General features: G+C 33.7%; 1 protein-coding gene and 1 non-coding gene across 3 annotated transcripts; one reads left to right on the top strand and one right to left on the bottom strand.

Moving 5' to 3' along the window:
* Nucleotides 1-42807: 42807 nt before the first annotated feature.
* Nucleotides 42808-129405, bottom strand: TAB3 (TGF-beta activated kinase 1 (MAP3K7) binding protein 3). Of its 2 annotated transcripts, XM_051985051.1 has the most exons (9): nt 129191-129405; nt 108603-108688; nt 83206-83394; nt 79196-80654; nt 78182-78342; nt 65793-65886; nt 62171-62254; nt 52785-52886; nt 42808-47103 (listed from the first exon to the last, which is right to left on the bottom strand). In XM_051985051.1, the coding sequence occupies exons 3-9, from the start codon at nt 83305-83307 to the stop codon at nt 46955-46957; spliced, it is 2151 nt and encodes a 716-aa protein (XP_051841011.1). In that variant the 5' UTR covers nt 83308-83394; nt 108603-108688; nt 129191-129405; the 3' UTR covers nt 42808-46954. The 2 variants fall into 2 exon arrangements, with proteins under 2 accessions (XP_051841011.1, XP_051841010.1); XM_051985050.1 differs by lacking the exon at nt 108603-108688.
* On the top strand, nt 106679-106783 carry LOC127558451 (U6 spliceosomal RNA). The gene has a single exon (XR_007952840.1). It is a non-coding gene; the product is annotated as a U6 spliceosomal RNA (small nuclear RNA).
* Nucleotides 129406-144179: the final 14774 nt, after the last annotated feature.

Raw genomic sequence — 144179 nt, 5'->3', positions numbered from 1 at the left:
ATTTGCTTATGCTCACAAATCTTCAGTGTCCTAGTAGCAGAGTTGTGAGTCCAACTGCCTTTCCTTTGGAACCAGTCATGAAAACAATGAAATCCATTTCATCCTCCAAACTAAGTGTTGCAAAATTCTCCCTTCCATTCTTTATGCATTTGCTTTTCCAAAGCTGATGACCTATCTAGTCCTAGGAACTCTGGTATAAGCTATTACAAATGCTAAAGACACCTTGACCTTGATTTGGAAATTCTAAATGATTCCACAGTTGGGAATTGGGTCGTCTATGGTGTCTTTCTCCTTACTGTTTATGCTTTAAATCTTGGGAAAATAGGAATACTAGGAATGACTGACTATGGCCTTATCATTTAATGTGCCCTTAAACCATCACGGAAGCATTTCAATGTGCATCCCTTTACATAGTTAGGCTGTGATAAATGTCTCCAGATGCTTCATTTGAAAGAACATTTTAGTCAGTGTTCTGAAGAGAAGTAACAGTAACCAGCTTTACTCATTTGTCTGATCATTTCAGGCTCCAGATGGTCTCATCAATGCTTGATAAAATGGAAGTGTTACATCATACTAGAAGATTAAATAATATGTATCAACATATTACTTTTGGAACTTTTGGAAGCATTAGAAGTCTTATTCTCCAGAATTTCTTGCTCAACTCACATGAAATGGGACAAAGAAATCAAAATTGTTCTCTCTCATAACATAAGTAAGCAGTTACTCTTTTACAATGAACAATTTACAGAATTGCCCCCTCCCCTTTTTTTTTCCTATTAGTAGAAAAGTACTTTGAAATATCACTATCTAAATCGCAAAGAAAGAAGTCATTTCAGGGACAAAGTAGGGGGAAAATCTACCCTGCCTCTTTCTACCATTATTTATTAAATGTATAAATTTCTTCTAAAGCCCTAGAATATTAAAATGTAGTATGGAAATGCTCTTAAATTGCTCTTAAAGTTCCTATTTCAATGTGACATTTTATCCTATCGGAAAGGTGTTTGGTGATGATTTGGCATTTTACTCTAAGGCAACCTTAGATATTGGATCATATGAACATTCATGTCTCTTTAATAGAATTCATGACCCCCTTGTGCTGTGTTGTTAAATGTTTAACAATAAGTGAGGGTGGAGCATAAATAAATATAGGAAACAATTATTAAGTTTAATTTGCACCATTATGGACTTCTGGCCAAGATGGCGGAGAGGAAATACACTTCTGTGTAACCTCCGTGTTTTTCTCTCACTATTCATTTCATTTCATGCCTCTGAATTAATGCTCGACTGAAAAAAAACCATACAATTACTTACCAAGAGAAACCATCCTTGAGACTCGTCAAGAAAGGTCTGTTTTTGCGCGAGGGCGGGGACGGTATTTGGAAGCAGTCTGCGGGCAGCAGCTGCAACCAGAGCACAGATAGCAGCTCAGAACCGGGTAGAGCGGAGAGGGGGTGGGGCGCGATCGCAGCCGTCTCTGCGGGGAGAGCTTTGCTACAGGAGCAAGTCAGCAGCCCAGCAGAGAAGCTAAAAACACCGGGGGTGAAGAATACAACCCCAAACAGCTGGAGTCTCTCGGGACCTGGCCACCCCTCCCCCACAGTGTCTTAGCCCGCTCGGATCTCAGAGCGCTCGGATCTCAGCGCGCAGGCGCCATAGCACAGTAGGACCCGTGCCTCACGAATACCCTGCCCCTCCCCCAAAGAAAGCAGCCTCCATTCAAGGGGTTTTTTTTCCTTCTGTTTCTTTGATAGTTTGTCTTTGATAAATAGACAGAATGAGCAAGAAACTGAAAAAGAATTTAACCCTGGACAGCTTTTATACAGATAAAGAGCAGACTCCAAACCCTGAGGAGACTAAAAACAAACAGTCCCCAGGTGAATCCCCAAAGGAGGAGACCATATGTCCCTCAGCACAGATGAATCTCATGGAGGAAATTAAAAAGGCTCTCACAAGGGAGCTAGAAGAAAAATGGGAAAAGGAGAGGGAGGCTCTGCAAAAGGGGAAGGAGGCTTGGCAAAAGGAGAAGGAGGCTCTGCAAAAGGAGAGGGAGGCTTGGCAAAAGAGCCTGGAGAAGTCAGTTAAAGAGAGAGTGGATAAAGAAACCAAATCCTTGAAAAATAGGATTGGTGAACTGGAAAACAAAATTGGCGAAATGGAAAAAAATTCCACAGAACAAAAGAACTCAATTGGACAATTAGAAAAAGATCTTAAAAAAGTGAGTGAAGAAAATACCTCACTGAAAATCAGGGTCGAACAATTGGAATTGAATGACTCGAGGAGACAAGAAGAATCAGTCAAGCAAATCCAAAAAAATCAAACAATGGAAAAGGATGTGAAATACCTTCTGGGGAAGACAACAGACCTGGAAAACAGATCCAGGAGAGACAACCTGAGAATCATCGGACTTCCAGAAAAGTATGATGAAAAAAAGAGCCTGGACACTATCTTCCAGGAAATTATCAAAGAGAACTGCCCAGAAGTTATAGAAACAGAAGGTAAAATAGACATTGAAAGAATTCATTGATCCCCTACTGAAAGGGATCCTAAAATCAAAACACCAAGGAATATAGTGGCCAAATGCCAGAACCCTCAGGCAAAGGAAAAAATACTGCAAGCGGCTAGAAAAACCCAATTCAAGTATCAAGGAGCCACAATAAGGATCACCCAGGATCTGGCAGCATCCACATTAAAGGATCGAAGGGCCTGGAATATGATATTCCGAAAGGCTAAGGAACTTGGTATGCAACCAAAAATAACTTACCCAGCGAGATTGAGCATCTTTTTCCAGGGAAGAAGATGGACATTCAACGAAATAAGCGAATTTCATCTATTTCTGATGAAAAAGCCAGAACTTAACAAAAAATTTGATCTACAAGCACAGAACTCAAGAGAAATCTAAAAAGGTAAAGATTAATCTTGGGAACTATATTTCGGCTGTAAAGATGTATAAAGAATACATGTATACCTTGTTCTAGAAACTAGATGTGGAAAGGACATTGTACTAGAAAAAAGGGAAAGTGGGGGTACTACATTTCATGAAGAGGCAAAGAAAACCTAGTATATCTGAGAAAAAGAATGGAGAGGGATGAAAATAGTGAGTATTTTACTGCTTTCAGAATTGGCATTAAGAGAAGAATTTTAGACATATTCAATCTATGGTGAAACTTCTCCCACCTCATTGAAAAGTGAGAAGGGAAAAGTGAAAAAGGAAGGAATAAGCTAAGTGGAAGGGAATACGGTAACTGGGAGGGAAAGGGGCAAGTTGGGGGGGGAACTCTAAGGAGGGGGAAGGGATACTGGAAAAGGGAGGGCTGTGAGAAGCAAGGGGAGCTCACAAGCTTAATACTGGGAAGGGGGGTAAGGGAGTAAGAAGGGAGAAAAGCATAAACCGGGGTTAACAAGATGGCAAGTAATACAGAATTGGTCATTTTAACCATAAATGTGAACGGGGTAAACTCCTCTATAAAGAGGAAGCTGTTAGCAGAATGGATTAAAAGCCAGAATCCTACAATATGTTGTATACAGGTAACACACCTGAAGCGGGGTGATACATGCAGGTTAAAGGTAAAAGGTTGGAGCAAAACCTACTATGCTTCAGGTGAAGCCAAAAAAGCAGGGGTAGCCATCCTGATCTCAGATCAAGCTAAAGCAAAAATTGATCTAATCAAAAGAGATAAGGAAGGGCACTATATCTTGCTAAAGGGTAGAATGAATAATGAAGAAGTATCTATATTAAATATATATGCACCAAGTAGTGTAGCATCTAAATTCTTAAAAGAGAAATTAAGAGAGCTGCAAGAAGAAATAGACAGTAAAACTATAATAGTGGGAGATCTCAACCTTGCACTCTCAGAATTAGATAAATCAAACCACAAAATAAATAAGAAAGAAGTCAAAGAGATAAATAGAATACTAGAAAAATTAGATATGATAGATCTCTGGAGAAAATGTAATGGGGACAGAAAGGAGTACACCTTCTTTTCAGCAGTTCATGGAACTTATACAAAAATTGATCATATATTAGGACATAAAAACCTCAAACTCAAATGCAGTAAGGCAGAAATAGTGAATGCATCCTTTTCAGACCATGATGCATTGAAAATTACATTCAATAAAAAGCCACAGGAAAGTAGACCAAAAAATAATTGGAAACTAAATAATCTCATACTAAAGAATGATTGGGTGAAACAGCAAATTATAGACATAATTAATAACTTCATCCAAGAAAATGATAATAATGAGACATCATACCAAAATGTATGGGATGCAGCCAAAGCGGTAATAAGGGGAAATCTCATATCTCTAGAGGCCTATTTGTATAAAATAGAGAAAGAGAAGGTCAATGAATTGGGCTTGCAACTAAAAATGCTAGAAAAGGAACAAATTAAAAACCCCCAATCAAACACTAAACTTGAAATTCAAAAAATAAAAGGAGAGATCAATAAAATTGAAAGTTAAAAAACTATTGAATTGATTAATAAAACTAAGAGTTGGTTCTATGAAAAAACCAACAAAATAGACAAACCCTTAGTAAATCTGATTTAAAAAAGGAAAGAGGAAAATCAAATTGTTAGTCTTAAAAATGAAAAGGGAGAACTCACCACTAACGAAGAGGAAATTAGAGCAATAATTAGGAGTTACTTTGCCCAACTTTACGCCAATAAATTCGACAACTTAAATGAAATAGAAGAATACCTCCAAAAATATAGCTTGCCTAAACTAACAGAGGAAGAAGTAAATATCCTAAACACTCCTATCTCAGAAAAAGAAATAGAACAAACTATCAATCAACTCCCTAAGAAAAAAAACCCAGGACCAGATGGATTTACATCTGAATTCTATCAAACATTTAAAGATCAATTAACTCCAATGCTAAATAAACTATTTGAAGAAGTAGGGATTGAAGGAGTCCTACCAAACTCCTTTTATGACACAGATATGGTACCGATACCTAAACCAGGTAGGCTGAAAACAGAGAAAGAAAATTATAGACCAATCTCCCTAATGAATATTGATGCTAAAATCTTAAATAAAATATTAGCAAAAAGATTACAGAAAATCATCCCCAGGATAATACACTATGACCAAGTAGGATTTATACCAGGAATGCAGGGCTGGTTCAATATTAGGAAAACTATTAACATAATTGACTATATCAACAACCAACCAAACAAAAACCATATGATCATCTCAATAGATGCAGAAAAAGCATTTGATAAAATCCAACAGCCATTCCTAATAAAAACACTTGAGAGCATAGGAATAAAAGGACTTTTCCTTAAAATAGTTAGGAGCATATATTTTAAACCTTCAGTAAGCATCATATGCAATGGGGAAAAACTGGAACCTTTCCCGGTAAGATCTGGAGTGAAGCAAGGTTGCCCACTATCACCATTATTATTCAATATTGTATTAGAAACACTGGCCTCTGCAATAAGAGTCGAGAAAGAGATTAAAGGAATTAGAGTAGGCAATGAGGAAACCAAACTATCACTCTTTGCAGATGATATGATGGTATACCTAGAAAACCCCAGAGATTCTACTAAAAAGCTATTAGAAATAATTCATAATTTTAGCAAAGTAGCAGGATACAAAATAAATCCCCATAAATCCTCAGCATTCTTATACACCACCAACAAAATCCAAGAGCAAGAGATACAAAGAGAAATTCCATTCAAAATAACTGTTGATAGCATAAAATATTTGGGAATCTACCTACCAAAGGAAAGTCAGGAATTATATGAGCAAAATTACAAAAAAGTTTTCACACAAATAAAGTCAGACTTAAATAATTGGAAAAATATTAAGTGCTCTTGGATAGGCTGAGCAAATATAATAAAGATGACAATACTCCCTAAACTAATCTATTTATTTAGTGCTATACCAATCAGACTTCCAAGAAAATATTTTAATGATTTAGAAAAAATAACAACAAAATTCATATGGAACAATAAAAAGTCGAGAATCTCAAGGGAATTAATGAAAAAAAAATCAAATGAAGGTGGTCTAGCTGTACCTGATCTAAAATTATATTATAAAGCAGCAGTCACCAAAACCATCTGGTATTGGCTTAGAAATAGATTAGTTGATCAGTGGAAAAGGTTAGGTTCACAAGACAGAATAGTCAACTATAACAATCTAGTGTTTGACAAACCCAAAGATTCTAAATTTTGGGATAAGATTTCATTATTTGATAAAAACTGCTGGGATAACTGGAAATCAGTATGGCAGAAATTAGGCAAGGACCCACACTTAACACCACATACCAAGATAAGATCAAAATGGGTCCATGACCTAGGCATAAAGAACGAGATTATAAATAAATTAGAGGAACATAGGATAGTTTATCTCTCAGACTTGTGGAGGAGAAAGAAATTTGTGACCAAAGATGAACTAGAGACCATTACCAATCACAAAATAGAAAATTTTGATTATATCAAATTAAAAAGCCTTTGTACAAACAGAACGAATGCAAACAAGATTAGTAGGGAAGTAACAAACTGGGAAAACATCTTTACAATTAAAGGTTCTGATAAAGGCCTCATTTCCAAAATATATAGAGAACTGACTCAAATTTATAAAAAATCAAGCCATTCTCCAATTGATAAATGGTCAAAGGATATGAACAGACAATTTTCAGATGAAGAAATTGAAACTATTACCACTCACATGAAAGAGTGTTCCAAATCACTATTGATCAGAGAAATGCAAATTAAGACAACTCTGAGATATCACTACACACCTGTCAGATTGGCTAAGATGACAGGAAAAAATAATGATGAATGTTGGAGGGGATGCGGGAAAACGGGGTCACTGATGCATTGTTGGTGGAGTTGTGAACGAATCCAGCCATTCTGGAGAGCGATCTGGAATTATGCCCAAAAAGTTATCAAACTGTGCATACCCTTTGATCCAGCAGTGTTTCTATTGGGCTTATACCCCAAAGAGATACTAAAAAAGGGAAGGGGACCTGTATGTGCCAAAATGTTTGTAGCAGCCCTGTTTGTAGTGGCTAGAAACTGGAAAATGAATGGATGCCCATCAATTGGAGAATGGCTGGGTAAATTGTGGTATATGAATGTTATGGAATATTATTGCTCTGTAAGGAATGACCAGCAGGATGAATACAGAGAGGCTTGGAGAGACCTACATGGACTGATGCTAAGTGAGATGAGCAGAACCAGGAGATCATTATACACTTCGACAACGATATTGTATGAGGATGTATTCTGATGGAAGTGGATTTCTCTGACAAAGAGACTTAACTGAGTTTCATTGGAGAAATGATGGACAGAAACAGCTACACCCAAAGAAGGAATACTGGGAAATGAATGTGAACTATTTGCATTTTTGATTTTCTTCCCGAGTTATTTTTACCTTCTGAATCCAATTCTCCCTGTGCAACAAGAGAACTGTTCGGTTCTGCAAATATGTATTGTATCTAGGATATACTGCAACATATTTAACATATATAGGACTGCTTGCCATCCTGGGGGGGGGGGGAGGAGGGAGGGAGGGGAAAAAATGAAACATAAGTGATTGCAAGGGATAATGTCGTGTAAAAATTATCCTGGCATGGATTCTGTCAATACAAAGTTATTAATAAATAAAATAAAATTAAAAAAAATTTGCACCATTATGTGTTTTCTACAACACTTTTAAAAGTCTAGACAAAAAAAAAAAACTCAATATCAATTTGTAATTGTAATGAGGATTTTCAACGTGTAAATGCTTATACTAAAAACTTAATTGGCCCTCTGCAGCCCTGTAAGGTGATGCCATCATTTTCCTACTTATCTTCCATCTTGATACTCATTAGTCAAAAATGTTTATTGAGTATCCATATGATTCATGACTGTTCGAAAGGAAATTTGATTACTGTGACCCTTAGATAAGCTTTTCCCTTCTTATGGAACATTTTGGATTTTAAGGGTTGTCTGGGCAATAGATGCTATATTGAATCTGATTTCTTTGATATAAAAATACTTTGCAAAAAAATTAATAAATGTTAGCTATGTGAGCAAGCCATGAAGCTTCCAACTTTCAATTTCATCATATGCAAAATAAGTATTAAAAAAACCCGTATTACAGAGAAGTAATGATCTGAACCAGCTACACCCAGGGAAAGAACTCTGGGAGATGACTATGAACCACTACATAGAATTCCCAATCCCTGTATTTTTGTCCACCTGCATTTTTGATTTCCTTCACAGGCTAATTATACACTACTTCAAAATCTGACTCTTTTTATACATCAAATTAGCTGTTTGGACATGTACATATTGTATTTAACTTATACTTTAACATATTTAACATGTATTGGTCAACCTGCCATTTGGGGGAAGGGATGGGAGGAAAGGAGGGAAAAAGTTGGAACAAAAGATTTGCAACTGTCAATGCTGAAAAATTACCTATGCATATATCTTGTAAATAAAAAGCTATAATAAAAAACCCATATTATTTATCTTGCCATATTTTTATGAGGAATGAAAGCTATAAATTCTAAAAATGAGTAAAATATGTGTTTATTTCAATAACTATCTAAAATTTCAATAACTGCATTCCTAACACAAGGTACCAAATGACTATGTATATAAGCACTACCAAGAAAAGTATCTTTTCTAGATTTTTTCTTCCTTAAAAATAATAAAATTGTGAAATATAAATGTAGCTACCATAATGATCAGTATTGAAATAAGAAGTTTGGAGTTCCTTAAGATAGAGAGATCTTAGTTTTGGGTATAACATCTGAATGCTCTTTTGATGTGAAAAGTATTTGTGGAGGTAAAGGATGAATTTCAGAGGAAAAGGTACAAATTATCTGAGGAAAAGAAAGGAGTTCTTGATAATAGACTACGTAAGCTTTCTGAAGGGAAAAATGGTTTTATTTTTGTCTTTGTATCCCCAGTATCTAGCACACTGTAAGTACTTTAAAAAGGCTTGGTTTGGGTTTGGGTTTTTTTGTTGTTGTTGTTGAATGAATGAATAAATAGAAATGGCCATCAGTATTTCAAGGAATGAAAATAGTATTTATCAACTTCCAAATGAGTACCAGATACTAAATGCTTTGTAAATATGGTCTCATTTGATACAACCCCAAAGGGTAGATGTTATTATCCTCATTTTAAGTTGAGGAAACTGAAGCAGATAGAGATTATGACTTGCCCAGGATCATGTAGTTAGCAAATATAAATTCAGATCTATTCCTGACTCCAAGCCCAATCCTCTGTCACCTAGCTGTGTACTTCAAATAGTTTTTAATTTCATTAGTATGGAGGAATAGCTAGATGGTTAAGTGGATAGAGTACCAGGCCTGGAGTCAGGATGATATATTCCTGAATTCAAATCTGACCTCAGACACTTACTAGCTATGTAATCCTGGAAACCTAATTCTGTTTGCCTCAGTTTCCTTAGTTGTAAAATGTGCTGGAGAAGGAAATGACAAAATATTCCAGTACCTCTCACAAGAAAACTCCAAATGGGGTCATGAAGAGTTGGATACAACTAAAAATGACTAAGCAGCAAATAAATCATCTTTTCAACAACAAATAAATCCTTCATTCACCAATGCAAATTATGACCCTTCTACCCCAAAGCAGTTGCTTTTCTGAGTTTCTGTTACCAAAATCATTCAAAATCTCTTGACCAGCATTTTGGCAAAAAGCATCATGATACTGGACTTCCGAGGATGGACAGTCTCTCTTTCAGGGATACAGAAAGTCTCTCCAGCTGTGGAGAACACTATCCAGCTTGTGTTTCCCTAGCCTACCTGTAAAGAACCCAAAATCACCTCCTCAATGTGATGAAGACTTAAATAGTTAGCAGTAGCTAAGTACAAACTAAAAATACATCCAGGCTCTAAGTGACAGTCTTGAAAGGTCTAAAAATATAGATAAATGATACTTTGTGTTCATAACCTTAACCTCTCATTGTAAGTTTAATAATTTCAAAACTGTATTTAAAAAAACTTTGATAGCTTAATTTATCACATTCAGGTCTATTTCTAATCATCTAAGAGTACTTTGAAATTTTTGCTTATACAAAATTTTAAATCTATTTTCCAGGGATTTCAGGTAGTCTAATTTTACTTCTGTCGGGTGTTTGGTACTGCCAGACATGACCCAGTTTTGAAGTACTTTGAAGTCTATTGTTTGACAATGCCAGTATTGCTACAGAATTGCACCTGAGCTGTCTTTCAATTCTTTCCCTAACATCTCACAAAAATAAATAGCAAAAATACATGTTAATGAGAATTAGTGAAATGCACACGAATTGATAAAATGATGAATTTTGACTCTACTATATGCTTTAATACCATAGCCCTATTTACTAACCCACAAAGATAATATGATCATGCCTGTTTTGGAAAAAGAAAAAATCGAATTCAGATTTGATTGCTAAAAGAACAAAACAAAGGGACATTCTTGGTAAGAGTCTTAAATTACATATTTCACATGTGAAATAGATGGCTTTCATTAATATTTAGAGCACATTATGCTATGATATTTATATGATAATATATAACTCAAACATTTTGCATGTATTTCTTCTACTTCGATCACAAAGACATGATTTTATGTGTTTTTATAAGGCTACCTTTGGAGATATTTTACTCAAAAAAATAGTGTTTACTTCCATTTGATAGATATGACTTTTTAAGATGCTCTTTCACTCTATTTTATGACCTTTTATGCTTTTGATTTTTACATGCCTATAAAGCATAAAATTAGTCTGTTTCTATTTGTTGCTTTGCTAATTACAAAGTTTACTCCATGCTGAAACATTCTATCATTTAGGCTTTTACTATTTCTTGGTCTTAAACCTTTTATTTATGTTTTCTTTTTTTTTCCTCTGTGTTTACAAAAATCTCATCTCTAGAACACCTACCTGAGTCATCAAGCAGAAGAAGCACTTTTCAATGGACTTCTTGATTAAACTGTTTCTCCCATCATAGGATCCTTGAACTTTAAAAGGGCAAATCACACATAATTACATAATTGGTTAAATTATATTTGGCATAAACTTTTAAGATTCCATTGAATTCCTTTATTTGCTGTACAACAGGAAGAAAATGTCATTCAATAGTGTTAATATTTTTAGCATGAATCAACTGGTGACCTTCTCTGTCAAAAAAAAAAAGGAGGAGTAAGTTTTTATGTAGTTCAGACAAAACTTAAAAAAAAGAAATTGGTACTTTTAGGGATAGGGAGAAAGAGGGAGAAAAGGAGGAAAGGAGGAAGGGAGGAAGGGAGGAAGGGAGGAGGAAGGGAAAGAAAATAGAAGGGAAGAAAAGGAAAAAAAGATAAGAAGAGAAAGGAAAGAAAGGAAAAAGGGGAAAAAATACTCTACCATCACAACCATTACTCAATGAAGCAGCTCCTAGGGAGAAGGGGATCTATCAACTGCCAAAAAGTCAGCAATATAAAATTTCAAAGAGGTAGGTTTTCAAAGGCAATAGAGAGTATTCATTTCCTTGAGGGTAGGTGTCTATCTTCTGTGTAGCCTTTAAAGCTAATGAGTAAAAGGCCATAACATCTGGATTCAATTATTTCAATACCATATGTCTATAAATATCCTAGTAATGAATAAATGAATAAAGCATTTATAAAGCACTTACTTTGTACAAAATTCTGTGCTAAGCTCTAACAGATAAAAATAGAAAAATAAAAATAGAACCCTGCTTTCAAGGAACACACATTGTTGAGGAGACAACACATGTGGAAAGTTTTAGTTGCAAGTCAGATGATAAAGTTGCATAGTTCAGAGTATGTGACAGCAAAACAAATGGTAATACCCCTTCTTTCATGGCATTTTCACTAATAAAATAGTAATAATCTCCAATGTTGAAACATTTGACAAATACCATGGATTTTGACAAGAAGAACTTTCTTTTCTGGGTCTTTAGTAGCTGTAGCTGTAGCACCTGTAGAAGTTAATAAGCTACATCTTCCATAGGGATTGCTTCTAAAAATGATGGACTGCAATGGACTGCAAGCTTTGCTATTCCCAAGGTTCCATCAGGGCCTAAGGAGAAATGGTGATTAAGATAATATTGGTTTGACTTATCTGGCATGCTTCCTCCTGTCTCTCTCTCAAGATTTGCTGTTTCAGCTAAGTTGGCTTACCTGCCCTGTAAGTGGTAATTGGTAGGGAATGGCTGGCTCCTTCTTCAAAGAGCTTGCTCTCTGTTTAATGTGAGGGCTGAGGTAGAAGCAGGAATGGTAATCTGGAAAGTACCACCATGACCAGGGTTACTGTATTTATCAGTGTATTAGTGGCATTTGGTCAATCATTGCTGATAATAATGAAATGAATGATGATAAAAATGAAATAAGAAATAATTTCTCTCCATAATGATTTCTCCCTTGAGTAATTTACTATAAGGATTTTGGTAGAAGTAAGTCTGGTGATTCAGGAGACTCCACTATTTAAGGGTTCTTCAGATCAAGGTCCTTTGCTGAATCTATCAGTGTCTAAGAGAAGAATATGATAAAGATGGTGGCAGTGCTTTGACTTTTCTGGCACATGTTGCCTCCTGGTCTTTCCCTCAGGCTACCTTGGTACCTCAGCTAGACTAGCTTATCTCCAATCTGGACAATAGTTAGTTAGCCCTTGATAGGGATAGCTAATCCATTCTCCCTTGGAATGTTTTACTGGATGGTGGTTATAAGGATGGAATGGAAACAAGACTGGTAATCATAAGGAAATAATCTTTAATACTTTAAATATATTCTGAAAAAATTAATGCATATAGCAGGACAATTAGCCCTAATTTCTTTTGGAACTGTTCCCCAAGTCTGATTGGCAGCTGCTTAATCCCCTCCCCCCCAAAATTGTTAACATTGATATATCCTTGAAAACATGGAAATAAAGGGAGTTTCAAAACCCACCCATAGTAAGAAATAAATCTGAGTCAACAACAAAAAATTAGCTAGGGGCTATTTGAACCATGAGTGTTTCTGACATGAGTACTGTCAGAATTTCATATCCATAAAATGATAGATCTCAACCAGGTATGTGTAAGAGGATATTTGAGGCAGATAGGTGGTGCATGGATAGAGTAGTGATGAACTTTATCCCCCTTTAGTTTATAGATTTAGCTTCAAACACAGTACTGCATTAAAAAATTTCAGTATCAAAGTGAAAGAGGGAAGGGGTGGAATCAGATGGTGAGGAAGATGGTACTAAATGCTTCCAGTTTAAAAAAATAAGATAGTGATCTTCCATTGGTTTGAATATCCCTTCTATTTCCATAGAGATGAAGAATTTGGGCATTACAAAACAGAAGGAAATAATGCAAAACGGAAAATCTTGTGACATTTATTTTCATACTGAATGTTATTACTGAATATCTTCTTCGATGGAGTATGGTAGGGTATGAGGATAAATAATAAAATATAATGAGATTAGCATTTGGATCTTTTGTTTGTTTGTTTGGTTTGTTCTGTTTTAAATTTTCAAAAGTGAGGGGAAATTTGTAAACCTTTTCCCCCTTACATATATATTTATTTAGTGCTCTGCACCTGACAAGTCATAAATGAATGTAACTGCATTGACTAACTAGATTAAAATGGAGTGACTCCTGGTAAAATTTCTTGGAATTTAGAATATTTCAGACCTTGTAAGTTTGGCATTTTAAATAAATTTTTTATTGTGACTGTTTTCATGGAGCAATTGATTCATTTCTCTACCTTAAATCATTTCCTTTTCTTATATATTCCAAAGTGATCACAGACAAAATGTAGACAGGCTAGCAAATCAATTGGCATCTGAGGGCCTCTAACTCTTAGTTCTAGTCTTCAGATGTTCACTAGACTGTGATCTTAACTTCCCTGGAGCTCAGTTTCCTCATATGTAAAGTGAAGAATTGGACTCTATGACTTCTAAGATCCTTTCTAGTTATAAGTATATGATCCAATGAGATGAAGTATAACTATATTTATTTATAGCAGGGGTTGATGTTCATAAAGAACAAATTATATTGACAACCACCACATTCTCTTCAATCCATGAATAAAAAATACCATAATATGGGGTCACTTTGATTATTCCTAAATTACCCCATATCCACTTGAGATCACACTGACCTTATGTCAAGAGGTACAAGTAAAAAGATAAAAATCAAAACTCCTTAATATCTCAAATAGGTTTTAAGTAAAACTTTTCTCATTCCTTAGCAATTTTTTCTCCTCCCCATTCCCTTAATATCCTGCCACCTTCAACCTCCTCTAATTTATAATCATGGCTATTTCACCTAAGCTTTTCAACAAAGAACCAAGAGTTCATGAACATATCTTGAATCTATAGAAGCTTCCCTAAGGCGTTCTTATGTGGATTCTAAAGGAAATTTGGGGCAGGTAGATGGTGTATTGGGATAGAGTAGTGGGCCTGGAGTCAGGAAGACTCATCTTCATGGCTTCAAATGTGCCTCAAACACTAGTGATATGACTGTAGACAAGTCACAGTCAAGGAGGCAAGGCCTACATGCCTAGTTTCAGTAAACTGAACATGGCAAACAACTACAGTATCCTTGCCAAGAAAAGCCCCAAATGAATGGAGTAGTAAAGAGTTAAGCACACTGAAATGCAATAGCAAGAAGTTAATATACTCTGCCTTTCCTCTACCATAAAAATGAGGAATGGAGAACAAATCATTATGCTTTTCCAGTCAGGTGCTCAGTCAGGGATTTGGTGGCAACTACCAAATCTTCCTCAAAATTTCCTATATCCTGATCATAATCATATTTAAAGCTTATATTTAAAGTTGAAATTATCTTTCTGCTACAATGTTTTAAATAAGATTTGTAATAATCAGACCTAACTTAAAATTATATCATTTTCTGAATCTATTTTAGTTAAAAAGAATTCAGTAAGAAGAACTCACTTATTTGTCCTTTCATATCTATTTAGAAATTTATATTCTGTCCCTTTTGTTGGAATTATTATATTGAAAGTAATCTTGTATTTAAAATGAAAACAATAGCATGCAGTATAAATGAGAGGACATGATCATTTAATTATACAATTTTTAATTTTACCTTAATAAAAAAGTTTTTCATTTTCAAAACATATGCATAGATAATTTTCAACATTCACCCTTGCAAAACCTTGTGTTCCAAACTTTATTCCCTCCTCTACATATTTCTACAATTATCATGCTGCATAAGAAAAATCAGATAAAAAAGAAAAAAATGAGAAAGAAAACAAAATGCAAGCAAACAACAACAAAAAGAGTGAAAATACTATGTTGTGCTTCACACTCAGTCCCCACAGTACTCTCTCTGAGTAAAAATGTCTCTCTTCATCACAAGACCATTGAAATTGGCCTGAAGCATCTCATTGTTGAAAAGAGCCATGTCCATCAGAATTTATCATATAATCTTGCTGTTGCTATGATGTACCATATTTATTTAGGAAGCCACTCTAAAAATATATGTGGTAAATGTGTTTGTTTTAAGGATTTGAATAATTTGTTTAAAAAAAGAATAACAAAAGAAAGCTATGTGTTAACAAAAGAAGTGCTTTTAAAAAATAATTCAGATGTGTTGTTCTTCAGTCATGTCTACTCTTCATGACACTATTTGGGGTTTTCTTGGCAAAGATACTGGAATGATTTGCCATTTTCTCCTCCAGTTCATTTTACAAATGAAGAACTAAGGCAAACAGGGCTGAGTGACTTGCCCAGGGCTACACAGCTAGTAAGTATCTGAGGTCAAATTTGATCTCAGATAATCCTGACTCAAAGCTTGGCTTGTTCATAGAAACAGTACCTAAATTTTCAGAAGAAAAAAAATGTGAAATAAATAAATGTGTGTGAGAGAGAGACAGAGTCAGAAACAGAGAAATCGAAATAGAGAAAGAGACAGAAAGGGAGGGAGACAAACAGAGACAAAGACAGACAGAAACAGATTGGGGGAAGAGGAGAGGCAGAGACAGATTGGGGGGGGGGGGGCGGGGAGGAGAGACCAAGAGAGACACGCCGAGAGAGAGACAGACACAGAAGGAGGAAGGGAGGGAAGAGAGAGAGACAGAGAGAGATAGAGACAGAGAAACAAATATTAGTGCACCTGAAATCAATGTTGCATTGATTTAACTTGGAACTAGGCTGATCTAGGTCAGTGAATGATGCTTTCACTTGGATTGAAATTCTTGCCTGTAATAGGTATTTTAGAAGAAGCATAATTTGCTTAGTCAGCAACCACGTTTCTGACTATGGTCCAAATCAACATACCGGGCATGGAGTGACCACTCCCCATGAGGACTTCAAAATATGGATGTTACTGAAAGGCAGTCTGTTCCCGATGAATTGTGTTTAAACAAGCCAGTGCTTTCACTCCCCTGGAAGTGGTGCTGAAAGGCAACCCAAGTGCAAATCCATAATTGACTTAAACTAATATGTTAGCCCAACACATCGATTTCAGATGCTCTGCAATCTCATTATTGCGTAGGCAAGTTACCTCAGTGACTCTGATGAAAGCCCTAGGAGAAAGAGAAAGAGAGATACATCAATTTAACAAAGACTTGAAAGGGGCAGAGATGAAAACTCAACAGCTTCCCTGTGGGAAGAGCCAGGCTTTGCTGCTTGCAAAAAACAAAAACCTTTTCTTTAAAAAAAAAAAAAGACTATCTGAATGCATTTTCCCCTCATCTTTGATTTTGTACCCATGGAAGAAATTTTAATGAGTCAAGTAAAGATTTTTATTATTATTATTATTATTTGAAAGGGGGAAATAAAAACCGTTAAGGAGGGGGTCAGGAGAAGGTGTTTATTTATAGCTTGCTAATAATCTTGGGTTTTATCATCATTACTGTGTTGTTTAGCAGTAATGTTCTAGGATGTTTTTCTGTGAGTCTTAATGATCTTTTCAAGTGCAATTTCTTCTCTCATAAGTCTTGCAAACAGATTGCTTAAGGAATCTTAGGACCCAGGTCTAAATTCTTCAGTTCAGTATTCTGCATCTTTCTTCAATCAAATGACCTGTGTAAGTTTTCAGAGTGCAGAGTCATGCATTTAAATTAACTTGGCTTTTTCTAGAAGTCCTCTCTTTTGTTTGTGCCTTGTAAGAAATCTGTTATGACAAAGGTCTAAATGTAGTTCATCTCCCAGGGTCCTTTTATCTTGACGGAGCTTCTGCTCTCTCCAAGACCCATGTCAACCACTTTGGGAAATTCAGTTCCTGCCTTCAGGGAGTTTAAAATTTAGAGGGAAAATATCACATAAACACAAATAACTAAAAGATTGGACAGAATTGAATAAATGTATGAGGATATGCACCAAAAGCTTTGGTAGTTCCGAGGGGCTCATTTGCAACTGAGACAGAGCCAGAAAGATTTTGTGGAGGCTGTGGATTTGGGGCTGGATCAAAGAGCATCCACTTGCAAGTGAATTGGATTTAAGTGAGGTAGGGTGCAGTCATCAGCCTCACTCTCTCCTCCAGTTATTTGAGTCCAGTGACAAGATATGTCAGGATGAATGGAGATAACCCCAGATTCAGTGGAAGATTTTGACAGGAAGAGTAGGGTATAGGCTATACTCTCTCTCCACGCAACAAATGCATTGTCCCTTCTGATGTCTCCTGGTTTTCCTGGCTTTTTTTCGAAATTTATGCTACCTTTCCCTATTTCCCCCTAACTTCCTGGTCACTGACAAGTCATACTATCTATTAGTATAGCAATTGTACTCATCCTCCTCATCCTTCTCCTTCTGGAAAATAGGACTCCATCCTTGGCACATCCTTGTTGTATGTATGCTCAGATAAGGAAGCTTTCACATTATCTTAGCCATTTCCAAAACAACCCCATCCATATGTCCCATCTCCTTAGCCTGTCTAGTTGTATATTGTCTTTCTCCATTAGAATCCTTGAATGTAGGAACTGCCTTGTTTTCTTATATTTGTATCATTAGTATCTCATTACTATCCAGCTGTAGCCCTCTCCTCTTCTTTCCACTGTACTCTTCAGAGTACCCTGCTTCCATTGTTAATATCATTTGCCCTCATCCTACCCTCTTCCTTTCACATTCCTTCCATCTTTGCTGGTTAGTCAAATTTTCTCTAAAGACACCACATACCTTGGTACCCTCTTTAAGGCTGCCTGCTTCTTTTCTCAGACCCTTGACATCCAGGCTGATCAGGAAGAAATATGCTACACTCTTTGCACCCCAATATCAGTTTCAGGTACTCATTCTGAGACCATCATCCAGCAACCATCTCATCCCATCTATGTTCTAATTGTTTTCCATAGACCTCCAGGAAACACTCCTTTTCTCCTCTTAATTCTACCCAGTCATTCAATTTCAGTCCATCAATGACTTTAGTTCTTATGACCTTTATCTCTACAAAACATGATCTATGCATAAGGCAGTTAAATGATGCAATGGATAGTGTATTGGATCTGGAGTCAGAAAGACTCTTCATCTTTCTGAATTCAAATCTAATCTTAAATATTTACTAGTTGTGTTACCCGGGGCAAGGCACTCAGTTCCTCATCTATAAAATAAGTCTGTAAAGTAAATGACAAACCACTTTTGTTCTTTGCCAAGAAAACCGCAAATAGGGTCATGAAGAATCAAACATGACTGAACAACAAGCATAGCTGATCTATGTAAAAAATTGTTTTTCTGTTAAACTGCCTTAAACAGGTTCCAGTAAATTAGTTTAAAGTGATGGATTTCCTTTTGACTCTTTCTAAATCTACCTCTTCTCTAACTTTCTTGTTTATTTTGATTGTACCTAGGCTCAAAAACTCAATCATTTTTAAACTTTTCCCCTTTCCTTCATTTTGTATAAGGAAGAAGCTGTCAAGTTCTGCCTGATCTGTCTCCACAACATGTCTCTATGCCATTCTCTTACTCATAGTTAATGAAACTTTTGTTTCATTAATATAATTAAGGAAATTCTCTTACTCATGTTAATGAAATTATAGAAAGACTATACATTTTCTTTCCTAAATTATTATAATAGCATGAAAGTTCACCTCTCTGTTTCAATTTAAGCCTTCACAAAACTGGCAGAATTATCTAATGCCCAGCAAATATGGCTATATTTTTTATCTATTCAAAGACCTTCATTAATTTCATTGTCTACTATGGGAGTTAGCAAATTTTGTCTGCAAAGACCAGGTAGTAAATACTTAAGACTCTGTGGAGCAAGAGGCAAAATTAAAAGATACTATATAGGTATTTCTATAAGTAAGTATAAAGAAGAAGACAAAATTCCTTAAAATTTTTAATTGATGAAATTCAAACTATAATTATAATACAATCTGTACAATCTGGGACTACTAATATAGTTGAGGAGAGAATAAAAATATTTTCCTTTAATAATTCTTAGAAAATTAGTGGGAGAAAAGAAAATCAAAGAGAAAATTAAAAAAAAAAAAGTAGAGAAATTTTGTTACCATCACGTTACATTTAAGATAGTCTTTTACCTAACAAAAATTCTCAAGTTTATAGAGAGGCTTCTTTTCTATTCTTATATTTTGGAAAGCTTTTGTTCATGATTTTTAAATTCATAATAAAAAAAAAAGTAGTGCTTCTTTTTAAAGGAAAAAAACTAATTAGAAATCGTAAATCTGTACAATGAGCACAGCTAGGAGTCAAGTAAATTATGCTCCAATCTAGCCAAGGCTAGCAGGGGCTGTTGTTTTATCTGAGCTATGAAAATTTATTCAGTGCTTCCTAGAGACCAAAAGTTCAAAACTATTCTATATCTGCTTCTAAAATATGTGTGACCTTTTCCAATACAAAGGGCCCAGGAAGCCTACCTATTAAGAGGATCTATAAAATCTAGCAATTTAATAAGTAATCATAGTCTGACATTTTTAAAGAAAAGTCTGCCATTATATAAACATTGAAAATGAGCCAAGAAATTACAGTGTACAGCTAAGTATCATGGTACTGTTTAAATGGCATTACTCCTGAGAGCTTAGTTATTTGTACATTTTCCTTAGAAAAGTCCTCAAGCAGACTTGATCTGAGACTGTTCTAAAATAAAATCCCAAACCGATCAGGAAGCAAAGGTCATAGTTTCTATGGGTTGGACATTCAGTGGACTAAGGCCTATTTACTCCTTCCTTTTCTACCTTCATTCAATGAAGCTCCCAACCTGCCCCAGCCCAGCCCTTTCACAAAGCTGTTCTACCTCATTTCCAGATAGACAAGGCTCTCTCTTGCCCTCCCTCTACCCAGAGCAATGCTTGCTCATAGGAATGGAGAGAAAGAATGCCAGTGCCTCTTATATTCAAGGTAGCTCCCTTGCTGAGGTCTAAGGGAGAAGAGAAAGAAATGGAAATTGAAATCCTGTAAGTTAGACTAGGTGACTCTCAAATCCTTCCAACAAAGATTCTATTGTCTCAGCCACTACAATCACTAAATCTCCTTTCTGTTTGTTTGAGAAAAAAAAAAGGCATGCCATAGAGTGAGAAAGGATCATCTTATATGAAGTCAGAGGACTATAGTTAAAATAGCAGCTCTTCTAGTCATTACCTATGTAAATCTGGGCAAATCCCTTCCCTACTTAGGGGCTTAGTTTTCTCATCTGGGAAAAAAATTAACATTGGACCACAAAGGTAATATCAAACTATAAATCTATGATGTTGTAAATTTATTTTAATTTCTTCTTATGTTACTTTCACATCTTATATTCAAAGCTGATTCCAGGGGATATTTTCTGGCTGTTTGCCCTGGGAAGGAAGGTTATACCAAAATTGGTAGGTGTGATTGAATTCTCCATTATGATGGTTAAAAAAAAAGGGAAGCCATTTTTATTTTCCTTATGAAGTGAAAAGAAAGTCTACTCTAAGAGAAAGGCCCTACAAATTCTTTGAAGACTATATAGTTATAGAGCTTTTGAGAGCTGTTAGTGTCCAATCACATCTAACTCTTTATGACCTGATGAACTTGGTCCATGGAGTTTTCTTGTCAAAGAAACTGTTGTGGTTTGCCATTTCCTTCTCCAGTATATCCCTCTTTTACAGATGATGAACTGAAACAAGTAGGAATTAAGTGCTTTGTGTAATGTTACACAGCTAGCAAGAGTATGAGGCCAGATTTCTGCTCAAGTATTGCTGAATCCAGGCCCACTGCTCTATCTACTGTTACCAGCTGATTGCCCCATTTAATTTCTTTGAGAGCTATATACCCCTTAATCCCTATATTCCCTTTAATTTAGGAATTCAAATTAAACATGAAAGATAAAAGGCTGTAGGATACTTTCTTTTTTCCCTTACTTTCACTGTGCTTATAGTAGCATTGCCAAACTTATCAAAGAGATGAGAAGAAATTGCTTTAAATTGTACTTAGTCCTTTGCAAGGCTATCCAGCCTTATAAGAATACCTCTTAACTACAAGTTAACTCCCTCTGGGTGCCATAGTGGATAGTGCAAATGAGTCCAGGAAAGAAGGAAAGGACCATTTATTAAATGCCTACTATGTACCAGGCACTATGCTAAGCACTTTCTAAATAGTATTTCATTTGATTTTCACAACAGACCTGATATATAAGTTCCATTATTATCTTCATTGTACAGATGAGAAAACTGAGGCAAACAGAAGATCAGTGATTTCCCCCATGATTACAAAGCAATTTAAATGTCTGAGGATGGATATTATTTTCCTGACACCAGGTCTGGCAGGCTACCTACCACTTTACTTTGTCTGTCATAGGCCTGTCGTCCTATACATAGTGCCTCTGTCATTTACTAGTTTGAATCCACAGCAAGTCACTTTGCCCTTATGTTTCTTGGAAAACTCCCCCATGCCTTTATGCAGTTTTAGAAGGGTTATGATCTGTACTGGCGAAGTACTTCTTATTGATGAACGCATAGCTCTTTCTATTTGATCCATTAGGAAGATAGATATATAGCTGGAGGGACCTAAAATATCATCTATTCCAACTCCCTCATTTTACTGATGCAGAAATGGAGAACCAGGGAGATTGTGACATTCATACCAAAAGTTAAAAAGGCAGAAAGCAGGGGAAAATGAGAAATCAAATTCAGAAATCAAACTGGAATTCCATGTTTATCCCTTTTTCCATTATGCATTCCATTATGCAATGCTGCATCCCATTGCTAGGGTAGAAACCCTAGTGAGTTTAAATGTTTCAATTGCTAATGATGTTTTTTTGGGTTTGTTTTTTAACCTGTCACAGAAGTTTCCAATGCAGTGGCAGAAAGGAACCTTGAAAACAAAGCAAATTATTAAAGAGCAAATATAGGCAACTGGCACACTTTGTGGAAATGTTACTTTTTTCTTTATTTCAGAAATATCTAAATACAGTGTCTCAATAGACTGGAGAGACTGGTGATATGTTTAAATGAAAATAAAAACAACCTGGCTCTATTGATTTCCAGAAATTTGGAAGCATCAGAACTCATGAGGAGCTTAATAATTCAGTATCACACCTTGGCCAAAAATCCTTTCCCTTGAAAGACTCTCAGTACAGGTAGGTCAAATGCTAGGTTCTTGGGGGGAAAAGAAATCACTATGATTAAATTGCTAGAGTATGAGTTGTTACATCTAATAGGGGAAGATAACATATAAAAAGAAGTTTAAAGGTGAAGAGGGGTTGAAGAAAGGGAGAGTATCTAATACTGGGACATGATGATGTACTACAGTCAGATGGAAAATTATAGGGTGTCTGCTTTGGGCTCTCCTTAAAATAACAACAATGATGATGGTGACAGTGATGATAATGAAGAAAATCTATAGTGTTTATTAGGAGAGAGACATTATGTTGAATACTGAATTATCTCAATTGATCCTCACAACAACCCTAGGGAGAAGTATTTACTATTATCCCTCATTTTAGAAATGAGGAAACTGAAGCAAACAGCAGTGAAGTGATTTACCCAAGGTCATACAACTAGTATAAGTAGTAAATGGAAGTTTTGTAGCTATTTGCTCTTTATTCTCTAATCAGAAAGGTGAATCCTAAGGTCCAGGGAATACCAAGGAAATATGAGTTTCAGAGTTGATGTCATCTTGCAAAAAGAGAAGTTTCTGGAGACAAGTATGGGATCCAGGTGAGCGGTCAAGTGGGAAATTATGAGGTGTTTGTTGTAGGATACTTCTAGATGCTGAGGATCTGGAAAGACTAGTCAAAACTATACTTCTGACTCTCCTGACTTTATTGTTACTATTACGATTGACTTTACTATGCCACACCTGAGTCAATTCCATTTTTCAGTTCTTTTTAGTGGGTTGTTTTTCTCCTTTAAAATGTAAAGTTTTTGAGGACAGGGACAATCTTTTCCCCTGGTATTTATATTCTTGGCACTTAACATAGTGCTTGACACATAACAAATACACAAAAAAATTATTCATTTTCCTCATCATCATCATCAATACATTTTTTGTCAACTTATCACAGAAGTAGGCATTATCTTTGATTTCCAAGTGAAAAACAAAGGACATGCACTTAAAGGTGAATTACCAAGAATACGGAATTATACTGGATCTTCTCCTTTCCAGGATGATCAGTGTCCTTTCCACCCAAATGGTATCTTTTGCTTTACTTTGAATAGTTAAGTATTCAGATGACTAAAATGTATTCTTAATTAATTTGAATAAATACATTCAAATGTTAATATCATAAAATAATTATTCAATCTCAAAAAAGAATAAAGAAATATTTATTTTTAGTAATTCCTTTAGAATTTTGAGAAAACAATATTTAAAAAGTACAAGCCCAAGTTGAAATGGGGCATTCTATTATTTTGATCTCGCAGTTTCTCTATCTCAAGAGAGTGGCCAGGTCAAATGACCTGTCTGTAATCAAATAGCAAATACATGACAAAGGAAAGATTTGAATCCAGAACTTCTGAGTCTAAAGTCTTCTATCCACTGCTCCACCTAGCTGCCTCTAAAGACACCATATAATGAATGTATATGTATAACCTTTAGATTACTTGCTGTTTGGGGAAGTTGGGGGAGAGAAGAGAAGGAAGGAGAAAATTTTGTAATTAAAAATCTTACAAAAGTGGATGCTGAAAATAATTAGAAAATACATATACTATTAAGAAAAAAGGAAACATGTAAATATAGGTACAGAGTAAATAGAACATAATCTCAAAAAAGAAGGCATTAACAGGCCCCAGATAAGCCTTTGGTCAAAGGTTAACAGAAAGTAACAGAGTTTAGAATTTGTTTGCTATGACTTCTACCTCAAAGACCATTGTGCTTTCTATTGGATCACTATGTTTCTCTATGCCACATCTTTCTATATTCTGAATGTACTACTGAGCCAAGAAAATTGTAGGTGTCAGCTTCATAGTAATGTTTAATTAGTCACTTTAATAACCAAAGTTATATTACACTTAGGAAAAATTTGCTTTCCTTTATAGTTTTATAATATTTTAAAAATTGGGTTTTTTGTTGTTTTTGTTGTTGTTGTTGAGGCAAAAAAATGTTTTTGAACAAGTGAACAGAAATGGCCAATTTTAGTTTTCTAAAGAAGTGTGCTTCTCTTACTGGCTGTGTGACACTGGGCTTAAACCTCAATAACTTAATCTCAATTGTCCCCCAAAAAAATAAACTCTAAAAAAGAATAATAATTGGGCTTCACATTACATGGGGGTGTTTACACACACACACACACACACACACACACACACACACACACACACACACGCCACCACCACCACCATCACCACCACTACAAAACCCAAAACAACCATGATATGTTAGTGTAGTACAAGAATTTCTTAATTATATAGGAAACGGTAATTCCTGGATGCCAGGAAACCCTTCATTAGTCAGTAAATGTTCTGCTTAAGGTCTATCTGTTTTTGTTTTAGCATACTGTATGATAGTTGTTAGCCTGTCAGAAGTACTTCTTGCCATTTGTAGAGATCATAGAAAGACCTTTTCAGCAAATGTTCCTTAAATGCCAAATGCACAAATAAGAAAAGCTCCAGAAACTAATGCTTCAGTTTCCTCCTTTAAAATTCTTTCTTCCTTTATTGGAAAGTCTTAAGTCTTTAGTACCATAGGGCCAACAAAGCCATCTTATATCCTAATAATCTTTATCCACTATCTTCTCTATAGAAGACACTTAACAGCTTCCTGAATTAACAAATCTTAAAATCATACCCTGACAACATTTTGTTTAATAGGATAGAATAGCATAGTGGTAATAAGCCAGTTTTTTGACATAACAATACTGCTACACATTGGTATTCCTCTCAGAATATAAGTAATAATGAAGTAATATCATTATTTTACATTTTCCTAGAGAAAAGCCTCTAATTGGCTCCCTGTAATTGGGAGATCATAGATGGATAACACAGAGCTGGATTTAGAGTCAGGAAGACTTGCGTATAAATCCTACCTCATTTATAGGGTACAAAAAGTCACTTAACCTCTGTCAGCCTCAGTTTCCTCATCTAAAAAATGAAGGATTTGAACCTGCGGTCTCTCTCAGCCTAAATCTATAATCCTGTCACTCAACTTACTATTTTTCTTAAATGACATAGAGTTAACATTTTAGAAACTTGAGGAAGCCCATTTAGCCAATTATTAATTCTATTAATATAAAGGCGCATAAAGCCATACAAAGCTACCTCTTTACACTAGTACCAAGTATGCTATGGTATGGCTAACTACTCAAAATACAATATCTATATAAACCACTAGATGGAGCTCCAAGATTGAGTGTTTTCTGTCTCCTTACAACTCTATCCCACCTTAGTGAAAACCACCAGATGGTACTCTCAGCTTGCTTTACCACCTCAAGTAAATGGTGTTTGTGCTCTTGACATCCTAAGCCCAGAGCCAAAGATTCCTTAATTGTGTATAAATTCAAGCAGAAGCTCTTAATCCTCTAGTTCTTAATCTCCCCCCAAAAAAATTCCTTATTATTATTATTATTTAGTAATTTCAATCATATCCAACCAACTTACTGATTCATTTGGGGTTTTCTTGCCAAAGATACTGAAATGGTTTATTTCCTTCTCCAGCTCATTTTACAGATGAGGAAACTCAGGCAAGTAAGGTTAAGTAACTTGCCCAGAGTCACCCAGTTAGTAGTATCTGAGGCCAGATTTGAACTCAGGAAGATGAGACTTCCTGAGTCTAGCCTGGAGCTCTTTCCACTGAGTCACCTAGCTGCCCTTATGGCATGAATACACCCAATAATAATTTCTAACTTTATCTAGTGATTCTAGCATCCCAACACAATCTCAATCCCTTCTCCAAGTCAGTAAGGTCCTGAAAAGATGGCATATTTCATATTAACTTACAAGATTTATTACTCCAACATATTAAAATACAGCATGTTCCAAGGTTTTAGTAAAGTTTTAAGCGTAAAACTCCATTAAACAGCTTAAAGTTACATTAAGACCTTTAGGACCTTTATTGAAGTGAAATTTGAAAGAACAGGGTTAAAATCTACCACAACTTCAAAAAACTATAAATGCTAGTTATTTAAAGAATGAACTTTCCAATAATACCACCCAGTATTCTGTGCCCAAAGATCTTAGTAGGAAAGTTCTATAAGCACCCCTCCCTGCCAAGTCGTAAGAAAAGTTATGAAATCACCTCTCCCACCTTTGGTTCCCACTTTTAACCTAACAAATGAAAACTTCAAAACACACACGCGCACGCACACACACACACACACACACACACACACCTGGCAATCTGTCACTGGATCTCCACCGACTGTTGTTGGGAACACAACCAGCATCTCTCTCTGACTCCTGTTTTCCAATCCCAAATTTTACTGTCCATGTGATATTAGGCAAGTCATTTACTTCTCTGGGCCTTGGTTCTCTCATTTGTAAAAAAAAAAAAAAAAAAAAAAAAGGGGAGGGTGGATTAGATGATCTCTAAAGTCCTTGCCAGCTTACTTCTTTTGGTGGCCTTGGGAGGTGTTACAACTACCTGAAATACTAAACACAGAGCTGTGTACACTGTGCTCACTCAGCCTCTGGTGCAAGGGCTTACCAAGTCCTTTTCAGGTCTGCTCATCCACATTTGGTACCCAATTCTCGCCTTTGGCTCCAAGAAACATACACAGCAGCCACACCGTGATAAAACCTTTTTGGCAGGTCTAAACTTACAGGTCTCAAACTCATCAGTGTCCATCCCAAGCATGGGAAGATTTCCTGTAGTGGAATGGGTGTATAAGAATAATTTGTTCCAATAGCCAGGAAGGTGGCTGTGGAGGGCTTAAAATTTGATCAGATGTTGAAGATATCAAAGTCATCCATTGTATCTTAGACCATTGAAATCACTGGACTTCAAATGGGTGTGGAAGAGAGAGTGAAGCTGATGACTTTTTGCCTCACTTAAATCCAATTCACTCAGCAATAGAAGCATCACTTGGTGAAGTCATTGGACCTCTTCAAAAGGAAGGACAAACAACAACTCAATGCCTTTTTTCCTTGGCCTCTGCAATATTCTTCTTAAGGCAAAATTATTTTCTTCCTAATTACCCCACTCTCACAGAGCAACATAAAAATGATCTCAGGCAATTCTTTTCATGTTACATACCTAGAATCAATCTCAGCCTTGTATTTTTGGTTTTTCTTTGCTACTTTTTTGGGGGAAGGAGAGAAGAGAAGATGACGTTCTGATATATTTATTGGAAATTTGCAAAATCAAGAGTGAACATAAACCCAATGTAAATGTACACAACTCTCCTAAAAGATTCAGGAAACTTCAGGAAAATAAGGGTTGCATTTTTTTAAAAATAAATTGACTTTTTAAAATTAGGATTATACTTCATCTTTTTATTAATTCCTCTGTAGATCAGAACAATGCTATAGCTCACAGAAGTCAGTAGTTGAAGGTTAAATCAATGATCTGTTTGTTAAATACATTTATAATTCACTATGGAATATTTTAATGTCTAACAGAAATGGAAGAAAAAAAGATTTGCCATCTAAACTAAGCATTATGAGAGGCTACTAGAAAGAAATTAAGGTTTGTTTGTTTTTTGGTCTTTAAATGAATTCAAGGAACAGGTGATGGGCAATTTATGTTAAAAATCCATACTCAACCCACAATCCTGCTGTTGCCACTATTCTAGATTCCTTTGGCCCCAATATAGTTTTTTTTTCTCATGTGAACCCCACAGGAACCTGATCTTTCTGCCATTCAGATATTCAGAATCTGAATGTGTGGTAAAAACGCTGAGACCCAGAACACTGCCTGACCCTCTCTCATACATATATTTACTCTCAGCCTTCTCTCATTTCTAGGCAATCATACACTTCCTCCCTTTCCTATAAAAAGAATCACATGCCAGAATTCCAACCCCCAAACTCTTATGAAATTATTTCTTCACCACACAAGCTGCCAGAGCTCAGAACTCTCGTGTTGTTGTTTGGTCATTTTCCAGTCATATTTGACTCTTTGTGACCTTGTGGGGTTTTCTTGGCAGATACTAGAGTGGTTTACCATTTCCTTTTCTAGCTAATTTTATAGATATGGAAGTTGAGGGTTGCTCAGGATTAAATGACTTGCCTAGGGTCATAGAGTTAATTCGAAATTGAAGTCAGATTTTTAAATGTAAATTTTATTTTTAATTTATGGAATTAAAAAAAACATTTTCATACCATAATATAATTTTTAAAAAGTGTTTGCACATGAAACTGCAAATCTATTATGTACAAATTGTTATTTCTTTTAAATATGTAATTTTTTTCCTTCCCCTTTTAAAGTATGCTATGTTCTTCTACTTTGTTTATAATATCATTATTTATGTCTAGATCACAAACCCATTTTGACCTTATCTTGATATATGATGTTAAGTGTGAGTCAATGCCTAGTTTCTGCCATATTAGTTTCCAATTTTCCCAGCAATTTTTGTCAAATAGTGAGTTCTTATCCCCCAAAGGTTGGAGTCTTTAGGTTCATCAAACACTAAATTACTATAGTTATTTACTATTTAGTTCTGTGAACCTAACCTATTCCACTGATCAACTGCTCTATTTAAAATTAAATACTAAAATGTACTAAATGTTTTTGATGACCACTATTTTATAATAGAGTTTTAGATCTAGTACAGCTAGGCCACCTTCATTTGCTTTTTTTTTTTCATTAATTCCCTTGAACTTCTTGACCTTTTGTTCTTCCAGATGAATTTTGTTGTTATTTTTTCTATGTCAGTAAAACAATTTCTTAAGAGTCTGATTGGTATAGCACTAAATAAATAAATTAGTTTGGATAGTATTGTCATATTTATTACATATTCACTCAACCTATCCAAGAGCACGCGATATTTTTCCAATAGTTTAGATCTGACTTTATTTGTGTGGAAAGTGTTTTGTAATTTTGCTCATATAGTTCCTGACTTTCCCTTAGCAGGGGAAATCTCTTCCCAAATATTTTATACTATCAACAGTTATTCTAAATGGAATTTCTTTTTGTATCTCTTGCTGTTGAATTCTAATATATCTCACAAATATTTTGTCTTCCATTCATATTGCTGTTATATATCTCCTCTATAAATCACACTACACTTTGTCCCACTTTCTTAGTCTATTTGCATTCATGTTTCCTCTAGAGAACACATTCATTGATTCAGGCATCTTAGAAGGTAAATTTCATGTGTCCCAATGACAAAAACATATACCATAGTTGGCATGTAGGATTGTTATGTGGGTTGTGAAAGGCTGTGGGCCTTCATAGCCTTGGGTAGATAGCAAAACACCTCTCCCCATAAGTGACTGTCAAAACTAACACAAATGAGATGCTCTGGGTTCTCTATCCACCAAAACTTTAGGGGTCTCCCTCCAATTTATAATGTTTAAAACTTATGGTAACAATTAAGTATTTATACACATATGTTTGTGCATATGTAATGTTTATATTATACATATAAATATTAATGCTTTTATGTGGAAAATAGACTCAGTTTTCTGTACCTGCCTATCAGACAGATCCAGCGCTAATAAAAATAAAGTTCAGATAACTGTTCCATCAAAGTCTATCCATTTTTTAAAAATTGTTTAGATTGGGCATAATATTCTCAGGGCAAATCTTTAATAACATTTTCTAGAATCTGGGCATCTTCTTTTTTTTTTTAATAATGTAGTTACATTTTTTTTATGTGTATTCCTGATTCATCTGCCCTTTGTTGAATGTGACACACAAAGATGAACCTGTTCTTTGCAATGCAGTGACATATTTTCTATAACTCTTTTGCTTAAAAACATGAAGAGTCATACAGGTAGAAATGGAACGAAAGGGTATCCATGACTCAATGCCTCCTCTCACGATCTTTGACTTCCCCGTCTTTTCCCTCTTTGAATAAGGCAGCTTTCTTCTTCAGTGTTCTTCCCTATATTTCCTCGGGCTCTTTGAATACTGAGCTAAGTAATGATGCCTTGTTTATCAGTAAGAAATGGTGAACAAGGTCATCAAGAAAGGCTTAAAAAATGATTCCACTGTATATACTCAATAAGCAGATAGGACAAAATCACTGGCCTCTTCCATCATGTCATAGGATAAGAAATCAACTAGCTTTTTGACAGTTCATTAATAATCATTATAAAGGAATTATTGCTAATGATAAAATGAGTCATCTTTGATTTCCTCTCTTTTTATGGGGTTGTAATCCCTGTAAATACAATAAGAGTCCTGCTCATTTTGATGAAGTAGCTTTGGGTCTCCTAGAAAATAGTGTAAATCGGAAATATATGTAAATCAACTATCCTAGTAACACTGAGATATTTGTCCTCTGATCTAGATTTATGTCTATTAATTAATCATTCAGTTAACAAACATATATTAAGCATCCATGAAGATTCAGGCATGTTTCTAGGTGCTGAGAATATAAATATAAATGTGGGACCATCCTATCCCCTGAAGAATTTGAATTCATCTACTTATGCCTATTTAAATGAATATACTGAGCCCCCTATTTTCATTCTGAAATTCCATCACATGATACACACTATTTGGGACAGGGATCCAAATCTATAACTATCAGTGTGGGAAACACCAATGTAGAAACTCTCACCTGTAATGCAACAAACATTTTAGCAGGAAAAAGACATAATTTACTTTTAAAAGGAAAGCTGGATTGCTATCAGAAAACTATGTTAACAGCATTCTAACTTTCATTTCCCAAAGTAATAATCCTCCAAGTGTCTGATATAAAAAGTTAAATCCACCACTATTAGCCTGGCACCCCATTCTAGAGAAACAGAAAACACTGGATTAACAACTTGTCTATACAGTGCTGTGATCCAATGGAGTAATAGAATAAACTATTAAATTAGTAAAAAATTATTTTTTGAAAAATAGGTTCATTGTTAGCCATAATGTAAGTATATAAAGCCTGTAGAGCCTCTCACTACCTACTCTTCTTTCTTTAGCTACAATAGGCTTTCTAGTTGTTCCTAAATTATCCATGTGGGAGGTTAACACATATTTGAAATTCCCTCATCCATTTTCTGTAAGGACTTTGCTAGTTAGTCAGTAAGTAATAAGAAAACAAGAAAATAAGCAGCTGAGTCAGAAATGTAAATGAAGAATTAACTATTCTGAAATGGGGGAGTAGAGATGGGGAAGGGAGTGTCAGTGAAAAAATGTGGTGTTTGAAAATGATTACTAAATGTTTTGAAATTCTTAATAGAAATTCTAGGAAGCTAGAGAATTCTGCAGAATTTATAAACTTGTGAGAGAGGAAAGGATACATAAAGATCATCTGGATTCATTGGCTCTTACGATTACTAAACTTGACGTGTATGTGTGTGTGTACATATATACTCAATAGAATTGATTTCCTTTGTAATATTGTTTTACTGTACATTTGTTTAAATTTTCTTAAAATTTATTTATTTATTTAAAAGCCATATTTTGAGAAGAGTTCTATAGGCTTCCATAACACACACACAAATCAGGAAGCTCTGATCTAGTCCAAGCTCCCAATTTTGCAAAAAAAGAAATTGAGACCCAAAGATGTGAATCTCATTTAGTCTTCACTGTATATTTCAAAAAAGAAGAAGAAAAGAATCTTCAAATGAGTAATCCCATGGAAAAACAGTACCATGCTATTATTCTACAGGCCTTAGAATCTAATTCTCAGTCAGTATTATTTTAAACTTAGAATTTCAATTTGACTTAAAAAAACAGATTGTAAACAGGAATAGTCCTGTCTCCAGAGCTAGGTCCTTTAGAAGTCCTTGATTTTGGAGAGAAAATCAGCAAGGCATTTGTCATTTTCTGAATTCCAACATGTTTATGTCACCTAAGTATGTCAAAGACCTTCATACATCATTTGTAAAGATTTGTATCCAGAGCCTTTCTAAATGTGTTCCATGACCTCTCAATGTCCTTTCCAACACTTATGATCTTCAGAAAAGCCATTGTCTTTGCAATTGCTATCTAAAGGGGTACCAGATGATGATCTTTTATGTATCTAATATGTGAAAGAAAAGTATTTTGAAAACCTTAGACTGCTGTCATATTCTATTTGCGCAAAAATATTGGTTTTGTTGTCACTTTTCAGTCATGTCCAATTCTCTGGACCCCCTTTGGGATTTTCATTTTCAGATGAGGAAATTGAGGCAGAATCAAATAACTTGCCTAGAGTCACACAGTGTCAGGCTGGATTTGAACTCATGAATATGAATTTTTCTGGTCCCAAGCCTAATGCTCTACCTAGTACACCACTTAGCTGTCCTTACATGTTGATATATGTTTATAAATTACTTAAAATATGGTGAAAGGGAATCATTAAAAAGAGACAAAAATATGTCAATGTAGAGAGACTGATTGGCAAATAAGAGTCTGGGCCTTATAAGCAATGTTCCAGCCTGATGCAACTCTCATATGTTGACCTAAAGAGAAAACAGATGAGTTTGGGAAACATATCACAGACATAGTATTAAAGTATGCTTTAGTTGTAATGGATAATTTCAATTATATAGACATAGAGGAACTTGATGGAGCGTAAATATTATAGGTATATGTTTTGGTGTGTCTGTATGTGTGTGTGTTACTTATCCATATACATTCACATATACATACATATAAAGTTTCTCTCTCTCTTTGTTGCTATTTGTGTGGCTCTATTTTCTTCTTTTTTACCTTTCTCTCAGCAAAAAAAAAAAATAGAACATCAAAAAAATCCTTATTTTATTCTTCAAAGGTTAAAAGAGCTAATCAATTCAGAGATTTTCTATTCTGAATTGGATATTTACCAATAATGTGGCACTAGTATCTGGGGCAGAAATGATGAAAACTTTATAGGGAAGAGAATAGTACATCTTAGATTTTTTTGAGAATAAAGGAGAAAAAAACAGGAATTTCTAACAAAAAATCTCAAAGTTTCATGGGAAAGATAAGAGAGATTCCATGATGAATTTTTTTTCTTTTCATTATTTTTTAAACTATTTTTTCAATTATTAAGCATTTATTTTAATTTTTTCTCATCCCTCCTATTCACTGGGAAGGAAGGAAGGAAGAAAGGAAGGAAGGAAGGAAGGAAGGAAGGAAGGAAGGAAGGAAGGAAGGAAGGAAGGAAGGAAGGAAGGAAGGAAGGAAGGAAGGAAGGAAGAAGGAAGGAAGGAAGGAAGGAAGGAAGGAAGGAAGGAAGGAAGGAAGGAAGGAAGGAAGGAAGGAAGGAAGGAAGGAAAGGGAAGGGAAGGGAAGGGAAAGGAAGGGAAGAGAAGGGAGGGTGGGAGGGATGAAGGGAAGGTGGAAGGGATGAAGGGAAGGTGGGAGGCATGGAGGGAGAGAGGATGGGAGGGATGGAGGGAAAAAGGGTGGGAGAGAGGGATGGAAGAAAGGAGGGAAGAAGAGAAGGAGGGAGGAAAAGAGAAAAGAAGAGAAGGCGGGAGAAAAGGAAGGAAAAAGAGGAGGGAGGAAAGGAGGGAAGAAGAGAAGGAGGGAGGAAAAGAGGGAAGAAGGGAATGAAGGAAGAAGGGAAGGAGGGGAAACAAAAACAAAGAAAGCAGACATTTATTCAATATAAAATCCAGCAAATGTATTTTTAACAGGATACATTTAAATATATAAAAGGGACTGGGGATGGCTGGCCCATTGTTTCTCTCTTCATTTTTCTATCTTTTTACCCCAATATTCTCAGTTTGTTCATTCAGATAGAGATCATCTGTCATGGTCTCATAACAGGGAATTGTGGATGTAACTGTTAGCAACTGCTGCTCTGGTGTTGTGATACTGCCTCCACTTCTCTCTTTCTCAACTATCTTTTTCAACTATTCTCTTTTGAAAATTGATTTCTCCTCCCTGCCCCTCCCCCCACTGCCATAGCTCTTATTTATTCATTCATTTAGACAGAAGTGCTTCACTACACTATCTTGCTAACTTCAAAGTTATCTCTTTTTGGATACAAAATAGTATAGAAACCAGTAATACTTGGGTTCAAGTCACAATTCTAAATTAGTCAAAATCTCTTAGAATTCTAGGCAACTACAAGGTTATAAATGATAGACCTATCAAATTGCATTGATAGAAGGATTTTCTTCACCTCAGAGTCCTTAAAGTAATGAAATCACAGGTACAAGCCCTATTCCTATTTCCTTTTAATTTGTTGTCAATGTTCTCTCTTTATGCTTGCACTTTGAGTTTTATCTTTCTTAAAAAAAAATTAGATTATCTAACAGAATACCAGAATACACACACACACACACACACACACACACACACACACAGTTATAAACTCCTCCCTTAATCATAAATTTGATGGGTTTTTAACTCCTCCCTTTGTTCTTCTAATTTTTTATGTCATCCTTCATGTGTAAGTCAGATATTTGTTTTGAGATTTTCTTAATATATGGCACATTGGTCTATGTCTGGTTTCTGCCAAAATGCTTTTCAAATTTCCCAACAGACTTTGTCAAATAGTGAGTTCTTTGAGTTTATCAAACATTAAGCAACTGTGCTCATTTCCTTGCATACCTAATCTTAGTCTACTGAAATATTTCTATTTCTTAATAAGTACTTTTTACTTATTAACAAGCTCATAATCATCACTTGTTTTGATGATTACTGCTTTGTAATGTATTTTGAGATTGGATGCTTTAACTCTTTTTCAATGCCATCTAAAATAATTTTACTGACAACTTCTTTCAATTCATTTGTCCTGGGTCACTATTTCCATCATCTTGCTATTAACTTAATGGAGTTGCATAATCTTTGCTTTAATTTTATCTTTGTTAATGAAATATTCTTTTCATTTTTGATCTTAGAAACTTGGTTTACTTTTTTTAAAAAAAATCAAATTAACCAATAGAGTGCCTATTTTAATGTGTTCCCCCCAAAAAAAAGAAATTCTTCATTTTATATAGTTTAATATTGGTTTCTTTCTTTTTTACTTTCAATTTTATTAATCCCTCTAATTTTCAGAATTTTTATCTCGGGGCTTAATAAAGGATTTTTAAATTGTTCTTTTTCTAGTTTTTTTTTTTAATTGCATATCCAATTCTTCGATCTTTCTTCCTCCCTCTCTCTCTCTCACTCATTCACATAAGCTTTTAGAGAAAAATTCTTCATTAATTACAGTCTGGTTATGATCCACAAATTTTGTTGTTATCTTTAATGAAATTACTGGTTGTTTCTATGATTTTTTTTCTTTGATTCACTCATTCATTACAACCAGTTTTACCATAGCATAAAACTTCACTCCCCTTAGGGGCTCTGTGTGGCCCTTTTCCTTCTGTAGCTCGTAATCTCTACAGCTAAAGAGATTTCAAGGCCTAAAGCAGAGCACCCCTGATTGAGGCTAGAGCTAGAGTCTTTCCTGGGTCCAACTGCTAGCCTGCCAAGGAGTCAAATTTGCATAATGTAAATTTGTAGAAAGAACTATCTATATTTGTTAAAAATTAAATTTTTAATCTGTGCTTCCAAGACCCTTTATTGAATATAAATACTATTTCATTATGGTCTAAGAAAAGTACATTTAATATTTTTGCTTTTCTGCATTCATTGATGAGGTTAAGTCCCAATACATGATAAATTTTTTTGTAAAGATGCCATGTAAAACCAAGAAAATTGTATACTCCTTTCTGTTTCCATTCAATTTTCTCAAGAGGTTTATCAGATCAAACTTTTCTAGAATTCTATTCATCTCTTATCAATTTTTTAAATTTTATAGCTAAATGTGACTAATTCTGAAAGGGTATAGTGTGAGGTCCTTCATTAATATAATTGTATTGTCTTTTTCCTCTTGTAACTAATTTTTCCTTTAAGAATTTGGATTCTGTGACCAATAAAAGAACCTTAACACAATAATGCAAGAAATAATCCAAGAAAATTGTCCTGGAGTGATAGAACATGAGGGGAAAGTAGAAAGAGGGAAAAAAAAGTCCACCAACCACCACTTCACAGAGATCCTTTGTGGAAAACACATAGAAATATCACTGCCAAATTTCAAAACAAATTTCAAAGGGAAAATTTTTCATGAAATAAAAAATACAATTCAAATATGCTGGAGCTACAATTAGAATTGTATAGGACTTAGCAACAGCCACAATAAAAGAATCATATATACCAGCAATCAAAAGTACTAGATCTGCAGCCAAAAATATTACATACAGAAAAATTATCCATAAATATTGAATGAAAAAAAGGACATTCAATGAACTTGCAAATTTTCAGCACTTTCTTTCAACCAAACCTGAACATAATAGGAAATTTAACATGTAAGAACCAATATTCAAGATTTTGAAGGAACTTAATAATTAATGAGGATAACTTAATAATTTTGAGGAACTTAACGTGGACAATTTTTTTACGTGGAAATGTATACCATGTTTAAGACTGATATCAGTAATTGGGTAGCTCAAAAAATTGATTTATACAAATGAGGTGCAGAGAAAGAATAGACATAGAGGCATTAGAAGGGGGAGGAATATTCATAGTTCTAAAAACTTACATCAGAAGTGGGTTTAATGAGACAACACTACATATATGACATAAAGGATATAGCACTTCCAAAATCTAAAAAGAAATAAGGGGGGAAGGATGAGTGAAGGCAGAAGTGAAGAGTGAAGAAAGAAGGGATCCATAGGTGGAGAAGGTTGAGTAATAGCAGGGCAAGTTAAGGAGTAGAATTAAAGTAGAAGAGTTGGCAGAATAGGAAAGAAGATACACAGAAATACTACAAAGATTCGAAGTCAAATTCATTAGAAAAAAGAAAGTACAGCTAGTAATCAGTAAATTTAGACAAAGTCAAACTTAAAACATCCAGTCGAGAAATCTACATTATGTTAGTCATATTAATATTAGTATAGATGCATGCTTACATATGGGCAAATTCACGTAAATGTTTATGTAAATATGTATGCATATCACCTATATAAGTGTGTATATAGATATATGTATATGTGTGTGGGACTGTGGGTAGGTGTGAATAAATTTGTTTGTATGTGTGTGTATGTATGTATTTATCTGTTAATTATATCTGTGCTTAACTATAGCCTGCTTGAGGGAAGTGCGGAGATAAAAGGATGAAATATGAATAAAGAAAATAAAAAGTGCACTGCAGAAAACAAAAGAACAACTTATAAGGAAACAAAGATGGACACTCATGAATATAACTTATTCTATTATTATATATCCTTTCTTGAACTAGAAATTTAGATATATATATTTTGAATCTTCCCTGAAGTTCTGCTGGGCATGTGAAAATTGTCTGTTCTGTTTTGTTTTGTTTGCTTTTTAAATAAATTGGAAAAAAATAATTTGGATTCTGTCATTTGGTGGATGTTTAGTGACCTATTACTATTGGCATTATTTATCTGTGGTATCTTTTAGTAAAATATAAGTTCTCTGATTATCTCTTATTTGTGCTTTGTCTGAAATGATTACCATCTCCACATTTTTCACTATTTTTGCTTTGTCTGAAATCATGACTACCATCTCCATGTTTTTCACTTTAGCTGAAGCATAATAGATTCTGTTCCAACCCCTTTTCTTAACATTGTTTCTGTTTCTGTTTCTGTTTCAAATGGGTTTCTTATAGGCCATGTTGTTGGATTCTACTTTCTAATCTGGTCTCCATTCTATCCCCTAGTTTTATGAATAAGTTCATGCCACTTACATCCACGTAGGTCTATTAGGCATTTCCCTCCATCCTATTTTCTTTTGTTTATCCCTTTGTTCACCTTATATCCCCTCAAAAGTCAGTTATGTTTCTGATCACTGCCTCTTTTAATCTATCCTTTCCCTTATCACCCTCTCTCTCCCTTTCTCGTAGCTTCTCTTCCTATTCCCCTACTGCATAAGACAGATTTCTATACTCAACTGAATTCTTCCCTTTTTGAACCAGTTCAGATGAGAATATTCAAATGTTGCTGCCCTCCCACATACATACTTCCTCTCTACTGTAACAGCTCTTCCTTGTGCACCTGTTATGTGAGATAATTTTTCTCATTTTTCCTTTCCCTTTCCCCATCTTCAAATACATCATTCTTTTTCATCTATTTTGTTTTAGATGATTCCAATATAAATGACTCACAAGCGTACCCTCAATAGAGACTTCTACTTGCTCTAATAATGCTAAAAGTTTTAAGATTTATATATATAACATTTTCCATATAGGAATGCAAATAATTTAACTTTATGAAGTCCCTTGTAATTTCTCCTTCATATTTCCCTTATTTTTTGAGTCTTGTGTTTTTGAATGTCTTCAGTTCTGTTTTTTTCATTAGAAATGATTGAAGTCCACTATTTCATTAAATATTCAATTTCCCCCTGTAGAATTACTCAGCTTTTAGTTATTCTTGGTTGTAATTCTAGCTCCTTTGCTTTCCAAAATATACTCCAAGCTCTCCATGTCTTCATAATGATAGCTGCTAAATTTTGTGCAATCCTGATGGTTTCTTTCTAGCTGCTTGCAATCATTTCCTTGACCTGGGACCTCTGGAATTTGGCTGTAATTTACCTGGGAATTTTCATTTTGGGATCCTTTCAGAAAATGATGAATACATTCTTTAAATTTCAATTTTGATTGTAAGATTTCTGAGTAATTTTCCATTATCATTTCTTGAAATGTGAGTTTTTGCTGTTGTTAATGACTTTTAGGTAGCTCAAAAATGCTTAAATTATCCCTCTTTTGTTTTCCAAGGCAGTTGTTATGAGTTATTTCACACTTTCTTCTATTTTTCTTTTACTTCTTCTATTTTTCAATGTGGGCTTTGTTTTTTGATATTTAATGACGTTACTAGTTTTCACTTGACCAATCTCAATTTTAAGGACATTTTGTATCTTTTTTTTTAATTTAGCTAATTGTTTAAGAAGTTGTTTTCATCAACAAAATTTTGTACCTCTTTTACTATTTGAATAACTTTGCTTTATAAGGCGTTCTTGTCCTTAATGAAGGTTTGCTGCCTCTTTTATCATCTGGCCAATTTTGTTTTTAAAGCTGTTATTCTTCTTATTGATCTGTTTTTCTTTTCATTATTTTCTTACATTGCTCTCATTTTTTTCCTCAATTTTTCCTCTATCCATCTTGTTTACTTTTAAAGTCTCTACTTCTTCCAGGAATTCTTATGAGGCTTTTGTCCAATCTGCATTTTTCTTTGAAGCTTTGGTTCTAAATAGTTCTACAACATTCTCTATTTCTGAGTTTGTTTTGAGCTTCCTTGTTACCATATTAACTTTTTATAACCAGATTCTTTTTGTTATTCTTGTTTGATCATTCTTTTAATTTACTGATCTAGGACTTGATGTGAGCTGAGCTCTTCTGGGAGCGGGAGCCATCATTGTCCCAAGCTTCAGGCTTTCTCAGTCTGATGTTTTTAATAGCTAGTTCTGAGTCTGTAAGTTTTTGATGCTTTCAAGGTGTGATAGATCGGAGCCCTCCTCTCTTACAACTTCAAATATTAGTGCTTGTCTCTTCCTGAAACTGCAACCTGGAACTAAGGCCTCTTCTCTCTTTGCCCTACACTTGTGACCAGAATTCCTCCTTTGTGAGCACATGGATTCTTCACACTAGAACTGATATCCATGTAATGATAAACAGAAATGCCCAACAGCACCTGGCCCTGCACCTAGTACTATAGGAGTCTCCTTTGTTTTCTATGGCCAGCTGTCCAATTCTCTGGTGGATTATGAGATCTTCTGAAACAGCAGCTGCTGTTGTTGTTGTCACCTCTGAGACCACAGTTAATGTCATAACCAGTATTACAAATATCTACTTCAAACCCAAATTGTCTTGGACTAGAAAAAAATGCCTCATCACACATTGTTGCTATGTTGCTCCAGAATTTGATTTGATGAATCATTTTTAATTTGTTTGGAGGAAATTCTTGTGAAGTGTTTGAACTGCTCCCTCTATTCCACTATCTTGGTCATATAGTATCAAGTTCAATGATTCCTTTATTTCTTTGACCTCTGTTAAAGTCTGCAATTTCATCTTTTTATTGTTGTTCCAATATTTACTTCATGGAATCATCTGCTTGAATTAAAGTTTTCAAGGTATACACTATTCAGCTAAGGCTTACTATTTCTTTAAGTTATTCTTCCAATACTTTCTTTGAGAATGTCTCAATTCATTTCTCCTAAGTATAAATGTAATGCTGTTGACAATCCACTTTTTATCTTTGAGTCTATGTCTGTGGTTACAGGTAAGATCTGGGGGATTCTCTAGATCTACAATACTTTTTTATAATGGTTTATTCAACTTTCTAGCTTTAGTTCTCCTGAATTGAAGCTTTGTTCAAGGCCACTTTCTTTTCCCTGCAAAGTTTTAGGATGAAGTGGTAGCCCTGCTCAGTCTCAACCTGAGATTTTCAGTCCCTCAGCTAATATTCATCTTACAAGATTAAGTACCCTTACAATTTTTTATTAAAATTCTGGGCCTATTTAAGGCCTCTAAAGCATCTCAGTACCTCAAAGTCCCAGGGAGTCCCAGGCTATTGTGTTACCTGATCATCCCAGGGCTTTCTCATGGGAAAGCTTTCATCATGTTTTCCAACATAAGGTCTCACAGACTAAATTATTTTGGGTTATGCTGGATAGATGCCAGATTGGTTGTATTGGAGCTACCTTTGCCAGTAACCTCATTTTCTGATGTCTTCTGATTTTTCTGCAGTGGAAGTACTCACATAGTGCAATTTGTTGTTGGATTCCTTAATCATTATTTAGCCTAGTGAAATTTTTAGATTTTTGTTTTGTTGGAGTAGATATATTTAACTGAAATGCTTGCCTTCCCTTTTGTAGCCGTCTTGACTGGAAGGACTGTGTATGTGTACACTCTATATTAATTTTCATGGTATGATCAGAGTAACCTGCTAGTTTTTGCTTTCATCTTGAGTTGCCATTTCTATTTATTTTCATAGTAACTATATACACAAATAGACAAGATAGAAATAGGTAACACAATAATGTTTTAGACCTGGAGTCCTTTACAATCTGAGTTTAAATCCAGTCTCAAATATCTTTACACTCTGATGAAAAGGCATTTTTGGCATATTTGTTAAGATTTGAACTTTGAAAGTTCTGAGGTTGAATCCTGTGTCAAGGGATTAGTGAGTGATTCTGGGAAAGTCACTTAATCTTTCAGACAGTTTCCTCATCTGTAAAATGGACATAAATAGCCCAGTGTTGTAGTAAAGATCAAATAAAATATTTGTAAAAATACAATCTAAACCTTAAAGCACTATATAAATGCCTGTTATTAATATTAGAGAGAACAGAGCTCTAACTTGAATCCTAGGTTCATACCCAATTAAGAAATACATTAGCACCATCAACTAGTGTTTGTGTTAAATTCATCATTATACTTGTCCATTGTGCTCTTCAGGGATTTTTTTGGGGGGAGGAGGGGAGAAGAGAGGGGAATAAATAAATAAATAAATGTTTTTAATTCAAAATTAACTATTTCCACTATAAATTGACTGCATCCAAGTCATCTATTCTGTATATGCTTAGGCAATGGAAAATAACTTTCACTTAATGGAAAAACTCCCCCACTTTCCAAATTAAAACCCACACTGAAAGTCATAAAATTTACAAAGAGAAACCCTATTTGAATTTTCTACAGTATTCAATTAGTCTACAAATATACCGAGAATGTAATTCAAACAAAAGATATTATCATAGTTTTCTAATTCCCTCAAAATCTCAAAGGATGACTTGATCAATCATGAAAATAAAATCACGTGAATGTATGCTGAGATTACAAATAAATTACATGATTATACTGGTCATCTAAATATTTCAAGAATACAAAAAGAAGGATCTAAGAACCACTAGCAAAAAAACAACAAAAAACCTCTAGTTCTGAAAATAATACACTTTCCAATTAAAAAGCAATGAGGGTTAATAGGATTATTTTCTGAATAAAAAGGGGAAAGAACCTTCTACTGAGCCTTATTTGAATTTTATCCCTACATTCTCAATTATACCAAAGTTCAACATTTCAAATGAATATTATATTTACTCCAGAAGCAAGCCTAACAAAAGTAGACTAAGGACTGACCTGTAGATGGTGTATATGATTCCTTTGTTTTTCAAAATTAACTATAAATCCTTGGATCATCTCTTAAAACAAAAGCAGTAATCTTCACCTTTTTACATATTAAACAAAAACTGTTAAAGTGTAGAATAAAAAGCTTAACAGAAATAAAGACTATATCATGCTCTGATTCACATAAACTTTCTGTTGGCATGCAAGCTTATTTTTACACGCTTAGTACTTTTTAAAAAGCAATGAATTTTAAATATAGTGACAGTTGTATTGATCTTTTTTCTATTGCAATTAAGAGAAGTACAAGAGTATATTAATATATTGAAGTGCTTTTCAGAATAAAAATATGAATACAGAAACTAAAAATAATCTACACTTAGTCATATTCACTCCACACAGAAAGAGATAACAGAATGTAGTGTTTTCTTAGTTTATTAATTTATTTTGCAGGAATCTGCAGCTCTCCAAAATTGTACTGGTTGGAGGTACGATGCATGCATAGCCTTTTAATGCCTTTGTACAATTTCATCTCAAAATAATTTCATTCACAGCGTACACAGAAATCTAAAATAGACACCATATTTACAAGATTTATTAAGCTCTTATGCTCTTTTAATGAAAAAATTGTGATCAATCCTGTTACAATAGGGAAATGTGGATTAGGTACATTATTGATATCATCATAAATAAAAATTTAGAAATGCTCAGCTTTTAAAAAAACTTTTCATGGCTTTGAAAAATTAAAATTAACCAATGTCATAATCCTATTGACCTTTGAAGGCTCAAGTCATGCAAAGTATACGTGTATTAATATTTGAGGATGTAAATAATACTGAAAATGTACCTCTGGTGAATGTGGAAAATGTCATCAAAATTAAAAATAGGAAAATACTGTTTAATCTTTCCATAAGATACAGTAGTGATGCAACAGTCAGTGCCCAATTATTCCGGTTTTGCAAAGTACACTGTTTACTTCTAGTTTTCTGAAGATATACATTTACGTATGTGTATGTGTGCATGTGTGTGTGTGTGGATGTGTGACACACACGATCACTGTGGCATGAAGTCATTTCATCATTAACACTGGTAAAATTAAAATAATTGAACCTTTAACTAGGAAAAGACATTTTCACATTCCAGGGTATACCACTGACTTTTTTTTTTTAAGACCAATTTTTCTAAAATATTTAAACATAATTTTTACCTTTTTTTACTTTCCTTATTCATATTTATTCATTTCAAAAGGAATTTATAATTTGCTTTCAAAATCCTATATATAATTGTTGCCACAGAAAGACTGGATATGAGATCCAGATAACTGTGACATAAAGAAATAACAAAATTTACTGAGACACTGATTTATTTTTAATAATAATCAAAAAGTACTAAGATTGAGACCAGCTCTTTAAAAATATTACACTGCTCATCACACTTACCATTTTGTGGGAAAATACAAACATAATAGCACCACTCCTCTCCCTACCATCATTAATCTGCTGCTCTAAGACTACTGTTTTACAAATGCATTTTCTTCATCTTCCTTTACCAACCAGCCCCCACCCCCTTGCCCAGCCCTCTGACTCTTAGATCAGAGTTAACAATATCAATTCAGTGCATTTTAGGGTATTTGGAAGGACTTTTGTTCCTCTATTTTGAATTAAAATTTTAGAGAACTATTCCATAATTCAAGATAGTTAAATATAAATTTTTAAAAGCTTATCAGTTTAGTGAAATGTCATAAAGATTTATGTTCTGCTGTATATGTATCAACCTACTAGCATGTTAACAAAAATGCTGTTATTAGAATCCAATAGTACACTGTCTAACCAAAACAGCATCAGCACATTATCTCCCAGGCTGGACTGGAGTTAACGTAACTTTCAATTATATGCCATTGTTCATCTATGCCAATATTACTAAGATTCTAATTTTCAAAGGCGTCACCCACTTCTTAAATTTTTGTGACTTAATGCTTAAAATGGACACAGACACACATTCTTTACACACTAAACATTTAAGTAAATCTAGTCTATCAGTGGCAAAGTTTCACTTTTTTTTTAAATAACAATCTATACCAGAATATTTCTTGCAGTCAGAAAATTAGCATACACAAAATCTCCTTAAAATTAACCTCTATTTCTTTTATATCCATTCTAAATAACTATTCAGACATCTTTTTTTTTTTTTTCATTTCCCCTGGCAGGTGAAACCTATGATTGACTAGAAATATCATCAAGAAACCGTAACCATGCATCTATTGTATGGTAATGTATTTACTTTGATGCATTTCATGCAAAATTTTTTAAAAGCCAGTTTTATAGGGTCTTAATAAAATATCACAATATTTTCAAACATGCTACTTTCATTCTCAGCTGAATAACCAATAAAGGTCAATTTGGCTGCTCTCACTCTAGAATGCCAATATATAAATATTTGTGAGTTTTTAGCTGGAATAACACCAAGCAGTATTTTCCCCATAATTTTTTTTTTTTAAAGGATGACCAACAATACATGAGATGTGAAACCATAGGAAGACAAAGGCATTGGTGTACAGAAACAACAGCATTGATACATGACAGCTGAAAACACAAGATTAATAGATACCAGTGCTTACAGAATCCTTTGAAAAAGTGTTGTCAATAATTTGCTTTTACACTAATCTGCTTTCTTACCACTACCTTAACAGTTTTATCACAGCTGTGGTAGAGATGTTTTTAATCAGTGTGATTCCACAATTATATACTAAAATGCTTATTGTGTAAAAGGAACTGATATGTTATAGGTATTCTTCCATATATGAAAAAAATACCTTTGAGGTTGTGTTGAAATATGAAATCATTAGAATTTTAATGGACTTTGATTGGGTCATTGATAGAAAACTATTTAAGAGCTCTGATACCTTTGGTTTTATTGTATTTATTAGTGCAGCTTACTTAGAATCTGCTAGAGATCAATTTTCCCAATCAGAATATACAATTGATATCTCTTTAGTAATAGCAGATCTGCTAACTTTACTGCTGTCTTAACTCATCAATATGAGCAAAGATTACAGAATCCTATCCTGATGTAAAATACGAAAATGGCATCTGTGGGAGAGAAAATATTTCTTCTTTAAACTATACAAAGTGGAATAATAAAATCCTTTATACCTAATTTTCCACCAATGGTAATATCTTAGTCCATTCTATATTATCTTTACCTTACATTCATTTACCCACACTCCAAAGCTGGTGGTTTCATAAATTTGGGAGTGCTTTAATATAGCTATTTAGATTACATGAATAATTAATATTACCTCTGAAAAAGGATATCAACCCCATAGCTATACTAGTTTGAAAAGTTCTCTGAATTCATCATCCTACTAATAACATTTTCTGACCAACCCTTTGTCCCTTAATCTCCCCAAAATGCAAGGGATAACTTTATGAGATTAGCCAAATGCAATTTCCAACACGCTGGTTTGTTAACAGTGTGCAAATAAACCTTTATCGCTAACATTGATTATATTTCAGCTAAATCAGGATTGTGGCACAAAGTATTATCTGTGCTGTAAACATCATGAATTCTTCACAAAATTGGAAGCTGAGAAAAGGCCTAAGTAACAGGGTGCCAACACTTCTCATACATAACCACAGCTGAGCTCAAGTATTCCGAATGGAATCTGGAACTGGTCTGCATTTGGCATCCATTCACTGTACTATTAGCAAAGCACAGTCTGATGAGTGTCACATATAAAAGCAGACTTAATGGGGACTTGTTAGCTGTAAAAACACAACAGCCTAATAAAAGCATGCAGTAACTTTTTTTTTTATCCATTATGTGGCATAATTAGGTCTCTATTAGTTACCAGTGTTGATACAGCTTAATGAATGCTGTACAAGCAAAAGGGACTTTACCACCTCTGATTGTACCTTCAGTAAAATAAGGCTCATGCCTATGTCCTGACGTGTGTTTGTGCGTGTGTGAGCGCGTGTGTGTGTGTGTGTGTGTGTGTGTGTAGAGATTGAAATTACCCCTGAAGAAAGCAGCAATTACAAACACCCTCTAATTACTCTGCACATAAAATAATCTGGTTGCCTTTTTCTGACTTCTTTTTCAGCAGGATACAAAGTGGCAGAGCAGGGAAGCGTTCTTTTCCAGCACGCTGTGATCAGGTGAGTCTGCACTAGCATGTCACAGTTTGTCTGAATAACTGTAACAGTTTGCACTGTGACTCAAAGTTCTAAGTTTAAGAAATAAGGGCCACTGAGCAGTAAATATAGCCATTGGGATTAAACAGGAGTAGCTCTTGGCTTTCCTGTATACATTCTTTGAGGAGTGAATCCTTTCCTGGTTTCAAGTATCCCTTCAACTTAGCACACAATGTGGTTAAGAAAGAAAAACATCCCCCCTCATTTTTTTTTTCTTTAGTGTGGTAGACAAGTGGATACTATTTCAAATCTCCTTCCCCTTGGAAATTGGAAAGGAAAACACTGGTCAGATGGTTGGAAAGAGTCCCCAGGTTTTCTTTTCCTCTACTGGTGCTCAGAATTCCACTCTCAGCCTCAATAGCTTCTTCTTGATTCAAGTGTACCGGGGCATCTCACACTGCTCACAGCGATTTAATGCTGGGTGATTCAGAAAGGTGCAACTCTCACAATTCCACGGAGCCCCCTCGAAGTCTTCATCTTGTGGTTGGGTCCTTGGAGTCTGTTTGGAGCTGTTTGGATGCTCTAGGGAAGAAAAGGCAAAAGAATAGACCTTTTCCTCATTAGCAAACACTACTATGCTGGGAGAAATGCAACATGGAACCAGAGGCCAACTATGTAGTAGGGGTTCTGGGGGGGAAAGTAAGCTAAGAATTTGTATACATCTATTTTCACTTTTCTGGAACTACTTCCCCCACCCTATCTCACATTAGGAGATGGAAATAAATACCTAAAAAAAAAAAATATTGTTAGGTAAACAATTACATTTTGAGTTCTCCTAACATTAAATTTTGTCCATATTTTACTATCTTTGCTAATTTGATGGGCCTAATATGATACTTCAGATATCTCTGATAGTTGAGAATACTGATCAAAGTGGGAGAAATAATGAAATAAACATTCCACATTTTTAATTTTAAAAAAAAGAAATTTAATATCTACATTTTTTCCACATTTAATTTCCTCAACTTTGAACTCAAATAAAGCACAGAGTTGATTCCACATAAATAAGTATTTGATTCTTATGCTTACTGTATAGCTCCATGTATGTAAATTCTGCATGTGTCTAAATCCAAAGGCTTGCCTTCATGAAGACTACTAAATCTTTAAGCACAGGCAAGTTTTTCTAGAACCCTTGCAGAACCTAACACAATAACAGGTTCATAAAAGGATCATGACATTATGGATGGAGGAGACCTGCATAAGGATCAGAAGTGTAGGAACCTTGTTCTAGCTCTAAATTAATAGCATTAAGTCACATCTCCCCAAAGCTGTAGTTTCCTTAGCTATAAAATGAAGCTAATACTAATAAAATCATCTTTCTCACAAATTTCCTAAAATCAATTGAAAAAGGATCTTAGATCTAGGCTAGAAGGGAACTCAGAAACCACCAAGTCCAACTCCCCTCATTTTAGAGATATGGAAACCAATACTCAGGGAAGACAAGTGACTTGGCTGGAGAGCAAATAACTATCAGAGGTGGTATCCAAACTCAGGTGTCCTACCAGAACTATGTTCTAATTGTAGTGATCTATTTCATAACTGACACTCTTCTCACTGACTTTCACTAAAACATTATGATGAAAGCATGCTATAGATGGCACATAATTATTGTGCTCTCTAAGTCTCCATACCAATGATTTAGGATTACCACATCTCTATTTACAAGTTATGTTACAAGTTACTTGTACTATTACAAGAGAGAATAAAGCTAGAGGCCTACAAATATTAACCATTCCATAACTGGGGACAAGGTCAGGAAATGTCACTCTTTAAAGATAAAAGAATCTTTAAACAAATTATTGGCATATTTTGATATAAATATTCCAATATACATACATACAAATTCCTTCCACCATAGTACAATTCCTGAAAAGTAAAACAACTTTTATAAAAAGCAATTAGAACAGCTCATGTGTCCCTTTCCACTTTTGTCATTTATCTTTTTTTAGAAGATGACTGTAAAACAGATCAGTAATTTGATACCATGTTGTCTTCCTTTTCTTTGTAATAATCACCTGTCCTGTTTTCTGGTTCTCCTTTCTGAACCTCGTAACTCTTCATATAATTCCTCTCAAGTTTTCTCTGAATTCTTCCTATTTGTTGTTTCTCATGCTGCAATATTATCTGTTTACAATCTGTTAAATAATTTCCCAATTACTGGGGTTATTTCAGAATTTTGTCATAAAGAATGCTGTAATTAATATATTTTTTAAAAATATGGTTTCTTCTTTCAATCAAAAGAATATGAATGATATAGTATTGTTTCTGCCTTCATTCCCAAATTATTTTCCTAAATGGTTGGACTAGTTCCTAGCCTCATTAATAATAAATTAGTGTACCTGACTTTTCATAGTCCTTATAATATTGAATTTTTCCATCTTTTTAACTTATGTCAGTATAATAGGTATGAAGTGATACCTCAGACTTGTTGGAAACTGAATTTACAAAAATGAAACACAATGGGTAAGTCATCTGTAGGAACTTTGGCACTCTGGTTTTCACACAATAAAATTTAGGTGGCAGGAAGCAACTACAATATAATGTGACTTTCTTTGATTATCCTCCCCGCCCCTGATCATCCACAGGTAATTGCTAAACTGGAACCTACACAGCTAAGGATTAGACCCTGGATTGTCATGTCTAACTTAAGGTACAGACACTGGAAGATCTAATCTAATAATCAACTGAAATTGCAAAAGAAAATACCAAAATCATCATTCTGTATTCTATCCCTCCTGACATGGTACAGTCCTGAACTACTTCAATAACCACTTAGTCTCAATTTAATCCATCCACTCAGTTTCAAAGTGATTTTCCTTCAAGTCTGATCATCTCACTAGTCAATAAACTCTTGTAAGCTCCTTATTATCTCCAGAAATCAAATATAAAATCTTGTTTGTCCAAAGCCTTTTGCCCTCTGGCCTCCTATATTTCCAGTTTTCGTGTCTTACAGTCGCTTATGTTTGCTACAATTCAGTGACAGTGGCCTCTCTGATGCTCCTTAAACATAATTCTATCCAAATCCAAGCATTTTCATTGGCTATGCCCCATGCCTAGTGTTCTTCCCTGGCTTCTTTGAAGTCTAAAGTCCTATCTTCTAGAAGGATCCCTTCCCAATCAATCCTCCTTAATTTTAGGATCTTTTGTCTGAGATTATCCACAATTTATCTTATAGGTATTTTGTTCATACATAATCATTTGCATGTGATCTCCCCTTATAGACTCTGAGCTCCTTGTGAGAAGGACTGGGATTTTTGCCTTTGTATCATCAGATCTTTGCTAGTACTAGGCACATCATAGACAATTAATTTTAGTTAACTTGAGTCTCCCTCTTTAACTGTGAAATACAGCCAGCCACCTTAGCCTTCTCTCCTATCTTTGCATTGACTATGCATTGATTAACATTCTTCATGTCTGGAATATTTTCATCTTTATCTTCACCTTTCTTTCTTCAAGATGCAGTTCAAGTAGAATCTTTTCCATTTCCTTATCTCATATGCCTAAATGCTAAAATCCTTTCTCCCATGCTTCCATTAACATTACTTACATTTATTTGTATTTACTAAATATATACTGACATGCGGCCTTGGAATGTTGAAATAGAAGTTCCTTTAGAGTAATTATAATATCATTCTTTGTATAGTAATAACTTAATAAATGCTTGCTGATAAGATGAATTTTTAAAAAACATACAATTTTTGCATTAAGGGATGTTAAGAAGTAAAAAGTTAAAAAAATCTAGTTTCAAAAACTGGAACTATTCTCCAACTTTACTAAACCCATTTTTCTGGGCTCTACTGTCCTCTCTGAAACTATCTTTCTTCAGTCCCTAGGTATGGAAATGGAGGCAAGTTGTGAGGGTATTTCAAGAACATTCTTAGAATAGTGCTAAGAAGTAATCTGAGAAATTGGGTTTCTCCTCTCTTCCTCACTCCTCTTACTTGCTTCTTACTTCTACTTGTGTTGTATTAATTTTAATTAGTGCTTTACTTTTGACCCAAAGATTCCCTATAGTTCCATAGCGATCTCATTTTTTCCTTTTTCTTTTTTTTTTCCCTTCCACTTAGTTTACTTATTTTTAATACACATTGCTTTATGAATCATACTGGGAGAGAAAAATCAGAGCAAAAGGAAAAAACTATGGGAGAGAAAAAAAACATAAAAAAAGAAGTGACTATAGTATTGTGTTACTTTACATTCAATTTCCATAGTTCTTTATCTGAATGCAGATGGCATTTTCTGTCCAAAGTCCACTGGGATTTCTTTGGACCACTAAACCAGTGAGAAGAACCAAGTCTTTCATAGTTGATCATTGCACATTTTTGCTGTTATTATGTATGACATATTCCTGGTTCTGCTTGTTTTGCTCAGCATCAGTTTGTGTACATCTTTCCAGGCCTTTCTAAAAGCAGCTTATTCATAATTTTTTACAAGATGATAATATTCTATTATCTTCGTGTACCACAACTTATTCAGCCAGTCCCCAATTGATTGACATCTACTCATTTTCCAATTCTTTGCTACCACAAAAAGAGCTGCTACAAACATTTTTCCATATGTGGGTCCTTTTCCCTTCTTAATGATTTTCCTGTGATACAGACTCAATAGTGGCACTGCTGGGTCAGAGGGTATGCATGGTTTTATAGGTCTTTGGGCATAGTTCCAGATCATTCTTCAGAATGATTAGATCATTTCATAATATCACCAACAATATAACAGTATCCCAGTTTTTCCACATCCTCTCCAACATTTGTCATCATCTTTTCCTGTCATCTTAGCCAATCTGAGAGATGTGATTGTACCTCAGAGTTGTTTTAATTTGCATTTCTCTAATCAATAGTGATTTAAGAGTATTTTTTTCACATGACTATAGAGGGCTTTAATTTCTTCATCTGAAAATTGTTCATATCAATTAGGGAATGATATGTATTCTTATAAATTTGATACAGTTCTTTATATATTTTAGAAATAAGACTTATCAGAAACACTGGCTGTAACGATTTTTCCCCAGTTTTGTACTTTTGTACTTCTCCTTTAATCTTGTTATCCCATTTCTTTCTTAAACTTAAGGGGTGATTTGATTCCTTGGCTTCAATTTGTCTTATGCGAAATACACTGAGACTGCTAAAAGTTGAATTAAAAAATACTATACACCTCAAACTAAGAATTATAGGATGGCCCTGCAGTAGAAAGAGGTGAGGAGTGTGGTATGAGCATCTGATGTGATGGCACCTGAGTTGGCATTCAATTATCTTTTCAGTCATAATTATCTTTTCTTTAATCTTTCACTTACTCTCTTTTTTTGTCCTTGTAGAGTTATCTGCATTTGGGGAGCTTGTTTACTTTTATTATTGGGGTGGTGTGAGCAAAGAACTGACCCTAGGAAATCTCTAACTTACCCCAATCTTCCCAAGATACTTTTTTTCTCTTTCTTCAATTTGTTCTTGACTTTGCCTTTTGTAGTTTCTGCCTAGTCAATTGTGGAAAAGCCTATGGACATCTGATTCAAAAAAAATTCAGTCCTTTGTTATCCAATAGGATACACATATTTCATTTTTAATGATACTGTTTGTCATTTGCTGGGTGTAGGGCACTATGGCTTCCTTCCTGAGCTTTCCAAGTAGCCTGTCATCCTTTGGCTTCCTATGTTCTTAACTCTGAAATACTTTATCCATCAATTTTTTCAACCAAAGATTCCCATACTATCAAAACAAACAACAATGTATGTATCCACTTGCTTTAGAGAATTTGGATGAATTCCTTTCCCTAAAGTTTTTTTTTTTTCCCCCTCATCCTCTGCAACTAATTAGATGTAATTACTTTACAGTGGTCTTTTTGCTCATTCTCCACTGTAAGAAGAGATGACCAAATATATTATGGAATGATTTTTCTTACAGCCTTTTAAGTCTTTTACCTTGACACTGATACCTGGGGCAACCTTGAGAAACCAGGATAACTTTCTGTGGCATCAGAGAAGCACAATCAACAGAGCGTGAATGTTTCAACACAAAATAAAGCAAAAATAAAAAACATTCATATGTAATGGTATCTATTTAAAAGAAAACTACAGTGGTTCTACTTTCATAAAATTATAGGATTTCAAAGTAGATTAGGCTTTTAAATGACTAAATTGAAAAAGTTCACCTTGGGGATACAATTTTCATGAAATTTTATATTGTCATTATTTGTACAAAGATACTTACCATCAGCAGTAGTGACCTGGGAATCAAGGGGATCCAACTGTACTTTTGAGGTCACACTGATTCTTCTGGCTTTTCTCTCTGTTGTACAGGGATCTGAAATCTCTGCATAAAACAAATTAAAATCCCAGAACAGAACATTACCTAGAGGAATAAATTCTACATACAATAACTATGTAGTACTATTTTTATGTACACTGGTTCTACTTATCTAATAAATTAACAAGCATTGATTAAGTGCTTATTATGCACCAAGCACTGAGTTAAGTGTAAGGGATCCAAGACAAAGCAAAACTCCCTAACCTCAAGAAGATTATATTCTAAAGGGGGAAACAACACATACAGAAATAATACATATAGATGAGGAAGAAGATAGTCTTACAAAGAAAAGTAGTAGCAGTTCTGAGGACCAGAAAAGACCTTTTACAATGAAGAAAATTCAGACATGAGAGTCTTAAAGGAAACCAAGGATTGTCTAAGATAAATATTAGGAAAAAGAGCACTCCACAGATGTTGGACTATCAATAGTAAGGCAAAGACAGGAGATGGAGTGTCATATTGTGAAAACAGGCAAATATGATACTAAGATTAATCTACCTAAATTAATTTACTCATTTATTACATACTAATCAAACTACCAAAAAGTATTTTATACAGCTAGAAAAGAAAATATGGAAAAACAAAATGTGAAGAATATCAAGGGAATCAATATTTTTTAAAATATGAAGGAAGCACACTTAGCTGTAGCAGATTTCACACAAAGCTCCTACAAATCATCAAAATAATCTGACAGGGGCTAAAAAATAGAGTAGTGGATCAGTAGAATACATTAGGTACACAATACATAGTGAGTAGCTAAGTTGTTTCTTTTTTTTTTTTTTTAAATAACTTTTATTGATAGAACTCATGCCAGGGTAATTTTTTTTTACAACATTATCCCTTGCATTCACTTCTGTTCCGATTTTTCCTCGTCCTCCCTCCACCCCCTCCTCCAGATGGCAAGCAATCTTTTACATGTTGAATAGGTTACAGTATATCCTGGATACAATATACGTGTGCAGAACCGAACAGTTTTCTTGTTGCACAGGGAGAATTGAATTTAGGAGGTATAAATAGCCCGGGAAGAAAAACAAAAATGCAAGCAGTTTATATTCATCTCCCAGTGTTCTTTCTCTGGGTGTAACTGCTTCTGTCCATCTTTGATCAATTGAAACTGAATTGCAGCTAAGTTGTTTCAAGAAATAGAGTGGTAATCCTGAAGTCAGGAATACTCATCTTCCTAAATTCAAATCTATCTTCAGTCACTTCCTAAATACGCAACCATAATCAAATCAATTAACCCCATTTCTTCAGTTTCCTCATCTATAAAATGAGCTGGAGAAGGAAAGGACAAAGTACTATAGTACCTTTGCCAAGAAAACTCCAAATGGAGTCACAAAGAGTCAGAAATTATGGAAATGAACATCAACAACAATACATTAATAAACAACTATTAGAATCTGGTGTTGGACAAACCCAAAAGATCCAAGCTGGGAAAACTAGCAAGTAAATTGGCAGAAACTAGGTGTAGATTCACATCTCATACCATATACCAAAATACAGTACAAATAGATATATGTTTAGATATAAATGATGATGCCATATACAAATTAGGGTAATATGGAATGGTTTGCCTGTCAGATCTATGGAGAAGAGAATTTATGACTAGTCAAGAGACGATGAGTATTTGGGATGTAAAATGGATTGCTTTTAGGATCAAAAATTAACCCCTCCATTTGACTTTTACAGAACTTTGTAACATGGCCTCACTATGGCATAGTACAGTGTACTGGACTTGTAACAAGAAAGATCCAAGTTCACATTTGAGCCTCAGTTTTTTTTCATCTGTAGAGTGAAGATATAATTTAATGTTCCTTCAAATTTCCTCCCCAGGCTGACCTTTCTGCGATTCTTCATATGTAATACTCCATCTCTCAATCTATATCACTATCACTCCATGCATATAATATATCCCCACCTTACCATCTGTGGCACCTTCTAAAGTCTTTCCTGATCCCTTCAGCTTCTAGTATTCCCCTTCCCCATCTCAAAAATTGTGTTTTTTTGTGTAAGATATGTGTATCTTAATTTACACACACACACACACACACACACACACACACACACACACACACACACACACATATATAGGTTAATACATATAAGCATGAGGGAAAGAAGTGGCTTTTTGTTTTTGTAACCCCAGCACTTAATTGCAATGTCTAAAACATCTTAGGTATTTAATATTGATGAATTCAAGTTCTTGTACATTTCTTTTAGGTTGTATATGTTATTTTCACCAAATCTTTCAATGTACATATACATATTTCAATACATATATTAATAATATCTATATAATTAACAAACTTTTATTAAGTACTTCTTATGTGCAATATACTAAGTACTAGGAATATAGAAAAAGGAGCTAAAACAAAACAATCCCTATTTTCAAGAAACTCACAGTCTAACTGATTATATAATATGTCTAAAACAATCTTTATTAAAATCAGCTTTGGTTACAGAATGAGTAGTATGTGCTTATTGTTTTTTTCATTCACTATGTGTAAGTAGTCCTACATTCCATATAATTCTTTAGAACGGACTGTCAGTTGAACATCATCTTTTTAACTCCATGGTCATTTAGCAATAGTAACATTGGTGTTTAAAGGGAAAATGTCTAGGTTATAAACCTAAACTATATAAGGAGAAGGTACCTTCAGCAGAAATAAGAAAGTTTAATAGAGGGAAGGAGTTGGAAAGAAGAAAAATTGATGAGTTTGGATGTCTCAAGGTCATCTACTGTGAATTTTACAATATGAAAATTGGTGATATAAGGTTGGTGCTTAAGGAAAAGATCTGGATTAAATCTGAGTCACTATCATAGTAACAATAATTAAACACAAGAGAGGTAATGCCATCACCAAGGAAGAGAGTGCAGAGAAGAGATATGGATAAATAAGGCGAAAAGGGGGACTGACATTAGACTGGTAGAAAATAATCAGATAGTGTCACCAAATGTAACAGAGTTGAAAAACATCCTGTAAAGATGACAAAAAATTAGATGTGGCAACTGAGAACACTGTTAACTTTGAAAATAGCCATTTCTGTTGAATGATGAAGTTATAAGGTAAGAAATGTAGGAAATAAATGTAGATCACTTTTTACAGAAGACTGGCTGAAAAAAGGGGAGAGGGAGGGAGGAGGAGAAAGAGGAGGAAAAAGGAGGAGAGAGAGAGAAAACGAGAGAGAACTTAAAGGGGATAAGGGCCAATAAAGATTTTTTGTTTATTTTTAATGATGATGAGACTTGGGCATACATTAATTATACGTGGAAGACATTACTAGTAATAAAAGGAACCAGCGAGATGATTCATCCAACTTCTATTGGATATATGAACCTCCATAAAACATCTCTGATAAGGAATCCTTCAGCTACTGCTAAATTCTTGCAGTGACAAAGATCTTGACTGTAAACTCGCACTACCTGTTTCAATTGGTATTCAAAGGATGCCCCAACTCAGAGAACATACTCATGATTAATTTTTTTATAAGAATTTAAAGGACCATGTTTAAGAGTTAGGGCAAACGGCAGATTCCAAAGAATGATTGGCCTGATAAAATCATAAGCCTTAATTATACTGAATTATAACCACAATTATACTTAGTTTATTATATTCTTGTGCCATATATAGCACCACCAGAAAGGACAATGGCAATTGCTGCTTATCAAAGACCTAATAGGAATAAATCATTGTATTAGCAAAACAGTTTGGAGGAGGAATATGAGTGTACTTGTCTGTTGTCCTATGCCCTGAGTTTCCTAAACTGTTTCACTGAGAAATATAAGAATAAAAACAATAGTATTTCGATGTTTAAAGTTTTACAAAGCACCAAATGTTACCTCCTTTGATCTAGGTCAAAAGGTCTGGAACATGGCTTTATTTCTTCTTCTTTCTTTATCTGTCCCTCTACTCCATCTCATCCCATACTCCACCTAACTTCTCTTCCAACTACCCTGCTTTAAAGTATTCTCTTGAAGGCTATTCATGAATATTTCTTACCAAATCTAAGGATTTTCAGTCTTCATTTTACATTGGAGTCTCTGCAGTATGTTGCTAACAATAATCCTTTCTGCTTAAATTTTATTTCTCTTTATTCCAATGGATCCTTACTTTTTTCATTCTCTAAACCTTCCTTTTCTAGTACATTATCCCTCCAAAACATGGTCACTCCTTGGGACTGTTTGGGGACTCTTCTTGGTGCTTACTTTTCTCTCAACACTACCTCCTTTGAAAGGCCTATCAATTTAAGAATTACAGCAATTCTCAAGTGAAGAATTCCAAAGCCTCTAACCCACATCTGAACTTCAATCTTTTATTTTTAAATGCTTATAAATAATTTTACACAGAGATACGACTCTCTCCAAACTCTACATATCCAAACTTATCAAATCCTTCCCCATCAAAAAACTGTTCCTTCTCTACTTTCCCACTACTATAAGACACCATTATCACAGGTTCAAAGTTCAGAAACCTTAGAGCACTATTTGAATTTACAGCTTTTACTCCCTAAATATAATCTGTCATAAAGTCTTTATTCCTTGAATACATCTCTTGAATTCAATCCCTACCAAGTTCTGAATGATCTCTACACTGGATCTACTGAGAATGAATAAAAAAATCATTTACCAAGTGTTTATGTACTAGCCAAGTACTGTTTTGCATACCAGAGAGATACATACAAAAACAACAAGTCTCTCATAATACTATATTCTAATGGATGAGAGATGCCCAGAAGAGAATGACGACTTTGGAGGAACACATTGGTCCTAAGAATTGGTAAATTACACAGAGAATTAGGGCAATAAACCCCTTCCAATGGCAGCTCGTTTGATGGGAGGCTGAATGTAGAGAATTTGCTGTTAAAAATCCAGAACAGATGAAGAATTCTAATAACTGTTTAGGGTTAATTGTTCAAAGCTAAGACAAGAAGAACTTTGAAAACAAATTTGAATTTTAAAAAAAAGTTAACTCCTTATTTTCATTCTCAAATCTTTTACTGGAGTTCCTAACAAGTAACAAACCAAATGGTTTGAGTTTTGCCTTCGTTTCTTTTCTTAATACCCTTTATAAGGGTCAGAGGCGGTGGCATAGTGGATAGAGTGCTAGACCTAGAATCAGAAAGGCCTCAGTTTTAATCTGGCCTCAGCCACTAATTGTATGAATTTGAGTAACTTACCCTCTATTTGCCTCAGTTTCTTCAACTGTAAAACAGAGATGATAATAATAGCACCAATTTCCAGGGCTGTTATGAAACTCAAATGAGGTTATATTTATAAAGCACTTAGCACTTGTGTCTGGCACATTGTAGGTACTACATAAATGTTAGCTATAATTATAGCTATTAAGATCCTAATGGGTACTAAAATATCCAAATGAGGAAAAAAGGAATAAAAGAAGATTAAACAATATCCAAATTAGATAACCTCTAAATAATCAAGAGTTGACATTATGGAAAATAAATTTATATGCTGCAGCTATTCTTATTATATCATTGCCTCACTGCATACTTTTAAATAGGGCAATTCTTAACAGGTTTCCCAACAAAATACCGATAAACTCAAATTCACATGGCATTCTTTCTAGGTAAAACTTACTAGATTCTTAGGTAAATTCAAATATTAAATATCTTATAATATAAATGCTCCCTGAAATCAGGAGTCTATTTTAATTACAGATGAAGCATACAGTCCGTCCATGACAATGTTAACCAATATGTACATTTAAAAATAATATAACCAATTTTTAACCAAAATTGAATACTTTTTATTAGGAAGAGTTGTTTTAAGGTTTATGTCTTTCCTACTTAATCATTTTCTAAAATACTCCACTAAATGCTGAGGCTTTATTGTTATTTGGAGGCAGGTCTCCTTGGATGAGCAAAGATCTATGGCTTATGAATTCTGGCAAATCTCAACAAGTGAACCGACTAAGCACAGATCTGCTTTGGCTGTTATCCCAGTATTAGCTTAGGTTAAAAAAAAAAAAAAAAGCTTAGGTAAAAAAAAAAAATCAACAGAATGCTACCCATTAGTTACTCAATTGTGTTGACTACAGAAACTGAGGAAAACTGCCTACTGTATATTTCAATCAATACTGAAAATATTTGTAAAGCACTTATAAAATGCTTTATAAATCTTAGAGTCATATAAATCCTAGCTAGTATCATCATCATCAGTTACTATGTATTAGTGAAGAAAATACCCATAATAGATATCAATACCTCAAAGGATTCATTAAGTATTAAAATACCAATTCTATCATTACAAGTAATAATGGCTAATATACCTTGAATTGCTAAAAAGTGATAAACATTAATACTCCAAAGAATCTATGATTCCAACAATGTGCAATGTGGTATGCCTTCCAAAGATACTAACTCCAACTCAGTCTTTCCTAATCTCCTTCTGTGTCTCTTATCCATGTCTTCTAATAAACTGTCCATAGGGAGTTATTCTAACTTCCTGGGAACCTCCTTCAAGTTCTATTGATATTCTGTAGATTCCAAAATAGCATACAAGCCATCAATTATGGAAGCTCCCTTTGACTAGAGATTATTTCATTTTTTGTATTTGTATCCTCAGCAGAATGCCAAGTACATAATGGGCACTTAAAAATGCTTGTTCACGGAGTTCTCTCACTACATGATCATTTTTTCTTTCTTGATTGTACGTTTCTTCAATAGCACTCTTTATGTGGCTTCATTAAACAAAATGTATTGTTCATAATGTACTGTAGCTTATTCTTCTCCACTCTGTATTTTCCATTAAACATTTCCATGATGTTCAACTTCAATTTTTCAGATTATGGTATTCTCCAAATTCACAAACATTATATTCCAAATAATCTGCATACTAAATATTAAATTCAATATTGGTTTCAAGGGAAAGAAATTTAAATAGCATATGCAAGACATTTCCTGTAAGGTCTGGGCTAGCTCACTGGTGGGTCTCAGGACAGCCCATTTGGGCTTAGTGGGGGAATGAAGTGAAGAAGGCAGGAAAGCAGCCACTACGTGGCTGGTCAAAGATGGAGTTTGGACTCTGGAGCCTGAAGTCTTCTCTGTGGCTGAGACAGCTATGGCCCAAAGAGCCCTCTCTCTCTGGGACTCCCTTAAATACCCCAGCACGACTTCATTACAACACCACACTGGGAATGCACAGCTGTATAACATCACATCACCACATTAGCATAAGTATACACCAACTAAAATGACTACATCATTACATTACATCAAGTATGTGCTTAGAGAACCACCATCTCATACCTAGTAGGTACTTAACTCCAAGCACCCTGCTGTCTTAGATTCAAGTACACCCTTTCAGAGTTCTGGCCTGCTACAATTTCCAAGAATTATATTTATGTAAGGCAATAGCATTGACTGAGAATTTAATGGAGAAAAAAGTTAACAGTTGTATATAACTATTCAGTGTTAGCTGCTAACTTGACAATGGTTACTGACACAAATTATCCTAAACTTAGTTTCAAGTCAGAAATGAATCTTCATAAAAAATGTTTAAAGTCTCTTTAAACTTTCTATCCTACAAAAATAAAGATCACACAATCACAGACGTGAAAAGGAATCTAAGTAATCCTCCAATTCATTCTTTCGTCTGCTGATAAGATTACATATAAACCATGTCAAATAGAGAAAAAGTTTTTCTCTATAATGTCCTATAAAAGAAAATTTCCATTATATAACAAATAACATAAAAGTATGATTGCTTTTTGTACTGGTATCCATTATATTGAAATTATTGTCTTATTTGAAAAAAAACACCCTATAATTATTTTTCAAGTATAAAGTCTTTTTAAATGACCTTATAGTCTTTTAAGGTAAAAACTCAGCTACTATAATTTTTCTTCAGAAATCAAATTTTCTATCTTTGTAAAATTAAAGCAAGCATACCTTTGAAAATTCTAAATTTATAAAACTTCATTTATTCAAAATGTTTTAAATGTAAAGTGAGTAATACAGAATTATTTTCTATATACTATGCCATTAAACAATTTGTCTCTAAAAATAAAAGTTGTTGTACAGTCACATTGAACTCTTCATGATCCCACTAGGGTCAGTATCCAGAGATACCAGAATCTCTTTCTTTAGCTCTTTCTGCATATGAAGAAACTGAGACAAACAAGGTTAACTGAGTTCTCCAAGGTGATATAGCTAGTAAGTATCTGAGGCCAGATTTGAACTCAATAAAATGAGAAAATAATAATAAATTATAATTTGAGCACTTTCTTAAAATAAAACTTCCAGAGCATTGCATTATTGCTAGTTATCAATATCAGCATGTCTATTTTTTTAAAGCAGTCTATAGTGATAATCTTTAACAAATAAAGCTCTTATTTATCAATTAACTACTAACCATAACTTACATCAATACCTCGAATTCAAATTGTCTAAAACAGAATCAGAATACTTGTCACATCTCTTTCTTTTATCTCCCTCTTCTACTCCTCATATCAGTTGTCAATCTTTAAAAAATCAACTTAACCCAACATCTTTCACACTTGTCTTTTCCTTCAATTCACACAGCCACCATTACAGTATAGACCCTCAATGTCTAGCTTTAAAAGTTTTCCTCATCTGGGGGAGGGGGTAGAGGAAGGGAGGGGGAAAATCGGAACAGAAGTGAATGCAAGGGATAATGCTGTAAAAAATTACCCTGGCATGGATTCTATCAATAAAAAGTTATTTAAAAAATAAATAAATAAATAAATAAATAATAAAAATAAAAGTTTTCCTGTTTTCAACTTTTCCCTTTTCTAATTCATCCTTCACATTTCAACTAAGGTCTAAGCTTTGTAAGGATCAAATAAAGAACATGTCATTGTCCTGCTCAAAATTTTTCATCAGCTTACTATGACTTCTGAAATACCAATTTATCAGCCTGGCTTTTTACAACCCAAATACAAAACACCTTTCCCATTTTAGTTCATATAAATTCTATATTCTAAGTAAACTGTTTCCCCAAAACAATATTTCACCATCCAATTCAGTTATTCCTTATCATGTGCTGTTCTTTCCTAAAACTTTTCCCTGATGTCCACCATATTTTAGTGGACAATTTTCCTCCTCCAGTTATCCTATACTTAGATATTTGCATACTCCTTAAAGATAAGATTGTTTTGTTTGAATAAATGTCTGATGATTTATTTTATCCTCTTTATCTCTAATGATCAGCAGAGACTTACACATAGTAGGAGCATAATAAATGCCTGCTGAACTGAATCAAGATATGTATAAAAGTTCCCAATGTATTTTGATGATATCTGATAACTCACCTTTTTTTGATGGCTTCGGTGGCACAACTGGACCAGGTTCTATGTGGTCATAAAAATTATTCATGGCTTTTGGATCAAAATTGCCTATCAAGAAAAAAATAAAGCAGAAATTTAGGTTTATTTTCCCTTAACTGTAATATTGCCTATCAAGAAAAAAAATAGAAAGTTAGGCTTATTTTCCTGAAATTGGAATAAATGAAAAGAGATTAAAGAAATTAGGAAAGAATTTCTTCACCTCAGACTACTGACTCAAATCCTGCCCTTTTTTATTACAATCTTAAAGTCCTGTCCTCATGTTGGGAAAATACACAATAAAAGAAATCCTTAATTTTAAATTCAATTTAGTGTTTTGTTTTGTTTTGTTTTACTAAATTATCTAAAATAACAATTCTGAAACTTTTCTATTAGTTTTCTTAGTTAGGCATAAACAAACTTATTGGGCAACAAAAGAAATGGCAATTAGACCATCCAGTGAGGACAGTTGCACTTTTTAATGGACTTAAGAAAAGTAAAGCAAAATGAAATAAAAGGAAGATATATATGTCCACATATATAATTATAAACAAGTTTATGTACTGTCTTTAATATAATGATCTTTAATTACTCAGATGAATTTGAATAATAAAAATAAGCTTGATGGTCTTAATTATGTTACACATAAAGTCTATCAATGAATTTAACCAATGAACAGATGGAACACAGAAAGAATTACAGAATAAAATAGGAGGGTCAATCCCTAGGGGAAAAATTTTGGTTATCAGTATCTCTAAGAATTTCTATTCCTACTAAAATTTACTTCATTCACTAATTTTCTTTTATCTGCACTATAGCTATAATTGCCCATTATTAACTATTCCATGACAGGTTTTTTTTTAATTTACTATATGAATTATTTCTATGTTCTACTTTAAAGAAATCTAGAGCTACATTTGTCATCCACATGAGCACGCAAATCTAACAACATGCCACTTTTGTTACTTTCCTAAACTAATTTTTATAGAACATAATACTCCTTTGTTCATTTATTAAATCCTTTTTTTCCAACAAAGCACTAATTCTAGAATTTTATTCCTTTTAACTAGTACAGCTTTTCAGCAAACCAAAGAATCTAAAGTTTAGAATTTAGAATTAAAATTTAGAAAAGGACCTTAAAAATTAACTATTATTATTATAATAGAAAGGTTATTTTTATAGTGCCAAAGTTAAACTAGAATCTTATTATACAGAATAAAAACTCTTGAGCCTTATCTATAGGGAATTTAAATATTACAGTTTAAATTTTGTATTTAGTACTATTAAATACTAAAGTATCCCTTTAAAGTGGGTCCAGAAGAATGTACCTAATAATTTTAAATATTTTAAATAAATTTAAAATTTCAAAGGCATTCATAAATTTTATACAGGTTTCTACCTGTTGTCAGATCTTCTGAAAGTGATTGTTATGACTGCTCATTAAAATATTTTAAAATAATAAAAGCAAAATATCCTAACTTGAAACATCATTCTAAGCCAGTATTTTTACCAATAAATTAAAGATATAAATGGCATGATTCCCAGATTTTAAGATTACATTAAGTTGGGAAAGATAACCAGTATGATGGATAAGTGTACTGGAACTAACAACATCTTAATAGGTTGGAATTAGATCAAATCAAAGATAAGATTCAATAGGGAATAAAAGTGGTCCTACTGAAAATTGTACTACATAAATAAAGGAAAAGTGAAGACAAATACTTCTTACAATTACGCACATTTTAAGGTTTGCAAAGTGCTCTCCTTGCAACTAAGAGATACCCAGTATAAATGTTAGCATTTTTGTTTCACAAATGAGCAGATGGGCTCTGAAAGGTTGAGTGACTTGCCCAAGGTCACAAGGTTAGTGTTTGAGGCAGAATTCACACCCAGTTCTCTTGACTCCAAGTTCTTTTTACTATACCATATTGTCTCTGGTACAACTCAATAGCATGTTTATTACCATATATGTGGGGAGAGAATGGAGCTTTTCACATACTAAATATGTATCAAATGTGATATAGCAGTCAAAAAACCTAATATGATCATAGGCAGCATTAATGAATGTGTTATCCCTAAAACCAAAGAGGCTGACATTCTGTCTTGATAAGATATCTGGAATGTAATGCCAATTCTAGGAATTCCATTTTTAGGAAGGACTCAGACAAGTATGAAGCTCATCCAGAGGAGAATGTCTGTGATGACCAAGTGACTGAAAACTATGCCACATGCAGATCTGTCAAGGGATTAGTAATAATTAGTTTAGATAAAAGAAGACTTAGAAAGAACATGAGAATTGTCTTCAAATATCCATAGGGTTGTTGTGTAGAAGTAGAATTAAGACTAGTTTTGCTTGACCCCAGAGGGTAAAACTAGAAGAAATGGATGGAAATTGCAGAGGCAGACTTCAGACTTCTTCAAACAAGGAAGAACTTTATTAAAAATCAGAGCTATCCAAGAGGAGAATGGACTGTTCAAGTTGGCAATGAATTCCCCAATAATGGAGGTTTTAAAGCAGAGATTGTATTCATAATCTGCATGGACTGGACTAGATGACTTCATAGGTCTCCTACATAATGGAAATTCTAAAATAAAAATTATATGACTTCCTAACTAGAGATTTATGTCTAAAATGTTTTATATGTGCTACTTGAATTACTTAAGTAAAAGCTAGTACTCTCATTTTTAACTCTCCTATTAAATCTAGTAAAGTCTAACCAAATACTTCGGAAAGCTTTAATTCTTTTGCTCATGCATATCTTCATCCTCATCCCTCAACCCCCCCCCCAAAATAAACAAAAATAAAAAGTTGGTGCCATTTTCTATATAGAATTTTGCACTACACAATTCATAGAATATTTAGAGATTCTTTTGATGCTTCAGACGGGTGGGTCTTAACTCTTAAATTGCTTCTTTAGATACACCTGATTAGGGTGCTCAATTTCCAACATCAAATTTGCTTTTACCTCTATTGTTGCCTCATTAATTATATTTCTGAATTTTTTTCAAATTATTTCAGTTTTATTTTTGTCTAGATTGCAGGGGATATTTAAACTGCATATTTAAATATTATGCTTTGTAATAAAAAAAATTTATATTATACCACTGGCAAGCTTGAGTTTCCTATCACAAATGTATCAAACAAAAATGGTATAAAAAACTAAACATGGATATTTTCAATTCCTAGATCTATAGTTTTGTAATGATTTTTAAAGAAAAACACATTTATTCATAAGCTGAGTTCCTAAACAAAAGAAAACTTTTTTAGGTTTTCATAGTCAATGAGTGATTTGCAAGAACTATACTGGAAGACCTTTAAAAGTGCTTCCTAATTGTAAATTCTATAATTCTGATAAGTGAAAAATCTATTTTTAATACAGAATTCTCAAGGTAAGAATTTCAGAATGAAATCACTATTGAGGCACCAATAAGTAATTTCTAGGGGAAAAAAAATTGGTCAGTGATCTTTTTAAAAAAAAAAAAGTTATTTACCAAAAATTTAACTGGATAACCTTTTCTCCTTAAAATTCTCTAATCAACATTATATTATCTATGCATCTTAAAATACCACACTATAACTTATGTTTTAACCAAACAATTAAGTCTATACCTCTAGATTGAAGGAGGTCAACTTCTTTCAGTGTACAGTCAACATTTATCTGGAGTTGTCTGTTCATGCTTCTCAATCTTGTCATTTCCTCAGGCTAGTAAGAAAGGACCCAAAATAGCAATTGTAGGAAAGTAATTATCAAGCCTAACATTTAAATTAGTGCTTAATGTTAAACAATTTCTAATTGGGATTTATTCAGGGTATTGCCTCTGTCTATAAAAGAGGGCTTGTGAAGGAGATTTAAAAAAAAAAAAAAAAAGTGGTCAATTTGGAACAAATAAAATGGCCACAAACAAAGTTAATATGAACCAATGTGTGTATAAATTTACAATTCCTGAATTACATGTGAAACTTATTAAAATTTAATAAAACATTACTAAAAATTATGTATACACTGTATATAAATAGAATTTATACAACTTATTTTCTTTAGTTGCTTTTATTACACAAAAAATCACAATAAAACAGCTTTGAAATGTCTTTATGATTTGATATTAAAACAAAACATAAGCATCAAATAAAGCTTACAATGCTGAAAGATGACATCAATAATTTCAGTTTTGTAGAGTTTGGTATAATTCTAAGAAAATTTATTACCTTGTTGACCTACATAAAGTAAATACGTACATAGATAACAGTGTCAGGATCCTAAAGCTTTTTCTCTTTCATTACATTCTTTCTTCTTTCCATTTTATCTATAACTTTTGCCTTTATTCTCGTTTTCTGATTTTTTTCCCCTCCTATAGCCCACTTACATTTTTCAGACCTTCTAGTGGGATATCTTTGTTACAATTAAATCTTCTTATTAATTGCTTGTCTAAATAACAAAATTTTGGAAATTTGGGTTTGACTTTTTAATTTTAGTACATTATATTGTATTCAGTGAAACAAGTCATAGCTTAAAATCCAAATGGCTTGAATTTTAAAGTTTTCATCCATAGTCCACTTTCAAAGTAATGACAGAGATTAACTCAATTAATCTAATTCTGATGACAATTTTAGCAATATTACCTAAAGATTTCAATTCTAAACAAATTTATTTCCTTCTTTAAAAACAGAAGATTGGTTGTGAGCAATTATTAACTTCATTAAAAAAAATGGAGGAATAACATGTTTAATGAAAGTTTGTTCGAGACTCTCAAGGTAAATAATGGGAAGAGAGAAGTAGCAATAAAGGAGATAAGACACTAGGAGAACCAAAACCATATATTTTAAAATAAATAAATAGATAGATAGACATATAGATAGATAGATAGATGAATGAATACATAGATAGATAGATAGATAGATAGATGAATAAATAAATAAATGCAATCCTCTGACTAAAGAATTAAGAAGAGAAACTGTTATTCAGGACAAATTATTTGCATTTTATTTCTAACAAAAGTCAGATATCCAAGATACATAAAACAGCCAATTCTCAAAAATATGTAGTAAAAGGTAACAAATGGTGTTCAAAAGAATTACTATTATCCACAAGCATACATTATTGCTAAGTGGAGAAATATAAAAAATCAGAAACAAAGTAAATGCTCTTCAACTGGGGGATAGCTGAATAAATTTTAGTACATAAACATAATGAATGTTCCAATATGAAATAAAGGATATTAGTAATGTAAAGAAACATAGAAAGTCATGCATAAACTGATATATAATTAAATAAGCAGAAGCAAGAGAAGAATATTTACAAATCATTTATGTCAATGAAAAGAATGCTCAAAGTTGAATGCTGAGTAACTATAATAACTAATCTTGGTCCTGGAGAAATAAAACACCTCCCTTTTATGGCAGAGATTTTGGGGACTAATGATGAAGTATTACCCTGTTAAAATAAATTTGCTTAACCTCTCTTTTGTGTCACAACAGAGAATTTACGTGGTGGTAGGTGAAGTAGTAACTGGAAATGGATGACATAAAAATAAAAGATTATAAATCACTTTTAAAAAAAAGAACATTGGGTAGAGACTCAAGTAGGAAAAATTATCCTAGTCATTTGAGATAAAACTGGATGGAAGCCAAAAAAACAAAGAATTCAAAAGATATGTGAAGATTTTTATATCAAAATTTTTTAAAATCATCAGACAATGAAATCACTTAATTTGGGCTCTAACAATATAGCTCCAGATGTACTGCTAAGAGGGGAAAATTCAAATTCAAGAGAGGTTCTCTATAGAAATTAAGGTTCTCCAGAAGCTTTTATTTGTGAATGACTTCTTGCTGAATTTACTGAGACCCGGAACATTGCAAAGACCCCAAATCAGACCCATAATAACTGGAAACAGGTTTGGTTTTTGCTTTTGTTTTTGTTTTTTTCCCCAACCTAAAGATCTACACTGAAAAAGAACAAGTGGATCAAGAATCTTCTTTCTAGTCTGAGATACACAGTTGATTGGTCAAATTTACCATCAGTACAACTCTCTGGGAGAGATAATGAATACAGACAATAAGCAAAGTTCAAAACTGAACATGAAAAGGAAAGCATGCTGGATACCCCTTGGAAAATTATCAAATTTTTTTAAATGTTCAACTTACATTTCTTCCAATAACAAAGACCTATCTTTTTAATAATTCTAATATTCCAGGATTGTGGTCTAGCCCAAAAATTCTTCTTGGAAAAGCTTAAAAGGAATTTTTTAAATAAACTAAAGAGATATAAGAAAAATTTGGGAAAAAAAAGCACAAAAATTGACTCAAGAGAATATGAAATTTTTCTAAAAATATAAAATTGACATAACTACTTATCAGAGAATAGCCTCTCCCTTTCCTACTTCTATAGGCATATGGAAGCAACATCTAAAATATAAATGTCTATTAGATAACAGTTTAAACCAAGTACAGCTTCAGTTCACAATTTTTTTTAAGTGATGAATAAGTATGTGCAGAATCCAAATGGTGAAAATATTAACCTATAAGAGGACTTGTGCTACAGTCTTGTAAAGATAAGAACATATCAGGACAGCTCCTTAGATATTAAGCAGAACATAGGAAGAAAAATTAATCTATACTATTATTTATCAAAAGTAGTCTTTTGGGCAAAAGGAGATAAAAAGAATATAAGGTCACTAAAAGCAATTCTTACTTAAGAAAATTTGAAGTTTAGAAGAAACTTGTGTAGAGGGCTGAAACTATTGAATTCAATGCACTGAGGTCAGGATTGCCGAGTGCTTGAGGCTAACTATTGATTGGATGATATTCTATGGGCATATGCTTGGAAAATGATCCTTTCCACTATCCGTACTGGCTCAATGAGTGGTGTACAAAGGATTGTAGGAGGGACTAGGGGGCGAAGTAAGACTAGCCAGGAACACACTCTCGATCCAGACGAAGGAGAAGGAGGTTGCGGAGAATCTGCTTCCATCCTGTTCAATCTGGTGTCTGGGGACTGAGAATAAAGATTAAGGACTTTTTCTTATCCTGACTCCAGCTGATTCTGGGGTGCCCTGGGTGCTAGTGTGATCGTTACAAACTTGTATGAATCAAAATAAAATTAAGAAGACGTATTTTAAAATTGTATTTATATACAAATATATGCATACCCCCCCCTTCCCTTACTTAGCAATCTTTTGTAATAAACAATAAAAAAGAAAGATACATTTTTTTTTCAACTCTACTTTAGGAAAAGCTTGGTTTTTATTCAGCTCTCAATTATTGTTTTTCATTCTGTTTTCTATTCTGTTATAGTTAGTGTATATACCAATTTCCTGGCTCTTCTTACTTCATTTTGCATCAGTCCATATAATTCATCCAATGCTTCTGAGTTTGTCTCTTTTTTTTTTTTAAAGAGTAATATTATATCACACTTAAATAGTGTATGTGTGTGTGTGTCTTTATTTGTTTGTTTGTTTATTTGCCCTTCCCTATCCCTGAACATTTACTTTGCTTTGCCAAAACAAAACCACTGCTACGACTATAATGGTATATATGACCACTTTCTTTCTGTTCAACTTCTTCAAGGAATAAATCTAATGCTAGGATTTGGGGTCAAAGGGTATGGACATTTTAGTCACTTTTAGGGCATAGTTCCAAATTCCTTTCCAGAATGGTTGAATTCATAGTCCCACAAATAACATATACTAGTATGAAGCATGTACTTTCAATAATTCGGGAGGAAAGAGTATAACTCCAAATGATAATATAAGTCTTCTAAAATAATACAGAGAACATCCTATTTGTCACTTAGTCAAGAGTGAATTATTAGGGAGGCTCGGGAGAGCAGTATTACACACACACAGACATCAATCAACTATGACTCTTGCAAAGGGCCATCAAAACAATGTTATACCTGAAAGAAAATAAGACAACCAAAATTCCTAAATAGTTTGTCCCCTTCCACAGCATTTGAAGTAATAGGACACTTAACAAGGAACCAGGATAGGGAATGGTAATTTTCATTGGCATACAGATGCCCCATGAGTAAACTCCTAAAACCACTGTAGCGAAATTACTGCCAAGTAAAATTTCTCACCACTAGACATTTTTAGATGGGAGAAAACAGCTGATGACGATGCTGTTGAAGAGACTTGCTTATTTGTGTATAGGGTAGACTGGATCAAAGGTATCAAAATCAAGGTGTGAAAACCTTTAGTAAAGTTCTAGTTTGATAAGTAATTGGGAACCATTTAAAAAATAAAAATACAATTCAACATAGATGATAATGCTAAATCAATATATTACTCACAGGGAGCCATTCCTTTTGAATTTAGCAATACTGGACTAGGACTCTTTTCAAATATGAGATTTTATGATTCTATCATAATTTGAAGGCTCTATACTTTTAAAGGGTTTCTCTACTTCTTCTAACTCTCCAACAGCAGATATAAGATGCAATCATTTAATTCCCCCTGAAATTACACAGCAAACATTTACTAAAAACTTAACAGCATTATCCCAGCACTGAAGAAGAGAAAAATCTAGATTTGACAAACACTAAATACAAAAAATATTTTTTTTTAAATTACATATCGTATATGAGATCTGAAAAGGAAAATGTTTATAGGAAACATCAGGGAGGGTTTATGAAACACCTGTTATTTGAGATGAATTTTAAATTTGGGTAGGAATTCTAAAGCTAAAGAAGAGGAAAGGAGAACATTTTCAAGTATAGAAACAACATGAGGAAAGGTGTCCAGCAGTCTGACTGAAGCAGGAGTAGATATAATATAGGTTAGTATTAAAAGAAGATGAAGGCCTTGAACATCTATTTGTATTTTTATCTATTTCACAAGTCTGTCAGAAAATTCATTATTTATTAGTGAAATGTCCCAAGGATTTCCACATAGATTGAATTCCACTAATCTGGAACATGTAAATTTGAAGCAAAGCTACAATAACTACCAATGTTTACAGAAAACAGTCCAAACTCTTCTGTATAATATTCAATACTCTCCACAATCCAACTAATACAGCAATAACTCCCAGTACTGCTACCACACAAACCATAAAATCAAGAATGAAATCATTCTTCACTTTTGGTTCTCTATATGCCCAAATCAAGGATCTACTGACAACCTTTATCCCTCTCAGAATATCTGTCCTTATGTTTTTTCCACCTATCTAAATTTTACCCACCATTTCAAGTGGGTAAGTGCCACATCTCCTTAAGTCTTCCCAATGTCCACTTATCTCCAGCTTCAAATCTCTAATTTGTTTTTTTTTTTTAAGAAAAACTCATGTAAAAATCATAAACTCCTTTCTTTATTACATAATCGTTTCAGATAAACATAGCTTATTATCTACAAAAACAAAACAAAAATCTCAGAAGAGGAATTGCTTCTTACTTATTCAACAAATATTTTGAGTGCCTAATTTGTATGTAATACTGTTTTAAATATTGAGGAGAAAGGTTAAAAAAAAAAAAACAATTTTTAAAAAAGGGATCCTGCCCTCAAGCAGCTTAGAAGACTTAATTTTTTTTCCCTTTGTGCCTATGACAATCTATACATAGGAAACAATAGTTGAATGAGAAAAAAGAATGAAGCAGAATGTTTAAATTAGTTAATAAACAAGCACTTTACACTAATATGTTAAGCAACAAGAATTATAATCAACCAACATTTATCAAGCACCTACAAATGTGATAATTATCATTCTAGGCATTGGGAAAGCATACCAAAAATGAAACAATAGCTATTCTCAATAAGCCCATATTTATATTTAAATATACACACAATAAGTATAAAGGTAATAAATACAAAATAGTTAAATACAAAGACATTAGGGAGGAAGGTTACCAACAGTTGGAGTCAAGAAAGACTTCATGTGAGCCTGATCTGTTCCTTGAAGAGAGGGATTCTATTAGGTAAAATCTAGAAGGTAGAGCATCCTGATATAAGGAATGACCAATGAAATGGCACACCATAGACTGGCCTTCATATGTATGGGTTAGAGAAAAAACTGAACTTGGCTCAATTGGTAAATACGGTAAAGGTAGCAATATATATTTTAAAAAAAAACCTGGGAAGATGGATTTGGGTCAAATTGTGAAGGGTTTTAAAAGTCAAAAAGTATAATTGATTGTTGATCCTGGAGACAAGAGATCCAGTGGAGTTTACTAAGTAAGAGAGTAACATGGTCAAATCTGTACTTAAGAAAAATCCTTTTGGCAGCAATGTGAAGAGTAAAACTGGAGTAGGGGGTCATTTGAGATAAAAAGAATAATTAAAAAGCTACTGCAATAATGCAGGTAACAAGGCAGTAGGTAAGTAAGTATTGAAAAGGATCCTAACACAAGATATACTGTGAAGGCAGAAATGCTAAGACCTGACAACTGTCAATATAAAGTTATTATAAAATTAAATTAAATTAAATTAAATAAATAAATTTAATAAAAAAAATAAAAAATAAAAAAAAAAAAAAAGACCTGACAACTGATTTGGTAATCTGGTCTAAAGCTTAAGGAAGACTCTGAATTAATTATGAGGTTACAAATTTGGATGACTGAAAAAATAGTGATACTTTCCCAAAAAAAGGGGGAAGTTTGAAAGAGGGGTATGCAGGGGAAAAGTTAGGGTTCTTTTTTAGATATGTTTTACAACATCTCCAACTGGACATGCAGTCCAAATTGTCCAATGGGCAAATGTCGATGATGGAATAGCAATGAGATGGGAGAAATCAGGGTTGGACATATAGATCTATGAATCATTTGCATAAAGATAATAATTAAACCCTTAGGTACTAATGTGATCTAAGAGAATACAGGGAGAAAAAGACCATAGGACAGTGTCTTGAGAAAACCTGAAATTAGCCGATGCAAAATGAATGATGAATTAGAAAAGCTAAGAAGGAACAGTTAGAAAGTAGGAGACCTAAAAGAAAGTGATGTCATAAAAAGCCAGATAAAAGACAATATCCAAGGAAAAGGTAGGTAATAGTAACACAAGTTGCAAGTAAGTCAAGGTCAGTGATTTAGAAAAGATCATCAGAGCTGGAAATTAAAGATCAATGATAACTTTATTGAGAGTAATTTCAGTTAAGCAATGAGGTAGGTCAAAGTGCAACAAACCTGAAGAAAGAGGGGGAATAGAAGGAATGAGCATAAATATCTTTTTTTAAGAATATTACTGAGAAAGGGACATATATAAGACAATAGTATATAGGACAATTTTGAGGGAATGGTAAAGTCTAGTGAAGTTTTTTTAAGAAAGGACATGTTTGAAAATATTAGGAAAAAAATGTATGGATAAAGTAGAAGACTAGAGGGAGTGAAGAATGATTCACATTTGATACAGGAAGCAATGAGATAAAGTACAGATTTATATAGGTTGTCCACTTCATTGTTGGATTTCAGTAAAAGATAAGAGCATAGAGGATAACATCAAAAGGTTTTGAGATGAAGAGAAAAGAGGTAGATTGCATAAAATAGCCTCAATTTTTTCACTTAAGTAAGAAGCAATTGTCGGCATTTGTACATTGTTAACTTATAATCAATAATCCAAAACAGGTTCAAATGCACTTTTTTAGAAAAAGGGATTTAAAATAAAAATCACATTTGACTATACGTGTTATAGGCCAGAAATCTATACTTGAAACAAGGATTCTTACAAGGTGCTAATTCAGTGGAACTGATAGACAATGGTTATCTAGTATAGCATGGTGATTAATAGTTCTCTAGTTGAGTATGACTGATTTACTCTTATAACAAATAATGGTTCCCTAGTGATATAATCATTGGTTTATACTCAGTATACTGTAAATGATCTAATTATAATAGAGCATATAAGCTGGGACAAACTCAACCAGACAGATTCAATCCATCTCACACCACCATGGTGGCAGGCTCTCCTCTTTCACTTCTCCACTGAAACCAAGACTCCAGAAGGCTCCAAGAAAGCTAGCCCAGGCCCCAGGCAAGGAAACTAGACTTTGAAGGAGATAATAAACAATTTGGACTTTATCCCTGGCTATTTTCATGGTGATTACTCAACTGAAACAAAGGCTGCTCCAAAGACCTCCACAAAACCATCCGGAACACTACATATTGGCGCCCGAATAGGAACTAAGGATTTAAATCCAGATTGACACAATCCTGAGTTCAGTGGAAAAGTCTTTGTGACCCAGAAATTAGGGTGAGTACAAAAACAGACAAGAAGGAAACTTTGGTAAGGGCTAAACTAGTGTTTCAGATGAAATGGAACAAATGTTTAGAAAGGAGCCTTCTCCACTGCAAAGAAAATTTGTAGAAAGCATGGTTAGACTGATTTAAAAAACCAAGATTTGATTGTAACTTGGGAGCAGATCACTGGACTTTTAGAAATATTACAGTACTCGTCTCCTTGGTTCTCTAAGAAAGAAGAATTAGAGCCAGACAAGTGGAAACTAGTAGGAGAGCAATTAAGTGAATATTACAATGATAATGGTGTGATTCAATTACTAAAGAAATATTCTTTACATAGAACTTAATACAATTGGCTTTAGGAAATTACATAAGTATTAGAATTAGGAAAAAGAAGAAAGTGCAGGAAGAGGAGGATACTGACAAACTAAGTGAAACTCATAAAGAATTAGACAAGAATGGAGTTAAGTACAAAGCTGATAAAATTAAGGAGTGTTCTGCTTCACAGTTAGAGCCATTAGGGCATTCCCCAACCCCTGACCTACCCCTCAATTAGCCCTTCATGGGTGGAGGGAGGAGAAGGGGGATGGGCAGTAACACAATCAGCACCACCTATGAAGCAGCCTATGACAAGATTACAAAAAGCACTAGTTAAAAGCTAAAAAAAGACAGGATATATCTGATTTAAAAATGAATGCATACTCTGTTATTCAAGAGTTTGACTCTTCAGGTCAAGAAAGAAGATAAACTCCTTTTGATCTGGAAATTATTAAAGATTTGAAAAAGGGTTGCACTCTTTATGGGCTACATCTTCTTATGTTAAAATGGTATTAGAGAATTTGGCTTATGAAAGGTGATTGGAAATCTATAGCAAAGACAAGTTTAGAACTTGGACAAAATTTGTTGTGGCTTTCTGAATATAGTGAACTATGTAGAATACAAGCCCAACAAAATAAGCAAACTGGAGTTAATATACAAAATTACAAAAATAGAGCAAGGTCCAAATGAACCCTTTGCTGATTTTGTGGGACATCTGCAAACAGTGTCATAGAAATGATTGGAGAAAATCCAGCAATCCAGGAATAATGATCAAACAACTTGCTAGAGAAAATGCTAATGAGATTTGTAGAAGAATCATTCTAGGACACTGTGACACAGTGGGCACAAATACCTTTTATACCCGGCTATGATGAAGAACATGTAAAATCAGGGGTCCTTGTGGCAAGGGATTTCCAGAGAGACTCATCAATGTTTTCAACGTGGGAAAATAGGGCATCTGAAAGCTCAATGTTTGCATGCAGATAGAGTGAGAAGACAGGATGGTAGAACAAGACCAAAAACTCTATGTCCAAAATGAAACACTTCCACTGGGCCTCAGAATGTAGACTGACCCAGGGAAACAAGAGGCGGGGCCCAGCTCCAAGACCTCAAACAAAAAACAAGTGAGGCATGATGGCAGCCAAGTATATACTCAGAGAGTCTTTACAAGTTCAATACTCTGATATGATCAATCAGCCAAAAAGTAATTCGATGGAAGAAAGGGATTACATGATCAATCAGCAGACAAGCAATCAGATGGCAGAAAGGGATTACAGAATACAGGCTTTTTAACAAAACAGAAGGACAGTGCCCAGTGCAAGCATTTCCAATGCAATTGCCAGGTGATGAGGAAAGATCCTGAAAATGGTGAATGGAAGCGACTGCTTGGGGGAGAGGGTATACTTGTATCTCTACAAATGAAGAAGGAATCAAATGGGTGGCAACAAGCACCTTGAGAGAGACAGAAAAAGAGAAAAAAAAACTCAAAACAAAGGAGAAGACCTAAGAAACATCTGACACTGAAAGAGCATGGCTGATAATGAGACTGTTGCAGGACTTTAAAACCTACATGAATCATTGGATTCCCTAAGATGAAAAATTGTTGATAAGACTATTGCAGAAATTCAAAACCAGCAGGAATCATTGGATTCCCTGAGACATGATAAGACTGATACAGGACTTCAAAATCTGCAGGAATCATTGGATTCCCTGACCCATGAAGAGACAATTGCAAGATTTCCAAACTCGCAGGAATTATTGGATTCCCTGACATATAAAGTAATTAAGTAATGGACAATAGAATGGTTTTGGACTATTTCTAGGACTTATGGACATGTATAATTCCTCATGTTGATTCACGTTTTTTGTTATATCACTACTACCCTGTGCTATATTGCTAAGTGCTTGTGTAATACCTCCCATGTTGATGGGTTTATGTATACCTGTTTCAAGTGAGTCGCTTCAGAAACCTGCTAATCTGGTTTGATTCCCCATTTCCCTTTGGTGTTTTCATCTCCCTTCCTGAGATGTCAGGGAGGTCATGATCACCTCTTTTTATAGTGTTTTCACCCCTTTTTTTGAGGAGTCAGGGAAGGCATGATCACCTCCTTTTATGGTGTTTTCACCCCTTTTTTGAGGAGTCAGGGAAGGCATGATCACCTCCTTTTATGGTGTTTTCACCCCTTTTTCTGAGAAGTCAGGAGGGCATGACCACCTATATTCTAAAACAAAAGAAAGTGGGAGATGTTATGGGCCAGAACTCAGTACTTGAAACAAGTATTCTTACAAGGTGCTAATTCAGTGGAATTGATAAGACAATGGTTATGTAGTTTAGTGCGGTGATTAATAGTTCTCTAGTTGAGTATGACTGATTTACTCTCTGAACAAATAATGGTTCCCTAGTGGTATAATGATTGGTTTATCAGTATACTATAAATGATCTAATTATAGTAGAGCATATAAGCTGGGACAAACTCAGCCAGACAGATTCAATCCATCTCACACCACCATGGTGGCAGGCTCTCCTCTTTCACTTCTCCACTGAAACCAAGACTCCAGAAGGCCTCCAAGAAAGCTAGCCCAGGTCCCAGGCAAGGAAACTAGACTTTGAAGGAGATAATAAAGAATTTGAACTTCATCCCTGGCTATTCTCATGATGATTACTCAACTGAAACAAAGGCTGCTCCAAAAACTACCAGAAAACCAAATGGAACACTATATAGAGAGAGAAAAATGAAATCTTAATTTTTAATAATGTAATTTAAGACAAAAAAATTAAAATATTAATTATAAGTACCTAAACTGACTCTCAAAAAAAACTTGGCAAATCCTAATAATGTTTAAATTCTACCAAAGATTTACTAACAATAGGAAGAATGATTAGTAAATTCAAGGCTGGGTATGGTTTATATTTCAATTTTTTAAGCAAGCTTTCTGTTTTTAGATAAATAAGGCTCTACACACAACTGTATTACAACTATCATTTTAAAACAATGACTATGCTTGGATTTTTTAAATAATGACTGAACTTGGACTTTTTCTTACAAAATGCAATACTAAAATGATATATTCTTATGGAAATGCAAACTTGCTTGAGGAAGGAAGGTCTTTCTCTTTTAAAATTCCTTAAATTAAGGCATATTATTTTGTACAAAGCTAGTGCTCAGAACACTCTTATTGATTAACAAGAATTAATGATAGTAAGAAGCCTTAGTTCAAATAAATACTGATTAGTCATGAACCCAACAGTAAACAAGCCATTAATTAAAGAATTTGCTAATATATTTTCTCTGAAAACACTAGTCCATTTTTTATTTTTAATAATAATAAATATGTTAAAACATTTATAGTCTATTTCTGTTCTTATAAGTGGCCAAAAACACTTCATGTTTCCTACACAAACTGGATGAATGGGACCATCATCCCATACCTATTTTTAAAAACACACAGGCACATACACGTATACACATATACAGACATACACATATACATGCTTACATACACACACACAATTACTTACAGTTGGGATTGCTGTATTACAGCTAACTCTTCTAAGTCGTCTCTGCATAAGATCATGCTCCATACCATTAACTTCAGCCTTCAATCGCTCTAGTTCTTCTTCCTCAAGTTTCAATTGTTTTGCTAACCTCTCCATCCTTGCTCGCTGATGTAATAGCAAGGCTATAGCATTATAAAGTCATTGTAAAGATTAACATTGAAATAGTCAATTGACAATTTCTATACAATACTAAAATGCAAAGTTCAAACAGTTGACTACATTATCTTCTGATTTTTTTCCTAACTATTGTCACTGCCATTTGTAATTTCTTTCTTGAAAGGGTGAGGCAAAAAAAATCATATGCATATTAAAGTAAGATTCAAGCTATTCTTAATATTAGAACAGAGAAAATATTTTAAAGTTTATCAAAAATTATCCCTATTCCTATACTGAGGCATATTTTAGCTGTAACTAATAATTTTTAAAAGGACATACAAAAATAACAAAAATTACCTTTCTTAAAAATCAGTGAAAACCCGGTCCTTTCCCCTAGTCTGTAGGGTATCTTTAATTTAAAACACTGCTACACAACCTGAGTTGATTTATATATCCCACTTATTTTAAAGGATCAAGAGCCACAATACTGAAACCTTTCCATTGCTATTTTCATTTCTACTTATATTTATTAATTTTTTTCATCACTACTTTTTGAAATACTAATTCATGTTTCTTTATCATACTTTCACCAAATGTCTAACATATTTCCGTGAATTCTGTTTTTTTTAATGTGTCTCAAGTCAATATTTTTTCTTAGTATCTTCATAAAATTATTTTTCCAATGTTGAAAACATTCTTTGTCTAGCCAGAAGCTGATAACCATCCAGTATAGGTAACATTAATACAATTTCAAAAAAAAAAAAAAAACTTCTCAATAAAAATATCTGACATAAAGAAAAATTATTAGTTCTGTAAATAAAACACCACAGGGGAAAATCATCATAAAGACTAAATTTCAAGTAAACTAGAAAAACTTACCTTGAGTATAGGCATAATCATCAGATCCAGAACTACAACTTCTCTGATACTTATGGCTTCCTTTTTCTCCTCCCAATGCTGGTATCAATGAAATGGGTTGAATAGGTTCAGGTGCTCCAGAACGCTCTTCTTGGTCCACTAAATTTAAAAGATTTTCAGTTGTTGCTCGGCCTACTGTAATTTTGAAAACTGTCGTTGGGTTTGGCATTACCCGAGGAGATGGCGTAGGAGCACACGAAGGTCCAGTTGGTTGGGTGTATGTGATATATACTGGATTAACACTAAATGGAGGTTTGGGCTGATTCGACATTCCTCTTGAAGGAGAACTTGAAGGTGGAGTAGTGGCTGTGTATAATGGGTGTTGGTTCCGTTGAGATGGCTGATTACTTATTGGTGAAGGACTTCTATTAATTGTTGTCCCAGGTCTTTGAGGGGGCTCAACTGTAATTTCTATCTTCTTCATGGAACCTTTGGATAAGCTAGATGCACTGTAAGGGAGATAGGATATCGAATGACCTCCCTGTTTCTGATAGCTTGGAGGTGCTTGATACAGATGGGGTGGAGTAGTTGAAGGACTAGGTGGCATAAAGACATGTGAGCTCTGGTGGCCCAACTGAGGAGGTTGCACTTGATGCTGAGGAGAACCAAAAGGTGAAGGACACTGAGAAGTAGGTGGTGATCGATAAGCAGTTTGAGGGATCTGTGGCTGTTTGGGAGAATACTGAGAAGGCTGGTAGTTTTGCTGATGTGGATAAACAGGTAAAGGACGTGGATTATAATGTGGTATGGGGCCTTGTGGTGAGGACTGCCAAGGTGTGTTCTGAGGAGTCTGTCTTCCTGATGAACTTTGAGATGTTTGCCTAATATATATAGAACTAGGAGACCCATAGAGATTGCTTGGAATTTGTGGAAGAATTTGTAAAGCTCTGGGAACAGTTTGTCCAGAGGGGAGGTTTTGTGATACTGTAACAGTAATCGGATTTGTACTATAACGAGGTATATGCATGTATGAGGGAGGTGGCTGTGGTGGTGGTGAAGGCCCTTGCATAGCAGATGTATTCATTCCTGTTGGCATGGAAGATGGCTGTTGAGGTGGTTGTGGAGGAGGAGTAGCTGCATTTCTATTCTGTTCATTCATAAAAAATGGGTTGTAGTTAGGAGAAGCAGCCACAACGGCTGGGGCCGAGTGTGGTTCCTGAACTAAACATATCAGCTGTTTACCTGGGGTGTGTTGTGGATCAATATGACCATCACTTGAACTATGTACCAGTGTTCGACCACCATTAAGTTGAGCTCCATCTCCTGTATGGTAGTTACTAGGCGGATGGACACCCAGATTAATGTGCAAAAAGCGATTTCTATTCATCCTGTTGTCATCTGGACTTTGGTACTCCATATACAAGTATTTGCTGCTTTCCTGTGAAAGGGCTCGACAGCAAGCTTCCAGGTTGTTATTATTCTAAGAAGGGAGAAAATGGGCAAAGTTATATTGCTACACTAATGAAATAATACTATAAATAATGTTAAGCTCAAGCAAAGCCTAACAGAGACATGGTAAAATATTTTAGGCATAGAAAAGAGCATAATTTTAAATACTGAAAAGGGATTTAAAAATTACTTTTATTATTTCACACCTAGTTCACATTATTTTTCTAGCCCAAGGGCAGTTAATAATGTCTGTTGATTATTACTTCAAAAGGGCAGTTATATATATATGAACTAAAAATATCCGATAAAATTTTCTTATAAAGTACTGATAAAATGTTGGTTGTTTAATAATATTGTATGTACAACAAAGTAAGCAGGCCCCATACTCCTGCCCTACCAATATGATTATAACTACCTTCTTAACAGTGCAGGCCAAAAATAATGCCCTGAAGAAATTTATGCCTAGAGCTCTACTCTACTGATGGTGTCTCCAAAAATATCATGTCAGAAAAGTTCCAGGCAATCTTCAAGTTATTTCCTACCTCCTTTATCACAAAAGCCATTCTCTACTAAGCTACCCTCTCCTCAACTTTGTCTCCCCCTCCAGTTCTGGAACCAAGATGAAATAAACTTTGTTTTGCTCTGGATAAGATATATACTATTCCCTATTGTTCCACTAACCACTCCTGTAATCATGTGAACTAAAATACCTCTCCTTTAAAGACCATTCCAATATGTGTGTTAAATCCCCATTAAAATGCAAACTCTTTGAAGACAAGTACTTTTCATTGCTTTTATATTCATAACTTAACACTATGCTCTGCACAGTCAGCACTTAAAATATATATATATATACATAGATAGATAGGTAGATAGATAGATTTTTTTTTCATTCAGTCATTAAATGTCAGTTAAAATTAAAAATAGGGAAAACATCCTCCACTTTTGGCACAATGTTAGGTGTGAATGGCATTAATAGGCAACTCTGAATTCAATAATTTAATTAATAGATCAACTCAACTTTGCTAAAATTTGATGAAACATTGATAAAACATGGTAATCCAGTCTTTACTGGATTTGAGAACAATTCCAATGTGAACTTCCTAAATACTTAAAATTCAAAGAAGATTTCACATTTCTGTTCCTCAGCTTTGCCATACACTTTATTCAAAAGAAAAAAATTAAGTTAAACAAAGAAAACAACTTAAAACAAGTTTTTTTTAAAACAGGAGACATATTTACAACTAGGGAATTTGGGGGGGAAACACCAGAGCAAACAGAGCAAATAATCTGATTTGCTAAGGGTTACTCAACAGAAGTCAAAATAAAAACTCAAGCAGGAAATGATTTTACTTCTCTAAAAAAAACAAAAGGGGACTAAAGTCTATGGACCCAAAGGCAGAGGCTAAGACTTTCAACTCTATCTCCCTAAACCCCCAAAAATAAAGGATATCTGAAAAGGTTCATAGACTAAAAGAGGGAAAGATGATTTAATATTGTGAAGAAGTACTGAATTAACTGAGTAATGTGACACTGTACTCATGACTTATATCAACTATATCTCTGAATCCTCACAATGTAAGTAAAATTTAGTTTGTATATCTGAACCATCTGTTAAAACTAAAATAGACATGGGGAGTGAAGTGGAAGTGCTAGAAAAGACCAAGTAATTCAAGTCAAACATTTCTTGTGTTTATGAGGTAAAACATTACACAGGTAAACCTTGTAAAGACCTGCTGTTTATGAAATTCCCTCCATTTATGTAGATAAGCAAAGTTACTGTAACATATTTTTAAAGGGTTTCCTGGGGAACTAAGTTGTTATGGCATCTGCGGGTGATCACAGAGCCTATATGCACTAGAGTCAGGAATTGTAACCAGATAGATCTTTCTGACCATACTTTCACAGGTTCAAAGAAATGTTGTAGGTATTATGATAAGCAGTGGGAATATAAAGAAATAAATGAAAAGCCTGAAGAAAGGTCATACTTAGCAAGTTTAAAGAAATCTTCCCAATTTTTTTTTGGGAGGGAAGGGGGTTCTTAGGTGGTGATAATATAAAGTTAACCACAGATCTAATGAACTCTATGGAAAGAGCCTTCATTCTTCTTGGGAACTACAAAGAAATGGTGAAGTACCATCCATTTCATTAAAAGGATATTTTCTACTTCTAAATATAACAAGACAAGTTGACTGGGTTTAATTTCAAGAAAGTAGATTTACCTGGTATAAAGATTATGAAATACTATAAACATAACATGATAATAAAATGCCTAAAACATTTTTTATAATAGGGTGAAAAGAAGTTAATACTTTAAAGTATAAACAAGATTTCATGCAGGAATTTAGAACAATATTATTACACTCAGAATTTGGGAGCTGAAGAAACTACACAAAAAATAAAAAGGAGAAATTACCGAAGTTGTTCTTTTGAAGTCTTTCCTTTTATTTCATTTTTCACAATTGTTTACCTCATGTTTCCAAGATTTTATTTTTTTAACTTAAGTGTAGACAATAGCTCAAACTACAAATTCTAGGGGAAATTATTGTTTTATATTTCTATATCATTACTATGCAGTTTACCTGCAACATGCATTGTGATACCACACCCTCTGGAATCTCAGGGAAAAGTTGCCGAAGATCATGGAGTATCTGGACATCAAGCTGTGGACTGCTTTGCGCCATGCCAGGGCTAATGGTGATCAAGTATTTGAGGAATGGATGTTAATTGGCCTTCCAATAGAAATGATGCTCCAATATTTCAGTCATTTTCTATGGCAAGAAATAAAGCTATTGGTAATTCTTAAACTATAACTTTATTCATATGAACTCTCACAAACTATATTTATAATAGAGAATTATATTTTCTTTTTATGGAATGGTATACCCAATTCTACAGTAGGAAAATTCTACCCCAAAGCTAGCTTTGACTGTAATAAGCAATTATATTTTTCCACATTTAAAAGTAGACATTCACTCTCATTCTTGTACTGAAAACTTTAGAAACAAAAACACACAATAGGAAATTACTCCCAAGTAGCAATTAAATTTTTTTAGCTCCAAGTTATACTCATTAAGCAAAATAATTCTGATTTTCCCTAGGGCTATTACATTATATTTCTTAGGCAGAAATTATCATAATAATTAGTATAATATCACACATCTCTTTTTTTTAACAATATAATCACAACAGCAAAGATCTTGTATTAATCTTCTAATCTCTACTTAAGAATTGTACTAAAAGTCAAGTTAGACCAGCTTTTCTTCTGAAAGGAGAAGGAAAGCCAATGTAGAAATAAGGAATACATCAGGTTAAAAAAATTTTTACACTGCCCCTTATAATATGACAGATAGTGGGCAAGTACACTTAATAGACCTGTTTTTCCCCATTAATGATTGATGTTAATGCCAAATTAGTTATGTTTTTATATTTAGTCCTTGTTGGAACCACTAGCTAATTTTCAAGACAGCTAAATTGTGGCATGCAATCACTGGTTTTGAAATTACATGAAATGGGGACTAACTGTAAGAATTGAAAATGGTAATGGAGGTGGGGGGGGGAGGGACTAAAAGAAACTTGAAAGCTTTTTTCAAGAATTTGAGAGGCAATATAGTATCAAAACCTTATCAAAGTTCATGACACCAAAGGCAAAAGTATGCATAAAGGAGGCTGAAAAAAAAAAAAAAAAAGCCTAGAAAGCATAGTACAGGATTTAAAAAGGAGACATTATAGTCCAAAGATTTCATGTCTTTATATCATGAACACATTGAGGGAAAAAAGGGGATGTACCAAATAAAATCACACACACACACACACACACACACACACACACACACACACACACTTGATTATACTTTATTTAACAAACAAGAAATTACTCATTATAAATTTAAAAGTCAGTTCTCAAATCAATTGCCCATGAACTGCCAGAATAACTGGCTAAAATAATCAAAATAAGGTCAAATTTAAAAACTAAAATGAGCAAACAAGGCAAAGTCGTTGACCCCCACAAAAAAATAAGAAATGAGTAAAAGAACAGAAATCAAAACTATTTAGAACTCTTAAGATAATTAATTAATGTAATAAAATTGCCACAATAAGGAGCCTAAAGGAGCCAGGAGCCTAGAAATTACCTCAGAAGGCAAAATTTAATCTATCTCCAGCACAGATCATAGAGACAGCAAAATATCAAGAACAAGGGAAAAATAATGGAAAGCCCAAATCGCTCCACGGCTTTCCAAGAATTTTCAAGTGATTTAGAGCAACAGACTAAAATGTGACATGACATCAAGGTTTGTGATCAATCAATTGCAAAATAAGATGGATTTGATCTCATCCTCCTCAATGAAAGCACTTCCCTTTCTTCATCCGTTATTCCTCTACTCTATCCCTTCCTATTTATTTCCCAGTTTACCTCCTTTTGCACCAAGTCTTGGGGCTTTCAAGGCTTTTATAACCCAACTCTAAACCTGTCACTAACTTTTCCCATCTGCCCCACAGTGTACTTCTACTCTCATCACCTTATGACTATGGCATATGTCCTTCCAAAGGCATCTATGAAATAAGTCGTGTCTCCCCCTGGTCCTCTTTTCTATTTGGATGGGAGAGAATGACATAGGATGGTTAAGTATAAATGGGTGAGCTCCTGTATTATAGTGCCCATTATAGTAACCTGCCCCTTAGACTTCTTTTTCAAATTTCACAAATTTTTGTCAAGGGCATCATTATCATTGCCATTCTTTACATCTATAATTTCAATGTCACCCTAGAGTTTTCATCTTTATTTATTCCATGTGTTCAAGCAGTTCCCTATATTTTTTTTGTTTCTATTTCAACAATAGCTCTTGCAATCATCCCCTTCATCTTCTGTCCCATCACATAGCAACCACCTTAATTCAGACTCTTATCGTTTCTCATCACAAGAGATGACCTGAGGAAGTTATTTAATCTCTGTCAACCGCAGTTATTTCATTTGTAAAATGGTAATAATTAACAGCATCTATCTCAAAGAGTTGTTGGGAGGATGTAAATTAAATGATAAAGTATTTGAAAACTTTAATGTGCTAAACCTATTATATAAATATATTAATAATTTATACCATCACCATATTAAAATTTATAAATACATATATTTATATTAATACATGTTCAAAATTTATTTATTGAGAAAGAGAACTATCAAAAAATTTTAGAGACCACTGATGTAGAAAAAGTCCCCAAGCATTCTGACTAAAGTCCCTCCAGGGAATTTATGGGAAAACATGGACAAGATTAATGAAATGACAAGGCACAGACGGATGATAAGCTCACTAAGGCATGTGTGAGATGAACTAGAGTCTCTAGTCTAATCAAGAATAGTTGTTTGATAATTATAAGCTTAATGTAAACAAAAGAAAAAATACCTAACAATTAAAACTACCCCAAACTAGAAAGGATAGCTGTGGGAGATAGCAGATTTACCCTAACCAGAAGTAATCAAGCACAGTCTGAATGATGTATAAGAGATTGATATCCTATATATAAGGTAAATTTAGATGGCCTCCAAAGTTCCTTCCAGCTCAGTCATTTTCTAATTTTAGCTTCAGAATTGAATTTTTCTGTTTGTACCTCATTATTAACACCAAGTTAACTAACTAGTTTAGAAAATCACAGAATCAAAAGCTAATTTACCTAGCCTTTTCCTATTTGGTTGAGAAGCTATATATCTTCCAAACATCTCTAATTGCAGATAATTTAAAGAATGAAAGAAAATAAGAGGGAAAAAGACTCACATGTGCAAAAGTGTTTATAGTAAGGTTTTTTTTAAGTGGTAAATAACTGGAATTTGAGTGGATGCCCATCAGTTGGGGAATGGCTGAACTAAGTATAGATATGAATATAAGGGAAAAAGACTGTTCCATAAGAAAGGATGAACACGCAAGCCTGGAAAGATTTTCATGAATTGATTCTGAACAAAGTGAGAAGAACCAAGAGAACAATATACACAGTAACAAGAAGATTATGTCATAATCAACTGTGATGGAGTTGGCTATTTTCAACAACAAAGTAATTCTAAGGCAATTCCAATAGGCTTGGGATGGAAAATAACATCTGCATCCAGAGAGAGAACTATGGGGACTAAATATGGATGAAAGGATACTATTTTTACCTTTGTTTTGTTCATTATTTTTCTTTCTCATGGTTTTTTCTCTTTTTGGTATGATTCTTTTTGCATAATATGGCAAATATGGACATATGTTTCAAAGAACTGGACATATTTAACCTATATCAGATTACCTGCTGTCTTGGGGAAGGGGAAGATAAGTAAGGTAGGGAGAAAATTTTGGAACATAAAAACTTACAAAAATGAATGTTGAAAACTCTCTTTACATTTACTGGAAAAATAAAATGCTATTAATTTTTTTTTTAAAGAATGAAGGAAAAAAATAATAGCTTCATGAGAAATACAAATAGAACAATACTCTTCCTAATCTATAATTAGACATACAATTTCCATAACTTTATTTTTTTTTGCAAAAAAAAAAAAACCTGAAGTTTGTACAATTTTGCTTTTGCATCCTCAGTATCTGGCATGGTGAGTAGTTATTAAGAGTGAAACAGTTTTAGTGGATATGGTTTACAAGAGAGCAAGAGAGAAAGCAAGTAAGACAGAGGAGAAAGAGAGAATACTTTTTTAAAAATGTTACTTCTACTGGTTTAAAATAAAGGAGCTGATTTTAGAATATGTGTACCACAGAATAAGTGTGGCATTACATTGTTGCTTTCATAAATGAGAATATGAAAATATACCATAAGGGTTAGAAATTGCTAGGGTATAATTTGTTACAATGCTGAAGAAATTAAGAGACCCAAATCATATTAAGTAAAATGAATTATTCAATTGATCAACTATCTTCCACTTAGAAAACAGTTATACCTCAAGAAAATCCAAGAGAAAACAGTTATTATATTTCATTCCATTTAAAGTTTTCTTCTCCATATATCCTGAATAAATCACATACTGAAAACATAAAACTTCAAACTATGTTCATAATTCTATAATAGTACCAATAGATTCTATGTCTATTAATACAGTCTTTTGATATACTACAAATGATGTTTAACTGATCTGCTACAAACTACTAGTACAAGAACAAGCAATTACAGGCAAGAAAATTTCATTTTATATACAATGTGGTCTTATTGAGTACCAATAGAAAATCAATTTTATTATAATGAGGAAAGCTTCGTATCAATGAAAGGGCAGAAGGATGTTAATTAGAAAAATGAAAAGGCTTACTTCCCACAATCAGGCAGATTTGATTTAAAAATATATTTATGATTTACAATGAAAGTGAGATGAAAAATTTTCTAAATAAGACCATTTATTTCTCCAAAAAAGGCAAAGAAGTGATATTAATTGGCCTACATGATTTGGATGTTGTTGTTTAAGACAAGTTTCTTTTCTATAACAGCAATGAATACACTATAAGTACTTAATTAGCAATCTTATCTTGAATTCATTAAAGCAGAATTAACTTTTATTCTCAAACAGATTTTTAAATACCTAATCAGAATAACTAATATAAACCTTCATCTCTATAACAAAGATAATCTATTATTTGCCCTAACTCCAGATCTCTGTCTCAAAAAGTTCTTTCAGGAAATACAAGTGATTAAACATATTTAAAATGGTGTTGGACAAATTTGAAGAGGAAGAGAGGAAAGGAAGGAAGGAGGAAGGGAAAATGGGAGAGAGGAAGAGAGGGAGGGAGCCACAATATTTTTCCTGAGGCAACTGGGATTAAGTGACTTGCCCAGGGTCACACAGCTAGGAAGTGTTAAGTGACTGAGACCAGATTTTAATTCAGATCTTCCTATTTCAGGGCTGGTGCTCTGACCCATAATATTTGCTACTAACCACAAAAATATGAGATTCTGTCAGTGGCATATTTCCAATTTTCCAATTATCTAGATATTCAAAATATTAAATGGATTAACAACATTTTAAGGATACTTAGGGTTACAACCACAAAGTTAACACAATCAGAACTAGTAGTATCAAGGGCAGATTTTATTAATTTTTAAGCTCAAGTCTATAAAGACTTAAAGAGATTAATAAAGCTACATAAGATATGAGAGAAAAATATGAGGCTAAGGATGGCTTAGAACAAAGAAGAATGTATATTGTTTTTTAACATGATCCCTCTATTAAATTACTCCTTTTATGTCACTTCTCAACCCCTGGCAATATATTTTTCTCTTATCAGTAAAACAAAGCTGTTTTCTTCGAAACTACCGAGATATCTTAATGCCAAATTCAATGCCTGTGATGCTGCTAATCATCATATCCAATTGGATATAATCCCTTAGATCAGTAGTGGGAACACTGCTTGCTCTCTTACTTTTGTGAGTAGTCCTTAGTTTTCTTTACCAAATTATGACTGATATCCTGCCCTATAATGCAGTGTTCTCCAAGAATCTCTTGCCTTAGCTCTTCCTCTTTCCCTCTCTCTTTTCTCTCACTTAGTGAAATAAATATAATATGGTAATAATAAAAGCTTGTATTTATATAGCACCAACTATGTGGTTAAGTGCTTCATAGACATTCTCTCATTTGATCATCTCTTTTTTTTAAAAAACTTAATTTGTTTGATTATTTGTTTATTTTAACACACATTACATTATAAATCATATTGGGAGAGAAAAATCTGAGCAAAAGGGAAAAACCATGAGAAAAAAAAAAAAGAAAAATATAAAAAAGAAGTGAACATAGCATGTGTTGATTTACATTCAGTCTCTAGTTCTTTTTCTGGATGCATTGCTTTGGATCACTGAACCACTGAGAAAAACCCAATCTTTCATAGTTGATCATCACACATTCTTGCAGCTATTGTATACAAGTTATTCCTGGTTCTGTTTGTTTCTCTCAGTATAAATCTTTCCAGGCCTTTTTAAAATCAGTTTGTTCACCATTTTTTATATAACAATAATGTTCCATTACCTTCATGTACCACAGCTTATTCAACCATTCCCCAATTGATGGGCATCCACTCTTTTTCCAATTCTTTGCTCCTACAAAAAGAGGTGCTACAAACATTTTTGTACATGTGGGTCCTCTTCTCCTTTATGATTTCCTTGGGAAAGAGACCCAGTAATGGCATTACTAATCAAAAGGTTTGCACAGTTTTATAGCCCTTTGGACATAGTTCCAAATTGCTCTCCATAATGGCTGGATCAGTTCACAACTCCACCAACAATACATTAGTGTACCAGTTTTCCCACATCCCCTCCAACGTTTATCATCTTCATAGCCAATCTGAGAGGTGTGAGGTAGTATCTTAGAGTAGTTTTAATTTGCTTTTCTGTAATTAATAGTGATAAAGAACACTTTTTCATATAACTATATTTGGCTTGAATTTTGTTATTTGAAAATTGTCTGTTCATATCCTTTGATCAATTGGGAAATGAAATTTGTATTCTTATAAATTCAACACAATTCCTTAATACATTTTAAAAATGAGATCTTTATCAGAAATATGGGCTATAAAGATTTTTTCCCAACTTTGTAATTTCCTTTTAATCTTGTTTCTGTTGGTTTTGTTTGTGCAAAACTTTATTTAATTTAATGTAATAATCCATTTTAACTTTTACAATATTCTCTAGTTCTTTAGTCATAAATTTCTCCCTTCTCCAAAGATGTGATAGGTAAATTATTCCAAGTTTTCCCAATTTGTTTATGGTATTATCCTTTATGCCCAAATCATGTGTCCATTTTGACCATATTTTGATATGGGGTGTGACAAAAAGGTCTATGCCTAGTTTCTGATATATTATTTTCCAATTTTCCCAACACTTTTTCTTATTCCAGAAGTGTAAGTTTGAGGATTTATCAAATATTAGATTGCTATAGGTCTTGTCATCAAGTAAATCTACTCCATTCCACTGATCCACCACTTTATTTCTTAGCCAGTACCCAATGGTTTTGATGACTAATGCTTTTTAATATAATTTTAGGTTTGGTACTGCTAAGCTACTATCATCTGTATTTTTTTCCCCATTAATTCCCTTGATATTCTTAACATTTTGCTCTTCCAAATGAATTTTATTAATTTTTTCTAGTTCTATAATGTTTTGGCAGTTTGGTATGGCAGTGAATGAACGAGTAGAACAATTTCGGCAGAATTGTCATTTTTATTATATTAGCTCAGCCTAGCCATAAACAATTCATATTTTTCCAACTATTTAGATCTGACTTTGTATGAGAAGTATTTCATAACTGTGTTCATACAGTGCTTGGATTTGTCTTGGCAGAAAGAACCCAAGTATTTTATTTTATCTACTGTAATTTTAAATGGTATTCCTCTTTCTATCTCTTGCTGATAGGCTTTGTTAGTAATATATAGAAACACTGATGATTTGTGTGCATTTAATTTATATCCCACAACTTTGCTAATGCTATGAATTGTTTTCAATAGGTTCTTGGGTGATTTTCTAGAATTCTCGAAGTATATCTTCATATCATTTACAAAAACCATAGTTTTATTTCTTAACTGCCTATTCCTTTCATTTCTTTTTCTTTTCTTGTTGCTAAAGCCAGAATTTCTAATATAATGTGGAACAATAGTGGTGATAATGGGCATTCTTATTTCACTTCTGTTCTTATTGGGAATGAGTCCAGCTTCTCTCCATTACAAATAATGCTTGCTGTAGATTTTGGATAAGATACTCTTATTATTTTAAGGAAAGCTCCCTTTATCCCTATGCTCTTTAGTGTTGTGAATAGGAATGGATGTTGTATTTCATTAAAAGCTTAGCATCTATTGAGATTATCATAGGATGGTAATAGTTTTCCTAATATTGAACCAGCTGCATTCCTGGCACAAATCCCATTTGGTCATAGTATATTATCCTGCTAAGTTACTGTAATTTCTTTACTAATATTTTATTTAAAATGTTTGGATCGATATTCATTAGGGAGATTGGTCTGTAACTAACTTTCTCTGTTTTGGCTCTTCCTAGTTTGTGTCACAGAAGGAATTTGGCAGTACTCTTTCTTTACCTATTTTTTTCCAAATAGTTTACATAGTATTGGAATTAAGTGTTTTTTATATGTTTGGTATAATTCACTTGTAATTTCATCTGGCCCTGAAGATTTTTTCTTAGGGAGTTCATTAATGATTTGTTCAATTTCTTTTTCTATGTAAGTGATTTATTTCCTCTTCTGTTAACCTAGGAAATTTGTGTTTTTCCAAATATTCATCCATTTCAGTTAGATTGTCAGACTTGCTGCCATACAGATGGGCAAAATACCTTCTAATTATTGCTTTAATTTCTTTGTCATTGGTGGCAAATTCACCCTTTTCATTCTTAATGCTGGTGATTTGTTTTTTTTTTTTTCTTTCCTTTTTTCTGATCAATAAGAAAAAGTTTATCTATTTTGTTGTTTTTGTTTTAATAAAACCAACTCTTAATTTTTTTCATAGTTTTTTTAGTTTCAATTTTATTAATCTTTCCTTTGACTTTCAGAATTTCTAATTTGGTATTTAATTGGGAGTTTTTAATTTGTTCTTTTTCTAACTTTTTTAGTTGCATGCCTAATTCACTGATCTCATCTCTCTCAATTTTATTCACGTAGCTATTTAAAGATATTTCCCCTAAGACCTGCTTTGGTTTCATCCCATAGGTTTTGGTATGTTGTCTCATTATCATTCTCTTGAATGAAATTATGGATTGTTTCTGTGATGTGATGTTTTGACCCACTTATTCTTTACATTTAGATTATTTAATTTTCAATTGGTTTTAGTCTTATCTTTCCTTGTTCCTTTTTATTGAATATAATTTTTATTGCATTGTGGTTTTAAAGGGAAGTATTTATTATTTCTGCCTTTCTGCATTTGATTGTAAGGTTTTTATGTTCAATTTTTGTGTAAGTAGCATGTATTGTTGTAAAGGGCTGAAACTCTTGAGTTCATGCACTGAGGTTTGGACAAGCAAGCACTTAAGGCTAATTACCAATTAGACAATACTCTATTAGCATTTGCTTGGAAAATGGCCTGTCTCACCATTCTGTGCTGGCTCAATCAGTTGGTGTATAGGGAGATTGGGAGGAGGGATTAGAAGGTGGAGTAGGACAAGCGAGTGTGACTCTGGGGGGTAGAAGAAAGAGGAGATTCCTGTGTCCACTCTCTCTTCTCTCCTTTCGACAAAGAATAAAGACCAAGGACTTTTGCTTATCCTGACTCCGGCTGATTCTAAAGTATCCAGGACACTAATGCGGTCTTCACATACTATTGAGAAAAAGGTATATTCCTTTCTGTCCTGACTATTCAATTTTCTCCAGAAGACCATCATCTTTAGGTTTTCTAGGATCCTATTTATTTCCTTAGTTTCTTTCTTGTTTATTTTGTGGTTCTGATTCTGAGAGAATATTAAGGTTCCCCACTAGAATGTTTTGCTGTCTATTTTTTTCTGTAACTGGCTTAAAATCTTCTCTAGGAATTTGCCTGCTTTACCACTTAATGCATACACATTTAGTAGCATTACTACTTCATTATTTAGGGTAGCCTTTATCAAGATGTATTTTCCTTCCTTATCTCTTTTAATAAGATCTATTTTTTTACATTTTGTTTTATCTGAGGATCAGAACTGTTACCCCTCTTTTTTTTTTTACTTCAGCTGAAGCATAATAAACTCTGTGGTAGCCTTTTACCTTTACTCTGTATGTATCTCACTGACTCAAATGTGTTTCTTGTAAACAACACATTATAGGATTCTGCTTTTTAATGCACTCTTATTTACTTCCATTTTATGGTTGAGTTCAACCCATTCACATTCACAATTATGATCACCAATTCTTTATTTTCCTCCATCCAATTTTCTCCCTGTATATACTTCTATTCTCTTTCCATTTTGTCCTCTGTCATTGTGGCTTTTTTTCCACCTTATCTTCTATCACCCTTTCCCTCCTTCTCTTACCTTTTCCCCTAGTGCCTCTACCTTCCCTTTTATCCTATCCCTTCCCCTTTCTTTCCTTTTTCTCCTCAAACTTCTTTATAGGGTTAGATAAATTTCTATACCCAATTGAATGACTATATTCTTTTAGAGCCAAAACTAATGATATCAAGCTTCAGACAAGGTTCATCCTCCTCTCTTCTTTCCCTAGCTTATAATAGATCTTTTGAACTCTTCATGTGAACTAACTTTCCCATTATACCTCCCTTTTTCTCTTTTTTCCCAATATAGACCTTTTTCCATTCTTTAATGTCTTTTTCTTTGATGTCAGCACATCATATTCACATTCACAACCATACCCTCTATCCATGTGATGTCCCTCTTTGTCTCTCCCAGTAACACAATTTTCAAGAGTTAGATATCATTTTCCCATCTAGGGATGTAAACAGATTAAACTTTAAATAATATATATTTTCCCCCTCTTGACTTTTCTATGCTTCTCGAGTCCTGTGATTGTAGACTAAATTTTCATTTAGTTTTGGCTTTTTCAATAAAAATAATTGAAAGTCGCTGATTTCATTGAGGCTGCACTGACTCCCCCAAAGGATGATGCTGAATCTCACTGAGTAGTTAATTTTTGGTTGTAATCCCAGGTCCTTTGCCTTCCAGAATATGATATTGCAGATTCTCTGATCCTTTATTTTAGAAGCTGCCAAATCCTGAGTAATTCTGACTGTTGCTCTTTAATATTTTGTTTTTGTCTGGCAACCTGCAGTATTTTTCCATTGAGATTATAGTTTTAGAGTTTCCCAACAATGTTCCTTGGGAACATTTCCTTGTAGGATCTCTTTCCAAAAGTGATCAATGGATTCTTTTAATCAGTATTTCCCCCTCATTTTCTAGACTATTGGGGACAATTTTCCTTAATGACCTCTTATAGAATGCTATCCAGAATCTTTTTTTGGTCATGGCCCTTAAGTAGGTCAATAATTTCATCTATTTACCAGGTTGGCTGTTTTTCCAATGAGGTGTTTCATATCTTCTTCCATTTTTTTATTTTTTTTTCATTTGAGTGATTCTTCCTGTCTCACAGAGTCATTAGCTTCCATTTGCCCTGTTCTACTTTTTAATATGTAATTTTCTTCAGTTATTTTTTGTATGTCTCTTTTCATTTGGTTTATTCTACTATTTAAGGAGTTGTTTTCTTCAGACAATTTCTTTCCTTCCTTTTGCAAACTGTTGACTCTCTCATGTATACCTCTCATTTCCTTTCTCATTTTTTCTTCTAGCTCTCTTATTTGCTTTTTGAAGTCTTTTATGGGCATCTGCAAGAAGCCACTTTGGGCTTGAGACCAATTTATCCCATTCTTTGAGATTTCCTCTGTGGACATCCTGTCTTCATCTGAGTCTGTTTTTTGGTCTGCCCTGTCACCATAGTAGCTTTCTATGGTCAAGGTTCTTTTATATTTTTTGCTTATTTTCCTTCCTTTTCTTTTGGTATTTCCTCTTTTTTTTTTTTTTTTTTTTTTTTTTTTTTTTTTTTTTTTAACTTTTAAGGTGCAGCTCTTCTCCTGAGGTAAAGGGGACACTGTCCCAAGCTTCCTGTGCAGCACCAAGCCTTGGCTTCAAGCACAGCACCCCTTTGTGTTTGCAGATTGTAGCTTTATCTGCTCTGTTCAGGAAACAGCCTGGTTTCCCAGCCTTCTGAGCTGGTACTGGAAGCTGCCCCTCTGCTGTGCTCTGCTTACTGAGCCAGGACTGAGGGTCTCAGTTACTATTTTGTTGTGATTAAGTTCTTCTCATCAGCTTTCCCAGAGTTAGTCTGACCTGGGCTGAACATGCTTTTCACTCTAGTTGACAATGACTTTTCCTGGAGTTCTTCCAGTCTATTTACCCAGGACCTACCAGCTTCCACCTTAAAGAATCCAAAAGCCTGGAATCTGATATTCCAAAAGGCAAAGGAATTTGGATTACAGCTAAGAATAAACTATCCAGCTAAAATGAGCATTATTTTTCAGCAGAGAAGATGGACATTCAATGATACCAGTGAATTTCATCTATTTCTAATGAAAAGATCAGAGCTGAAGTGTTTCTATTGGGCTTATATCCCAAAGAAATACTAAAGAAGGGAAAGGGACCTGTATGTGCCAAAATGTTTGTAGCAGCCCTATTTGTAGTGGCTAGAAACTGGAAAATGAATGGATGCCCATCAATTGGAGAATGGCTGGGTAAATTGTGGTATATGAATGTTATGGAATATTATTGTTCTGTAAGAAATGACCAGCAGGATGAATACAGAGAGGACTGGCGAGACTTACATGAACTGATGCTAAGTGAAATGAGCAGAACCAGGAGATCATTATACACTTCGACAACGATATTGTATGAGGACATATTTTGATGGAAGTGGATTTCTTTGACAAAGAGACCTGAGTTTCAATTGATAAATGACGGACAAAAGCAGCTACACCCAAAGAAAGAACACTGGGAAACGAATGTGAACTATCTGCATTTTTGTTTTTCTTCCCGGGTTATTTATACCTTCTGAATCCAATTCTCCCTATGCAACAAGAGAACTGTTCAGTTCTGCACACATATATTGTATCTAGGATATACTGCAACATATCCAACATATAAAGTACTGCTTGCCATCTAGGGGAGGGGGTGGAGGGAAGGAGGGGGAAAAAAATTGGAACAGAAACGAGTGCAAAGGATAATGTTGTTAAAAAAAAAAAAAAATTACCCTGGCATGGATTCTGTCAATATAAAGTAATTATTAAATAAAAATTAAAAAAAAAAAAAGAAAAGAAAAGATCAGAGCTGAATAAGAAATTTGATCTCCAAACACAAAATTCAAGAGAAGCATAAAAAAGGTAAAAGGGAAAGAACTCTTGAAATTCTTCCAGTCTACCTTGAGCGGCAAAGTGGTTTCATTCCAACAGACTCTGTTCAGAGGCTTGGTTTCATGTGGTTTTCAAGGAAAACAGGGAGCTCGTGCAGCTTCTTAGCTTTACTATGCCATCTTGACTCCACCCCCAGAAGTTTGATCATCTCTTAAGGAGATGGCTCCTAAACCTGGGCCAGTTTCTCTCTTTAATTCCAATTACCTACCATTCATTTTAAACTAAACATTCCACAGGTATGTCAAACTCAACAGGTCAAAAAGATAACTCATTTTTAGCATTTCCCCTCCCCCCAAAGCCCTTCATTATCTTTCTATTTTTAATGAGATCACCCTATTTTTCCAGTAATGAAGGTTCAATATCTCACATTGTCACTCACCCCACACATTTAAAAAGTTGCAAAATTCTGGCAAATTTACTTCTACAAATCTCTCACATAGCCATTATCTTTAAAATTCTCAATCACCTGGACTATTAAAAGAGCTTCCTGGTTTCACTGTTTGCTTCAATTTTCTCTCCTTTCTAATCTATTCTCTACACAGATACCAAATGATTTTCCTAAAATACAGGTTTAACAAAGTTAAGCCTATAGTATCTGGTGGGATAAACTATAAACTCATGATCATGATTGGGGGCATTAAAATATTACAAATATAAAAATATGAAGCACTCAGGTCCAGATGGAGTTATAAGTGACTTTAAAAAATGATTAATTTCAATATTGTACAAACTTTTTACAACAAAAGAGGAAAAGAAGAGATTTTTCTTAATTCTTCTATAATACAAATATGGCTTTTCTACCTAAATCAAGGAGAGTTAAAGCATGGAAAGAAAATTGTAGACCATTAATCTCTAACAAATATTGAAAAAATATTAAATAACACAAAAGAGGAAACGAAAGTATATTTTAAAGATTACATATGATACCTAAATTCATTTAAATCATAAATGAAATATTGGATCAATAAGGAAACTAAAAAAATGGAACCTGTTAATAACAAATTAAAAACTGCATGATTAAATAGATGCTGAAAAGGATTTGGACAAAAACACTCATTTCTACTTTTTAAAAAACTCACTAGAAAGACTAGGAATAAATGAACATTTTCTTAATTTTTAGCTCAGTACAAGGGGGAAAAAGTGAATAAGCAAATAAAAAGAAGAAATAAAACTTTCAGTTTTTACAAATAACATAGTCTAAAGAAAAATAAAGAATAAACAAAATAATTAAAATTAATCCAAAATAATTTTGGTAACATCACAAGTAACATCAAAAATAAATCTATATAAATCATTTGTATATTACCAACAAAATTCAGCAGGAAAAGTTAGAAAGAGAATTTGCATTTAAAATAACTACAGAATCAACAAAATATTGGGAAATCTATCAAGACACATGTAAATCAAAGGAATAAAACTACAAACCATTATTTACAGAAATCCAGATACAAATAATTGGAGAACATGACAATATTAAAAAAAAAAAAAAAACTACCTAGTTACTTAGATTATTCAGTGCTATACAAATCAAACTAGCAATGGGTCTCTTTAAAGAAAAAGAAAAAGTAATAACAAAATTTATCTGAGGAAAAAAATTATCAATTATCAATTATAAGTATACCATAAATATCAACATTTATCAAACTTATTTCATATCAATTATAAAGAAGCAACCAAAGATGTAATGTTCAATAAAATTCAAAGATTCAAACTTCTAGGATAAGGAGATAATTTGACCATTTGCTCAGAATACTGTCAAGTAGCATGGTGTTAGATCAATGATATTGGATATAAACCATTTCACACTACACAGCAACAAACACCCCAATGGATTCATGAGATTCAAGATATAAGATTACACCTAAATTAGAAAAGAAAAAAATAATTTTCACAACTGGATAAAAAAGAATTGATGGCAAAACAAGGAAGAGAGGATTCCACAGAAGATAAAATGGGAAATTTTTATTAGATACAATTAAAGCATTCTTGCACCAATAAGATGAAAGAAATTAAATTTAGAACAGTAACAAAAATGGGGAAAACAAGAGAAATTTGACAAAGATCTCAAATCTAATGCATATAAGGCACTGATAAAAAAATATAAGAATATTCCCTGACAAATAAGTGGTCAAAAGATATGAACAATTAACAAAGAAATTCAAACTATCAATAAGCATATGAAAAAAATTCCAAATCATGAATAATTAGAGAAATGTAAATTAAAATAGCCCTATGATTCTACCACATAGTCAACAGATTGTTAAAGATGACAAAAAAAGGCAAATGAAAACTCAGTTAAAGAGAGTGTGGTAAAATTCTTCAATCATTAGAGTGGTGTTGATAAAGCTGTGAATTATTGATCCAATAAACTCCTTGAGGACAGGAATTGTCTTTTGTCTCTTTTTGTAACCTCACTGTTTAGTACAGTGGCTGAGAAATAAAAGGAACTTATTTAATGATTACCAACTATTTAGAACTATTCAGAACAGACTATTTAGAAAAGTCACAAAACTACATATCCCATCACCTAGAGGTAATATTAGTGGGTCTATATCCAAAAAGATCAAAAAAAGAGGAAAAGAATTAAATGTACAACATTCATAGCTGCTCTCTGTTATAAGCAAAGAAATGGGACCTAAGAAAAATGCTACCAAAATAAGGAATGAATGAACAAAACACATTATATAAATGTAATAGACCACTACTCCTATGAAATAATGAAAGGTATTGCTTCAGAACAACCTGGGAACACTTGTATAAACTGATGCAGGTGAAGTGAGAAGAAAATTAAACAATAAAAATAACCAATGCTTATTTGTTAAAAAGTCTTCTCAACTTGAGAGGCAGGGTAGTATAAAAGACAGAAGTGCTAGGGATAGGGTTGCCAAAAAAAAAAAAAAAATTATAAATGAACAGTAAAGAACAGAAGGTAGACCAGAAGGAATCATAGACAAGCAGAACAGTTTTGAAGGTGACATGTTGCATTTTATACTTAAAAAGAAAAGCAAGCTATATATATTGCAAATTAATGCTTTATGGACAATTTTTGTTCTTCTGGGTATATTTAGGCCTTCCTTTTGTTTGATGCTCAAGTTCAGAATAAAATTTTTTAAAAAGACTCAAATACCAGTGTGATATAAACAAGGTTAGACTTGGTCAAAGGAAGGCTTGATATCTAATATGATAAAAGTCCAGTTCCATAATGAATTAAAAAATATAATTCAATGCCAAATTATGTCAAACTAGAAACTGCATTAAGAAAATAAGAATGCATATTGCATATACACATTTTTCAAAGATATAAAAAGTTTTCAGATTTGTTATACATATCAATGAATTATTTTATTTGTGCCATTTAATTTGTATACCACTCTTTTTTTTTTTTTTTTTTTTTTTTGGAAGAAAGAAGAAAAGGTACATAAGCAACAATAGCTAAAGGATTGTGGGATTTTTTTTCATCCCAATTCTAACACATTGCTTCCACTAAGGCAAACACGTTAAAAATAATGCAAATACAATGTTGAAAAACTCACATCAGATACAGTAAATTATAGTTGAAATAATTTCTATACATTCCTAGCTATAAGTATGAAATGCACATACTTCCATAAACAATAAAAGCTCAATGGCACTTGATGTCTGTTATTTTACGATCAACCTCATTAAGTTCGGAAAGTTTCATCAACTAGAAGACTGGCCACCAAGAAATGAAATTTGTAAAACAGAAAATTCATAACGCTTGGCTACTAAGGTATAAAGAGTTAACAACCTACAAAAACAAACAAGGTATCCAGAGTAACAAAATCACAAATAATTCATAGTAAATATAAAAGTAATTATTATTGTTCTAACATTTCATTTATGTTTCCAATTTTTTACAATCCCATTTGGGGTTTTCTTGGCAAAAATAGAAAGATTTGCCATTTCCTTCTCCAACTCATTTTACAGATCAGGAAACCGAGGCAAATGGGCTTAAATGACTTGCCTGGGGTCACCCAGGTAGGTCTGAGGTAACATTTGAACTCTGAAAAATCAGTCTTCCTGAATCTAGACAGGGTGAACTCTACCTATTGCTAACTACTTGTTCTAATTAACAGCATTTACATTTAGGGTTACAGAGTATTTTTTCATCTATTATCTCATTTAATCCTCACAACTCTGGCAAGTAGGTGCTATTATTATACTCATTTTACAGATGAGGAATGAGAGAAGTTAAGTGACCTGTTCAGTCATAAAGCTATTAAGTATCTGAACCTGCAGTTGAACTTAGGTCTTCTGGAATCCAAATCCAGTCCTCTACTAACTGTGCCACCCAGATGTATGTTCATTAAAATTTATCTCATAAGTTAGCTCAGTTATACTGGTCCTCTCCTTTGAGAACCTAGGAAAGTAAAGTTGATTACATTTTCTTATAAATTTGTTTCATTATCTAATATCAATTTGAATGTGAAAATATTCTTATGTACATAGAAAACTGAATATCCCAAATGACAACTTATTTTGTTTTATTTGTGCCAGTGACATTTGCCACAAAAAATATATTTGCATAAAATTTTGGTACTCTGATTTAATTACGATTTCTAAAATGTAATAATTAAGCAGTGTCTTTTTTTGATTTTCAATATTCTATGGATTAAAGAGATAATATTTCAAAAAGTCTGTGATTCTATAAAAATCGAATTTTAAACAATTTTATCAATTTTGGATCATGGACATTTTGGAACAGAAAGGGTCTTTGGAAATCTTTATTTAGAATTAATAAACTAAGATCCAGAGAAGTTAATTTGTCCAAAATCACATAGTAAGAGGTTGTGGCAAAACCAGGACTAAAACACAGGTATCCTGGCTCCAAGTATAGTGCTACTTGCATCATACTTCACTGACTATAGAAATATATGAAAATTTCAAGTCAGATATAAGGTTTTATAGTATCAAAGATGACATGCTTTTTTCAGGGCATAGATCAGGGGTCCTCAAACTACGGCTCGCAGGCCAGATGCGGCAGCTGAGAACGATTATTCCCCTCAATCAGGACTATGAAGTTTCTTTATTTAAAGGCCCACAAAACAAAGTTTTTATTTTTACTATAGTCTGGCCCGCCAACAGTCTGAAGGACAGTGAACTGGCCCCCTATTTAAAAAGTTTGAGGACTCCTGGCATAGATTATAGTCTCAGTAGATTATTTCTAATGTGTTTCTAGCAAGGCTAAATTCAGACAGCAATTGCAATTCAGTACTTTTTTAAAAAATAAGCACATGCACAGAATACTGACAAATAACATGACAAAATTGAAGTGTTTGATAATTATTTCACATTTTACCAAAAGTTTACCAAGCTAAAAAGTCTTAACTTTTCCCAATTTTGAGGATGCCGTTTTGAAGCTAAGATAAACATATTGCCTTATACTGTTACCTGTATAAATTATGACTCTCTAAAATGCAAATAGTTATCTTCACCATGCCTAACAAAAGGTTAAGTTCATTAATTCATTCATTCCTGAAGTTTATTTAGTATATTTTATACTGGTGCATGGCACCATTAATGTTTCTATTATTGATATGGTCGATGGTGCCTGTAGTTTTCCTAATACTCCAGTCTGTATATACCTTTGGAATATATTACTGTAATCTCCTTGCTAACATTATACTATTACATTAATATTCAATAGAGAAACTGGTTTAGTTTTTTTTCTCTATGTCTGATTTAGGTATCCATATTTGTGTCACAGAAAGAATTTGAAGGCATTCCATCTATTTTTTTTCAAACACTTTATGCAATATTAGAGCTATTCTTTAAATTTTTGGTAGAATTCATTTATAAAACCATCTAGTCCTAGTTATTTTTCCCCCTTAGGGAATTCTTTGGGCCTTTTCAATTTCTTTTTCCAAGATAGGATTATTAAGTATTCTATTTACTCTTTTGTTAATCTGAATAATTTATGTTTTTATAAATATTAATCTATTTTATTTAGATTTTAAGTTGTATTGGCAAATAGCAAAGGAAACTATTTCCTAACAATTCCTTTTTTTCCTTCTTCATTAATTATGCATTCAATCTTTTCATTTTTGATACTGGTAATTTGGTTTTCTCTATTTTTAGTCAAATTAGCCAATGGTTTACCTATTTTTTAAAAATCCCCACTTTTATTTATTAAGTCAAAGCTGTCATTGCTGACAATTGATTTGAATTTAGTTTGAATTTTGTGGCTCTTGGTTATTTTGAAGTTTAATTAGGGATTTTCAAGTTTGGGGTTTTTTTTTACTTGCATATCTAGTTCAATGACCTATTCTCACACTCTGTTATTGATGTAAGGAGATAGAATTTTCCCCTAAGTACTGTTTTGGCTGCATTCCACAAATATTTACATGTTGTTTCACTATTGTCATTATCTTTAATTAAATTATTTCTATGATTTACTCTGATCCATCCATTCTTTAGGATTAGAATTAGATTTCAATTAATTATTAATCTAGGTTTCAAATTTCTTTATTGAATATAATTTTTATTACATTAGGATCCAAAAAAGATGAATTTAAAATTTATACTTTTCTATATTTACTTGTCAAGTTTTTATGTCCTAATACATAGTCAATTTTTGTGGACACATCACATACAACTGAAAAACAGATATACTCATTTCTCTTTCCTTTCATTATTTCTCAGAAATATATGATATCTAAGTTTTCTAAAATTCCATATTCAATTCTTTAACTTTATTCTTATGTTTAGATTTATCAAAGTCTAAGGGGATAAGCTGAGATATCCAATTTTTATATTTTACAATCTTATTTCATCATATAATTCATTTTTTTCCTTTAAAAATCTGGATGCTACATCATTTGGTACAGATATGTTCAGTACTGATAGTGGTTTTGTTCCAGCCCTTTATTTTAACTATGTCTAACTTTCTATTTCAAGCGTGTTTCTTGTAAACTACATTATTGCTAGAATATGGATGTTAATTCATTCTATCATATATATTTTATTAATTCATCTCATTCATTTTCACAGTTATGATTAACTGCATATTTCCCTCCATCCTATTCTCTTTTATTTATTTGTCCTCTTTTTTATCCCAAACCCTGTTCAATAGATTGTTTTTCCTCTATTTGCCTTCTTCCCTCAAAGAGCCAATTCAGGTGAATGAAGTTTAAGTGTTACCCACTGCCCCCTCTCCACTGTCCTCTCCACTTTATAAACTCTTCCTTGCATATCTCATTCATGTGAGATAACTCTTCCTCTCCCTTCCCCTTTTTCCAGGACATTCCTCTTTCCCATTCTTTCATTCTTCTTTTGAAATTATCCCCCAAGAAACACATCTATATTTGACACACAGGGCCTTTTCTGAAGGCATTCTACTAATTCTTTCCACTAGTGCTTCCTTCCCCTCTTTCCTCCAAAATTCTGAGAAATTTTCTTTTATTATTTTTAACATTATAGCATTTAAGCTTTTTATCGTGTTGTTTTGAAAGATCTATCACATGTTGTCAAACCATATCTATAGCTTTTGCTTTAAAAGTAAAATCATATGTTCTTTGTTTCAACATTGTTTCTCTTTCCTTCCATTTATTATTTTTTTTTTTTTTTGAAAATGAGTTTATCCTCTCACACAGAAAGAGAGTATAGAGTCTACTCACAGGCCCAAACCCATTATTGATTGACACAGAACTTGCTCCATTTCCAACTGGGGCTAGTTCCTGTTTCCTTAGATTAACAGATGGCTTCCTGATAAAAGGGGTTCTTTATATAATGCCAAACTTAGGACACCTGATCAGTTTAGTCCATGGTAGCTCAGAATGCCTACATTAAAGTGTTCCCACCAAGTTGTGAACTAACCCAACCATTCTGGAGAGCTAATTTAGAACTATGTCCAAAGGGCCATAAAATTCTGCAAACCTTTAATCTGGCAATACCACTGCTAGGTCTATATTCACACACACACCCTCCCAGCCCCCCAAGAAAAAGGGAGCAAAAGGACCTATTTGTACAAAAACATTTATAACATAGGGTGGCTAAAAACTAGAAAAGAAAGGGATGCCCATCAATTGAGGAATGGCTAAAAAAAAGCTGTGGTATAGAATTGTAATGAAACATTATTATGCTATAAGAAATGAAAGAAGGATGATTTCAGAAAAACTTAGAAAGCCTTACATGAACTGATGAATAGTGAAGCAAACAGAACCAGGTAAATGTTGCACATAGTAACAGCAATATTATTTGACGAAGAATTATAAATGACTTAGCTATTTTTAACAATACAGAGATCTAAGACAATCCCAAAGGACTTAATAATGAAGCATACTATCAGCCTACATAGAATGAGCTAATATTGAATGAATACAAAGTGAAATATGCTATTTTTCACTTTCATTCATTTTTTTCTTTTATTTCTTTTATTCTACTCTTCTTGTACAAAATTACTTCTATGGAACAACTGCATATGTATAGTTTGTATCTACTTATTGTTTCAGGGAGAAAGAAGGGGAAGGAAGAGAAGAAGAGAGGGATGGAATTCGAATTCTGAACTTTAAATAAAAATGTTTAAAAATTTTAAAAATAGGGGCAGCTAGGTGGAAGAGTGGATAGAGTACCAGCTCTGAAAATCAGGAGGACCCAAATTCAAATCTGATTTCGGACACTTGACATTTCCTAGTTGTGTGACCCCAACTGTCACTTGACCCCAACTGCCTCAGCAAAAAAGAAAGAAAAAAAAAAAGAAAAGAAAAAGAAAAAAAATTTAAAAGAAATAGAGGCTGAGATTCCCAGCATGGGTCACCAGAGCCTAGCCTTTTACATCTTTAGTCAGATTCTTCCCTGCTACTATTTCTATATTCCAAATATGTCAACAATCTTTTTTTTGCTTCTTTGGAGAAAATCTCTACCATGGATTTAAATTATTTTTCTAATTTCCTAATTCATTTTATTTCTACAGTAGAAGCTATAACTTCTGACCTTCCTAAAATTTTTAAATGGATTTTATTTCTCTTTTGAACCATTCTGGAATTTCTTCTTGATTCATACTCTCCTGGAATTCCCTGTTTCATTAAATACTATGTCACTTCTTTTGCTTCATATCTGTTTAGAAAGTTTTAAAATCAAGTTTAGTACTCATCACCTTAGGTTAGAATACTCTGTGAAAACTTATCTATTTATGCTATGATTTTTTGGCTCAGTTTTCTTCAATTTTTTTTCTTTATATTCTCCCATCTTCTCACTTCTGAATCCTGCCCATTTTGTGGCACATACATCATCTCCCCCTAATTAATAGTCTTCAGCCTCTTCTTACATTGGGAGATTGGCCCGAGTTCCAATCCTGTATAATGGAGGGTGAACCTCTGCTAGGTTTTCCATAAAAGCCATCCATACTGGTTTCTAGTCGTTCTTCCTTTTCATCTCTAGCTGGAATGAATCAGTTATCAGCCACTTTTTGCAAGGGAAAGAAAGAATATGCCAGAAAATCTCTAGTCTTGAAAGTCCCTAATATTAGGCTGAGCTTAGATAAAATACTTCCTTCCCTTATTCCTCCTCATTTGATTGGAGAATATACATAGAGGGAATCATTGTCTGTCATTTGTTTCAGGGGACAAGCAGAAGATGAGGTGTATTAGCCATTTTCTGCAGTCTAAGAGGATTCTAATTTTCTGGATTCCAAGCAAAAATACACAGGTTAACAGGTATATAGCCACCAGGAGTGTGAAAAATAATGGGGACGTATACTAGGTGAGTATTTTTAAAATTAGCATTTTACTATTTTAATTCAAAAGAATTTTACCTTATCAGTGTTTTGTTTTGTTTTGTTTGGGGGGGAGGGGAGGGAGGAGTGTTACCAGTCTATATATGGTACATAAATCCTCTTTAGATTTTTTTTGAGTCAATGAATTTGAAGAAAATTCTTAGGCCTTAACATTTTTAGTCCTAAACACTGAGAAATATGGATCCACAGATTTATATTGGTTTTTAGCATAAAAGAACATCTATGATAAGCATATGCCTTTTGTCACAGAAATCACACGAAATCCAAGTCAAGTAGAGTTTTTCTACAAATGCTAAAGTCTTCCAGATGCTCCTTCACAGATGGTATTATGCTCCAGAATACTGCAAAATCTCTTAAATTAGATCCATAATCACTTTAAAGATTCTGACCTAACTATACAAACAGGAAAAGAACAAGTGGATGAAAAACAGAACTAAATGGACAATCAAGATACCTTGGGCAAGAGTTGGCTTCAACAGCACAGATGCAAAAACTAAAATGATATAGAGAAAATTATCACTGCCCCAGACTAAGGATGACATGCAAATTTGTGAATTGTTGCATATTTTTCTTTCATTTTTTTGAGTCTTCTTGTACAAAATGAATAATATGTAAATATTTTACATTATTGAACATGTATAATCTGTACCAGATTGTTAACCATATATGAAGAGAGCAGGAGAAATAAAATTTGGAACTCAAAATTCCAAAAACAAAGTTTAAAATTGTTTGAACATGTAAGTGGAAAAAAGTAAAAATACTTTAAAAAATATATTATATATATATATATATCTCTTGGACAATCACTGAGAAATGACAAGTTGAATACAGAATTGAAAAGAAGGAAGAAAGTGGGCTAGACAACGATTAGGAAACTGATCTTTTTTTTTTTTTTTATTCCAAGCTTTTCCCTGAAACAAAGAACTATATATTACAAGTCTTGTATAGCTACAAGAAAAAGAATTCTACAGTTTCCAAAAAATTGAAACAGAAGTATATAGGGATGGAAGAAGATGGGTAGTGGTAAAGTGAACAAGCAACACATTACAGGGATTAGAAAGGACCAACAATGTAAAGTTTAAAAAAAAAGAAAAAAAGACATAAAAGCAAAAATAAGGGAAGCAAGATCCACATAACCTATACATGTCAAAAGAACAAAAGGTCTCAAGAGGTTAGGTCAATCCTACCATGACACATTTATGAAAGATCATGGAAAAAATTTTCCAGGAAAGGAAGGCATAAATGTATAGCAATATGCAACCTTGGAGGGAATATCCATATTTAAGAGATTATAGATCCATCTGAATATAACAGAGTACTAGAAATTAGAGGCCAAGAAAATTTTAAATGTTACCAAAAATGGGGCAGCTAGGTCGCGCAGTGTATAGAGTATCAGCCCTGAAGTCAGGAGGAGCAGAGTTAAAATCTGGTCTCAGACACATAACACTTCCCTAATTGTGTAACCCTGCACAAGTTACTTAACCTCAAGTGCCTGGGGGTGGGAGGAAAGGGAGAAGGTTACAAAAAATAAATCCTCTAGAAACTACGTCAACAGTGTGGTCTTTCTCAATATTGATTCATCAGCCATTCACAGAAATTAAGATTTATCATCATTATATCTTTTAAAAAGAATAATGTCCTTATTTTCTTTTCAAAAAGCTAAATTTATTCATGTTTTTGGCATTGTTACCTAAATTATATTTTCTTTTGAAAATAAGAAAAATAAACTTAAATCTAGGAAATTGATGAATAAGTATGAACTCAATCAAAAAAAAAAAAAATGGATTATGTGGTGACCAATTCCACTCCAACAAAATTTTGATTTAGTTTTTTTATTATATTTCCCAAATCAAAAACTGGTCTATCACAGCAAATTTGGGATTTCCTATCATTAATCTACTTCTTAGAAATTCTACTCACAAAAAGTCAACTGCTAAGAAACCTCAAAAGGGAAAAAGAATATTCTTTCCATTTCACCCACATGACAGTATGCATGATAGATAGGCCTTCTGTCTCCCAGTTCCTATAATTCTAATAAGGATCTTTATTAGACTTGGGATCCCATACTCCAAGAAGCAGATTTATACCTAAAACATACTTTTCAGTTCACAGTATCAAAACAACAGCAATTACTTCCTTACAATCCTGGTCCAAAGCCTTAATCTCAAATCAAAAGAGGCAGTCAACTATCAATTCTTTATATCACTGCCCAAAACACAATTAAGTGAAAATACTGAATGGATTAGAAAGTCATTTTTAGATCACTAGAATCATTAAAAATAAATAAATAAAACTAAAAACACAAACTACAGCAATAAAATTTAATTGGCAAAACAAGAAAAATTTTTTGCAAGGCTATAAAAGGAATGTGACATATAAGAAATCTTACCTTTGTTTTTTAATTGATAAGGACTTATGTAGGGTACTACATATCCAGTCTGGAGTACCAAAGACGAAATCGGGGGATAACTCAAGCTGCAAAGAGCAAGTACACTGAATTACAAAGATTTTTTTTTTCCATGTCTTATTGGTGCTTTAAAAAAATAATAATAATAAATCACTGTCACGCTGTGACAAATAAACTACCCAAAAAGAATCCTTATTTGTAAACAATAAATAGAGTTAAGCAAAATGTTATCCCAATACAATCATACTCTACAAATAATATACATGTATTTGCAGAGATTTAAACACATATATAAACAGCAGATATAAAGGGAAAAAATATATGTAAAAGGTTTTTATGTAAAGGAAAGCAGTCAATTACTCATGCAGTGTACTAGAAATTTAAGGAACAAAATTTGGTTAAATCAGTTTGATAATCATTTTGCCCTGCCTGGCATTTACTCCTGGCTAGTCTTTGTGATTGAGAAGGAAAATGCAATCTATATAAAAAAGGTTAATACCAAGTCAAGGCAGGCACCAATGGTTTTTTGGAAGTCTGGAGCTTCACAGAAAGTTAACAGAGATACTGCAGCTGCAAACTTGGCAAGCTACTGAGTCCCTGCTGCTCAGAGAGATGCGAAAGCTTTAAATAACTTCCGATAATGTTGCAAAGAGGCATCCAGCCCTGGTGCAGGTTTATTAAATTTTAATGACCCTACGCATAAAACCAAACTGAGGCCCTTTAAAAGTCACAGAAATGAACTCAAGGTCTTTACATTTAAATGACACCATGCTGAGACTAGGTAGTTCTCTGGCACATTGAAGGGAACTATTTTATGTTCCCACAGTTTAGTATGCAACACTCAAAACTCAAAAAACACATACCTGAGAAGTGGCTAGGAAGTATCATTTCCCTAACTTATTTGTTGTCCTATAACCTTTCTCAAAACATTAAAGTTAAATGGGATCTTAGAAGTCATCTATTGTTCCAAGTCATTATTAATCAGAGAAGTGCAAATTAAGACAACTCTGAGATACTACTATATACCTGTCATATTGGCTAGGATGAAAGTAAATGATAATGCTGAATTACTGGAGGGGATGTGGGAAAATTGGGACACTGATACATTGTTGGTGGAATTGTGAATACATCCAGCCATTCTGGAGAGCCTTTTGGAAGTATGCTCAAAAAGTTATCAAACCGTATATTATTGAGCTTATATCCCAAAGAGATCTTAAAGAAGGGAAAGGGACCTGTATGTGCAAAAATGTTTATGGCAGCCCTCTTTGTACTGGCTAGAAACTGGAAATTGAATGGATGCCCATCAATAGGAGAATGGCTGAATAAATTGTGGTATATGAATGTTATGGAACATTATTGTTCTGTAAGAAATAACCAACAGGAGGATTTCAGAAAGGCCTGGAGACTCTTACATGAACTGATGCTGAGGGAAATGAGCAGAATCAGGAGATCATTATATACTTCAACAACAATACTATATGATGATCAATTCTGATGGATGTGGCTCTCTTCAACAATGAGATGAACCAAATCAGTTCCATTTGTTCAATAATGAATAGAACCAGTTATACCCAGTGAAAGAACTCTGGGAAATGAGTGTGAACCACAACACAGCATTTCCAATCCCTCTGTATTTGTCTGCTTGCATTTTTGATTTCCTTTTCAGATTAATTTAACATTATTTCAAAGTCCTATTCTTCGTGTGCAGCAAAATAATTGTATGGATATGTATACATATATTGTATTTAACACATACTTTAAAATATTTAATATATACTGGTTTACCTGCTATCTGGGGGAAGGGATGGGGGAAAGGAGGGTAAAAATTGGAACAGAAGATTTTGCAAGGGTCAATGCTGAAAAATTACCTATGCATATATCTTGTATATGAAAGGCTATAACAAAAAAAAAAAAAAAGAAAAAAAAAAGAAAAAAAGAAGTGATCTATTCCATCAGTGTTAAACTCAAAACAGAAATGGGGGTCAGGATCCCTATGGACCACATACTGACTTAGTTTTAAAATATAGTATTATCTATTTTATTATATTTTTATTTATTTTGTTAAATACTTCCCAATTATATTTTAATCTGATTTGGTCGAGTATGCTGGGTTGTGTTTGTCATCTCTGATCTAATCCATTCTGCTCATTTTTAGACTCAGAGCAGTTAAATTACCTTGCCAAAAATCACCAAGTATTAAGTAGTAGTACTTAGGATTCACACCTGTATCACCTGACTCCAGTATTCTTTCCACTGTACCACGCTGCGTCTTGTGTTGGTTATCATAAGTTTTTGGTAGAAGACATTCTGCCAACTTTTAATGAACTTAATATCTAAATTATATAGTTAGATAATGTTACCATTATAGAGCTCAGGCAAACAAACAAAAAAATCCCAGAGACGGATCCTTAGGATCCTATACACTGTTATCAGTGTAAAAAAACCTACAAAACAGAAAGGTACGTGCACAGATTCAATATTTTTAAAGACTGAATGTTGGTAAAGGGCATCAAGTTCATGCCATCTAATAATTGGCTTAATGAACTGAGGATATCTGAATTGAAGAAATCTTTGAGATGTTTTCAAGTAATTGAAAAGCTGTCAAATGGAAAAAGAAACTGCTCTGTTTGGCTCCAGAAGGCAAAACTAGAGTATTGAGTTTAAGTTGCAGAGAGAGATATCAATGAAACAAAATTTTCCTAATACAAATATTTATTAGGCACTTTTGTGTTAATATTGTTCTAACAATAACATCTATCCAAAAGCAGAGTGGGTGGCTTTGAGAAACTGGATTACCTTTCTCATTAAATGTTTGTCCAGCTAAGGTGGAATGACAACTTATCAAATATAAGAGGATTCTTTTTCAGATACAGGTTAAATTAGACTCCTTATTAACTCATATTTTGTGATTCTGTGAGTTTAGTAGAAGGAAGAAATCAAGGCTAATGATCTATTCAAAATTACACAGCTAAGATTGTTGAATAAACCCAGAGAGTTGGTAGATGGAAATGGTAGAAGTTTCCTCACCTAAGAGTTCCCTATACCATGAAATCACAATTCTAATTTCTATCCATGCTGTTACGTTGTAGAACTATGTACTTTCATTAACCATGGTTATGAAAAGATCCAATATGGGCTTTAAAAGGTGAGCAAGGGAATGATTTAAATAATCATTTTTTTTAGAACTTGGAAATCTTAGATATAGTTTAAAGGTAAAGTAATGAGGAAACTAATAATAATGATGGTCCAGTGAGTGGGAGAGAATATGAAAGAAGGATCTATAGTACTAGGGAAGTATTTCCAAGTATTTAAATTATTCCCAAATTAACATAATGTTACTTTACATAAAGAGAAGTGATAGTTATGGTCTTCTTAACAAAGTAAGTGACATAGTTATGACAAGGTCATTAGGGCTTTTAAGGAGCTAGAAAAATTCCAAACACCAAAGGGACCAGGATAAATACTTTAAAAATATTATGATAATGATGATTACAGAAGGCAAAAATTATAATTCAACATGTTTCTTTAAGCAGAATTTAGACCATTATCCTAGTTAAGACATGAAAATTTTAAGAGTCAAAATCTTAAATATTTCAGATCAAAGAATTCCAGAGTTAAAAGGGACTTTGGTGACCATGCAATCCAACTCATACCACCAAAGATTTCCATTGAAACATATCTCCTCCTGTTTGACTTTTCCTTCTCAGGCTTCTTTGTTGGATCGTTTATAACTCATTCCTTACATAAATGATCCATAAAGCTCTGTCCTAGTCTCTCGTCTCTAAATATTTTCTAAGCTTCAACTATTATCTTAATGCAGATAATCCTATGTCTACATATTTGCCATTTTATTTTAATACTATTTGCTATATACACTTGGCTTGATATCCCATACACATCTTAAATTCATGTTCAAGGGAGAATTCATTTCCCCTCATAAAATGGACCTCTCCTCCTCATTTCTTATTTCTATCAAAAGTACCTTCATTCACTTATGCTTATAACTCAGGAGCTATTCTCATCTCTGATGCACTCCCTAAGTCCATTCAAATACCAAGCTTTGTTGTATCTATCTTTACAACTCTTACATCCTACTTCATCAGTCCTTCATCATTTATACTACTGAAATAGCTTAATTAATCTCCCTGCCTTCAGTCTTTTCCCTCTCCAATAAATCTTTCAGACAGCGTCAAACTAATATTCCTAAAGAACAGGCCTGACCATGTCACTCTTCTGCATAAGATTCAATGGTTTTCTCTTTTACGTGGCACCACTGCCATAAACTCAAGTATTTATTTCCCAGTTGTAACCAACTATATGGTTTGTTCTAAACTTTTCTTTTAGGTACAAATTGTCTTCTTCCAGGACAGTTTTCCTTGAATAGCAGCACTTTTAAAAATAATCACTACAATTCAAACATCACTGGGGACAACTTTCAATTATTCCAGTTGAAAACATTTTAATGATTAAAATCTTTTAATGGAGGGGAGCCAGTTCAGGACTGCCACTAACAAACTGACAGGTGTCCCTGGAAGTCTGAGCAAGAAACTATGCCATATGAAAATCGGCTGAAAAAACTAAATTAAGAAGACTAAGAAGAACATAAATACAAAGCCTAACAATGTGGAAGAAGGATTATATTTGTTTTACTTGGCCCTGAAAACTAGGAGAAAAGTTGTGGGGAGAAGGGGTTTAGGTTGATTTTTGTTTGCTATTAAGGAAAAACTAACAATCAGAGTTATTCAAAACTGGAATGGAAAGCCCCAGCAGGTGGTGGGCTACCCCTTATTAGAGTGCCTTCAAATGAAGATAGGATGATTCTTTGTTGGTAATGTAGAAAAAGTCTAGTTTAGATTTAGGCTGGATTAGAGGTTATTAAGAACCCTTCCAAATGTAAAATTCCATAATTCTTTTTTTTCAATTTATGAAGTAACAGAAGAATTTCTATCACCTAGCTAAATTTGCTTAAAAAGTTTAAAAAGATGTTTACACATGAAACTGAAAATTATATACTATTTGCTATTCCTTTTAAATATATAATAAAATTATCATATAATGCTTGTCTTTTTGTTATGCTATTCTTCCAGTGACAATTGAAATTGACATTAAGAAATATGGACATTATCAAAGTAGTATTTACAAGAAACCCTAAAGGAGTGATTCGTAATTTTTTTTCATTTCAATCAATTAATCAATCAATATACATTTATTAAGTGTCTGTTCCATGCCAGGCACTGGACTAAGGGTCATGAACTCTTTAGGCAGCCTAGAGAAATCTATGTATTCCTTCCAAGAATAATTCTTAAATGCATAAAAGAAAATACACAAGATGCCAAAGGAAATCATTATGGTAAAATACATTTATCAAAATATTAAGAAATCAAATTTACAGCCCAGGTTAAGAACACTCACCCCACCTTCACTCCTTAAAACCAACACAATTCAGTGTCCTTTAAAACTCAAAATCTCAATACACAAAGTCAAGCAAGGAGGGGTAAGGGAGAATGGAGAAGAGGAAAGAGACATCAGTTTGGTTTAATATAAAGAGGGGCAGTAGATGAGCTGAGATCAGGAAGAAAATCCCAGAGAACATTCAAGTTCCTTCTAAATCAGTCTTTAACAAAAGAGTTTCATCATGTTTTTAAAGAGTATAAATACTTAATTATGACACAGTTAATAACATGAATTTTAACATTTGAAAAGTTATGACCAAATTATGTTCTGGAAAACACTATACCCATTTATTCCTGATCAACACTTATTTGTGAATTTCCACAAAAACAATTCCCATATGTATATTTGTACACATACATACATGTGCATGCATGCATGTTATGTTTATATATACATATGTATCTACATTAACTGTGTAAATGTATACATATATATGTGTGTGTACATATATATATATGTAAAACCTTATTTAATAATGGTAAAGATGAGCAGTATATATTCTTTAAAGAACTCAATCCATCTTATTTATATTTTTAATCAACTGAAAAAGCAGATATTAAGCAAAATGCCCTTGTTCTTTGAAAATTTTCATGCAGAAACTGGATAATGGCACTCAAATAATTTGGTCTGATATCTTTTGATTTCAGTGAGCTAGCATAAGATATATAAACACTATATTTACTAGAACAAAGGATTTTTTTTAATGAACTCATATGTAAGTATAAAGAAAATTTTTTAAACCTTAGGAAAATAATCAAAGGTATCTGAATATATATTAATTATTTGTGAAAGTTTGAGTGGTATTTCACTCAATAAATGAAAGCTATTTTAGTAAAGATACTCTTCAGTTCACCCTATAAAAAGTATGCCAACTTTCCATGTAAACATTATCATCTAAATTACTTTACTTGACACTCTTCACTAATATTAAAAGTCAATGCAATGGCAGCAAAGATAAGCATTTCTAGGGGGCATAGTATGTGAGATGCAATATAAAAGATAGCTTTCTGTGTATGCTAGATGACAATTTTCCTGGAACTCAACTTACGTGCCTATATGATAACACAGAATGGTGACATAAAACACTAGGTATCATTTAATTAAGCTTCTGGATATATACTGAATCTGTTTTGTTTTTTGTTTTTTTTCCCCCTCAGAATAAATGTACTTTACTTACTTATCATATCTTGTTTTTCAACCAAACTTGTTAGGAATATTAAATATCATCTCTCTCTTCAATTCACTTTGTGTCTTTAACTTAACATGAGGAAAAAAATATGCTAATTACAATCTTAAATTAGCAGAATATTGGGCAAAGAATGCTGAATTTGGAGTCAGAAGACCTGAGGTTTACATCCCAGATCTCTCATATATGCGGGCTCTTTTTTTAGAGGGGAGGGGAGAAGAGAGAAAAGTTTCGGGAAGGCAGGACATTTTACCTGTATGGGCCTCAAGTCTGCTTGTCTACAAAATAAATGGCTTATACTGGATGACTCCTCAAGTCCCTTCTAGCTCTATCTCATGATTGTATGACCAACTTTAATGGAGATCAAAAAATATTTTTAAATTTTGGAGTTACATTTATTAAGTGAATCTTACATGAAATGACTCAATTGATTCCGATCCCATCTGTATTGAGCACTTTTAATGAGATTTCTTTTAAATAGATAATAAAGGGCAGCTAAATGGCACAGTAGACAGCACTACACTTGGAATTTAGGAAGATTCATATGAATTCAAATCTGGCCTGGATACTTGATAGCTTTGTGACCCAGAGCAAGTCACTTAACCCCAACTGCCTTCAAAAGGGAAAAAAAAAAAGTAAATAAAAAATGTTCCAAATTAATCAATGGTCAAAAGATATGAACAATCTTGAAAGGGAAAAATCCAATCTACCTATGGCCACAAAAAAAAAAAAAAATACACCAATCATTAAATCATTTTTTAAAATGGAAACTATAATAAGCTGTCAGTTTCAGCTAGAATACCAAAAAAAAAAAAAAAGATATAAATATAACTCAAGTACTGGTAAACTAATGATCAACATGATTTCAAAATTCATGATTACAAACAAGTGTGATATAACTAACTATTAAGTTTCTTGTTAATGTTCAGAACTAATGTCTGAATTTATAGAATATTCCTGTTTTGAATGATTTTCAAATTTAAAAAATTGACTGCTATTCAAGAATTATATTATACTACATAAAATATTTATGAAATTAAAAATATAATACATTCAAAAATATGCTTTATTCCTGACCCTAACCCTGAGCTATTCAATATTTTTTATCAAAAATTTGAGAATATAGTTACCATGTGATATTTAATATAAAATGTCAGAATTGGATATTAAAAAAATTTTTATGATTGTCATCTAAAACTATTCAGATGAAATTGAGATAAATATAAAAATTTCCACGTAGATTTTTTTTAATCAACTTAACAAGTATAAGATAGAAGAAATTTAGTTGAATACTAGAATCAACTAAAGACTAATCAAACAGCTTTAGCAAAGTTTCAACAGAAATCATTAGCATTTCTACATATTATCAACAAAGTCCAACAGCAAGAGACGGAAAGAGAAATTCCATTTAAAATAACTATAGACAATATCAAATCTTTGGGAGTCTACCTGCCAAGACAAAACCCAGGAACTATATGAACACGATTACAAAACATTTTTCACAAAAATAGTCAGATCTAAACAAATGGGAAAATATCAATGCTCACGGGTAGGCCAAGCTAAAATAATAAAATGACAATTCCACAAAAATGAGTCTACTTATTCAGTGCCATACCAATCATATGACCAAAATATTATTTTACAAGCTCAAAAAAAATAACAAAATTCATCCGAAAAAAAAGGTCAAGAATTTCAAAGAATTAATTGAAAACAAAATGCAAAGTGATCTACTTGTACCAGACTAAAATTTTCCTATAAAGTGGCAGTCATTTGGTATTATAAGAAATAAGAGTTTAAAAAAAAAAAAAAAAAGAAAAGAAAAGGAAAGAAAAGGAAAGGAAAGGAAAGGAAAAAAAAAAAAGAAAGAAAGAAAGAAGAGTGATGAATCAGTAGAATAAATTAGGTACACAAGTCACAATAGTCAATGACCATAATTATCTACTATTTGATAAATCCATAGATTCCAGTGTCTGGAATAAATACTCCCTATTTAACAAAAATTGCTGGAAAAATTGGAAAATAGTATGGCATAGATAACTAGGCATAAACCAACATCTCATATTCTATGAAGTTAAGGTCAAAATGGGTCCATGATTTAGACATAAAAGGTGATAGTGAGAGCAAGAGTTGATTTACCTACCTCAAATATTTGAAGAAAAGAGAAAATAAAAAATTGAGAATAGTAGGAAATGCAAAATTGGTAATTTTGATTAAATTAAAGTTTTTTCACAAGCAAAACCAAAGCAACCAAGATTAAAAGGGAAACAAAAAGTTGAGAAAGTTTTTCAGAAAGTGTTTCTGAAAAGGCCTCATTTCTAAAATACATAGAGAAAAGAGTAAAAATTTTAAGAATACAAGCCATTTCCCAATTAATTAACAAATGGCCAAAGGAAGAAACTCAAGTTTTCTGTAGTCATGAAAACATGCTAAAAATCACTATTGATTAGAGAAATGCACAGCTATCATATTGGTTAAGATGCAGGAAAAGATACTGATGAATGTTGGAGAGGATGTTAGAACACTGTGACATTAATACAATCCTGATGGAGTTGTGAACTGAACTAACCATTCATTTATAGCCCAAAGGGCATCTCCTTTGATCCTGCAATGCTTCTACTAAATCTATATCCCAAAGACATCTATAAGAGGGAAAAGCACACACAAATGCAAAAATGTTTGCAGTATCTCTTTTTGTGGTGGCAAGGAATTGGAAATTGAGGAGATGCCCATCAAACTGGGGAATGTCTGAATAAGTTATGGTATGTGAATGTAATGAATTTTATTGCTCTGTAAGAAATGAAGAGCTGACTTTTTTCAGAAAAGCCTGATGCTAAGTGAAGTGAGCAGAATCAGAAGAACACTGTATACAATAACAGCAAGATTGTGCAATGATCAATTATGAAAGACTTAGTTCTCGGTAATACAGAGATCAACGACAATTCCAATAGACTTGAGATGGAAAATATCACCTATATACAGAAAAAAAGCTATGGAGACAATGTAGATCAAAGCATACAATTTTAACTTTTTTTGTTGTTTTTTCTTTCTCTTCAATTTTTCCCTTTTGTTTTGATTTTTCTTTCACAGTATGACTAATATAGAAATATATTTAAAATGACTGTACATATCGAACCTATATCACATAGCTTGTTGTCTTGAGGGAAGTAGGGAAGGAAGAAAAAAATGTGGAACTCAAAAATCTTACAAAAGTAAATGATGAAAATTATCTTTACATGTAATTGGAAAAAATATTAAATAAATAAAAAAAACAACTCTGCACATCAAATTTTGAAAGCAGCACTAACAAACTGGATGACTACCAATGGATGTTCACAGTAATCAAAATCATATCATAGGAGGATCAGTTAAATGATATGACATTAATGAACCTGGAGAAGAGAAAACTTAGGGGAATTTATTTTCATGAACATGTTCTGCTTACCTCAGAAGACTAATTTACATTGAATGAGAGGCAGTCCATAATAAGAGGAATTTGAAAATAGAAAGGGTTGTTTCAGCATACAGTAAGTTCTCCAAGTGGATACGAAATGTTTTCTTTTTAGAGATGTCAACAGTTTTTGAATAATGATTAGGTCCTCTCAACAACACTATTCTATGATCTGAAGCTAGTTCTGATTCTAACTGATACACATACTAAGTTTTCATTTTATACTCTTGAAAGTTCAATAATTTAGAGTATTATGGCCAAGTTTAGCTTAAGCAGATACCTCACTTATTCTACTAATAAGCAACAACAATTACAATCAAATAGACAACATTTTTTTTAAGCAATGACAAGCATTATTGGATATGATCTCACTAATATGTGTATATTATCCATTAATATCGAGTACAAACTAGTCATACCTTCTCCTATACAATTCTTCTCCCCCCAAAAGGTTCTCACCCAAAGTGATGCCCTTCATTTAGTCTCTACTGGTACTCATTCAGCCCTCAAACTGATCATTTTTTGCCATATGACTAGTATTCCTCCTCTCCAGTCATACTTTTCCTGGTAATAAATCTTATGCTACTTCTTGTATTCAGGTAATAATTAGAAATATGCCAGTTTACTGAGGCCTGCCATGTACCTCTCTACCATTCTTTGGATCAGCTACAAGTTTTCTTTTTCAAAAACTGTTGTATTCCAAAGTCTGCAACCATAATAGCATTACCAGAAGAATATTAGTATCAAAAAGATGTGTGTTTTTGTCAGGGAACAATCTGGGTCTATAAAAAATACTACAAAAATTTCTAAATAAAATCCAGCTTCCTTTATGAATTCTTAATTCTGGGCCTAGCTCATTGTCCATCAGTTCCATCCCAGATAAATATAACAATCTATCAGTTCAATGAACTAACCATTCAACAATATGTCACACTGTGGGAAATAAATATTTTAAATCCATTTATTTCCTTTTTTATTGAAGATTTTTTAGACTAATCTGATAAATACCAATAATGCCCTGGAGGGAGGCATTTTGATTTTAAATTCTTACTTGATTTTTTCTATTGCATAGGATATGCCTAGTAGCAAAATTTCATATGCCAGACTGGCAAATCATCATAAACACATATTCTTACAGTCTCTTGGAACAACAAAGAGGTTAAATAATTTGTCAAGAATCATGTGTTGGGGAAGGATTTGAATACAGGACTTTCAGAGTCCAGGGCCAGACTTCTATTCACTGTGTCACAATACATTTCAACAATGTCCATAAAACATTAAAATATGATTCCTGTATAAGAGTAAAGTGAATTTAATTGGAGAAAATGCCTAATGATGTCAGAAGGCATTAAAGAATCTTGATTTGATATCAATGAAAGAGAAAAGATAAAGAGATTAAAGGAGTACATTTATTTACCTTATTTCCCAGCTACCTACATATTCTTTTATTTCCCTTTAAAGTATTAGTCTAATGTTTCATTCCTGAGGTGTAGGAACTCTCATGCTTCAAGCCCTACATGCCTAGAGTTACAGATAATCATATATTTTCACTATGGGAGAATTTGTGATATCACTTTTACATATTTCTAGACTTGTCATTAGAATAACAAGTTCAAGTTTCAACCCTGACACTTCTTGTGCCACCCCCAGAAAATCACCACATCTGTAAATTGTACTTTTCTTATCTGCCTTATTGGAAGAAACCACTTTGTGGATTTCTAAATGTGTTATATAAACTATTAAAGGCAATATGGCTTAGTGGAAAGAGTACTGGATTTGGCATCACAGGACTTGGATTTAAATGCTACCTCAGTTACTAATTAGTTATACTAATTAGTCACTTAATCAATATGAGCCACATTTTTCTCATCTGTAAAATATGTGCAACTCTTGAAGTACTAAACGCATAAAATTGTTCTGAAGCTCAAATAAGATAACATCTATAAAGAACTTTGCAACCTTATTTCATCTTATGGGACCTTGGGTTTTCATTATTCTGAACTTTTAACTGTTAATAAGCAATTTGTAACACAAAAAAATTACTTTAAAATTAATTTACCTAAATATTGCATTTAACATTAATTGTATTAGCCATAAAACTGACAAAGTAATTGGAAGTTCCAGTTAGAAATCTAAAAATCTTCACACAATAGTTTGTATAACAATTTAAATGAAAAGATTTAACATTTTAATGTAATTTAAAGAAGAAAGTCGTTTAGCTTTTTGGGTAGAAGCCTTGTGAAAGATCTATGGAATGATACCATAAACAATTATATAGGATTTTGCATGAGGAACAAATACCCACACTAATGAGATCATGGCTGGATCAAAACCTGAGGCTGAAATGGAATACGTTGGGTCTTTATATACCTTAAATACTTAGAGAATTTCTGAAGCCCATACTGATGAATTACATACAGATTACATATCAAACCACTTTTTTAATGCTTGGAAATGAGAACCACCATTACCATTTTCAAATACTAATCATGAGGCTCATCAGAATATGAACATAACTATCATTACATTAGGCTACTATAGAACAGGGGAACAAACAGGGAAAGGAAACAATCTGTCATGGTTCTTGCAATGTTTAGTTCCATTTTTAGTGGATTTTTTGCTCAATTTTAGTTCAATTTAGTCTTCCATTGTCTTCTATGGCCATGAGGTTAGGCAATCAGTCATTATTACACTATTATGCTTCAAAGGTTCCTGAATAAGTATAAAGTATTATCTGTAAATTGAATGGAATGCAAAATCTGATTCCTAAAGGTATTTATTAATAATATCTTATGAATAACATGCCTTTTTATTACAATTTATATGCTTTCCAAATTTTTGAATTAAAAAATGGTAATTTTTACAAGTCCTAAACAAAGCATACTAATATATTTAGACAATCAAGAGGATTTTAATACATTAGATATAGTTTAAAAGAAGCCAAGAATGTTAAGTATAATCTTTAAATTACCTCTTTATAATTATGCCTCTGGAGTTCATTCAGGCATTAAATGATACACTTGTTTGTAATCAGCATAATTTGATACTCTTATTATTAAGGAAAAAAATAGCTTTAAAATACATTAGTATCTAAATGTGGAACATTTGGCAATAGAAAAATGAACAAAACAATACACAATTAATAACGATATGACTTTTCCCTCCAATGATTTTCAATTATTTTACTCTAGTCTTAACTATTTATTAAGTGCTTACTTACTATGTGTTAAGTCACGTGCTAGGCATTAGAAATATAAATACAAAGAAATAATTTCTAGTCTCAAGAAGCTTGAATTTTAAAGAGGGATTTAGAAACAGTACATACATAATAAATTCAAAGAGAATTAACAGTGATAAAACCCAAGTTAGTCAAATATAAAAGAGAGAACTAAGAGTAAGAAGGATGTTGGGATCAAAAAAGGCTTTATGTAGAAGGTGATCACTAGTATCACTGCCTCTAGGTGGCAGAAGTGAAAAGGGTGTGCACCTCATATATGGTGTACAAAATCAAGAAATGGGGGAATTGTATGTGAGAAACATGGATTGATAGTTGGACTGGATCACAAAGTATAGAAAGGAGAAGAAATGCATGAGCTTGAAAAATAAATTGGGCTGGGTGGGGAGGTGGGGGCTTCACAATTGACATTGTTTCTGTTTTATCCTAGAAACAATAAGGAGCAATCCTCTAGTTTACTGAGTAATGTTATGACATGTTGAGACCTGAGCTAAAGGAAAATCATTTTAACAACTGTGAAGACGATGGACTCGGGGGAAGTTTGAAGCAAGGAGAGCAGGGTAGAAGGTGGTAAACAGTCAACAGTAAGATCAAAAAATAATCAAGAGATTTGGTCACAAAGAAATCACTGGTCACCAGTTTCAGGTGAGTGATGAGATTGGAAGCCAGATTGCAAAGAGTAAGAAAAAGAAGAAAAGAAGGAAAAGTAAATTAGAGAAATGGAAGAAAGAGATAGGTTAGTGGTGCATAGAACAATAATTTAAGAGAATGGTAGGTTTAGTAAAGTTTTAAGGATAGGCCAGATGTGAAGGCAGTAGGCAAGGTTAAAAATTAGAAATCTAGAAGAAATGATTGAGAGAGAGAATTTTACCGAAAAAGGAAAAGATGTGAACAAAATAGAAGGACTAGTCTTGGCAAAGAGAAGGGTCATTTAATAGTCAGAAACTGGGAGAAAGGAGCAGAGGATAATATCGAAGAGTTTTATGATGAAAACAAGAAGGAACCCATGATAATAAACATTAGCAGTAATTTCAGTAGCTTCCGTCATAGATTATAAAATAGGTTATAAAAAAAGGTTTGCTGTAAAAATACAGCAAAAACTCCAAAAGTCAGAAGCAAAATTAGATATATATGTGATAAAAGAAGAAAATATATACATTACAAAATAAACACGATAAAAGAACAAATTCCAAACTTATTTGAAAACACTTGCAAGGAATAGTAGAAATGAGATTATTTCATTTATGGTATATCTCAATCTAATCAATAACAATAACATTTGCCATATCATTAAAAATGAGATAGAATAAATCTTGTAACTCATGTTTCAAAAAATGTCTTAATTTCAGACTCTTTCTTTATAGATTGTCTTAACTATCCAGTGATCTACTGAGTGCCTATATCAAACCAAACATCAGATTAAAAACACTTCTACAGATTACCCAATATGAGGAGTTTAACATAACAACCAGTCTCTAATTTACAGAGTATCTTCCAAAAGTTCCTTGGAAAGCCAATTGTTTGGAACTCATCACTCATGTTCCCACAGAAACAATAATGCACATAGTCAAGATTTCCTGAGTTTTTCCACAAAATTTCCTTAATCTACAGAGTACCTGAAATGATTCAATCGAAATATTTATAAAGTACCCACTACTACATGCAAAGCATTATTTTCAACTATGAGGAATCAAGAGATTAGAAAAGATGTGCAGGTCTGCTTACAAGAACATATAAGAAAAAATTTCAGAGTTCTAACTTGGGAAACCAGAAATATACCTCATCTCACTATAGTGTCTGGCAGCTACATATCATTTCCCACACCTGAGACAGTGAAAATTGAGAATCCCAGAGCTCAAAGTCAGTAAAAGAGTTCCCAAAGAGTGGATAACTAGTAGGGAATGGTACTAGCAGACTCAAATAAAGGATCTCTAAGATCAAAAGTGAAAAGTTAAAGTATGGGTTTTAGTCTGAGGAATATCAAAGCTCTGAGATCTAAAGTTTAAATGAGAGTAAAGAATCAGCAATGAAAGCAAGGTAAAAAATGGTGTAGAGAGACTAGGAAACAACGCGATGTATGCTTAGTGTTTGCCGTCCCTTGCAGCCTAAATTGGGGGAGGATAGCTGAGCAGAAAAAAGTGGGAGAAAAACAACCTCTAGTTTGAAGAAAAATTATTTTCCATTTCTTTCTTCTTCTCCCAATCACCTTCTAATATATGCTGGAAGGGTAAGACAATGTCAGGAGAATGTCCAGACAGCAGTAGAATTTGTTATAAGTAAAAGAAAAGAAGAGGTTGTTATTACAAGAGGAGAGAAGTGCAGCATGGAAGAAGCAATTCCTGTGATCAGCTTGCTGAGTGATACATATCAGAGATCATCAGTTAGGCACTTGCAAATTAGGGTTTTGCCAATGTAGTACATCCAAAATCATTGTATGTCTTAATATCACACAAAATCTCATAGTTGGAAGTTACTTTAAGTGTCAATTCTATTTGAACCAGATACTCTTTACAGCACGCCTGGATAAGACTTCCAGAAAAGGAAATCTCACTATCTCTTAAAGGAATTCATTGCCCCTTTAAACAGCTTTGTTTTCCTCAGGTTCATAGATTTAAAAATACAAGGCACCTTAGAGGTTTATCACCTTAATGTTGAACCTTAAAATTTCTCTAGACATTTTTTAGCATTTGTTCCCAGTTCTGCCCTGTGAGGCCTAGGAAAAATTAGACAGACATGTTTTACTTCCAAAAACCTGACTTTTTTGACATATGTTTTATCTAGTATTTAAAATAAATTTTTCTGGTAATATCAGGGACTTAAGGTTATGTTATGTGGTCTGTGGAAAAAAATGTAAACTCACATCATATCATCTGAATGACCTATTATATTTGCAGTGTTTTAATGATTTTTTTTTATTTTCACCTATATTTTGAAACAGAAAAATTACAAAAATAAGAAGATGGTTCCATTCCATAGCACGTTTTCTAGTCAATTGGAAATGCTTTAAATCAATTCAGAAAATTTGTCTTACAAGCATTTCCATTATTTTAAAAGATAGCAACATTTAAAATATTTACTCAATTATCATATTATCCTTACATGTAAACCAATAGATATGGCCTTTTTCTAATCATTTATTTAGAAATTTCTCTAACTGTATAAATATGGTATACATATATTGTATTTAACATATACTTTAACATATTTAACATGTGTGGGGCTACCTGCCATCTAAGGGAGGGGGTGGAGGGAAGGAGGGGAAAAGTTGAAACAAGTTTTTGCAAGGGTCAATGTAGAAAAATTGCCCATGCATATGTTTTGTATATAAAAAGCTATAATTAAAAAAAAAAAAAGAAATTTCTCTGTCAAGTATAATAAAAACACACTAATTAAACTTACAGGAAAAATTTAACCTTAATTTTAAAAGTTACAGCTTTTAAAACAATTACATACTTGAGATGAGATATAGCCTACAACATATAAACTGTCCTTAAGAATAAGCAATATATACTTCTTACTTCCTAACCTTAGCATACTCCGTATTTCCAAAAGACTCAGGGCACAAATCCAAATGTTTGCTTAATCTATTGGATCTGGATCTTGTTAGGTTCTTTATCAGTTCTTCTGGAACTTCCCAAACTAGGTCACAAGACTATAGGTGAATCCAAATGAATAAAATTCAGGTACCAGTCACTTGCCATCCTTTTCCTGTTTCCTGCTACAAATTTCACCCAGACACGAAGCATATTTTGAGATGCAGTCATATATCAGAGAAGCAAAAGCAGAAACCAGTGAAAAGGTAGTAATTGATTAAGGCCCAACAATAACAAGTTGTTTGGTCAGTTTCGTCTACAATTAGCTCAAAACCCAGGGATCTTTCCCACCATTGATTCCTAAAGAGGTCCTGTCAAATTCAGCTACTATATCTTCTAAAACTGAGGGTGTGAGTTTGAAATTTTTCCAATAAAGCCCAAGAAAGAACCAAAAGAGAAGCACATTGCCAGCTATTAAGTATTTCACTGGCTAGAGTAGATATGATTAAATTATCTTAAGTGTAAATTCACAAAATTCAAAAAAGCTATTTTTGTTATATAATCATTTTGTCAATTATGCAATTTAAATTATTGTGCAGAACAGATAAAGCAAGGCATTTGATCTTTACCATATCACAGGCATAAGTAAATAAGAAGCAAAAAAGGCCAACATCTTTCAATGATTTTAGGTTTCAGATATGTACCAACAAAGACTCTTTAGATCAGTTCTATAAAAATCCTTTTACTAAAAAATTTGTGTATCAAACTTCTCTGATAAGGGCTTGGTATCCAAGATATATAAAAAGTTAACAAATAAAAATTTAAGGCAAATAACCATTTCTTAACAGATAAGTGGTCAAAGGCTATGAACAAACAGTTCTGAAAAGAATTGCAAAGTATTAACAACCACATTAAAGAATGTTCCAAATCAATAATAAAAAGAGAAACACAAATCAAAAAACAGAAACAAAACTTAAGATTCCACCCCACACACACAAATTAGCAAGGATGTCAAAAAATGGCAAAAGCCAATATTAAAGGGATTGTGGAATGATAGGCACTAATGTATTGTTGATGGAGTTATGAATTGGTACAACCATTTTGGAAAGCAATCTGAAATTAATCCAAAAAAAGTGTCTTAGGTATCCATAACTTTGACCCAGAGATTACATTACTAGGTTTATTCCCCAAAGAAGCCATTGATTAAAAAAAAAAAAAAGTCCCTATATAGCCGCACTTTTTGTGAAAGTAAAGAATTGGAATCAAAGTACACTGTCATCAACAGAAGAATGACTAAAAGAAGGGGAAAAAAAAACTGTCATCTGTAAATGTAACTGTAATGTAAGAATAATGAATATGATGAATACAGGGATGGATGTTAAGATACATATGAAGAGACAGACCAAAGTAAACAAAGTCAAGAAAACTATACACAATAACTACAACAATGTAACTGAAAAAACTACTACACACCAAAAGTGAATGTAGCAAAATTATAAAGATTAAACAAGACTTGAAAAAAGATTTATGAGAGGACACTGCCAAACCACCGCTTCATGGAAGTCCACAGAACATATTTTAGGAATTTTTCAATGTTATTGATTGATTATGCTAAATTTTCTTTTTATTTTTTTTTGTTGTGATCTTTTAAAAATACTATTTATTATATATGGGATGGCTCTCTGAAAGGGAAGGAGATAGAAGGGAAAACCATCATGATGTAAAAATCAAAAAATATCATAAAAACCTATTAAAAATTTTTTTCTATTAAAATTATGTCTTCTTAGCTATGCAGCAGACAGACTTGAAAAAATCACTTTTTTGTTAACCATAATAAATTCATTTTCTATAGAACTATGCAAAATATAATTCTGTATATTTGATGAGATAATATTTGTGGGTGAGGACTCCAATAGGAAGTGATCTAGGAATGACAGATTACAGATTCTCATAATTATATTATCAACACCAGAATAAATTTCTTTTTTTTGGGTAAAATTAACCTACACTAAAATGTGTAAAATTTCCTTGAAGTTAATGACTTTGGGAAAATATGTGGATCCTGTTAAGAGAAAAAAAAAAAAATCAACAGCATTACATGTTTACTTGATTTAAGCCAAAACAGAAAGACCTTCTCAATAAATTTCAATGTGTACAAGACAAAGATAAAATTTCACAATAGGTTTCACTTCGCAAATTCTGATGCCTCCATGTCAACCGTACAGTCCTTCTGCAATCTTTATATCTTTTTTTATTCATTTCTAAAATTTTCCATTTTTGCTATAAATAGCTGACTTCTAAAGCAAGAAATTATTAGCTTTTCCTACTAATTCCAAAAACTGTGTCAGGGCTAAATATCAAAACTTACTAAAATAGATTAAAATAGATAATAACAAATAACACTGATGGACAAGCTAAATTGAGACTTATCAATATAAAAGTGAATTTTTTAAGAATATCTAACTTTTCTTTTTAAATTATTTAAGAATACATTAAATGCCTCAAAATATTCAAATAATGTAAACTTTAGGTATGATATATAATTCTGTACTTTGTGTAAATATTAATGAAGTGACAAAATTCAAAACAGAATCTGAATCAAATCTCTTGAAATCCTGTCTATAGAATTGTGATCTTTTTTTTTTTAGGTAAATGAATTAAATATTAATGCAATTTGCAAATATTCACTTCTGCTCTCTATTTCCCTAACCTATTAAGTTACCTTTTGGAAAACACTTTTTATTTACAGTTTAGTACCATCATACCCTCCAAGTTCTCCCTAATATACACAATGAATGAATGTATAATGCATATCAGTATCAGGCCTATCCAGGTCCCTAAAAGAAGACAATTAGATCCTTCCTCAATAAAGCTTAGGATGAATGAAAGAGTTGGTAGTGAAATGGAAAGATCATTGAAGAAGGAAAGACTATCTCCAAACCCCGTCTCATCCCCTATGCTAGTTGCAACTTCAGAGAGAGAAGCACCACTACTATCCCAATTACCTTCCTAACTCTCCTAAATACACAAGCTGGATAAATATGCATGATCAAAACCTGTAAGGGAAGCAAATCTATTCTTTACTGAGGATAATCAAGCCCTTCCTCAGGAATGCTCATTCTTCGGAAAGTAGGAAGGAGAGATTTAAGGAGAAAAGCTAAAACAACCTATAGCGTCTCTCCCTCTCCCCCAACCCATTATTCCAAGCCAGAGGCAGCTACAGAGACAGGGCAAACATTACTACTACGGTTGTTACTACTACTACTACAGCTACTATTATGACACCTTTTTAACTCCCCTTAATACACTGAATGAAAGTGTAAAGAACATCAACAAAATGCAAGCAAAGCAGTCAATCTTGGAACCTTAGAAACAAGACCTTTCCGAAAGCTTGTTTTTAGAGGGAGGGTACGGTGAGCGAAACCGCCAAACACTCCACTCTACTCCACCCCTCACCCCATCCCACCCCACCCCGACTTTCCAGTCTCCCTCCCACTACACCTGCATCCAGTCTTCCCAGCTCCCAGTTCCAAGCCCGAATCCTGCGGGCCGAGCAGAGGATGCAACCGGGCGGGCAAGCTCCTGCGGCCGCCACGGTGTCCCCGGCATGGCCCCTGGGTCACAGAGACAACACCCCCCTCCAGATCCAGCAGCCCCTGTCTGGGCCCCAGCAAGTGAAAGGGGGCGGACTCGGGGCCTCGCGAGGTCTCTTACCCAGAGCGGTCGCTGCAGCTCCTTCTCCGAGTCCCTCTCTCCCGCAGCGCGGGCGCCCTGGGCTCCTTCCTGCCGGTCCCACCGGTGTCGGGCCCCGCGGGCGGGACCAACGTCGCCTCTCAGACAGGCTAGGGGGTCCAGACAAGTGCAGCTTCTCCTCCCCCTTGGGTTCCGCCCCCCCACGCCTATCTCCCACCACCACCCCCGCGGGGCACGCGCACGCACGGGGGCCCCCACCCCGGGAATCCCGGGGAACAGCAGCGAGCGAGCGAGCGCCCGCGCACATAGAGCAGCAGCAGCAGCCGCCACGGGCGCCGCCGCCCCCTTTCCTGCCTCCCACCCTCCCCCTCCTTGTATTTCCTGGATCCGGCCTTTACGCGGGGTTGGCAAATGAAGCGACGGGCTTCCAAGGCTGCCGCCCAGCACAACTAATCGCCAGCTACAAAGATGGCGCCGGCGGGGACCGGGAAGGGCGATCTCGCGAGAGTTGTTGGAGGAAGGGTGATGTACAGGAAGAAGATGCTGGGAAGAGCTCGGAAGCCGAAACCTGATCGGATTGGCCTAGCGGCAAACGCGTTTTCAGCATCGGAAATAAGTAATAGAAAGGATAGATATTACGCATGCTCGAAGTTTTGCACATGCTCAGAACAACTCTTCTGCATCCTGTTTAAGAGTATGATCGGATCCTCTGTCTTCGGTTTTTAACTTTTTCCTGCGCAGGAATAGAGATGAAATGGGAGGGGAAGAACTTTAATAGCAACTGGAAAAAGTTTCAGGAGCCTCTGCAGAGTTAAAAGTTCTTGAGCATCGCTTCCCTGAGACACTTGGGCTTTTCATTTGACTGCCCTATTCCTCAGTAGTCAGCAAATTTTGTAGACCGTTCCTTGGAAAGAACTGTGTTGTCAGCTCTTGCCTCTGTCAGTGTATTGGCCCAGCTCTCATCTTGTGGTCGTGGAATTTTTGGAAGGGAAATCTGGAGGTCACTTCCAACTTCTCACAAAAGAATTGGCTTTTTTGATTCCTCTACTCCTCTTTCCCTACTTGCTCATCCAGTTTCATCAAGTCTTGATCACTTTCTTAATCATCCATTGGAAAATTCTTAGTCCCTTATCATTAATTCCATTAGCTATCTCCTTAATTCAGAATCTAGCTATTCCTGGATTATTATATAAATTTGCTAACTGGCTTTTTTCCCTGTGATCTCTCATTCCTCCAACTGATTCTGCCAGTCCACAGTTTAAAAAGCAAAGATGGCTCTTTATTCCCTACACCATGAAGTCTAAGCTCTTCTACTTAGCTTATGGATAAATGGAAAGTACACTAAATTAATAAATGTTTTTAGTCCACCAAGTATAGCTAAGTAATGGTAGGGAATTCACACACTAAATCCCAGTTTCTACCTTTGCAAGGAAATTTAGTGTGATATAAAATACTGCGATAACTTGCACCACCTACTTCACCAAAACTTGAGGAAAGTAAGTTCTGTTCTTCAAAAAAGTTTGCTCTCACAAATGACTATCTTTTTACATCCATGTATGTCTAAAGTGCATATCTCCTTTACCTCATTTGTGCCTTAAATTTTCTTCAGCTAACAAACTTGAATTGATAGATGTTTTCCTCTGGGCAAGTTAGATGGCAAATGGGATTAGGACTGGAGAGTCCCTTTTCTCTTCTTCCCCCTACAAGAGTCTCTTCCACATGTTATGCCACAGTTCTCTTTAACTGTCCTGACTCAGTTTCCCTGTAAAAGTTTCCCTTGTCTCAGTTTCCTTAACTGTTCTGTCTCTGACCCAGTAAAACTAAGGATTATTCGCTCTCGAGTTATAAATTAGCAAGATAAAAGAGTAGATCTCCTGACTCTTTTATGGATTTACAATATTCCTTTAGAATATTCCAAGATTAACCCATGATATCTTTATTTCTTTGTCTCTGGATTTTTTAGAGTTTTATGGCTTCCCCTCCCTGATAAAAACTTTCCCTCCCTTTCTCTTCTTTGTCTCCAAAAAGGTATTTAAGAAGTTGGGGTTCTTCCATTCATTGCTGGAGAATGGCATCTGGCAGCTGTATGCTGGACGCTGGATTCTTTGGGTCCTCCAGCCCTGGGACCAATATGGATTCCTTGGTCCCAGTATACTTATCTCTGTCTGACTGGATAATCTGAGATGAGAGTCCTGTCCAGTCAATCTTACTCTCCCATTAATAAAATATTAAAAACTCTCTAATCTCTCTCCTGCCTCAGTTTCTCCAGCATTACAATTTGGAGGTCCCGCCGAGATAATAGAAACTGAGAACTGGATTAGAGATTAGAGACCTCTCCGTCTCCACCTAGGCCTGAGCGGGGCTCACGACCTGAGTCTGTTCCTTGAGAAAAGACCAGCATTCTGGCTAAGTGGTTCTTCAGCCTCAGTCTGGCCTACAGTGGACAACGAAATCGATTCGGCATTTGATTCGGCATTCGGGAGAGTAAGTCTGTCTGGGTACCTTTTGGGGTACCATCTGGTTCTGGTTCTGGTTCTGGTCTGTTCTGTTGCTAGCAACCTGTGGTCTCAGAATAAATACCGACGGGTTTAAAAATTCTGAGACGGGTATTTTCTGGGACGCTGGAAAATATCCTCTGGGTATATGTTATATGTTTGCTTAATGTTGTAACTGTGTAGTCTGTGTGATATATGTTCTATGTTCTGTGTGGTTTGTCTGTTATGTTGTTGGTTGGAAAACAACATTGCAACTGTGCATAGTAAATTGGAGCTCCATGTTTGTCTCTGTGTGTCTGTGTTAAAATTTAGGAAGCTTGTAAGAGATAAGGATTCAGCCTCTGTGTTGCAGGCTTAGAAAATATCAAGAAGTTTGAAAAATCTTTCTCTCTCTCTCTCTGTCTCTGGCTGACTGCAGCAGCCTGTGAGAAAAAGGGAGAAAAGGGAGAGAAAGGAAGAAAAAAAGGAAAGGAAAAAAAATAGATTGAAAGGGATTTGAAAGTTCAGAAAGTTAAAAAATATATATAGAAGAGCAGGTGCTAACATTTAAAGGAAAGACGTTTGAATGGAATATCTAGGCATTCTCTGTGAAGGCAGAGTAAAGCACTAAATGGGCTTGGAAGTTCACAGAAGCTCCTTTGGATTCTGGAATGGGAAAAGGGAATTCAAGGTGAAACATACTTCTCTCTGAGGGTGGGGAATCCTGGAAAAAGCCCCTAGTCTGTTTTTGCTGATTTAAAAGCTTTGTTAAGTTTTAAGAACAATGATTAAGGAAAATTTGCTTGTGATTTAAATTTTTTTTTTAGGAAAAGCCTACTAGAGTAAAGAGCAATAAAATTCAAGCTTAGCCTGGCCTGGGCAATAAAAAGCTCTAGAGATAAGATGCTAATAGCTTTTAGAAGAAATGTGGTAGAAGAAAAAACTTTTAAAAAACAGCTGTATTAGTTTGATTCAGTTTGTTACCTTTTGAAATATATTGAGTTATTTGTTAACGTAAGTTATACTTTAAATCCAGCTCTGCAGAGGTTTGCATGATTTTAGGAAGGTGAAAGACTTTTGGGAGTAGGTGAAGAGGTGGGGGAAGGAGTCACCCACCCCCACTGCCTTCTGCTACTTTACCAAAGGAGCATCTGGGAAGGAAAGTTCTTTAAGGAGATTGTTTAAGTATGTAGTCAGGGGGAAAGAGAAAGTTGGAAATGGGTGGATTTGGGAAGAAACCTGATATTGGGAAACTGATGGGTTAAATCTTGAAAAGGATCCCCATGTAGGAAATTGAGTGGGGAAGCTGAGGGAAATTTTTTTTCTAGGGGGTCAGGAGTGGGGGAAGGGTGGCCACGTGGAATCCTCTCCTCCCCTCACCCCCCTGAGTATGTTCCTGCCGTTTTTTTCTTATCTGATTGCGGCAGTGCAGCTAACTGTGATTTTTAAGGACATGCTTACTTTTAGGTTAATTGATTGAATATTTGTTTCTTGATACATAAATATGTTTTGGTTAAAAGAAAATGGTCGTAAATGTGATCCATATTTTGGTAGAAATATTTCTAAGAGTTTAATTGCTATGTTAAAAAAAAAAACCTTCTTGAATTCTTTTATGTGGAATTGGGTCTTTTGTATAAGTTTAAATTGATTGTATTGGGTCATTCTGAGGTTATTTAAAGGGTCTCTGGACATAAGTTTTTTCTTTGTCCTTTTGAAAATGTTTCTGTTATGGACAATATGCAATTTGGGATATTTTTCTATGTATTGGGTATTTTAAAAGCAAAATGATTTGTATGTATAATGTTCACTCATGTAACATCTACCTAGATATGATAATTGTTCTAAGTTGTGAACTTACTGAGTTTACATTTCCTTGAACTTAACTGATATTCTTAAGGCTTAATTAATGTACTATTAAAGTATGTCCAATTAATTTTCATCAATGAAATTTCTCCCTTTAATTCAGTCTTAAGGAGTTGTTCACATAAAGACTTGATGCATCTTAACACTTAATTTAACCACCTAATTCTGGGATATCTGGGCTGAGAGATTGGTCAGATCAACTTCCCTGAAGTTAGATATTTTGACAGCTCTCTGTCATCAAAATCAAGAGGAGAGAGCAATTAACTTAGCAAAAAGCAGGCAGCAATAATCCTAACAAATCAATTAGCTATATCCCCTACTCTGCAGCTGAGGACAGGCAACATATAAAGTAGGGGATGTTCAGGGCCTCTGGAATGTCATTCTTAAACCAGCCCTTTTTTAATGACTATAAACTAAGTATATTGGTTAGAAAGAATAAAAAGAAAGAACAAATAGGTCGTGTAATACTTATATTAAATATAGAGCTGAGGGGTGGAAATCTGGGGTTTCTAATTGGGGTATCCATGTTTGTGTTTCCCTGGCTAGTATGTATCAGAAAATCATATGGCAGCAGAATTGAAAGGGAAAGGGATGAGGGTCCTCATCCAATCCTTAATTGAACAAAAAACTTATATAAATAACAAAGTGCTTACCCAACTTGACCTATTTAACTAAGTTATTGACCTATATTGTATAATTATGATGACCAAGTTAGTTCTCAGAGAAGAATGGAAAAATACACCTACATCCCTTCATTGCAGAAGTAAAGGAAGTGACTGTGAAATATTATGCTTACTGTCAGGCATGATTGATGTGTTGGTGATTTTCTGGAATGCTATTTTTCTTTTCTTTTTTTAATTTATTTTTTTTTAATTTAAATTTTATTTTATTTAATAATAACTTTGTATTGACAGAATCCATGCCAGGGTAATTTTTTCATTATCATAATTGGAATTCACCAGATGTGGAAAATGGATAGTGATATTTAGAAAGAAGTCACTGTTAAAAATGTTTTAATAGTACAGAGCCAAAAACAGTTCCCTGAAGCACCTTCTTTCTTGAACTGTTCATAATTTCTCTTTGTATCTGGCCTTTGGATCACTTAAGAATCTGCTTGCTTAATTGTACCATTCTCTATACTATCTCTCTCCCTCTTTCCCACAAAAATAGTATAGGAGACCTTGTCAAATACTTTGCTAAGAATCTAGTTTGGAAAACTATATTCACAGCTATCTCTAGTTTACCAATTAAGTAATCTTGTCAAGAAAGGAAACTGCCGTTTCTGTGTGTTCTACCATGTTCTGTTTGGAAGCTGGGCTTCAAAACCATGCTTTGAACTCATTTCCTAGATAGTCCTATAATAAGAAGTTCTAGAATCTTCCCAAGTATCAAAGACAATCTTATTTAATTATATTTGGCAGATCGTACTTTTTTCTCTCCTATAAATTGGAACTTTTACCTTTCTCCAATCCTGTGACACTGCTTCCACTTTCTATGGTGCTTTTTTTCTCTTTTTAAAAACTTTATTTATTTAATATTTTAATTTTTCCTAGTTCCATTTTAAACAATTTTTTATTTGATTTTAAAACTTTGAGTTTCAGATTCTTTTTCTTTATTCCCACCCTAACCCCCATTAAGAAAGTACATGTGAAGTCAAGCAAAATATTTCCATATGATCTTTCAAAAATAATGAACAATCTCTCAGCAATCATATCTGCCAATCCTTTCAGTATTCTTGACTGTAGTTCATCTGGACCTACTGACTTTAATTCCTCAAGAACAACTTTGTTGTAGTTGATCAATCCTTTCAGTAATGTTGAATCTTTGTGACCCCCTTGGGCTTCCCTTGGCAAACCACTAAAGTGCTTGCCATTTCCTTTTCTAGGAAAGAAATTTTAAGTGATTTGCCCAAGGTCATCAACCAATAAGTAGCTGAGACTGGATTTAATATCAGGTCTTTCTGTGTTCTATTCATTGTACCACCTAAAAGCCCCAAGTCATTCTGAAATTCAACATCCCCAACACTATTCTCACAAGGCCATACAAAATTTTTTTGGTGATTTCCCATTAACTATTCCTACTTCCATTTCATCATATCTTTTTAAAATCTGAATTCATTACAAGGATGAAATATTTAGTTAGTTATCAATGTTGCTGACTGAGTTTGTTTTGCTTAATTGTTTTTAACTGAACTGGTGAGGAAATGTGAAAACATTTGGAATAAAGAAAGGGTCAGCTAACAATACCAATGTTGAACTCTAAAGGATAATATAGAACAGTAAGAGAAAAGGCAGAATTTCCCATGATTTCTTTTCTTTCTCTTCTCTTTGAATAGGGATTATCCTTGCCCCTATCTTGGATCTCAATTATCTGTCAGTCATTTTTATTTTTTACTATCTCTTTTCACAAGCTAATCCCAGTGACTAGAATTCTTTTCCTCCTCATGTCTGCTTTCTGATTTCCCTTGATACCTTCAAATTCCAACAAAATTCCCACATTCTATATGAAACCTTTTCCAGTCCTTTTTGATCTTCCCTCTAGAAATTATTTCCTGTTTATCCACTATATTTTTTCTCTGCATATAATTTCCATATAATCTCCCCAATTAGACTGTGAACTTCTTGAGAGCAGTGATGTCTTTCACCTTTCTTTGAAACCCCACAGTTTAGTATAAGTAACTGGCACATAGTAGACTCTTAATATGTATATATTAATTAGCAGTTTGTTATAAGGAAGAGTTTTATAAGAAAGGCCTATTGGGAAACAATTGGCATAAATAAGCATCAATATTTTTTTAATTGCAGTGCAAGGGGATTCAGAAGATGCATGACTTCATCACATAGAAATACCTTTTGACAAAACTTTTTTTTGTACTCTTTACAAAGAAAGGAGAAAAACAGATACTTGGGAGAATAGTCTTAAGATACCATCTCCATGGCTGCAGTGCCACCACATGGAAGGGTGAGGGTGGTCTAGAGTAGCCACACTACAGTCAAAGGCCTCAGAGTCCTTCAGGGCTCAAACTTAATAGAATTTTAGACAAAGAGCCAGAATAGCACCAATAGGAGACTACTCTATTATCTATAAAAATGTAGCTAAGAAAGAGATTGCACCAGGTTAATACACCATGACTTAGTAGGATTTATACCAGAAATGCAGGGCTAGTTCAATATTAGGGAAACTATTAGCATAATGGATTATATCAATAATCAAACTAACAGAAAACATATGTTTATCTCAATAGATTCAGAAAAAGCACTTGACAAAATCCAACACCCATTCTTATTAAAAAATATTAGAGAACATAGGTTTAAAAGGAGTTTTCCTTAAAATGATTAGTATCATCTATATAAAGCATCAGCAAGCATTATATGGAGATAAAGCATCCCTAAGATCAGGGGTAATATAAGGTCACTATCACCATTATCATTTAATATTATATTAGAAATGTTAGCTTTAGCAATAAAAGAAGAGAAATTAAAGAAATTAGAATAGGTATAGAGGAAACAAAGTCATCACTCTTTGCAGATGATATGATGGTATACTTAGAGAATCCTAGAGAATCAACTGAAAACTAATAGAAACAACTAACAAATTTAGCAAAGTTGCAGTTTACAAAATAAATCTACATAAAAATCATTAGCATTTCTCTATGTTATCAACAAAGTCTAGCAGCAAGAGATACAAAGAGAAATTCCACTTAAAATAATTGTAGATAACATAAAATATTTGGGAGTCTACCTATCAAGACAAAGCCAGGAACTATATGAATATAATTATAAAACACTTTTAACAAAAATAAAGTTAGATTTAAACAATTGAAATAACATCAAGTATTCATGGGTAGGCCAAGCTAATATAATAAAACTGACAATTCTACCTAATTTAATCTACCTATTTGGTGTCATACCAATCAAACTGCCAAGAAATTACTTTACAGAGCTAGAAATAAAATACAAAATTCACTTGGAAGAAAAAAAGGTCAAGAATTTCAAAGGAATTAATGAAAAAATTTCAAATGAAGGTGGCCTGGCTATATCAGATCTAAAACAATAATAACTGTTTTATTAATTATTATTACTACTAATTATTATTATATATTATATAAGAACCAAGAAAACACTGTACACGGCAGCAACAAGATTATGTGATGATTAACTGTGATGGATTGGAATCAACAATGTGATTCAGACCAATTCCAATGGACTTGTGATGAAGAGAGCCATCTGTATCCAGAGAGGTCTATGGGAAATAAATATGTTTGAACATAGTATTTTCACCTTTTTTGTTGGTTTGCTTGCTTTTCGTTTTCTTTCTCATTTTTTTCCTTTTTGATCTGATTTTCTTCTTGTGCAGCATGATAAATATGGAAATATGTATAGAAGAATTGCCCATGTTTAACCTATATTGAATTGCTTGCTGTCTAGCAGAGGGAAGAAGGGGAAAGGGAGGGAAAAATTTTGGGAACACAGTTTTGCAAGGGTGAATTATTGAAAACAATCTTTGTATGTATTTTGAAAATAAAAAGCTATTATTCAAAAAAAAAGGATATAGCTAATACCAGTGAAATGAGGATATTTTCTAAATTGCTCAATAAGGATGAAGAAGAATGAGGGCTAGGAAATAGGAAAAAACTCTAACAATGCCATAGGAAGAAATTAAGAGGTGAGAGGGCTTGTTGGTAATGTTTGTTCTATAGATCACATGTGCATCTTGGAGGTGGGATTGCTGAAGTCATATCAGTCAAAGATGTTTTCACGAACTCATAATCTATCCCCTAATCCTAGCATCTCATTTCAATCAATAGTTGTCCTATCAGGAATAGATATTAGACAGGTGGTGAAGGATTTAGTGAATTGATATCAAATGCATTTCAATGTACAGTAATTTATCATATATCATGTAGAGGTCCAGAGTGAGGAAGGCAAATTGGATGCAAATTCCCCAGAATCTGCCATGAGAATAAGTTCCACACAGAGAGGAAGGGAGAGATGAATCCTAGAACTTCAGATGGCCCACTGCTTTATTGTCCTAACACTTTCCTAGTAGTATTTACCCAAAATCAACTTTATGAGAGCTCAGACCCCTCCTTAGTTGGTAAGTAGATAACCTAGGCAATACAGTTATCTATCATTCAGCAAAGAGAGAACTCAGATTTCAATCCTGTCTTTCTAATCTTTCTAGCCTTGTTCCCTACGTAGGCTGGAGTTAAGGAAATGTTCTTGATCATATTTATCAGTTTCGGTTACCTCTGGAAGAAAAACTTTCAAATTCATGAAATCTCTTATTTCTGATTCCACCCCAAATTCCAGGAAATTATAGTACCATGGAGTAGTGGGAGAAGAGAATTAAGAGGTATCTTGATTAATAGTGAAGAATCAGGCCACCCACCACTTTCTCTCTCTTAGCACATTTTTCTTTTTTTTGGCCAGGGATTAGGGTGGGAATGTAATGCCTAAAGGAGATAAACGGTTCCATTGAGTGCTTTCCAGGTTTGAGAGCCTAACATTTAAAATGGTATCAAAAGGAGAGACATACTCATGATATTAAGGATTCTTCCCACTCACAGAGCCTGGACTCATTCACACATTTGCAGAGTGGGAAATACTTGCTAACATAGTTATGAAGAGCTTATGTACCAGTCTTATGTTTTCCCAAATCATAGGGTGAAGTATTACATGAAGGAAAGGTCCACATTTGCCTATGGCATTGTCTAATTGTTCAGATATGCAGTTTATACAGCAAAATTTACCCCAAAAAATGTACTTTCATTTTTGTTAAAGTATCTATCAGTATTCAGAACCTTGCTCTCCACTCTTAAGAATGCAACTCACTTGCAGACTTTGATTTTTGTCACTTGTGTTAAGCTCTGATGTTTCAAAGAAAGGCAAAAAAACAGTCTTTACTCTCAAGGAGGTCATAATCTAATGGGAATACACCATGCAAACACTATGTGCAAATAATACAAACACACAAGTATATATTAGTAAGTTGGAACTAATTTCAGAGGAAAGACAGTGCCATTAAGTGCAACCAAGAAAGGCTTCTTGAAGCAGACAGGAATTTGTAAAGGGCTGAAATTCTTGAGTTAATGCACTGAAGTCGGACAACCAAACACTTAAGGCTAATTACCGATTGGACAATACTCTATAAGCATATGCTTAGAAAATGGCCCTTCCCACTATCCTGTGCTGGCTCAATAATTGGTGTATACAGAGAATTGTAGGAGGGACTAGGGGGTGGAGTAAGACTGACCAGGGTCACTTCTGGGTGGGAGATGAAGAGGAGAGGTTGTGGAGATTCTGCGTCCATACAATTCACTCCTACCTCTAAAGATCAAGCATAAAGACCAAGGACTTTTGCTTATCCTGACTCTGGATGATTCTAAGATATCCAGGGTGCTAACTCAGTCTTCACAGGAATTTAGCAAAGACTTGAAGAAACAGGAAAACCTAATAGTGGCAGCAAGGAGGGGAGAATTCCAGGTAACATTCCAATATCTTCTCTTCACCCATTCATCAAAATAGGTAAGTGGAAAAGACTTAATGGGTTAAAACAAAACAAAAAGAACAACTGCCAAATTGGCGAACTCTGAACCTTAGAGCTATTTGGTAATTTTGGAGTAAATAATCATTTAGTCAAGTTATAGTGTGTCCTATTGTGACTAAGAAATATTGGGAAGATTGAATCAACAAAATTCAGCAATTGATTGGATAGGGTAGGATTTAATATAGAAATTTAGAAGTCATTTACATAGAGATAACAATTGAGCAAATGAGGGCCATTCCCAATAAGATCAGGGGTAATATTACCTATTACCAAATAGCTCTAAAGTTTAGAATTTGCCAGTTTGGGGGGTTTTCTTTTTGTTTTTTTGTTTTTTTTAACTTATAAGTCTTTTCCATTTACCTATTTTGATGAATGGGTGAAGAGAACGTATTAGAAACCCTGGTCACAGTTCCAGAGCAGAAAAGAATATATCTGATCACTCATAGATCAGAGTACAGGCAAGGAGAATTGTAAACATTGTTTTCTTTAGATCATACTACTTTGGAAGAAATATGCTGGAAAAATGAGTGAACAACAAAAAGAACCTGACCACAGTTACTATGGTGACAAAGAAAATCAAAAATTCTGAAGAAAACAATAAAATCAAAACTACTACATTCAAAGCCTTAAAGAAAAATGTGAATTGGTCTCACTCCCTTGCCCTCAAAACCCAGAATTCCTAAAAGAGCTCAAAAAAGATTTTAAAACCTAAATAAAAAAGAAAAAATTGGGAAAAGAAGTGGCAGTGATATAAGAAAATATTGAAAAAAAGAGTTTTTTCACTATTATTACTTACAGACACACACACACACACACACACAGAGAGAGAGAGAGAGAGAGAGAGAGAGAGAGAGAAAATAAACACTTTAAATAACAGAATAAGCCAAATGAGAATATATACATATATGTATGTATGTATGTATGTATGTATATAATTTTACAGAAGAAAAAAATCCTGTAAAAAGTAGAATGGACCAAATGAAAAAGTAGATTAAAAAATTCATTGAAGAAAATCATTTTATAAAAAATTAGAATTGGACAAGTGGAAGCTAATGACTCCATGATACATCCAGAAGCAATAAAATAATATCCAAAGATTGAAAAAATCCTGGGATTTTTTTTCAGATCGTTGTTCCAGGAAGATAATTGTTCTGTCCCAATTCTTGTTTGTTTTAATTGCTTTATGTTCATCCTGAGACACTATTTTGCCCTGTTTGTGGAGGAAATATGGAAACCTTGGAATTTTCTGACCTATTCAGCCATCTTCCCAGAATCTTCCTCAAGAATTCTTGATGAAAAGGCCATAGCTGAATAAAAAATTGACTTTCAAATAAAAGATTAAGGAGAAGCATAAAAAGATAAACAGGAAAGGGAAATCATAAGGGATTTTAAAAGGTTAAACTATTTATGTTCCTACAAGGAAAGATGATTCGGGTAACTTCTAAGAACTTTCTCATTATTAGGATAGTTATAAAGAGCATATATAGACAGAGGGCACAGGAAGGAGTTGAATATAAAGGGACAATATGTTAAAATATATATATAAAATTAAAGGGTGAGAGAGGAATGTACTGGAAGAATGGGAAAGGAAGAGGTGAGATGGTGTAAATTATATGCCATAAAAGAGGCAAGAAAAAGCTTTTACAGTGGAGAAAAAGAGAAGAAAGGGAGAAATGAGTGAACTTTCTCATCAGAATTGTCTCAAAGAGGAAATTACACACATTGAATATTGGTATAAAAATGTATGTCACCCTATGGGGAAGTAGAAAGTGAAGGGAATGACAAAACTAACTGGGGGATCAGAGGAAATGCAAGAAAGGGAGGAGGAGAAGGGAAGGGAGAGAGGATTGTCAGAAGCAAAACACTTGAAGAGGGACAGGGTGAAAGGAAAGAGAGAACAGGATTAAGGAGGGGAAATGGCAGTGAAAAGAATGGATTGAAATACAGTTAGCAATAGTAACTGAAATAATTTTTGAAAAGAATTTTTCTCTGTTAAAGGTCTCGTTTCTCAAACATACAGAGAATTAAATCAAATTTATGAAAATAAAAACCATTCCCCAATTGATACATGACCAAAAAATATGAATAGTTTTCAGATTAAGTAAAGCTATCCAGAGCCATATTTTAAAAATGTTCTCACTTTAACTGAAAAAATGCAAATTTAAAAAGTTCTGTAGTGCTATCATATATCTATTAGATTATCTAGTAAGACAGAAAAGGAAAATTATAAGTGTGTAGAGAACTCCCACAAAGCTAGAAACTTCAGTAACTGGGATGTTCTCTCCTCCTAAGATTACTCAAGAGTGCATTTAAGCTTGAAATCATGAGAAAATATAAGGTCCTGGCACAATTAATGGGGCATTGTGAACTTTAAATAAGTTAAATAAGTCCCTAGAAACTAATAACATGTTTCAAAGAATTAGATCATAGAAAACAGAAATCAGGGTTGCTTACAGAACAATGTTTTTCATAGTAACATATTGTTTTAAGATATATAACCAACATGATTTCTCTCATTAAACGTCTCTGTTGAATTATCAGCAACCCCGTCCCCTTCTTTTCAACGGCCACTAGTCCATTTGTGTTGTGCTGGTCACAACATAAGTGGTGGAAGGGATGAGGGGTATATGAGACATGAATGCATTGTTCGTGGAATTATGAATTGATTCAACCATTCCATAAGCAATTTGAAATGATGTCCAAAGGGTTATAAAATTATACATACCCTTTGACATAGCAATACCACCACTACTAGGTCTGTAAATCCCAAAGTCATTAAAAAAGATAAGAAAAGAAAAGAAAAAGGCCCAATATGTACAAAAATATTTATAGCCATTCTTTTCTGGGGGCAAATAATTGGAAGTTGAGAGAATGCTTATCAATTGTAGAATGGTTGAACAAATTGTAGTATGTGACTAAGATGGAATATTGTTGTGCTATAAGATATGATGAGCAGGATACACTCAAAAAATATCTAGAAAGACGTCAATGAGCTGATGCAAAGTAAAATGTACTATATACATAATAAGAGCAATATTGTAAGATTATCAGCTGTGAAAGACTTAGCTATTCTCAGCAATAAAATGATCTAAACCAATTCTGAAGAGTTTATGATGAAAAAATTTTCTTGAAGAGTTGTGGGTTTTTTTTAGTTTATATTTTCTTTTATAATATGACTATTATGAAAATGTTTTGCAGAACTACACATATATAAACTGCATTGAATTCCTTGCCTTCCCAATGAGATGGGGTGAAGAGAGAAGAAGGGAAACTATTTGGAACTCAAGTTTTAAAAATGAATGTTAAAAATCATTTTTATATGTAACTGGGAAAAAAAATAAAATACCATATAAAAACAAACAAGAAACTTTTTTTAAAAATAAGGAAAACTGCCTTGATATTTTAGAACCAGAGGGTAAAATAGAGATTGATAGAATCTACTTATCACCTCTTGAAAGAAATCTCAAAATGAAAATTCCCAGGAATATTCCCAGGAAAATTCCCAGGAAAATAGCCAGATACTAGAGCTTCCAATCAAGGAGAAAATATTGCAAGCAGTCAGAAAGAATTTAAATATCATGAAGCTGAAGCCAAAGTAACACAAAATTTAGTAGATTTTACATCAGAGATTTGAAGAGCTCAGAATATGATTTTTCAGAGGACAAAGGATATATAATTACAACCAAGAATTACCTACCCAGCCAAACTAAGTATAATCCTCAGGGAAAAATATGGATTTTCAAAAATAGAGGATTTTCAACCATTCCTGATAAAAAGAGCAGAGCTGAGTAGAAAATCTGACTTTCAAATACTAGATCCTAAAGAACCACAAAAGATAAAAAGAAAAGAGAAATCATAAGGGACTCAATAAGGTTAAATTATTTACATTCTACAGGAAGATGTTATAGTAACTCCTAAGAATTTTCTCATTATTAGAGCAGTTAGAAAGAGTTTACACATAGACAGAGGGCACAGATGTAAATTCAGTATAATGGGATAATAGCTAAAAAAAAATTAAGGGGTGAGAAAGAAGAATATTAATTTAAAAATGCTAATTCTGAGGTGCCACCCCATACTATGAAAGAAAAGGAAAATAACAAATGTTGGAGGGAAGGTGGAAAAAT

Source organism: Antechinus flavipes, chromosome 3 (genome assembly GCF_016432865.1).
Source record: "Antechinus flavipes isolate AdamAnt ecotype Samford, QLD, Australia chromosome 3, AdamAnt_v2, whole genome shotgun sequence".
Taxonomy (NCBI): domain Eukaryota; kingdom Metazoa; phylum Chordata; class Mammalia; order Dasyuromorphia; family Dasyuridae; genus Antechinus; species Antechinus flavipes.
Note: the sequence above shows the minus strand (reverse complement) of the source record. Positions and strands in the feature narration are given on the sequence as shown.

Coding starts and splice junctions, on each gene's coding strand:
- TAB3 (XM_051985051.1), bottom strand. CDS start 83,307: ATGGCGCAAAGCAGTCCACAGCTTGATGTCCAGATACTCCATGATCTT. Junction 80,655..83,205: donor TATCACAATGCATGTTGCAG/GTAAACTGCATA, acceptor CTCCCTTCTTAG/AATAATAACAACCTGGAAGC. Junction 52,887..62,170: donor ACCGAAGCCATCAAAAAAAG/GTGAGTTATCAG, acceptor TGTTTTATGCAG/AGATTTCAGATCCCTGTACA.